Source organism: Lithobates pipiens, unplaced genomic scaffold, assembly GCF_037356315.1.
Source record: "Lithobates pipiens isolate NorthernLeopardFrog02 unplaced genomic scaffold, aLitPip1_a1.2 Scaffold_18, whole genome shotgun sequence".
Taxonomy (NCBI): Eukaryota; Metazoa; Chordata; class Amphibia; order Anura; family Ranidae; genus Lithobates; species Lithobates pipiens.
Genome location: NW_027507758.1, coordinates 526,120,016 through 526,264,194, shown reverse-complemented (window position 1 = coordinate 526,264,194; position 144,179 = coordinate 526,120,016). Strand labels below are relative to the sequence as shown.

General features: G+C 44.0%; 4 protein-coding genes across 8 annotated transcripts in view; 2 read left to right on the top strand and 2 right to left on the bottom strand.

Annotated features, from left to right (window-relative positions):
* The window catches only part of ROCK2 (Rho associated coiled-coil containing protein kinase 2), a 267,460-nt gene extending 255,357 nt beyond the window's left edge, over nt 1–12,103 (top strand). For 2 of the 4 annotated variants that reach the window (XM_077488794.1, XM_077488797.1), the window contains 2 exons: nt 4,423–4,517; nt 8,112–12,103. In XM_077488794.1, the coding sequence (XP_077344920.1) occupies nt 4,423–4,504 (82 nt within the window). In that variant the 3' untranslated portion in view covers nt 4,505–4,517; nt 8,112–12,103. Of the gene's footprint in view, nt 1–3,920; nt 3,973–4,422; nt 4,518–8,111 lie in introns of those variants that run through there. The other 2 variants (XM_077488796.1, XM_077488795.1) reach the window with 2 other exon arrangements.
* An 18,392-nt stretch (nt 12,104–30,495) lies between these two features.
* SLC66A3 (solute carrier family 66 member 3) lies at nt 30,496–58,515 on the bottom strand. Its single transcript, XM_077488793.1, has 8 exons — nt 58,272–58,515; nt 52,967–53,049; nt 52,314–52,383; nt 48,692–48,749; nt 47,602–47,722; nt 46,674–46,715; nt 33,880–34,047; nt 30,496–30,767 (listed from the first exon to the last, which is right to left on the bottom strand). The coding sequence occupies exons 1-7, from the start codon at nt 58,418–58,420 to the stop codon at nt 33,941–33,943; spliced, it is 630 nt and encodes a 209-aa protein (XP_077344919.1). The 5' UTR covers nt 58,421–58,515; the 3' UTR covers nt 30,496–30,767; nt 33,880–33,940.
* A 140-nt stretch (nt 58,516–58,655) lies between these two features.
* KRTCAP3 (keratinocyte associated protein 3) lies at nt 58,656–95,339 on the top strand. 2 transcript variants are annotated; one of them, XM_077488791.1, is made up of 7 exons: nt 58,656–58,731; nt 68,397–68,581; nt 89,900–89,959; nt 91,627–91,827; nt 92,956–93,090; nt 93,980–94,074; nt 95,026–95,339. In XM_077488791.1, exons 1-6 carry the CDS (start codon nt 58,671–58,673, stop codon nt 94,061–94,063), a joined length of 726 nt encoding a protein of 241 aa, XP_077344917.1. In that variant the 5' UTR covers nt 58,656–58,670; the 3' UTR covers nt 94,064–94,074; nt 95,026–95,339. The 2 variants fall into 2 exon arrangements, with proteins under 2 accessions (XP_077344917.1, XP_077344918.1); XM_077488792.1 differs by lacking the exon at nt 58,656–58,731 and adding an exon at nt 58,776–58,865.
* A 2,722-nt stretch (nt 95,340–98,061) lies between these two features.
* Nucleotides 98,062–108,584, bottom strand: CIMIP5 (ciliary microtubule inner protein 5). The gene is made up of 4 exons (XM_077488790.1): nt 108,458–108,584; nt 108,130–108,374; nt 104,529–104,568; nt 98,062–101,250 (listed from the first exon to the last, which is right to left on the bottom strand). Exons 2-4 carry the CDS (start codon nt 108,363–108,365, stop codon nt 101,059–101,061), a joined length of 468 nt encoding a protein of 155 aa, XP_077344916.1. The 5' UTR covers nt 108,366–108,374; nt 108,458–108,584; the 3' UTR covers nt 98,062–101,058.
* Between the last annotated feature and the right edge of the window lie 35,595 nt (nt 108,585–144,179).

Sequence of the window (144,179 nt, the reverse complement as noted above, 5' to 3'; positions counted from 1 at the left end):
AAAAATGTCTGCCTTTACAACCCCTTTAAATCTTTCAAATGAAGCCAACAGGCTTAGACAGCACACAAAGTTCAGGCACATATCTGAAAATAGGACAGGCTACATGCAAATATAATTGCAGTTAAAAAAATATATATATGGTCACATGGTTACCTGTACTAATATATACTTTTGCACCCAGTAATGGAACAAAAAAGCCACCTGCATGTTCTGTGTGCAGTGACAGCTGACCCTTTATCCTTGCTTGTGTGTAATGAGTGTGTGTATGTGTGACATATATTCACATACATATGCACCATGAGAGCGTGCAGTCCATGGCTATGGATGCATTACCCTTAAGAAGCAGCCACTATTTTACCTAAAGTGCAACTGCAATCTGCTCACATAATTTGTAATAAAAACATCTTTGTCATTCTGAAGCTTCCCTCCAACCACTTTGCATATTATTTTATATATACTTTGATTCTTTATTTGCCAAATATGCTGCAGAGATCTCCCTCCACTAAGTCTGGCTGAATCCATTTTAACTGGGCAGCTGAAGCTGCTGCCTGTTTACTTCCTGGATTTACACAGAGGCACATCTCCAGCTCTGCAGCTCTCACTGGCCCTCTTATGACTCATGCCCCCCTTCCTGGCAAACTTTCACAAGAGAGATGTGCATGATGTCATAAGCCTAGGCTAATGACCAGACAAGAAAGAGGAAGTGGGCTATATAAGGTATTTACGGCGGATAAAAAATTGTTTTACTATCCAAAGTTGAAACAACAAGGGCAGAAGATTTAATAGATGGAAAGTTGAAACAATTACAGAAGTCCGCTTTAAATCTTTATATATGTGTATATACAGTGGATATAAAATGTCTACACACCCCTGTTAAAATGTCAGGTTTCTGTGATGTAAAAAAATGAGCCACAAATCATTTCAGAACTTTTTTCATCTTAAATGTGACATATAAACTCTAACTCAACAAAGTGATTTTTTTGGGGGGGGAGGGGGGGGGGGAGTAAAAAAAATGTGGTAGCATAAGTGTGCACACCCTCTTATAACTGGGCATGTAGCTGTGTTCAGAACTAAGCAGTCACATTCAAACTCATTTTAAATAGGAGTCAGTATACACCTGTCATCATTTAAAGTCCCAAAGCATCAGAGGGATCTCATTGTCAAAAGGTATCAGTCAGGAGAAGTGTACAATAGAATTTCCAAGACATTCAATATACCATGGAACGCAGTGAAGACAGTCATCATCAAGTGGAGAAAATATGGCACAACTGTGACATTACCCAGAACTGGACTTCCCGCCACAATTGATGAAAAGACGAGAATAAAACTAATCTGGGAGGCTGCCAAGAGGCCTACAGCAACATTAAAGGAGCTGCAGGAATATCTGGCAAGTACTGGCTGTGTGGTACTTGTGACAACAATCTTCTGTATTCTTCATATGTCTGGGCTATGGGGTAGAGTGGCAAGACAGACGCCTTTTTTTACAAAGAAAAACATCCAAGCCTAGCTACATTTTGCAAAAACACATCTGAAGTCTCCCAAAAGCATGTGGGAAAATGTGCTATGTTCTGATGAAACCAAGGTTGAACTTTTTGGCCATAATTCCAAAAGATATGTTTGGTGCAAAAACAAAACTGCACATCACCAAAAGAACACCATACCCACCGTGAAGCATGGCGGTGGCAGCATCATACTCCTCAGTTGTTTTTCTTCAGCTGGAACCCCTTAGTCGAGGTAGAGGGAAAAAAAGAACAGTTCCAAATACCAGTCAATGTTGGCACAAAACCTTCAGGTTTCTGCTAGAAAGCTGAACATGAAGAGGAACTTAAGCATGGCAACAACCCAAAGCATACATCCAAATCAACAAAGGAATGGCTTCACCAGAAGAAGATTAAAGTTTTGGAATGACCCAGCCAGAGCCCAGACATTAATCCCATTGAAAATCTGTGGGGTGATCTGAAGAGGGCTGTGCACAGGAGATGCCCTGACAATCTGACAAATTTGGAGTGTTTTTGCAAAGAAGAGTGGGCAAATATTGCCAAGTCAAGATGTGCCATGCTGAGACTCATACCCAAAAAGACTGAGTGCTGTAATAAATCAGAAAGGTGCTTCAACAAAGTATTAGTGTAAGGGTGTGTACACGTTTGCAACCATATTTTTTTTTTTTTTTTTTTTTTTTACTTTCTTCCACCTAAACAATTTCCGTTTGTTCAACTGAGTTGTACAGTTTATAGGTCACATTCAGGGCAGGACTTACCATTGGGCTTGACTTGGCTCAAGCCCATGGGCCCCGCCAAATAGGGGGCCCCCGCCAAGATACATAGCTGAGTATACTCGGCTGGGCTCCACTACGCTCCGCTCACAGTCATGCCCAGTCCCGCCCTATGATGGACATAACACAGGGACTGGGCATGACTGTGAGCCAAGCTGAGTACACTCAGCTACTCTCTGCTCCGTCCGGACTGTGACAGGACCCGAGAGGACCCGACAGCCGCTGAGATACACAGGACTCTGTATCTCGGGGGCACCATTTTTAAACTTCAAGACTACAATGACAAGGCTGCAAATGACACTGGGGCAAAGCTGCAAATGACAAGGCTACACTGACGAGGCTGCAAATCACACTGGACAAGGCTGCAGATGGATGGGCAAGGCTACAGAGGGACACTGATAAGGGTGCATTGACGGGCATTTAATATTTTTTCCTTAAACTTCCCTCTTAAACATTTTTTCCTTAAAATCCCCTCCTAAACTTCGGGTGCATGTTATATGCCGGCGTGTATGCCGATAAATCCGATAATGTATAGAAGGTAGGGCCCGAAAGGGAATTAAGCCCAGGGGCCCCCACCCCCAGGTCACATTACAGGTGGAAAAAGTTCTGATATTATTTAACTTGGTCTCATTTTAGACATTTTATATCCACTGTATGTATGTGTGTGTATTTGTGTGTGTGTGTGTGTGTGTGTATGTGTATGTGTATGTGTATATATATATATATATATATAATGTGTGTGCAGTGGCGCCTCACCCCCCCCCGACACCTCTGCCGCCCTCCCTATTCATGTGCCTGGCCCCTTTCTGGATGCTGAACACATGAAATACTATGGCTGGGATATGCAGGGGGTGTGTATTTTGAACCACGTGATTAGAGCCAGAGGCTCTAATAGGCTTCAAAATAGGGCGGGCTCATGGCACAGAGCACAGCGTCCCCATACCACCCTGTTGTGGGGCATAGCAAATTCATTTTTGCTATTTTCTCATTAACGTTCCTCCCTGCCAATCAGGCAGGTAAGCGAGACCTGTCTCCCGATTGACCAAAGCATTGGGGGATCCAATTGGATGCCTAGCGCTTTGCTGGAAGAGGAGACACGGCGGAGGAAGCCTGAGGACGAGCCGAGCGGACACAGGAGCCGCAGCCGCCGCTTCCCACCAAGGAGGAGAGTCCCTCACTCCAGGAGTGGAGCAGAGCGCCGCCACACTAGTGGTACTGGTCACAAATGGCTGCATATGATGGTCAAAAGTGGCTGCATTTGACATGCACAAGTGGCTGCAATTTGATGGGCATGGTGAAATTGATATGGGGGGGTTCAGTATTTTTCAGTTTGTTTGCGCACCAGCCGCCACTGTGTGTGTGTGTGTGTGTGTGTATATGTGTGTGTGTGTGTGTGTGTGTGTATATGTATATATGTATATATATATGTGTGTGTGTATATATATATTTATTTAATACATGCATACTATATATAACATACTCATTGCATTGCCCTATCTCCCCTCACTTGGCATGGTATATGCATTGGCCTTGTACATTAAATCATTCACAGAATATCTTTAATAGTCAATATGCACTTTCACCAAAATGTGTGTTCATCTGCCCTGGCATCATCTTTTCTTCCTCTTGTTACTAATTCTGTTTCTAGTTCTGCTCCTGCCCTCCGAATCGTTCTCCATTGATTTATATTAAATGTTATGAAACAGTAAGTAAACTTTGCCAAATGCTTTACAGCTTTTTTTCCAGCATGCATCTCTTTATGGCCAGTGCCAGGCTTGCCATGCATACCAACTTGCACATTAACCTACTCGCACTAATATCATACATGTTCTCAATGAAACCTTTACGAACGTGGAAATTCACCTTCTTTATTTCCAGGAAAACCAGCTACATTAATATAACCGATTTACCAAAAAAAAAAATTGAACAGAGCAGGGAAAACTGACTTTTTCTTTTATGTAGCTTCACCTGCTTTATGGTATCATAGTATATAGACACTTCAGTTCTGAAATCTTCGAACATGTAAGTCGGTCAGAGAGTCGATAACATTATCCCAGTGCTCTGTAATCTGTATCGGGAACCGGTCACATGACAGGAGGACACCTGGGGGTTTGCTCGCCTACTCCTAAACCTCAACACTCCTGTTTCAGACTACTTGACCTGGCTTTTAAGGACTGGGACTGGTCCCTGGATGACGTAGAGGATGATGGGGATGATGTTTTTGATTTCTGAAGCAGTAAACTGGGTAATTGGCCTTGCAGATTGATCTGAAAGTTTGGTGCAACCTATTTTTCCATGCCTGCGTTTGAAGTGTGCATCCTAATTGCAGGGCTGTCCTCTGAAAGAAATGCAGTCAAGGCGGTTAAAGTGCGCCTACAACCTACACAAAATGGAGAACCAACATTGATGGCAGTAGGAGCTGATCAAGTGTGTAGAAACTGAGCCATGACATTTTGTGCTTAATGCCTCCTTGATGGAGAGGCAGTGGGATTTGTATTGCTGGTTTTGCAAATAATTTTTTTTTTTTTTTTTTTATGAAGCAGTTACATTCCAAGCAATTAGAAATGTTGGGCTCACAAACTAGTTACTAAGCAGAAAGCCCAGGCTCACACACTTCATTCTTGTGCCTGATACGGCAAACTCCATTTTGTGTAGGACCAGATATATTTTAGAGACGAAGTTCACCTAAAACTGAATCTCCTACTAGCCCTTTTAGTTGCCTCAAGGACCCCAGTGGAGGGATTTTTCCTCAGAATTTCCAGATTTGATCACCTACTATGGAGTGATTTCTACATACCCTTGGAGTGATTCTTTTTTTTTTTTAGGTGAACTGATTGATGCTGTCATTGTTAAATTATGTATTTTGTCGATGGTTAAAATATATATATATATATAGTCATGTGAGTATTGTTCATTGAGATCTTCAACACTACAGATAGCAAGTAAGGAGTCAAAAACCATATATATATATGGTTTTTGATTCCTTACTTGCTATCTGTAGTGTTGAAGATCTCGATGAAGAATACCCACATGACCCCAGTGTAGCTGCCATGCAAATCTAGTTTAAAATTAAAGTATGAGTGCAGTAATTACTGACATATCCAAACAACTTCTCCACAAAAGAGGGCTTCTAATGTGTCATTCCCTCGATGGGTGGCATCCTGCACAATCATGCTCATAAGCAGTGATGGAGCAACAGGGAGTGATACTGTTGGATCAACTAAGTGATCCCTCTTAGCAATCATTTTGCTGCTAAGTTTCCACCAGCAGCAGAATCTCAATTCAAACTTGACCTCATAAAATTGATTTCCCATATTTGTTTCTGTAACTATAGCATGTGTGTGATACATTTTGCTGTGGGTCTTTTTTCTGCATTGTTGTGTTTTTATTTATTTTTTGTTTTTTGTTTTTTTATGTTGCTGTGTTGCTCATTACTTTGTTTTAATGTACCTTTGAAATAGCTTTTTTAAGCCAGAAATAGATTCCTTCTCTCGTGGTTTCATGGCCTTTGCCTCAGATTGGAACCATGCCTCATTTGGGCTCTTTCACACAATATTCTGTCAATCCATTTTTTTGACCTGTGATTAGACAGATCAAAGGACTGAAACATTTCCCTATGGGCAGCCGGATGTAAGCAGATGTGCATCTGTTCAGGATCAAACACAACATATTTGGGTCCAGGTCTGCATTTGCGTACCTGATTGAATGTGTGCAGATAAAGGCGGACACTTACATCCAGTGCTCATAGGGAAAACAAGATTAGAATGGTCATGGATGTTGTGTTGTATGACAACCATGTCTGTTCTGATCAAACTCAGCAGGGGATCAATTCATGATAATAATCCTTATTTGAGCCTGGGGGGGGTGGTTGTGGCACTGGCACGGAGTCAACATGCCAACATGTCATGTCTTCTCAGTGGGTGTTTTCCACTAGTTAAAATGTCACTAAAGGCATTTTTTTTTTCATTCTGGATACATCTGTCAGGTATTTTGCCATCTTTGTCCTACCTTCACTTTCTGTTCCATAGCCAAAAGTGAGCGAATCCCAGGGTGGTACCAGAACTAGTTTCTCCATTGGAAGATTTCCTCTCTATTACTGTTTTGGTGTCAACCCAAAATGTGGGATTTTCTTTTACTTTGACTTTCGATGGCAACAGTAAATAGGTCAAAAAGAGAGGGTGAATGTCCCTTTTGGGGGCCAGAGATGGCAGTAAAATCTTACAGGTGTTCTAATTCTTCCCCACTCTGTCCAAAACGTAGGATGTAACATGCTCCAGCTCTTGCGCCCCCCAGTACACCCCTGATCTGCCTCCTGCAACAGCGGACAGGGGTTCCTGTCCCCTGCACTTGCTATCATCTTTTAAAACCAGCACGGCAGCTCACACAGCTGCCTCATTCATTCACAGGGATCTGTGAATGTAGAAACCACTAGTTTTGTTTGCCACCATGGCAGATGGCTTGTAGTTAATTTACATTTCCCTCAGCTTTCTAACACAGAGGTACAGGCAAGAAAACTGTACATTGCACCCACAATCCACTGTTCATGGGTGCAAGGCTTTGCGGGCTCCTGGGGGAAAGAAGAATAAATGCAAAAATATGTGCATTTATTGTTTTTTTTCCTCAAAGTTGAACTTGGCCTTTTAGGCAGGGAGAAGGCAGGTCAGTGGAATGGGTGCTACAGAAATCAAATTGTGCTCTAAGGCCTAATGTACACAGGACGCTGAGGCAACCTCTTCTGAACTATTTTTTTGACAGCTTGAAAACGACATTTAAAAACGCCTGTTTAACCGCATTTACTCGCGTTTAAGATAACATCATAAGATCCTCCCAAAGCACACAAAACTGTATTATTTAACTATTTCAGCCATTCTGTGAGACCAGAGTGAGTAGCAACAGATGAGAGAGCAGCAGTGTACTTGTATCCACCTCAATTCCGGTGCTTTTACTATGAATCCCATAATAAGCATATGTGAGGAAATTAAAAAGCCAGGTATTAAATTTCTTGCAGCTATGTTTGATTAATTCGGGAGTCAAGCTCAATGATGGGGTCATCTGGTTCAAATCTAACAACATATAGGTCAAATTCCAATTCTCCTTTGGCTAACAGCAATGCTAGTGGTGTATTGGATCGGATCATGGGCACACTAGGGGTATATAAATGGTCTATGAAGCATTGCAAGCAATTACAAGTTTTTAAAAAAAAATTTTTTAGTGTTTACAAAACTTAAAAATTATAGCATATGATGAATAATGTAAAAAAAAAAAAAATAGAGCACCTTTTAAAACGCTTCTAAACGAAAACGTCGCTACTGCGTTTAGACACGTTTGGCGTCTGAAACGTTGGAAACTTCAGCGTCTGAACTAATTTTTTTTGCCTTCAAAGAAAAGCCTCTAAACGCAACTGCATAAAAACGACATTAAACAAACCTGTGTACATAACATAAGATTGGATGTGTTCAGGGGCAGCTGAAAAAAGCATCCAACTGCCTCTGAACGTCCGTTTACCAGCAGCAGTGTACATGAGGCCTAATCCTTCGGTGGCTAGGTCACATATTTTACGAATCTTTTAGCAGGTTAAACAGTTGCTATAGGTGTATATTGTGGTTGGATGGTGTGGTCCTATGAGTGTATACTTAATTATATAAGGGTAGCTGTCCTACCACAAAAAAGACAGCAGTTAGTGCATACTTAAACCTCTAAAACGTTGATATCCCTCCGTTGGGTGCTGTAGCAGGTATGTGCAGACATTGGTTGGTTCCTGCCTTTATGCCGCAGTGATATGACTCGCAATGCATTTGCTAGGCCTAATCTAATTACGTTTTCTCTCTTTTCATTCCAGCTAACTGCCTTCTGTGAATGCAGTACCCATTTGAAAATGATGATTTCTTCCAGCGAAAAGAAAAAAAAGACTGAATACAAAACACAATGTCCTGTAATGTCAAAAAAAAAATTTAAATATATATATTTTTCCTGAAAGACTGTGCTATATATATCAGAGGTTTACAAAATTGTTGCTGCAATATATAAAGAAAGAGAGGAAAAAAAAACATAACTAGTATATTTGCCTGTTGAGTGGCTTTGCTCAGGGTGGTCAGAGGTAACTGGGAAAAAATGCAAACAGACCCTGGATTGTTGCCCTTGGCTCAGCATCAGAGCTCTCAGGTAACGCCCCCTCCGATTCCTCCAAGCGAAAAATGTGACAACTTATGAAAAGTTTTTTCAGCACTGAACCATCTACAATCGCCCGAGGACGACCGACCGAGCTGTTTGCCAGATCCAGAAAGGTTCTTCCTCAGAATTTCACACTACATCCGGACTACAAACAGAGGCCATTTTCTTAACTGACGGGCCTCTATACAATGCTGTGTGTAGCTCAGATGCAGCCAATCAGTGAGCTCCATAATAAAAGACCTTTATACCGTGTATATATTTATATTGTACTGTACTGCAGAAACGGCTATGTGAGCACGCCACTGTTTATTTTTGTACTCCTCAACCAATACCTGCAGTTGCATCTATGCACATGTACAAAGCCATAATGTTTTTACCCTTTGTCCCCATTTCGAGGGATTCAATGAAAAATAAACTGCATGCAAGCGCTGAGCAGATTCAGTCTTGAAGCCTTTGTAACTGCAATTTATATGTTCCAAATTAAAAAAAAAAATCTGGATGCCTTAATTTAAAGATGTCAAAATTGATTTGACTATGCCATCAATAAACTATGGCCCGCTGGCTACAAAATCAGCTGATGTAGTTGCTGGGGATACTGTAGATTTTGTCTTTATGTTTTTTGTTTTTGTTTTTTTTCCTGTTTTGTTTTTTACACTCACACAAAGTATATCATTGCCAGCCTATTTCTGAATGTATGGAAACTGTTTGATGCTAATATTATACTATACCCTTCCACCTTTAAATTACACATTGCGTTTCAATCCTCAGTATTATTCACTGAAAATAACTTTTTTTTTTACCTTTCAATTCCCTGTGCCCCCCATAGTGTGATGGCAGCCATATTGGGCCTGTCAAAGCATTATTTTTGCCCATAGAGAATAATCAGTGTCTCCCTTTCATGTTTACATTGTTGTATGGGACAGTGAAAGGGAGGACCTGGTTGCTGTGGACAAATGATAAAGTTTTATCTCTGAGCCTTATACATAAACAATTATGCTATCTGTAGTAACATAGACAGTTTTTACATCTTATGTCCTCAAAACCCAGACAGTGATTAAATGAAGGTTTAAAGTGAGGGAACTAGCAACAGTTGCTATATCATGATAGGTTCACTTTCGGCTGGGTTCACACTATGATAAATTGGATGCGGATTTCACTGCGTCCAATTCGCATTTCAGGAGATTGTGACCAGCTCTCAGTGGAGCCGGTTCACACGTCTCCGGAGCAAATTGAACAGGAGCCCTGTGTGTCTTCTGGTCTGTTCCAGGTCCGAATTCAGCAAAAAATTCGGACTGAAATCAGACCTGAATGGTGAATAGGGATGCACCAGACCCCTGCTGTAAGCCGCTTTATACTGCGGTGTGAACCCAGCCTCAATGCATTGCTATTTAAATATAGATATGGCCATATTTATAAAAACATCTATGGGTCCATTAACACTGGTCTCTGCTCTTTAATGTGCTTTTTTTATGGTGAATGGCCACTTTTTGTGGGCCCTCAACATGCATTCCACAAAAAAACCCAGACCTTAAATTTTTCTACAAAAATGTTTCCCTATTGTGGGGCACTGAGGGTCAGTTGGCGCATGTGTAAGCTTGGGTGTGCGTACACAACGTACTTGAGCTCCCCAAAGAACACAGAACAGTGCGAATGGGCCCTTAACTACTGCACTACTGCAAATAATCCCTGTAATACTTCTAAAGCCGACCATAGATGGAGCGATTTTTATTTTTGATTAAATTCCTGCCTCCCTTGGAGCCATTGTTTTCTCCAGGCGGGGGGGGGGGGGGGTGCACGATACGGCAGGTCGGCACGATCCCGCGAGCCAGCTATAAGTTGGCTCGTGAGATCGGGATAGCAGGCGTGCGCTGCCGGAGGCACGTGCCCGCTGCTCTGCGGGGGTGTCGATGCTCGTGGCCGACGGTCGCGATGACCACCGGCCACAAGCAATCGCGAGCACGAGAGGCAGAACACGGAAGTGTGTGTGTGTAAATCCCTGTTCTGCGAGGAGAGACAGATCGTGTGTTCCTAATAGCGAGGAACCACGATCTGTCATTTCCACTAGTCGGTCCCCTCCCCCTTCAGTTAGAAACGCATAGCAGGGAACACAGTTAACCCCTTGATCGCCCCCTAGTGTTAACCCCTTCCCTGCCAGTGACATTTTTACAGTAATCAATGCATTTTTATAGCACTGATTGCTGTATAAATGCCAGTGGTCCCACAAATGTGTCAAAATTGTCCTATGTGTCCGCCATAATGTCGCAGTCCCGATAAAAAAAAAAATGCAGGTCACCATTGCTAGTAAATAAAAAAAAATAACAAAAATGCTATAAATATCTCCCCTATTTTTTAGACGCGATAACTTTTGCACAAACCAATCAATATACGCTTATTGCGATTATTTAATTTTTTTTACCAAAAATATGTAGAAGAATACAAATCGGCCCATAATAAGAAAAAAATTGCTTTTTTAAAAAAAAAAAATGGGGATATTTATTATAGCAAAAATATTTGTTATAGCAAAAAGTACAAAATATTGTGTTTTTTCAAAATTGTCGCCCTTTCTTGTTTATAGCGCAAAAAAGAAAAACCGCAGAGGTGATAAAATACCACCAAAAGAAAGCTCTATTTGTGGGAAAAAAGGACGTCGATTTTGTTTGGGTGCAGCGTCACACAACGACCGCGCAATTGTCAGTTAAAGCGTCGCAGTGCCGAACCCCCAAAAAAATGGCCTGGTCGTTCAGCAGCCAAATCTTCCAGGGCTGAAGTGGTTAATATGTGTATTTCAAATAATGGTCAGCTCCATCTAGAGGTCATAATGCTAAATTTTCTTGAAATACCACGATCAAGAAAATACTGCATTATAGCCACTAGATGGAACTGGCCATAATAAGAAATACAAATATTAGACGCTACAGGGATCATTTGCGATGACTGTGCGAATGCCGAGGTATTTGCACAGCCATTTTATTTATTTTATTTTATTTTTTAGAACTAGACCCCTCAATGTTGTTATAGCAAAGTCCAGAACTTTCATACCCTAAGGCTGTGGTTGAGTGTTTTGGCCCTTAAAGACTTTAGCAGCATGTTAGCAGAGCTAGTGAGTCTGTAGACGAACATCTCCCAAACCGGTATTAGGCCACAAAATGACTGCCCGAGCTTGCCTCACCTCATAGGTGAAGGGTACGCACCAAGTGCTCAGTCTTGTTTTGGCTTTGTTTAGCCTTCTCTTCTAGATTTGTTTTTAATCTCTGGAAATGTGGGAATCTGATTTAATAAGCGTATTTTTAAGTGTTCCTGGCACACGCACATAAACCGCAAGCTGTCACAAGCTTCAGTCATACTGTAGATGTATTTTATAATTTCAGGAACTGTTCTTTAGCACCTAGCTGCAAGGTATACAATCCATTTCGTACAAAACATTTGAAGAATGTTAAGCTGGGTAATAAATTGAAATAAATAAGGACCTTGTTGGTGCTTATTTGAATTATTTTTACATGGTCTTATAAAAAAAAAAAAAAGAAAATATATATATATAAATATAATTTATGTGGGCTCATGCTGTACACCTAAATATCCCTCAAAGTGCATGTTTTATACAGAAAGCAGTATGATAAAATGTTAACCATATTGACAATAAAATATAACATGTAGCCTTCAGTGCCTTGTGTATTTCTATTGTGAATTGGATTCTGCAAATGAGTTCTGCTTAGCTGAATATATCTGAGTGTTTCAAGTAGCTGTTTGTCACTCTTAAAGGCTAATATTTGCATTTGTAATGCAAAACAACCTAGGGCAGAGGTTACTGATGCTGGTGTAATAAAAAAAAAATAATACAAGTAAAAATAAAAAATAAAATACATTTTAAATCTGTAAACCTCCTTTTTAAATTTGTTATAATCTGTTCTGAGAGCAATGTATAAATTGCCATGTTTGAAAATAAGATATTACTTGCCTGGCTTTCTTTAAAGTGGTTCTTTGCCTTAGAATTAAAAAAATAATAATTTGGAAGCTACAAATACAGTAGCTGTTGACTTTTAAAGTCTAGGACACTTGCCTGTCCAGGGATCCAGCGCTGTCCTCACCCGGGCCAGGTCTTCAGCCGTCTTTGGATCCATGTTTACTTTGGGAAGGCGGCTGTGACTGCTTCCGGCTTCACTTGGGTCACTGTTATCAAAACCTGGTACCCCCCCACCCCAAAAAAAAAATGAAATGCCAAAATGTAAACAGGAGGCAGACAAGTCCTGCTATACCCCTTGTATTCCATGTGATATCCAGAAATGCACATAGGTGGGTGCTACTACTAGATGGACTGAACTGTCCCCGAATTAATAAAACATCGGAAAACTATGTCTCTGCCGTTCTGCGTATGCACGTCCGACTTACGAACATTTTCGACTTAAGAACAAACCGGCAGTCCCTAACCCGTCTGTAACTCGGGGACTGCCTGTATTCATTCCACGATAAAACTGTAAGAAAACCAGGAACCGCATTTTGAAATGTATTCATTTGTGTAAGGCTGGCCATACATGGTCAAATTTCGAAAGAATTTTCTTTTGAAAATTCGAGATTTTGTGTGTTTTGTGATCCAATGGTGCCACCATTGATTTTCGAAAATTCGACCAACCAAGCCTTCAAATTCACCTCATGTTACTACATAAAAGAATTTTTGGGGATGGGAATCTTCTTTTCTTTCCAGGAATTTTCTTTTCTTGCACATGAGCATTTCTGTTTTGATTACATTTCTTGCACGATTCTCTCATCATTGATTCGAAAATCATACATTTTTAAAAAAATTTCCAATCCAACATGCCGATTACTCTAATTCAAGGGCCGTACAAAAATCGGCTGTTGCTGCAGCCCACTAATGGTGGGAAATTCAAACGCAAATTCTTATGCAGCGTAAACACGACCGGACTTTCCGGCAGACTAGGTCCAGTCTTCCCGACAGACTTTCGGCGGAGGTCCGACGGACTTTCCAAATGGACTTGGCCACACACGAACGGACTAAGTCCGTTCAAAAGTCCATTCGTTTTGAATGTGATGACATAAGACGGGACTAAACAAGGAAGTTCAGTAGCCAGTAGCTGCCCTTGCGTCATATTTGGTATGTCGGACTAGCACACAGACTAACGGCTTTCCCGATTTTTAGTCCATCAGATAGATTTGAAACATGTTCTATTTCTAGGTCCGTCTGATTTTTTTTTTCCGAAAAAGGATCGGACTAGCCCACACACGCTCGGATTGTCCGACTGACTGATCCCGTCAGACCTAGTCTGCCAGAAAGTCCGGTCGTGTGTACACGGCATTAGATAAGATTTTCGAAATTCGACCCATGTATGGCCTACTTAAGTGTTAAACTTTCCAACATGGCAGTAAAATTTCACTATTCAGCGCGTAGTCTCAGGTTACATCACATCACAGATCGCACTATCACCACCACTTCCAACTAGAGCCCTTATAAAGTAGTCAGGCACTCATACTGTCCTTTTGCCACAAAGAGTTCATTACAGGACAGTCAACACCTAGGTTCCTGAATACGCCTTCATGGACACACCCTATTTCTGCACAATAATGCGAGGAACCTAAAGAAAACACCCTCACTGATAGCAATGGTGGAAACCAGCTGCAAAGAAACTGCGGCAAAAGTTCAAACAAACATTTGCTATGTTGCAGGCCTGCAAAACACTTCCCTTGCAGCAAGACAGGGACCTCCTTTAACCCTATCATACCTAACCCTTTTTCTGTTATTTGCTTACAAGTTCAAATCCTTTTTTTTTTTTTTTTTGCTAGCTTTGAACCCCGAATTTTTTTTTTTTTTTTTTTTTTTTAGCAGAGACCCTAGAGAATAAAATGGCTGTGATTATACACAGCAGGAGCCTGTCAGCAAGTCTTGGCCAATGATTCACAGCCGGGAACTGCTGATCGGCTGTATGCAATCACAGCCCAGAGCTGCGTACAGAGAGAGCGATCTGTAAGTTTCTCATCCCTGCAAAGAGATGAGAAACAGAGAATATCAGTAAAAGCACACAGTACACACATTACACATAGGCACATATTTAACCCCTTGATCGGCCCCCTAAATCCCTTCCCAGCCAGTGTCGTTAGTGACAGTGTATAGAAGTATCATTGATCACTTTAATAATGTTACAGTGCCACTGTAAATCAGTGGCAGTTAGTTCCCCCTAGTATCAGATTGCCCACCACACTATCGCAGTCCCATTATAAGTCGCTGATCGCCGCCATTAGTAGTACAAAAAAAAAATTCCACTATATATACCATAGTTTGCAGGCGCTAGAACTTTCACGCGAACCAATCAGTATACACTTATTGGGATTTTTTAAAATCAAAAACTTGTAGCAAATCCATTTTTGCCAAAATGAATAAAGAAATTATTATTTTTTATTATTGTTATTATTGGATATGTTTTATAGCAGAAAGTAAATAATGTTTTGTGTTTTTCAAAATTTTCAGCCTTTTTTTGTTTATATCACAAAAAAAAACCCAGTGGTGATCAAATACCACCAAAAGAAAGTTCTATTTATGTGATAAAATGATACAAATTTAATTTGTGTACAGCGTTGTATGACTGCCCAATTACCAGTTAACCACTTGCTGCGAGTCACCGTGAAATGACGGAGGAGCAGTGCGGTTCTCATTTTGAGAGGATGTCATATGAGGGGCACACAGTGACGCAATTGTGGTGATACCGCCGTGTTCCTAGGACACGGCGCGACCCTGATCTCTGTAAAGAGCTGATGACGCAGTTCTTTGATCATGTAATCAGCTGTGTCCAATCATAGCCAGTCGCATGTAAATACGGAAGTGCCGGTAATTGGCTCTCCTTGCCTCACACTGACAGAGTGTGTGGCAAAAAGTGCCGATCAGCGGTATCTCCTCGCAGGGCAGACCAGGGCAGGTAATCAGTGCCCTGATTACAGGGAAGCCCCAGCAGTGCCGCCAATCAGTGCCCATTAGTGATGCCAGTCAGTGTAGCCTTTCAGTGCCAGCTTATCAGTAATGCCCATCAGTGCCTTTCATCCATGCGGCATATTCGTGCCTCCTCATCAGTGCTGCCTCATCAGCGCACATCAGTGAAGGAGAAAAATTACTTATTTACAAAATGTAACTATAAAAACGTCTTTATTTTTTTCAAAATTGTTGGTCTTTTTTTTTAAATAAAAAAAAAAGACCCATCAGTGATTAAATACCACCAAAAGAAAGCTCTATTTATGTGAAGAAAATAAAAAAAATGTGGGTACAGTGTTGCATGACCACACAATTGTCATTCAAAGTACGACGGAGCTGAAAAATGGCCTGGGCAGGAAGAGGGTGAAGGTGCCCAGTATTGAAGTGGTTAAAATAGCACAGTGCCAAATAGCAAAAAATGGCATTGTCATGAAGGGGGTAAAATCTTCCAGAGATGACATGGTTAACAATGGTCTCTGCATTCAAAAGTTAATACATGACACAAAATGAATGTTGTTATTGATACTGAACATATAGCACAATAAATGTGTTTTTTTTTTTGTTTGTTTTTATTTTGCTTAGACATATCCAAGAGGCATTGTAGATGCCAAACTTCATGAAGTTACTACCCAAGTTCATTTTGTTTCATATAGGTTTAGAACATTAATATATCTTCTATGTCAGTTGTATATGCCTTATGATTGTATTTACATTTTGGATGGTAACATTCAATCAACTGGCACAGGGAAATTAGGGTTGAATGCTGAGAGACATTATTTTGCTAACAGCAAAATATGGCGGATCATTTAAATTACTCACAAGCGATTTAATACTGTTGACCCCTTGATAATTTTTAATTTTCATAAACAGATGCAATTATATTTTCTTGTTCTCAGAGATGTATAGCATGTTTATGTGGTTTACAGCCACTTTAATGTAAGCAGATGCATGAATTATTTTTGTATTGTTGATTTTCTGGAAAATTTGAAAAATACTTTCCTAGCAGTTATGATTTTTTTATTTTATTTTTTTTTTTTTCTACATGAGTTTTTTTTTTTTTTGGGTACTTCTGTTCTTTTCAAACTCTACTTGTAGCTTTTTTTTTTTTTTTTTTTTACCAGAAACATATTCAAAACATTGGTAATTATGTCAAGCATGAAAACCTGACTTGTGGCCCATTCCTTTTTGGCCTTGCTGAATCAATATATAAAGGGTTGTGTCCCCTCAGGGTCTGAATTTATTCATGGGTTATGAATTATGGCCTGAAGACAAATAATATTGTGATTATGATCAATAATCGCCAATTGTGTCCTGGCAATCTTGCCATTCAAAAAATAATGGTTTCCTTTTGCTCTGGTTTTTAGTGCCATGCTGTGAAAACCTTTTAAAGTGGATGTAAACCTGAAAAAAAACGATTTTTTAATGAAGACTTCTACCTGGTACAGTAGAGGATGTCAAGTCATCTGTGCCTAGGCTTGCCACAAAGAGTTAATCAAGTTCTGAGCAATCCTCTTATCTTTTTTTTTAGTAAGATATAAAATAACACACAGATAAGTTTGTGTAGTCACATCCCCCACTGCTGTGACTGACATCTGATTTCTTTATCTCGTGAATAGCATGAGAGAATGTTACGATTACAGCTTCACATCTCCCCTCCTTTCTTGTCCAGCTCTCCCAGGATTGGCTGCTCCACACATCAGCATGATTGGGCATGCTGAAGTCATGTGGTGCCTTTTCTGAGTTTTGACTGGATGTTACTCAAAACATAGGAATAGGAGAATAAAGAGAGCGTAGAGGTGGGCGGGGAGTCTTGTGTTAAAAAAGCAGATATCCACGCTTAGGAATAAAAGCTGAACTGCAGCCTCCCTAATTAAGAGAACACCACCTAAGTGGAGTCCAAGAAAAACGATTAAAACTCTAAACAGGGAAAGTGGCGCCGTTCAATTGAAAATATAAGGACTGTATATAAATATATAAAAGTACTGGGGAGATATGAGGTGCAAGTGCTGGCACCTATAGCTATAAAGTGAAGACGTGCATCTACAATAGCTGTGACATTAACAGGTGAATATGCACATAAACAAAGATATATGTAAGTGAAATGCTGAATCCTAAGAATATATTAACATTAGATCAAGTGTTACCACAAGAATAAAGTGCAAAGAAATATATATATATATATATATATTTATAAACATTTTTAGATATAAAAAAAAAAATCTACAAAATAAAGTGACAAGTGCTAGTGTCTGCCAAGATCAGTGGTACAAAAGGTAATAGCTGCAGAGAATGATTTGATGGGGGTGGCTCGGGGACAGTTAGGTGGGTGTGTGATAGGCTTCCCTAAATAAATGAGTTTTCAGGGAACTTTTAAAGGTGGACAGGGTAGGGGCTGAGTGGACAGACTGGGGCAGGGAGTTCCAGAGGATGGGAGAGGCTCTGGAGAAGTCTTGAAGGCGAGCATGAGAGGAGGTAACAATGGAGTTAGAAAGCAGGAGATCCTCAGAGGAGCGGAGGGGACGATTTGGGCGATATCTGCAGATGAGGTTGGTGATGTAGATGGGGGCGCGGTTGTGGATGGCCTTGTATGTTATGGTTAGCATTTTTAATTTTACACGGTGGGGTAGGGGAAGCCAGTGAAGGAATTGGCAGAGAGGGGCAGCAGTCACGGAACGATTAGTGAGGTGCATTAGTCTAGCAGCAGCATTCATAATAGGAGTGAAGGTATTCTCGCGCCTACCTATGTGTCCTAAAAACTAGTGTGGTTGCAGCAAAACACCGGCAGGGGTGTGAACCCTCCCCAAAATAAGTGATGGTGATTAAGAAATGGTGTTGCGCTCCAGCTAAATAAATCTAATTAAACTAAAAATCAACTAGCATGTACCTAGGTAACAACCAAAAGTAAATGCAGAATAAATGTGAGACTATGTGTTTGAATAAACTCAGACAATGTGCGTAAATTCTAAAGTGCAACACACCAAATCAAATTGTGCACTTAGCATAAAAACTAGGTATGACGGGTCTTCTATATATAATACAAAATGACAGTGAAGCAGTGTTCAGTGCACGCAAATTCATAAGTAATAAAGTGTAAGAAACCAAAAAACAATGTAAATAATCTACATTGATAAGAAGAGAAAAAAAAAAAAAAAAAAAAAAAATTATATATATATATATATATATATAATTAAATGCTGGGTGTCGTTATACGAGTGCAATAAAAAATCAATAAATGCACATAATGTTAATGGTCCATGCACAGTAAAACATGTGTTTGAACAGAGGCTCCAAAACAGAAATAAAGTGAACTATAATAATGCAAAAAACATGTCCGTTCAGTGGTCAAAAAAAACACAGTATCCTGCGTGCCCAAAAAAGGAAAAGCGGGAGGTGAATTCCACCAGTGTTCCTGTGCGTATTGTATCCTCACAATAGGTGCAGTAATTACCTTACCTTACTGCTGTAAGGTAAACAGCACTTCCAAAGTGGCACTTGTTGTCCAATGTTGTAAGTTCAATAGGTGATGTAGTCCTAGGCACTCGTTCACCGTAGGCACGTTGTAACATGCAGAGAAAGCAAGGGGAACACTCCAATGGTGAAGTACGTATTCACAGTTTATTGGATATAAAACGAAGGTATAGGTACTCACATTTAAAACAGATAAAAATAAGCACAACTAAACGAACGATTCCCTGATGAAGTCACATGACGATACGCGTAGGAACACAATTGGCCAGTCAGGACACCGGAAGTGACGTCCGGAAGCACGAACGTGGCGCGCGTTCGTTTAGTTGTGCTTATTTTTATCTGTTTTAAATGTGAGTACCTATACCTTCATTTTATATCCAATAAACTGTGAATACGTACTTCACCATTGGAGTGTTCCCCTTGCTTTCTCTGCATGTTACAACGTGCCTACGGTGAACGAATGCCTAGGACTACATCACCTATTGAACTTACAACATTGGACAACAAGTGCCACTTTGGAAGTGCTGTTTACCTTACAGCAGTAAGGTAAGGTAATTACTGCACCTATTGTGAGGATACAATACGCACAGGAACACTGGTGGAATTCACCTCCCGCTTTTCCTTTTTTGGGCACGCAGGATACTGTGTTTTTTTTGACCACTGAACGGACATGTTTTTTGCATTATTATAGTTCACTTTATTTCTGTTTTGGAGCCTCTGTTCAAACACATGTTTTACTGTGCATGGACCATTAACATTATGTGCATTTATTGATTTTTTTTATTGCACTCGTATAACGACACCCAGCATTTAATTATATATATATATATAATTTTTATTTATTTATTTATTTTTTTCTCTTCTTATCAATGTAGATTATTTACATTGTTTTTTGGTTTCTTACACTTTATTACTTATGAATTTGCGTGCACTGAACACTGCTTCACTGTCATTTTGTATTATATATAGAAGACCCGTCATACCTAGTTTTTATGCTAAGTGCACAATTTGATTTGGTGTGTTGCACTTTAGAATTTACGCACATTGTCTGAGTTTATTCAAACACATAGTCTCACATTTATTCTGCATTTACTTTTGGTTGTTACCTAGGTACATGCTAGTTGATTTTTAGTTTAATTAGATTTATTTAGCTGGAGCGCAACACCATTTCTTAATCAGCATTCATAATAGACTGAAGGGGGGATAGCCTGCTTAAGGGTAGGCCATTAAGGAGAGAGTTGCAGTAGTCAAGGCGGGAAATAATCAAGCAGTGAACGAGTTGGTTTGTGGTGTCATTAGTCAGGAAGGGTCGAATTCTGGAGATGTTGCGGAGGTGAATGCGGCAGGATTTAGCCAGTGACTGGATATGGGGGCTGAAGGAGAGGTCAGAGTCAAGGATTACACCCAGGACCCTGGCATGTGTGGAGGGACCAATGGTTGTGTTGTTGATATTAATGGTGACGTCACAGGGGGGGGAATTGTGAGGAGGAAATATAACAAGCTCCGTTTTAGAAAGATTGAGTTTGAGGAAGTGGTGTGACATCCATACTGATGTCATTCAGTAAGTTGGAGATCTGTGAGGAGATTGAGGGGGTGAGTTGAGTGGAGAGATAGATCTGGGTGTCATCGGCATAGAGGTGGTATTGGAAACCATGGGAGTTTATCAACTGGCCCAGGGAAGAGGTATAGAGAGAGAATAGGAGGGGCCCAAGGACAGAACCTTGGGGTACCCCAACAGAAAGAGAAAGGGGAGCAGAGGAGATGGAGTTGTAAGCGACACTGAAAGTGCGCTGAGATAGGTAGGAGGCAAACCAGGATAAAGCAGAATCGCAGAGGCCAAGGGAGCGTAATTTGCTGAGGAGGAGCAGGTTGTCAACTGTGTCAAAGGCAGCAGAGAGGTCTAAAAGTATGAGTATGGAGTAGTGGCCGTTGGTTTTAGCAGTTAGTAGGTCATTGGTGAGTTTTAGTAGGGCAGTTTCAGCAGAATGTTGTGGGCAGAAGCCAGACTGTAGGGGGTCGAGAAGGTTGTCCATGAGGTAGCGACTCATTTGGTCATGGACAAGGCATTCAATGAGCTTGGAGGCAAACGGGAGCAGGGAGATGGGTCTTAAGTTGTTCAAACAGGTGGGGTCTAGTGAGGGTTTTTTGACTATGGGGGTAACCAGTGCATGTTTGAGAAGGGAAGGATAGGTGCCGGAGGAGAGGGAGAGGTTGAAGATGTGGGTTAGGGAGTTAAGGATAGAGTGGAAGGTGGTAGCAGTAATTGTGAGGGGACAGGGTCCAGGGAGCAGGTAGTGAGGTGGGCCGTGGAGAGGAGTTTATTAACTTCATCTGTGGTAACTGGGCAAAAAGAGGAGAGTATTGAGCGTGGTGTTGGACCTGTTGTGTTGGGTAGGGGAGGAAGTTAAATGCTGGGTATCTCCAAGCGAATTGTGTCAATTTTGCTATTGAAATGGTTGGCAATCTGTTGAGCTGTAAGCAAGTTGGTGGGTGGGGGCAGTGGGGGGGGTGAAGTAAGGAATTAAGGGTAGAAAAGAGTTGACGAGGTTTGGATGAGAGGGTTTCGATGAGAGTGTTGTAATAGGTTTGTTTAGCAGTGTGGAGGCAGGAGTTTTGAGAAGGGCAGATTTGTAGAGGGTAAAATCTTGCAGGGACTTAGATTTACGCCACGTTCGCTCAAGAGCACGGCTGTGTCTCTTAAGACTTCTGGTTTCGTCTGTTTGCCAGGGTTGTGGCAGACAGGGCCTTGTTCTGCATGTAGAAAGAGGAGCAAGTATGTCTAGGGAGGATGACAGCGTGGTGGTGTAGATGGAAGTGGTTAGGTCTGGGCAGGACAGGGGTGCGATTTTGTCATAAAGGCCCATCAGTAGCAGAATGAAAAAGGGAAGGGTTGAGGTTGCAAAGGTTTCTGCGGGTAGTGGTTTGTAGATTGGCAGCATGGGATGTAGGAGACAAGGAGAGAGTGAAAAGCATAAGGTTGTGATCAGAGAGAGGAAAGGGTGTGTTAGAGAAATTGCAGGGAGTGCAGCGATGGGAGAATACGAGGTCGAGTGTGTTACCTTTGGAGTGAGTGGTGGTTTGTGTCCATCGTGTTAGGTTAAGAGGAGGTTAGGTTGAGTAGTTTAGAAGTGGTAGCAGTATTAACATTGATTGGAATGTTAAAGTCACCTAGGATGATAGCAGGTATTTCAGATGAGAGAAAATAGGGTAGCCATGCAGAGAAGTCATCCAAAAAGTGTGACACTGGTCCAGGAGGTCGATAAATAACTGCGACCCTCAGACAAACTGGAGAGAAAAGACGAATGCAGTGCATTTCGAAAGAGCAGGGGGAAAGAGAGGGGGAGGTGTGGGAAGTACCTGAAAGGTGCATTGTGGGGAGAGAAGTCCAACGCCACCTCCTTTTTCGTCCACTGGCTCTGGTGGATTGAGTCCAAAGGAGGCCACTGTGGGACAGGGCAGCTGGAGAGGTAGTGTCAGATTCCTGGAGCCAGGTTTCAGTTATAGCAAATAGATTAAGGGATTTGGAGAGGAAAAAGGTCAGTGATAGAGGCTAGTTTGAAGACTGAGCGGGCATTCCAGAGGGCACATGAAAGAGGGGGGCCGACTTGTGGAATTAGGGGAATTGGGATCAGAAGGTGGGGGTTAGGAGGTAGACAGCATATTTTGGGGGTGGGAATTGAGTGGGGGGGGGGGGCGGGGTTTGGTGCAATGTCACCAGACATTAGGAGTAGTAGGGTGAGGGTGGTAAGGCGGGCTTTCGGTTACCTCCTTTTTGCTTCTAGAGACTAAGGAAGGAGGGGAGGAGAGGGAGTGCTGTCTGGGGTGTCTCTGGGATCCCTGACCAATCCCCAACTAGGATTGGCAGGGGGCAGGCCTATTTGAAGTGCCTGGGGTAAGCACAGCTGAGGAGGAGTTGTTGGGTGGCAGAACTGGGAGATGGAGTACTACCTGTCATGGCCTTTGAGGAAGCTCCCCAGTCTTGGGGCGGGGGGGTGACCTTGGGCCTGGAGTTCGGGAGTGGAAGGGACCCTCATACAAACCACAGGGGTGTCCTGACAAGGAGCAGGAGAGGACAGTGGAAGGTACTGCCAGGCAAAGTCTCCAGGAGGGATCCACCAGGTGTCGGTGAGTGGCAGACAGTCGGGAGAGCTGGGAGGCATGCTGGAGTGAACTGGGAGGGTGCAGTCTGAGATGGCTGTAGAGCCAGCAGGAGAGACTGTGATGTCATGGGCGGTGGAGACAGGCAGCTGCAGCCAGGAGTGCTGGCAGGGCCTGAAGAGGGCTGACTGGGATCAGTAGTTTCTTGCTACACTAAAGGGGCTAGGGCCTGGCTGAAGCCAGTGTCAGGCCCAACCCCATGTTAGCGGCACCTAAAGAGTTGTGCTGGAGGAAGGAATAGTCTGCAGTAAAAGTTGTGCTGGAGGAAGAGGAGTGTGTCTAATTTGTCCCAAACTTTGCAAATCTTTCTGGGCATCCCATAAATTCCTTAACCCCATCCAAGTTCAAATCCCTCAATTAAATACAAAAACAAACATACAGACTGTGCATTGTTTCAAGAGTGACTGGAAAGTGAATGCAGGGATGGGCAGGGTGACAGGTGGACCGCAATATCCACCAGCCTATATAGGGGTACTGCTAAAAAAAAATGTAATGTTTGTATTAGGTAGTAGCGGATATTTGCAGCAGTGAAAAAAAAAAAAAGAAACTTTGAACCGCTACACAAAATAGAAATCACAATTGCTAAGCTTCCAGCAGGCTTTGTCCCTATGAAGGGCTGGCTACTCCACAGCATAAAACTGGAAAACTGTATCAAATACTTACCGTAATTTTCCTTTCCTGATGCCAATCCATGGCTGCATACATGTGAAATAGCTCTGCCCCTATATCCACCCACAGAATCTTATTAAATCTATAAAAAGAAAGCTAGAGCAATCGCCCCCATTTTCCGTAAAAATAACCAGATCAAAAATGGAAGGGTTCGTATGCTGCCATGGATTGGCAGCAGGAAAGGAAGATTACGGTAAGTATTTGATACAATTTTCCATTTTCCTGACGCCAACATGGCAGGATGCATGTGATAAATAACGAGCTAAACATGGAGGGCTGAAAATGTGTAATTTACCTATATTACAATGGACATGGAAGCCTGGACCGTCATTCCGTCAAAGTTTTTTGACATATGAGAATAGGGGAGGTTGCCCTAGCTTTCCTTTTATAGATTTAAACAGGTCCTGCGGGTGGATATAGGTGCTGCCATGTTGGCGTCAGGAAAAAATGCTGATTGCTATGGATGGAATGTGTCACTATAGCCAAACCAGATGGTTTTTCCAAACTCTGATTTGTGCCATTGCAAATTTATTTGTATGCCAAGCAAGCTAAAAAAAAAAAAAAAACATTTGAACATTTTTTTTTTTTCCTGTGGCAAGGGTTTTTATTTTTATTAACAGTATTACTTACTTCTATTAAGGACTGGTCAGGAGGATCATGTGAACCAATATTTAAAAAAATAAGGGCATTTTCATTCTTCCTTAAACTATTAATCTTCCCCTTGGCTTGGACAATAACTGTTCCCTATTTTTAGGTGGAGTACTAATTGATAATTCCAAATCAGATACAAAATGAATGGATTCTGGCATATTACTTGAAATTTGCTTGATACGTTAAATGCCATGAATATCTATGAAAGGTCACTTGCAACATGCTGAATTGTGTACCAATTAAGAAAGATTTAGTAGGAATATGAACTTCTCTTATAAAATACACTTAGGTTTATTTATTAAAGGCAAATATACTATGCACTTCAATTGCAGTTGCTCTAGAACTGAGGGGAATTCTGAAATGAGGGGAAGTTCTGCTTCTTATTGTCCTTGTATGTAGTTGCGTATTCTTTGCAAAGCGAAACGTTACCTCATTTACCAAGCTCTGTGCAAGTGCACTTCAAATGCACAGTATATTTGCCTTTAGTAAGTCAACCCCACTGTTAAACTGTATAGTTTTATCGTGTTTGTGAATTTGACTTGCTTTAGATAACACAAATATGATTGCTTGGAAAATGTTGTTCAGTATTTAGCATCAGCATCCACAATGGAATTCCAAGCATTTTTATACTCCAGTGATGTTAGATTAGCTTCACAAGTAGTTTCACAGGTAGGATTTAAAATTTGGGAATTGCTTGTGCAACTGTTTTCTGAAGTAAAATGTATTTTATGGCTAGAAACTGATATATAGCTCTGATACCCAACTTTGGAAGGCCACTATCTGGTCTGGAGTTCATACCTTCTCCAAGTTCTAGCAGGTGGATGTCCAATCTTCCTCAGCTGCAACTTTTGGCCACAAGGTTCTTGCAGCGCACTCTTAGTTGACACAGTTCTGTTTGCCTTGTTGTTACCCACCCTAATCATGTGTTGCTTGGGGACATCCCAGGGTCTTTGAATATCAAGCCTGTGTCTTGTACTGTATGACTAAGTTAACAGGAATTTTGATTTACATGTAAATTCTATATCGTGGCGTACAGGACACAGGCCACCCTCCCCTCTGTTACTTCCTAAAAAAAACTGAATTCCCATGGTGTGGGGTAGGGTTATAGGCATGTTCTGCAAAGCTTTGTCAGTGTCCATGTACCAGCCTATAACCTAGGGCAGTGTTGGCGAACCTTGGCACCCCAGGTGTTTTGGAACTACATTGCCCATGATGCTTTGACACTCTGCAGTGTACTGGAGCATCATGGGAAATGTAGTTCCAAAACATCTGGGGTGCCAAGGTTCGCCGTCACTGACCTAGGGTCTATGAATATCCAACCTGTGTCTCCAAGATACAGAATTTACCGGTAAGTCAAAATCCCTCTTTTTCTCACATGATGTAATTTAAAGACCAACTCTGACCTCAGCCCCCAACTGAGTAGTATGTTATGCTTAATTTTTTGTCAGCTTACCTTCCTCAGATGTCTTCAGGCATGGTACACAATACACAGGATTCTCTTTGGTATTGATCGAAGAGTGCTGGCGGGATGACATTAGCGCTGCTCTCCGCAAATGTTACTGTGAATGAAGGTGTCATGGTGACCCCCTTTTTTCTAAGGTCAAATGTTCCCAAGGATCCAGAGAAAAAGAAGTCTCTCTCTCTAGCTCTGGATCATCTATTATCCCAGTTGGTGATATCAGAGGTTCCTTTAGTGGAACAGGGCAGGCTCTTATTCAAACCTTTTCACGGTTCCAAAGCCTGAATCGGCACTTAAACATCCGATCCTTTTGGCATGGAGTCAATCCGATCGGTTATTTCCATCCTGCAAGGAGGGGAGTTTTTCGCTTCAATCGATATCAAAAGATGCATATCTCCATGTGCCAATATTTCCCGCTCACCAGAAAGTTCTACGCTTTGAAATAGAAAATCATCATTTTCAGTTTGTGGCCCTGACATTCGTTCTAGCCACAGCACCATGGGTGTTCTTAAAAATTTTGGCACCTCCTTTAGCCAGATTAACCACTTGCTTACTGGGCACTTAAACACCCCTCCTGCCCAGACCAATTTTCAGCTTTCTGCGCTGATACACTTTGAATGACAATTACGCGGCCATACAACACTGTATCCAAATTAAATTTTTATCATTTTTTTTCCCACAAATAGAGCTTTCTTTTGGTGGTATTTAATTACAGCTGGGAGTTTTATTTTTTGCTAAACAAACAAAAAAAGATGCAAAATAAAAAAATCATGTTTAATAGTTTGTTATAAAATTTTGCAAACAGGTAATTTTTCTCCTTCATTGAAATGCGCTGATGAGGCGGCACTGATAGGCACAGTTAAGGCGACACTAAAAGGCACAGATAAGGTGGCACCGATAGGCACAGATAAGACAGTACTGATGGGCACAGATAAGGCGGCACTGATAGGTGGCACGGATGGGTGGCACTAAGGGGCACTGATGGGTACCACTGATAGATGGGACTGATGGGCACTGATAGGTGGCACTGCTGGGTACTGGTAGATGACACTGATGGGCACGGATATGTGGCACTGAGGTGCAGCAATGTTTTTGAGGCAGATTGTGGGCACTGATAGGCGGCACTGTGGGTACTGATGTTTGGCACTGATGGGTGGCACTTTTTTAATCATCTGGGGGTTACTGGCAGGAGGCAGGTGGGCACTTATATGCTGACTGATGTCCCGATCACGGCCGCCGGTGATTGGCTTTTTTTTTTCTCTCCTCGCGATGTGTCGAGAACGAGGCATCTGCTAGCATGCGCAACAGATGCATTAGTCTTCCCATGGGATCAGTTTTCACTGATCTATACATTTCCTCCAGTTCTGCTACTTCTGCGTCTTCTTAGCAGGATCGAAAGAAGATAATTCTGGTGGCCCAGAAGATCTTGGTTTGCCGAGATCATAAAGATGGTGGTAGGAGTCCCTTGGACTCTGCCATTATGGCCAGACCTTCTCGTACAAGGTCCGGTATTCCATTCTACCTTACAGGCACTAAAGTTAACGGTTTGGCTATTGAGACCCACATTCTAAAGAATCGTGTGTCGTCTCCTTCAGTAGTGTCTACCTTGATTAATGCCCGGAAGCAATCTGGAAGGCATATGTTTCTTGGTGTGGATCCAGGGGTTGGCATCCCAGGAAATACGTTATAGGTATGATCCTTGATTTCCTGCAAATGGGATTAGAAATGAAGCTGGCCTTGAGTACTATCAAGGGCCAGACCTCGGCCTTGTCAGTATTTTTTTCAACGGCCTCTTGCTTCCCACTCTCTGGTGAGTAGCTTTTTTTCAGGGGGTAACAGATTAATCCCCCTATTAAGGCACCTCTAAATCCTTGGCATTTAAATTTGGTCTTATCGGCTTTGCAGAAATCCGCCATTTGAACCTTTACGGGAAATTCCCTTGGTGCTTTTGACTAGAAAGTTAATCTTTTTGGTTGCTATTTCTTCTGCTAGAAGAGTATTGGAACTAGCGGCTCCTTCTTGTAAAGAGCCATATTTGATCATGCATAAGGATAAGGTGGTTTTACGTCCTCATCCTGATTTCTTACCAAAGGTGGTGACAGGTTTTCATTTAAACCAGGATATTGTTCTTCCTTCTTTCTTCCCAGAGCCTCTATCTAGGGAAGAGAAATTCTCTTGATGTAGTTAGAGCGATCAGAGTCTATTAAAAGGCGACCGCCTAGGTTCGCAAAACAGATGTTTTGTTTGTGCTGCCAGAAGGTCCAAAAAGAGGACAGGCAGCATTAAAATCTACCATTTCCAAATTGTTTTGTCAAGTCATTATTCAGGCTTAAAGAAGAAAATTCCTCCTTTTCATGTTAAAGCACACTCAACCAGGGTGATTAGTGCCTCTTGGGCGGTGCATAATCAGGCCTCTATGGCTCAGATCTGTAAGGCTGCAACTTGGACTTCAGTTCATACATTTACCAGATTTTATCAAATCGATGTTAAAGGTCATGAGGATATTGCCTTTGGCCGCAGTGTACTGCAGGCTGCAATATGAGTCCTCTGGCCTCTTTTTTTTTTTTTTTTTGCCTCCCTCCCTTCAGTTGCCATTGCTATGGGACATCCCACATAGTAAGTATTATGGCTCTGTGTCCCCTGATGTAAGAAAAGAAAACAGCTTACCTGTAAAATCCTTTTCTTTGATGTACATCAGGGGACACAAGAGGTCCCTCCCTTCTTGGTATACACTTGTATTGCTTGGCTACAAAACTGAGGACTCCCAGTAGTGGGAGGTGTTATATAGGGAGTATACTTCTTGCCTTAAGGCATGCCAGTGTCCATCACCTATCAGTGTCCCTATAACCCACATAGTATGTACTATGGCTCTGTGTCCTCTGATGTACATCAAAGAAAAGGATTTTTACAGGTAAGCGGTTTTAAAAATTCTGTTTTTAAATGTTTATGTGGGAGTTGGGTTTTAACCACTGCAAGCTTTTTTTCCCCCCCATGGATTGCTCTTATTAGCTTCATTTTTCTCTTCCACAGATACTTAATAGAACTGGAAATAAAACAATGAACAAGAGCACAACACCAGGAGGTTAGAGTTCAAAATTGCTTTAAAATCATTTCAGCAAGATCTGTAGGTGCAACAAAATGTTTTTAAGGGGCTCAGAACTGCCCCCTTCTACAGGACTTGTGTTATGTATAGAGCAGGCTTTCTCAAACAGTGTTCCTCCAGAGGTTGCTAGGAGTTTCCCGAATAAACAAGCAAATGACAAAATTGATTTTCCACCTACAATTACTGAAATCGAATGGGATCATTTCCAATTGGCACTGATTATCAATGCATAGGGGTTTTTTCCCCTCCAGTGAAGAGGGGAACTTCCCCACTGAACACCAAATACAAAAGGGACATTTCTTCAATGACAACTAGTGTAAGAAAAACACTACAATTTTCAGTCTGTTCTTCTTTTCTTGCCATTAATATTTATTTTCATAATTGTTATTGACACATACACAGCAAAAGCGTGTTGTAAAATGAACTGCTCTTTGTGTCTTATATTCTAGCCACGCCATATTCCTTTATTTAAATATTTACACAACTTACTGATCCTCCTTTTATAGTAAAATAGCATGATCTACAGTAGTCATTTTTTTCATCTGGATTTCTAAGACCTTCAAATTATTTACAGGGTTCCTGCAGGGTAAAAGGTTGATAAAGGCTGATATAGAGAAATCCACAGGCATATTCAACAGCAGCCAGTATATACTTAATAAAGGAGACATTTCTGGGCCCATTAATGCATTGGCTAAACATATTGATCTTGTTAAAATGATTTTTATGGAATAAAAACAAATTGTAGGCTCCAACCCCCTGGTGTGAATACTCCAGTTCTTTGTTTTCCCTCAGATTCCACCCAGAAGTGAAGTGCCTTGGAAGCCTTTCTGTACATGGTAGCTGCCTGCCCAGCATTAAAATGCTGCATGCCACCAACCCCCATAAGGTTGTGGAGCAATACTCTGGGGGTTGCAACCACATCTGTCCACTTTGCTGAGTACCCAGTTAACCTCTCAGTGATCACAAGTATGTATTAGAAGGAGTGAATATCCATGCAATTATGCCTATGAGCTGTAAACTGTGCTATAAAATGCTCTAGAGTAGGGATTGGTGACCCATCAAGAGCAGCCATGTGACTGGTACATGCTTCCTTGTCGTGCAGACCCCTCTCCCATTACCACTGCACTGTCCTAACCAAAGTCTATACTGCCTTGAAAGGATAAAGCCAGACAGCTGGGCCAGAACTCAACTCAGCCCAAGCAGATCAAGTCAAGCTAAAAAAGGAAGGAATTCTTTTTTATTTCACAGTAATATATGTATTACTTTTTCTTCAAATTTCCTTTTTAAATAGAGCCTTGCTAGCTTATCTGTTTAAAAAGGGTGATACACCCTGGTGATCTTTGATCTCTTCCAGGTAGGTCTTCACATCTACACAGTTGCCTACCACTGCGAGAATGTAAAACATTTTTAATTTAATATATGCAAATAAAAAAAAAAAAAAAAAAACACACACACACACACACCAGGGTGATGTGTCGCATCCAGACTGATGGGAGTTCTAGTAGGCTAAAATCCAATGTCATGAAAAACAAAAATGCACACACGTTTTACTGAGACAAAATACACCACTTTATTCAGGTTTAAAAGCTCTCTTTACTTGATAACAAAATCACCTTTTTATTTTTATTTTATTTTTTTAACTTTTTCCTCTTATACTCGGAGTTAGTTTAAAAAAAAAAAAATTCAAAAAATAAAAAATATACAAAACGCTCCATTTTTACCCAAAATATACATGACCTTTATACCAAAAAAGATACATTTCCTCTTGCAGCAAGATGCAGTTGATAAAAATAAAAATATATACTGCCCATTTTTAACCAAAATATACATGACCTTTTTCTGCTGCCTGGAAAGAAAAGAAGAATTAAGACATGATCAATAAGCTTTACAAAAGAATGTAAAAGCAGCTAAAATTGTAATGTAAACAGAAATAAATGCTGAAAAACTGCAGTTCTTTATTAATTCAATATTTTATCAACTAAGTGCATACACAGAACTCCCATCATGGTGTAGTTGTGAAAACCTCAGACATACAAATGTATCTTATTTAAACTGCATGCATTGTACCCATATAATCTAAATGTTTTTCTTTTAAAGGTTAATGACGATTTATGTTACATCAGTCTGTGTGTGTGTATAATATTAATATTATATATATATATATTATATACACACACACACACACTATATACAGTATATTACACACTGTTTTAATAACTACATTATAACTAACATGTTGTTAAGTCAAGCAGTGTTTGAACAAGACCATTTGCACGGTCCTTTAAAACAGGTAAATAGATACTATTGTGGTATATACTGTACATGCATGTACTATGAACTATTTGATGAGAGTGCATAGCATATGGCCTGTTCATAAAAGTGCTTTGCGATTCCCTGCTCAGCACAGTCTCAATGTAAGACAAGACAAAAAGCCCTGTTCCCTTTCAGACAAGTTCACACCATTGCGATGCAGTGATGTGCCAGTGAAAATGTCTTCTGTGGGAGGAGTCATGCTCTCCCTTTGACACCAGCCGGGGAGATCACGTGGCCACTCGTTTCCTCCACATAAGTAGCTGTAAAGCAGCCAAAAGTCACATGACCAGCCTGATGACAGCTCAAATCCGGCATTTAGAATGCTCGTTTTTGAAAACTACTTACATAGTGTGCTATGCCAGCCTCTAATAGAGGGTCTGGCAGTGACCATTGTACTCCCCTCAAGAATAGAGGCGGGGGGGAGACAGACACAGAGAGGGAAATGATGGGCAGGAAGGAGGGGGTGAGGGGGGAGAGAGAGGAGAGCAGAGGGGACAGCAGCATATGATGCAGGGACGTACTATGACCACGGTGGTCAGGGCTGAGCAGCCCTGATTTTTGTGGTCAGTATAGAGAGTGGATACAGGAAGTGGCAGGATCAGGGAAGTTTTTTTTTTGTTTTTTTTTGTTTTTGTTTTTTTAAAGTTTAGAGGGGGGCAGATTACACAGCACAAGCACTATGCTGTATAATTTGCTTTAAGGGACCAGGATCTGGGTGTTTTTTTTTTTTGGTTTAACAAACACTTTAGAGTAAAAACAAAAAACCTTCCACTAGTTGTTCTCCCACAAAAATACATTTGGATAGATCTAGTACTGTGGAACTCTCTCTTGCTCACTCCTCACAGGCTCAGAGATAGCAGCAGGAGCCACTGGCTCTTTTTCAGGACAGCGTGCCTGCACACCACTGCAAACAGTAGTGTGAACCAGGCACATAAGAGACAAGGCATTTTGCCTAGTCTATGCAGTGGGACTGCTATGGAATAGCTGCCCAACACAGTCCCACTGCATGTGTTGTGAACATACTCTAAGTACCTCAACCTTTATTTGCAATACAGTATATTCTGGGCAAGATTTAACCCTTCTTCACCCTATTAATAAAAAAAATAAACAATTTAAAATAAATGTAATCCTACCTCTCTGTATATGTGCTGCATAACAAACCCAACAGTAACAAAAGCAAAAAAAATAAAAAATAAAATAAAAAACCCTCTATAGTGCTTATGTAACACATTTTAATATGCAAGATGAGGTTTAGAAAGCCACTTCAGCAAATACACAAGACAGACTGTTAATGGCCTTTTAGATGATATTGCAGCATGCTTAGAATTTTCTCAGATTGTATGCTGATAATGCCACATGCCTGGCTGCCTGAGTACAATGTGAACTACTGGCCTGGAACAGGTACGCAGATCAGGAAGTTCAGAAGTCTTTACCTCCATATTTGCTTTGGGTCAGTGACTTAAACTGTAGAAGCATGATAACTAGCATCAGAGGCAAGGCCCACATGTTTCTCTTATAAAAGGGTCCCTTTAAAAAGGGAATGTATATATGCCATACCAGAAACTGGATGCAGAGAGGCCAGAAATGAGACTGAACAGATCAGGATGGTAAAAGAAGGGAGTGGGGTGGCAAAGTGACCTCGCCGATGATCATTCCAGCCCTCCTGTAGCATGCAGAGAAGGCACAGCAGACAGGGTCAGAAGCAGTGGTGGCAAACCACCCCCCACCTTGTTAGGTTGGTCAAATGCCATTGCTTTGCGCCCACCCTTTTGTTGAAGCCAATTGGAGCCTCAACCCCATTGCAATCCATGTGTCCGGCGCCCTGCATCTAGATTAGGGGCAGGGTGCATGGAATAGGGGGCAGTGCCCCTAATGGAGTGGCCACCACTGGTCAGAGGTAGCTGGCCTGCTCATTTGAACAAGACAATATATTTCCAGAACACCACATCACAGAAAAAACACTGTCACCTTGAGAAAGGGACCCTGCAAGAAACATTGGCTATTGTGCCCTTTGTGTTGCTTCAACAACAAAATGAGTGAAATGGACATTTAGTGGGTGCTGGTGACAGAAGCCTTGGATAGGTGTGCTGTAGTGACTTCATGTCTAACTAGGGGTTACCAGTGATCAGAATGTTCCTGTATGGTCTGTGTATAGTCTTAGGGGCTGCAGCCTGCTGCATATGGTTCTGCATCCAGTTGTGATGGTCTCTATAATATACTGCAATCTTCATTTCTTTATTTTAGGAAACCTGCACTGAGAGTCCAGCTGCTGTGCCCGTCAGCCCTCTTCAACACTAAGCCTGCAGTTCTAATGGGCTGAGCTTTTCACAGGCTCACAGTTACTGCCCAGAATGCCAGTGTGAAGACTCCATGAGTGGGGCGACAGTTGGCCTCAGATGGAATGGCCTTGTTTGCTTATATACTGTGTCACTGACCCAGGAAGCATGCAGATTAGTCTTTATTTCTGCATACTTGTTTTTGGTTAGTGCCTCATTGTATACAAGCCACTGGATCAGCATAACAGCCAGGCAACGAGCCATTTTCAGAAGTAGATGTCAGGAATGCCAAACTTCCTTTTCTCTTTGTACAGGATTTTTATTTATATAAATAATATTTAAACATCATTAGTCCCTTTTCCTGCTAACCTTGCTGTGGCAGGACTACCCCGGGAATGTTTAACCCACGTGTGGGGGGATGCGGGAGATGCTAGTCTCTTTTCTTGGTGTCCTTCTGGTCTTCTTTCTTCCTGTATTTCACAATCACCAGTGTGACCCAGAAATTGAGGATCAGCAGAACGATAAACCGCAGCAAAACTGCAAAAAGAGAGTCATGTATATTACTACCTAATGCAATACACATTTTACACAACTGTCAAACTGTCGCACATGTTGTCTAAACCAATGCTTCTCCAGTCCTAAAGGCGCCCCCACAGGTCATGTTTTCAGGATTTCCATTATTTTGCACAGGTGATTTGATCAGTTTCACTACCTTAGTAATTACCATAGCCGTTTCATCTGAGGGAAATCCTGAAAACATGACCTGTTGGGGCACCTTGAGGACTGTAGTTGAAAAACACTGGTCTAAAAACATTAAAGGAGAATCCCAACAATGTAGAAGAGCTGGAATCTCTTTGCAGATTCAGCATCACTTAGGCTCGGTTCACACAGGGGCGGCACGACTTGCAGCGCGACTCACAGACGCGACCTGCAAACGACTTCAGCGGCGACTTGCAAAACAACTTCTGTATAGAAGTCAATGCAAGTCGCCCCAAAAGTAGTACAGGAACCTTTTTTCTAAGTCGGAGCAACTTGAGTTGCTCCTATTAGAATGGTTCCATAGTACAAAACGGCGAAGTCGCCTGGACAAGTCGCCCCTGTGTGAACCGAGCCTAAGGGTGCAGTCACACATGCCGACCATTCGTTTGATCAGCTCAGTCACATTTTTTCAAAGAAACAAATGGAAAAAGTTTGAAAATCAGTTTGTCTTCTGTCTATCATAAATTTTTAAGATCCGCCAACTAAAGTCCTTAACCGCTCGCCGATCAGCCGCTGCAGTTATACTGCGGTAGAATGTTACGTCTGCTCCTAAAGGTGGCCACTAGGGGGGAGCGCTCCCCCGCTGCACGCCCCCGGAGCCAATGCAAGTGCCCGGGGGTCTCTATGATTTCCGCGCTCCAGCGATCGCTCTTAACATGGCGAGAACCAGGATCTCTGTGTGTAAAACACAGAGATCCCAGCTCTCTAAGGAGAGAAGTGACAGATTGCTCCTGTTCATACAAAGTATGAACAGCGATCTGTCATCTCTCCTAGTTAGTCCCCTCCCCCCTTCAGTTAGAACACACATTAGGGAACACAATTAACCCCTTGATAACCCCCTACTGTTAACCCCTTCACTGCCAGTGACATTTATACAGTAATCAATGTATTTTTATAGCACTGATCGCCGTATTAATGCCAATGGTCCCAAAAATGTGTCAAAATTGTCTGATGTGTCCGCCGTAATGTCGTCGTCATGATAAAGATAGCAGATCGCCGACATTACTAGTAAAAAATAAATGCTATAAATCTATGCCCTATTTTGTAGACGCTATAATTTTTGTGCAAGCCAATCAATATACGCTTATTACAATTTTTTTTTTTACCTAAAATATGTAGAATACATATGAAATCTAAACTGAAATTTTTTTTTTTTTTTTAAAGCAAAAGGGATATTATGGCAACAAAGTAGAAAATAGTGTTTTTCAAAATTGTCGCTTTTTTTGTTTATAGCGCAAAAAATAAAAACCGCACAGATGATCAAATACCACCAAAAGAAAGCTCCATGTCAATTTTGTTTGGGTACAACGGTGCATGACAATTGTCAGTTAAAGCGACGCAGTGCTGAATCGCAAACATTGCTCTGGTCAGGAAGGGGGTCAAATCTTCCGGGGCTGGCTGAAGCAGATGAAGGGGAGTTACGCCCGCCCACCAAAAAATTTTAAGTCAACAGTAGCTTCTGACTTTTAATATTAGAACACTTACCTGTCCAGGGTCCCCACAATGTCGGCACCCCAGCTGATTTTCCAATCAGCTCTCGGGTGCTGCCGCCACCATTCTTTGCGGCTTCACAGGCGGTTCCCTACTGCACGTGTACACAGCGCGCTGCGCCTTCCGAATGGCCCAGCAGCAGGGGGAAACAAGGAGGGGGGCCGAACTGCCAAGGAATCAAAAACAGGTACCCGCTCCCCCCCTCCTCAAAAGGTGCCAAATGTGGCACCAGAGCCAAAAGCAAACAAGCGGAGCTTCCCCTTTTTGATGGAGCTCTGCTTTAACTACTTGAGTCCTGGAACCATTTTTTCAATGCAAAAACAAAAAACATTTGTCCGTTTTTACATCTGGTCTTTGTCCGATGCGGAAGAAAAAAAAATAAATAAATAAATAAATAAATAAAAGGGGAGGAGGGGATTTAATCCATTACCAAATAAAATGGATGTTGACCGAAGCAAATATAAAAAGGCGATCATCCATTTACATCCATTTTTTCCATAGAGATGCATTGATGTCCGTTTTTCATACATCAACTGGATGAAGCGCGCTTTCATACACAGACACAGAAGCAGAAACTGTTACAAACAGAATCTTCTGTTGAGTCAGATACTGAGATATGTCCCTCACAAAAAACTCTCCACATGAATTTTCTGCTTCCCCAGTACCTTTAAACCAATTTGAATGTATGCTGTAAAAAGCACTGAAACAAACTTCAGAGCATATTACAAGTAGCATTACAAAAGAAATAAGAGAAATTGGTGCTCGTACAGCAGCATTAGAAATTAGAGTGGATGAGTTGGAAATTTCAGCACAAAACAACATGTCAGAAATAGAAAACCTTAAAGAGGAAAATTGAATAATACAATCTAAGCTGGAAGACTATGAGAACAGAGCCAGACGTTCCAACCTCCACATCAGAGGTATCCCTGAATCTGTGACTGATTTGCATTCAACCATGACGGCCTTATTCCAAGAACTCCAACTGGCCCTACCTATAGAATGCTTGGAAATAGACAGAGTCCACCATGCCCTCATGCCCAGGAAAACAGATACGCGATATTATTGCAAAACTCTGTTATTAATGCACAAAAGAACAAACTTTTGGCTGCAGCCAGGGATAAAAGCAATCTAACGTTCCAAGGTCATGATTATCAGTTATTTACTGACTTATCCCAATTGACTATCTCTTAACGTCGATCAATGAAACCTCAACAGACAATGCTACAGAGTCATCAAATTACTTATCAATGGGGATTTCCGCTTTCCATCCGGTTTACATACCAGGGCTCAAAGTTTACTTGCAGATCCTCAGAAGAATTACAGAATATTACATCTCTAACTCATCACGAAGGAGGTCAACCCCTTCCACCCCACACAGCTCTTCTAAATCTCCAGAGCAAATAGGAAACCAACATGCTCATAAGAGGAGTTGTTTAGCCTCCCTTCCGCTGGATCAAGAAAACTCCATGGACTGACCACATGTCCTACCCACAGTCTCTTCTGAACCCCTCATTGCTTCACCCACTCTTCCAGAGTGCAGTCACTGAATGACTGTCACGTGGCTGAAAAGACTTTAAAACTGTAGCTTGCTTTGGTCCTCAATTTAATATTGAGCACACCTTTGGAATAATTTCTTAATAATTTTGTTAGACAATTGATCTCTTTATGTACTCTTTCGGCGTATAGGCAAAACATGATGCTGGATAGTGCTGTGTACCCATCCAACATGGGAGGCCATTTCCTAATATCTAAATTAGCTCTACCATTGAAGGGTTTAAACTAATTTTTCTTTAAATCGATCTAGATTTACTGTACAATCCAGTTACCATTTTCTTTATTCAAACTCAGTTTTTACTTGCTTGAACATTACTAAGCGAATGTTATAGATGCATTACACATACAAGTAGTTTTATCTGATATAGCTCAGTCCAAGCGATATTTTATCTAAATCACACTTTCTAATCATTGTATTCATGGTATTTAAACCCATACTTGTATCTCTGGGTAGTCATTAGGTCCACTTGTTCATTTTTATCTTTTTTTTCCCAGCTCCCTATTCCACTCTTGATCCCTATACCCATAATCCTCTCACGTACAGTTGCAAAAAAAAATTAAAAAATTAAAATATGTGCTCAACAGAAGATGGGTGTTGCAACAGGACAATGACCCAAAGCATAGAAGTAAAACAGAATGGCTTAAACAGAAGAAAATATGCCTTCTGGAGTGGCCCAGTCAGAGTCCTGACCTCAACCCGATTGAGATGCTGTGGAATGACCTCAAGAAAGTGATTCACACCAGACATCCCAAGAATATTGCTGAACTGAAACAGTTCTGTAAAGAGGAATGATCAAGAATTACTCCTGACCGTTGTGCACGCCTGATCTGCAGCTACAGGAAACATTTGGTTGAAGTTATTGCTGCCAAAGGAGGTTCAACCAGTTATTAAATCCGAGGGTTCACATACTTTTCTCGCCTGCACTGTGAATGTTTACACGGTGTGTTCAATAAAAACATGGTAACATTTAATTGTTTGTGTGTTATTAGTTTAAGCAGACTGTGATTGTCTATTGTTGTGACTTAGATGAAGATCATATCACATTTTATAACTGATTTGTGCAGAAATCCATATCATTCCAAAAGGGTTCAAATACTTTTTTTTGCAACTGTATTTCCCCCAATATAAATTATAATGATACATTCCAGAGTACTGATCTCATTTACCACCCAGTACGATCAATCTTAGATTTTGTCCTAACATTTATTTATAGCTAAGCTATACATTGATGTTCCTTTCATAGGGCTTGTCCTCTTTTCATGGCAGTTTCGTGTGTCCCAATGTGCCTCCCTCGATAGCCCACTAATATGTGAACGATTGAAGTCAGCCCCTTTTCCCCTGATTGGGAGATTTCTCCCTCATCACGAGTAATTCTTGACATCTATAATAATCTACTGTTTGCAGTATTATAACTTACTACTCATGATACATGTTTTTCTTCCTACAGTTTATCCTTGGTCCATATTCACCTTTTCCTTTTTCTCGTTCAATTGGATTGTTCCATTTAGCCAGAAATCAGTGAATAATGGTAAGAATCACCACATTTATCATCTACCATGGCAACCTTTTTTTTTTTTTTTACTATTAATCTTTATTAAATTTTCACATTATACAGACCACATTTTAAAATTACATTGCCAGGATTCAAATACATCTTCCTTCCATTCCGGAGTCTGAGTTTTAAAGTTCTAGGAAGGGACGGGGGATATGAAAATACATCCATACATCACATATAATTAACAGACAAGAAAAAAAAACAATATCTAGACCATACCATAACCCCCCTTATCCTTCCTCAACTATTTTTGCACTTCCTACTTTTTTCCTACTAATATAACCCCTCCCCTCCCTCCCACCCTTTCTATCAACACCACCCCCCCCTCCCCTCCCCTCCTATATATATATTTGTGCTTTTATTCTACGGTGTATCATAAATGTATTATGATGATTCCCATACCTTTAATGTACACTACCCTACTCCTTCCCATTACCCGTCCCCCCTCCCCCTCCCCTCTTCCCTTTCCTGTCATGGTTTAAACTGGGGTATGCATCTCTTCTATCCACTCTCGCCAGTTCCTATTAAACTCTTTTAGGTTATTTCGTTTTGCATATACTGCTCTCTCCTTACATAGATATTCATTTACCGCACTTATCCAATCCTCTACTGTGGGGGCTAGCTTTGATTGCCATCTCCTAGCTATCATCCTTCTGGCTTGAAATAAACATCTTAGGATTACTGTTGTTACTCCTTTTCTCTCTACTTCCTCCTTTCTATAACCTAAGATACACACTATGGGATTTAATTCTATTGCCGTCCCAAAGGCCCTACTTATTATCTTTACCACTCCTTCCCAGTATCTAAATAATTTGGGACATTTCCAGAGCATGTGCATTAAATTCCCTGACCCCCCACACCTGGGGCAACAGTCATCTGTTCTCTTACCAAATTTGAATAATTTCTGGGGAGTATAGTATGCTCTATTAATTAGCATCAAGTGGGAAATCCTCTGAGGAGGAGAGACCGAGACCTTTGGGCATGCCGCTAGGGTATTTTTCCATTGTACTCGAGTTATATTACCTAAGTCTTGCTCCCATTTCTCCTTCTCGACCCTCCCTTTCCTCTCACTATTAATCTGTTCACCCAACTGGGCATAGAATTTAGATATTAATCCTTTTGTTGGTCCTGCTTGTGCTACTGGGTATAACAAGGGCAGTTCTTCCCATGTTAATAACAAGTTTCCAAACTGGGTCTTTAAAGCATGTCTCACTTGTATATAGGCATAAAATGAGTTTTGTGATATCTTAAATTCTTTTTGCAGTTGATCGAAAGATTTAATACCCCTGCCGCCATATAAATGGCTAATCCTTACAATGCCACATTTTTCCCATTCTACAATTTTTCCAACCCGCCATATTTCCTGTAGCTTCTTATTGTTCCAGAGAGGCGTATACTTTGTTATTTCACTATATCCCATTTTTTTTTTAACTATATCCCATAGTTTTAACATCATTTTTACTGTAGGGCATCTACACTGGAATGAGTCCGCTTCCAAGGTCTCAATCAGCGTGCTATGTGGGGAGCCTGTTAATACTAATCTCCCATTTGGGGTTCCTCCGTTCATCTCATCAATCCCCCCTAGCTGTTGTAATTGGGACGCCCAAAAATAGCACTCCGGATAAGGGACCGCGAATCCTCCTTCCTCTCCCGGTAGCTGGAGCATCCGCAATCTCAATCTGGCCTGTCCTCCCCTCCATATTAACTCCCCAAACAACATCTCGATTTTATTAAACCAACTTTTGTTAATCCATATTGGGGCATTATGTAATATATATAAAAGTTGGGGCATCCATATCATTTTTATCAGATTGCATCTGCCAGCCACCGAGAGAGGCATTCGTTTCCATATAGCAATTTTTTGTTTAAACTTAGTCAATAATGGGACTAAGTTATGACTTATATATTGCTTAGGATCCCTTGATAAGGTAACTCCCAGATATTTCAACTTATCCACTATTGGCATTTGGGGGGTTCCCAGGGCCGTTTGCTGACCAATTGGGTCCAAAGGAAGACATTCCGATTTTTCCCAATTTATCTCCAGCCCTGTGAAGCCTCCAAACCCTTGCACCAGTCCCACTGCCCTTGGTAATGAGTACCTCATATCCCCCAAAAACAATAGGATATCGTCTGCATAAAGTGAGATTTTTTCCTCTCCAGTTTTTCTTACGAAACCGACTATCTCCCGGTTTGCTCTAATTGCACATGCCAAGGGCTCTATGGCCAATGCAAAGAGCAGGGGTGATAATGGGCACCCCTGCCTCGTCCCTCTCCCCAGCTCTATTTTCCCGGATAACTCATTATTAATTTTTAGTCTTGCACTAGGTTTGTCATATAGCATCCTAATCCATCCTATGAAGGAAGGACCCAGGCCAAATTTCTCCAAAACTTTCCATATATATCCCCATTCTACGCTATCAAATGCTTTCCTTACATCCAATGCCACTACTGCACCCGGAGTATCGTTATCCATTGGGACCTGCAAATTCAAAAAGGCTCTTCTAATATTTATACTCGTTGATCTGTTGGCTATAAACCCTGTTTGGTCCATATGGACTAATCTTGCTATAACTCGATTAAGCCTAATCGCTAATACCTTGGCCAGTATCTTTGTATCGGTACACAGGAGAGAAATTGGCCTATACGCTGCAACATCTAAGGCAACCATGGCAACCTTAAACAGTCTTTCCCTGAATGTAGAGGGAATTCATTTACCACAAAAACAAACTAAAGCATTCCATTTCTTTCAGGCACAGAAAGCTCATATAGTTTGCTTACAGGAAACTCACTTTACAGTGGACTCCACACCAATATATGAGCTCCTCTTATCCACAAATTTACACAGCCTTAGCTACCACTAAGAAACATGGAACCCTTATAGCTTCTCACCGCTCTATCCCATTTATCCTCAAATCATAAATGAAAGATCACGAAGGGAGATATATTATACTTATGGGACATATTATGGATACAGCAGTTACAGTTTATTATTACGCCCCAAACAGCCTACATCCTTTATATCTCACCTTCTAAAAGTAGTATCCACGCACAGTATGGGTACAATTATTGCGTATGGAGACTCAAACCAGGTCCTCCTCCCATTTCTAGATAAATCACCATACTCTCCACCGAGAAGCCCAACCAAGCAATCTTTTTCATAACTTCCCTCGAGATGTATGTTACCATAGATTCTCTCATCAAGCATTATACCAATCCCTTGGTCATACCATAACGCAGTATATACACCAACATAGCATCTACTATACCTAAAAAACACATGACTCTTTATGGTACCTCCCTGATATTTTGCTAAAAAAAAAAAACATCTCATTGCCTCATATTTGAACAAGCCTCAAAAAGGAATATCTGACGCACAATACTTCCCCTGAAATTTCTACACTGAACTCTGGGAAGCAAATAAGCCAGTACTACGTGGAATATTCCAAACGCAAATCAGCAATGCTTAACCACTTCATGACCAGCGCACGCCGATGTACATCAGCAGAATGGCACGGGCAGGCATATTGGCATACAGGTACATCCATTTTTATATGCCACCCTGCCATCACTCGCGTGCCAATCGGGACCCCTGTGAGTCCGGTCGTGGGTCCCGCGGACTCTATCGCTGCGGGGATACCCGCAATCATCTCACGGGGCGGCTGAATGGGGAGATACCGTTGTAAACAGCATCTCCCCATTCTGCCTAGCAACAAGTGATGCTGATCTCTGCTCCATGTGATTGGAGCAGAGATCAGTGTTCACTAACACAAAGCCCAGCCCCCCACAGTTAGTAACACGCACCTAGAAACACTTAACGCCTACATTGCCACTCCCTGGTTAACCCCTTCACTGCCAGTGTAATTTACAAAGGGATCAATGCATTTGTATAGCATTGATTGCTGTATAAATGACAATGGACCCAAAAATGTGTCCAAAATGTCAGATGTGTCCGCCATAATGTCGCAGTCGCAAAAAAAAAAAAAAAAAAAAAAAATTATATATATGTAGAAGAATAGGTATCGGCCTAAACTGAGGGAAAATTTTATTTATTTTTTATATATATTTTTGGGGATATTTATAACAAAAAGTAAAAAATGCGTTTTTTTCAAAATTGTCGCTCTATTTTTATTTATAGCGCAAAAAATAAAAACCGCAGGGGTGATCAAATACCACCAAAAGAAAGCTCTATTTCTGGGAAAAAAAGGACGTCAATTTTGTTTGGGAGCCACGTCGCACGACCGCGCAATTGTCAGTTAAGGCGACGCAGTGCTGAATCGCAAAAAGTGGTCTGGTCTTAAGCCAGCAAAACGGTCCGGTCTGAAAGTGGTTAAAACGCGAGCAAAAAATTCTCTAATGCAAACTGGACTTAGAACATAACACTGCCTTTGGACATTTCCAAGATAATCCTTCTTCAACCACAAAAACTAGATTAGGAAAGGCCCATTTAGAATATTTACAATGTTCTAGACATGCCTTCTTTATGAACTCTAACAAACCGGACACTATGTTGGCACGTGCTCTCAATTCTAGGCATAAACAATCTAATACCATCCGAATCATTGTCGAAGAATTATACCTGCAATCTGGTTAAAATAGTCCACAAATTTAGATCTCATTTAGCTTCCCTATATTCGGGAACAAAATAATTTAATCCTTCTGAAGCTGATGCCTTTGACTCTCAATTAAAGCTTCTTGAACTAACTCAGACCCAACATTCTCTTCTTGAAGAACCCATTTCTGTGGAAGAGGTAGTGAAAACAATTAAAAGAACTAAAGCAAAAAACAAAAAAGACCAGGCCCCGATGGTTTTTCCACTCCTAACCAAAGCTTTCAATACAATATTAGAAGGATACGCATTTAGACAAGAATCACTAATGGCAATTATCTACATGACCCCAAAACCAAATTCCGATAACACATCCTGCTTGAATTTCCACCCCATTTCACTTTTAAACCTTGACATAAAAATTCTAGTGAAAATTTTGGCATCCCACCTCAACAAAATCATAGGTAACCTGTAGGCTTTATGTATACTGGCCAAGCTGGTGACAATGTGAGTCGAGCAGTACTCTTGGCGCACATTGCCAAAACTCGCCGCATTCCCTCTCGTTTCCTTTCCCTTGATATTAGGAAAGCTTTTGATTCAGTTTCTTGGCCCTATTTATATCACACTTTCCAGAAATGGGGTTTTGGACCCCACTTCATTAAATGGATAACAGCACTTTATGACAGACCTCAAGCATATGTAAAATATGCAGGCTATAAATCTGACTCTTTCAAAATAGAAAGAGGCACACGTCAGGGATGTCCACTTTGCTCACTTTTAATAGAACCCCTAGCACAATACATTAGACTAGACACAACAATAACTGGAATAGAACTAGGAGGCTTCCATCACAAATTCTGCTTGTTTGCAGATGATAGTTTACTATTTTTATCATCTCCCCAAGTCTCTGGTCCCAATCTATTACCTATCCTTAATAGGTTTGTCAATATATCTGGATTAACAATTAACCCCAAAAAATGTTTACCACTGAATATATCCCTACCTGACAGAGAAAAAGACACGGTAAAATCAGCACTTCCATTTACCTGGGCGGAAAAAACAATCCCATATCTTGGTATCCACCGAACAGCATCTATCGCAGATCTCTTTTCAACCAATTACCCACTTAAAAGTGACTAATTTAAAGAAACAATGGTCCCACCATCCACTATCTTGGCTAGGTAGGATTAATACTATAAAAATGTCAATTTTACCTAAAATTACTATAGTTGTTCAGAGTCCTGCCGATCCTGATCCCAGCATACTTTTTACTTGAATTCAGAAAAGGGCAATGACATTTGTATGGGGATCTTCCAAACCTTGCATTCCTTCCTTTTCGGGTTTTCCCAACTTTGCGTTATGTTACAAAGCTGCCCATATCGCAAGCTTACCAAAGTATCATGCAACACAAGAAACCCCTTTGTGGGCATCAATAGAAGTGACTGAATGTGATCCCTTATCAGTCTCAAACCTTCTATGGCTTCTTCCTAAATATCGCACTGGTCTACATAACCCTATTACTAAACACTTTATATCCCTTCGGGATTGGTTTTAAGCCTAACACCAATCACTATCCCCCACACAATCCTCTCCTCTCCTTCCTTAAAAATCTGGCTTTTTACCCAGCATGGGTCTTCCAAGTCGTTCAAATTCTGGGCTTCCCTTGAGGTTTTGAGATTACATCAGTTCGTTACATCCGCCAACATTATTCCTTTTCAAGATTTGCAAGAGACTTTTGGGTTACCCCCCTTGGAAATATTCCGGTACCTCCAAATTAAAAATTTCTTCACACCTTACACAAATATAGACACACCACTTGATCAACTCACAAATTTGGAAGCCACATGTAAAAAGGACCCACATGCCAAGAGATTAATCTCTTCTCTTTACTTTAGTTATTAGTTACACCCAACTCTGACAAACCTTCCTATACTCAGAAATGGGAGGAGGACCTTAGGTGTACAATAACCGATACAGAACGATCAGATATCTGGTTGGCTACCAAAACATCCTCCCCTAACGTTTTAGAGGTTAGAGAAACCAATTATAAAGTCTTGACCCAGCAGTACCTCGTACCTGCCAGAGTTGCTCTCCATCCTGCTCAGCGCTTTGCTTTCGTGGCTGTTCGGACTTGGGCACACAAATGCACATCTGGTGGGCCCGTCCTATAGCTCAAACCTTCTGGAAGGAAATATTTTTAAATTTCCGCCAAACTATTCAAAATGCCAATGCAACCAGACCCTACCACAGCATTACCTAATCTTATATACTTGATGCATATACAGTTCAAGCTTTGTCCAGCTCCTTACAGCTGCTAAGCAAACTCTTGTGAAAGCAAGGAAATCCCCCTTCTTTGGGGGTAGCTGAGTCAAAACATAGAATGAATAACGTCATGATCCACTCTAAAATGGCTGCCATAGAACATAATCAAATTCCAAAATTTGAAGATATGCGGCACCCATGGGTTCATTCTTTCACACCATCATCCTTTGATGATTCAGTCCTCCTGCCATGGTAGTTAATATTTGATGGAACTCAAACCTTACTAAACCCCACACTGGCTCTCAGATCAATCCAGTAAATTTCTTCTCTCCTCCTCTTCCTCTATTCCCTTTCCCTCCCAACCCCCTCATTAATTCTTGAAGCTCATTGTTACTAATGTATCTCATCAACTTTATATTGGAAACTAACATGGTAGGAATAGATGGATACCTTTTGATAAAATCTATCAGGTCTAAAATCTCTTTTCTGAATATTCTCATTTAATTATATGTTTTAGATTCTTACCCACTTCCGTAATTATTGAGCTTAATTTGTTATGTTAACATGTATGTTAAGCTTATTACTAGGGCAGCACAGTGGTGTAGTTGTTAGCACTCTCACCTAGCAGCAACAGGGTCGCTGGTTCAAATCCCGACCGCGACACCATCTGCCTGGAGTTTGCATGTTCTCCCTGTGCGGGTTTCCTCCGGGTACTCCGGTTTCCTCCCACACTCCAAAGACATGCTGGCAGGTCAATTAGACCTTGTCTTAACAAAATTGGCCTTAATATGTGTGGCAAGAAAGGGCCCTGAAGCGATTCAGTTCGCATAGGTAGCGCTATACAAGTCACTCATCACTCATATGAACTTAATAAAAATCTTTTGATAAGGAAAATGTAACAAACAGCAGGGGTGGATATTGAATCAGTCACCGGATTTCAATGTTATTGAGGTCAGACCCTGAAGTGCCGTGTCCTGTGAATTCCCTTACAGTACCTGCTTTGTCTCCTGTGGTCATCAATGTTGTAAATATTCTTGCTGTAAAGAGAATATAGTTTTGTTATATACATGTGTAATTATATAGAAATTAAAACATTTCTCAGTATGCTGCAGATTTTCTTAGCTTTAACTTATGTTGTCACTAATAAGTAATACATAAAAGATCAAAACAATAATTTTTTTTTTTTTTTTTCAGAGATCTTTCTAGACAGACAGTTAGGGCTGGTTCACACCACAAAAAACGCACTCCATATTCGTACCGGATGTATTTCTGCATGTGCGTTAACGTATTTCGGTGCATTTTTTATGATTTTCTGAATGCATTCCAGGTGCTTTAGTGTACTGGGGTCCAGTGTGTTTTTGATGCATTCCGGTGCATTTTTGATGTGTTTTACTGCGTTCCAGTACAGTCCAGTTCAGGAAAAATGCAGCACGTTTTACTTTTTTTTTTCCTGGAACTGGAATGCCCTGGAACTGACCGCACTGGTGTGAACTATGCCATTAGAAACCATATAACCTACTTTACATGCAGAAAAAAAAAAACGCACTGGACTGCAAGTGGTGTGAACTGGCCCCTACGCCATAAAATGTCTGCTTCCACTAAAGAAAACCTGTGAAGAAAGCTACCTGAAGACTGCCATTACTAATCTCGCTTTCTAAAAACATCAGTTTCCTGGATGTCCTGCTGTTCCAATGCCTCCAATTGTTTTCAGATTTAAAGACCTGGAACAAGCAGGAAGAGCAGGAGTTCTGACTTCATTTACTACATGCTCATTTTAGGCCAATGGATCTAAGAGGATGAGCATTGATGCCAGACAGCTGGCATTTTCAAAAGGAGGTCAACAATGGCAGCCCGCTCTTCCTTTCAAAATTGCTTTGGTAAAAATGGTAAAAATTCTGCCTTCAATCATGGTGAGAGTCTTACTAGCAGAGGTATAGGTCGCCATGGCCCATGTGAGGGCGCTAGCTTGTCCAGAGTCTTTTGCACGCCAGAGATGTTGCAGCTGGAGAAACTTGCTTGAGGCGCTGATCACTGTGCACAGATTCTGTAAGACACAAAGTTTCTATTACAATAACAGCACATGGAGTAATCTAAACCAGGGGTCTCCAAACTGCGACCCTTTGCTTTTCTTTATCTGGCCCTTGGGGGAACTTTTTTTCCACTGATACAAGACACTATTCCTCCCTCTGATACCAACGCTGGGGCAATATTAATTCCATGGACCCCAACAATGGGGCGAAGTGATATATTGTTGAAACAGGTATCCCAATGATAGGGAGCCATCGTACACTCAGGTGCTACTTCCACCATATAAATACAAGCTGTGCCCTTACCAGATAGCCAGACTCCACATCAGAGGAGTTTAATCATGCATGGAATCCCACATCATGAAGGATCCATCTACTGGAGGTAGAGAAGGGTGACATCACAGCGGTTGATGCTGGTCAATCACTCTCTCACGGAGGCTTATGTAAAAAAAAAAAAGGTAAAAAGTCACCACATAGCAGAAAAACCAGGGTGCCATTAAAACTGACCACAGGTCCAATACAATGTAACAAGTGGATAAAAGTTCTCACATAAAAATCTGCAGATCAGAGTAGCATGGTACATAAACTCTGGCCTACTAGTTTCATCACACATAATGTCATCAGGTGCATGATGACACCATGTACGATTAAACTTTTTCCAATAAAACCCCCCTGGTTTTACGCTATGTGCTGACTTTGTGTTTTTTTTTTTTTTTTTTTTTTTTTTTTTTTTACATAAACCTCCATGAGAAAGAGTGATTGACCAGCATAGGCGGCTGTGATGCCACCCTTCTCTACCTTCACTGGATGGATCCTTCATGATGTGCGATTCACATGCTCACCATCTTCCCTAAATGCCACTAGAAGCAGGTGGGGGGGGGGGGGTACAGGGGTGCTGTGGTCTTTTCTGAGCACAGCCCAAAGCAGGAGGACCTCACACTTCTTAAACGCCCCTTTATACCTGGCCTTATAAACATCAGACTTACCAGTGCCAAGTCTATTATCCATTTCTGGAGGACCAAAACATTCCAGAGTACTAAAAAGCTAATGTGCAGTTAAAGAAAAGCTACTGTGCATTTTCAGAGAGATACTACTACAATGTTTACTTGATAGCAATGTCCGATTTGATTTATGGAATCCATTTTCTTGCTGTGCCATATTTTTATGCAGATTTGTAGTTTCACACTGTAGTGGCAGAGTAAAAGCAATAAAGGAGGTAGTCATACTTAAAGCTTGCAGAGAAACCCCACCCTGTTGGTTTAACCACTTGCAGACCGGGCCATAGCCGATAGACTGCTACAGCGCAGTCATGCTTTTCTGGGAGGGCGTCCATGGACGTCCTCCCAGAATCTTGCTCTCGCGCACCCCCTGGGGCACGCTCCCGCAATCATCTGTGACCGCCAGGTCCGGAAGACCCGGCGCATCATGAATCGCAGTAAACAGCTGTTGGTAGCGGCCATTTACCACGTGATCGCTCAGTCAAATGACAGAGAGATCACTTGTAAACAAACCTCCCTCCCCTCTGTACCATTCGATACAGTGCGAGGGGAGAGATTGCAGCAGCGCTGTGAGCTGGCTGTGTAGTGCCCATTGCACTGTACTGTACTGTACTGTACTGTGACAATACTCTGCAATAAATTTTAACAGAAACTACATTTTTTTTACCGAATTTTCAGTCTTTTTTTATTCATAGCGCAAAAAATAAACAACCCAGCTATTATTAAATACCACCAAAAGAAATCTCTATTTGTGTGAAAAAAGGACAAACATTTCATATGGGTACAGTGTTGCATGACAGAGTAATTGTCGTTCAAAGTGTGAGAGCACTGAAGATATTTGCATTGGGACTGTGTGGGTAATGCTGCCAATCTGCCAATTTACTGTTTCTCAAAAGAAAGCTCACATTAGAGGAGTTCAATAAATGATTTTCATTTTTAATTAAACATATGATTGTTGTATTCTGAAATGGTTTCAATTAAAGTTTATGCACATTGTATGCTACACTCAAGGCATGGTGATAACCGTCACAGTTGCCAGTGTGCTTATGTCAGGTCTACCCTAATCTTCACTGAAAAAGAAAAGCAAAAAACCACAAGTCCTCAAATGACTGGTGTCATAGCTCATCACATGTGCAGCACCATAGCAATTGTAGAGCTAACCAGAGCCTAAGATGGTGTCCTCTTCAGTGGATACGATGGCTTAGTTGTTCATTGTTAAATATGTAGGTCAGTTTAGAAGAAATTTGTCTTAAGGCAATTAGGGAGGCTGCCATGTCTGACAAACTCTCAAAAATACTAGTTGCCTGGTTGTCATCCTGACCCTTTTTCTCCATCACTTAGGGGTATACTATGTGAATGAGACAGTGTCACTGAGTAATAACAAGTATTCATGTAAATATTTATGACTGCTCTCCAAAAACTCCTTATCTACATATCCAGATCCATGGGTCAATTTTACAGCCAGCAACCATCATTTTTAGATGGTGGTCAGCAATTGCATCCTTAATATTTAAAGTGGGAGCAAACATCTCCTAAAACGTGCACCGGTTAGCAGCTATTTACTGTATATGCAGCCTATGACATCATCGGCGCATGTGCTCTGAAGGGCCGTTCTTTCAGAGTCCTATGCCATTAACAGCGGCTTCCGCGCGGGAATGACATCATCACAGCTCTGGCCAGTCACACAGCCAGAGTCCGCAGACCCAGAAGAAAGACGGGTGAAGATGGAAGCTGCCTCCAGTGATGACAGCGTTTTACTGGAATGCTTCTTTTTCAGGTAAGTGTCACAAGTGTACAAGTGCACTTGTATTGAGGGTGTAACCTGGTGCAATTGCCCCACTCTGCAACTGAAAAAGGTACAGACAGAGAGCTAGAGGAAGAGTCTGCAGGAGGCGGACGTTGCATTGTGAGAGTAATACTTTGCAGGCTCCTGCATAAAATGTGCATTTATTAAGGTGAAATTAGCCTTTAAAATTTCAGCGTCAGTTAAGGGGAAAAAAAAGTTAAGTGTCAACTTTAAGGGCTGGAGTAAATATCATGGGTCTCAGGTATAGACCGCACACGCACGCACAAACACGAGTAGACCAGAGATGAAAAAGGACCTGTGCACAGTTTTAATTTTTTTTTCTCTACAAATTAAAAAGTACCATTGCTGGGCCGCCAGCACTACAATCCCCCATCATTCCCTGCATGTCATTTATTGCATGCTGCAAAGTGAAGTATCACAGCTCCCATGAATGATTGTTGACAGGCAGCACAGTGGCTAAGTAATTAGCCCTTCTGGCTGGCAGCGTCAAGGTCATTGGTTTGAATCTCAACCATGGCACTACCTGCATAGGGCTTGCATGTTCTCCCTGTGTCGTTATGGGTTTCCTCTCACATTCCAAATACATGCTGGTAGATTAATTGTTTCCTTTCTAAACTGGCCCCAGTAAGTGTATGTATGAAGAATGGGAGTTAAGGGACCCTTAGATTGTGAGCTCCTTGAGGGCAGGGAGTGATGTCAATGTATATATGTAAATTGTCGGCACTATATAACCATCTGTAATAATAAATACAATTCACCAACATTGCTGTTGCTTCTCTACTTACCGTATATACTCGAGTATAGGCCGACCCGAATATAAGCCGAGGCCCCCAATTTACCCCCAAAAAAACTGGCAAACTTATTGACTCGTGTATAAGCCGAGGGTGAGACATGCCTGTCCATCCCTGTGTGTGTGTCCGTCCATCCCTGTGTGTCCGTCCATCCCTGTGTGTCCGTCCATCCCTGTGTGTGTGTGTGTCCATCCATCCATTCATCCCTGTGTGTGTGTGTCTCCATCCATCCATCCATCCATCCCTGTGTGTGTGTGTCTCCATCCATCCATCCATCCCTGTGTGTGTGTGTCTCCATCCATCCATCCATCCATCCCTGTGTGTGTGTGTCTCCATCCATCCATCCATCCCTGTGTGTGTCTCCATCCGTGTGTGTGTGTGTGTGTGTGTGTGTGTGTGTGTGTGTGTGTGTGTGTGTGTGTGTGTGTCCAGCCTACCTTTGTCCCGAGCCTCCGTCCCGTGCCTTGCCTCCTTGCCTCCGTCCCGTGCCGTGCCTTGCATTGCATCCGTCCCGTGTCGTGCCTTGCCTTGCCCCCGTCCCGTCCCGTCCCGTGCCGTGCCGTGCCGTGCCTTGCCTCCGTCCCGTGCCCTCTTCGTCGGCGGCCATTGTAAAATTCAAAAGCTGCGCCGCCGCCTTCGCCTGTGATAGGCGGAACACTGAATTTCCCAGCAGCCTGTGTTCCGCCTATCACAGACGTCGTATCATCCTCGTCCGTAGTACGAGGATGATACGATGTCCGTGATAAGCGGAACACAGGCTGCTGGGAAATTCAGTGTTCCGCCTATCACAGGCGAAGGCGGAGCCGGAGGCGCGGCTTTTGAATAGAATGGCCGCTGTCTGTCTGCTCGACACGCTGATCGAGCGGGCAGACAGCGATGACTCGAGTATAAGCCGAGGGGGGCACTTTCAGCCTCAAAAAAGAGGCTGAAAATCTCGGCTTATACTCGAGTATATACGGTACACACAACCTTCCCATACGAGACGTTCAGCTACCTTAATTGTAAAGGATACATGCTGGAGTAAGTCAGGGCATTTTGCATGCTTCCAGTGTAGTAGAAGACAAACAACAAAAGAACAACGTCTGGAAGAAAAAGAAAAACTTGGCATGATTCAGTAAAAAACATAATTGCTCCAATGGTTGACTTGAGCCGCTTGGTCATTTTTACAACTGAAAAAGTTCCAGTAATCAGCACAGGAACCAGTAACATACAGGTAAAGATGGAGTCACATCATTCATAATGCACATCTAAAAAGTAGAAAGGGTCCACAGTTCTTCAAAAGGGAATGTATAATATTTTTCTATATCAATATATTCTATTTTAGATTTCCCCATTCTTTTCAGACCAGGAAGGTGAAGAGAAAAAGGAGAAAGGAGTTGCCCGGTATTGGTTTGGAGAAAGTATAAAAAAAAAGTCGCTTGTCCAACCATTGACTTGAATAATTTCAAATGACTTTTTGTTCAAGTACCATGTCAGTGTCTTGATTTTCATAGACAGACGTGGGTGTGTGCTAAGGGTCATACATTATCACTATCTTTGCACCATCTAGTTAGATAAATATTATTGCCATTCCCTGCACTGTGGTCCTAGCTGGTGATCAGTTCATACAGCCATAAAACAAATGATAAACAAGACTAAGCTGTACATTGGGTCCTTTATACTCACCTTGTGCTATGAGCATTGGATACTCCAGGTAGGTTTGCATTGGGTAATCATAGTACATCTGGTATCGCAGAAATACAAGAAATCTAGAGGGAAAGAAACAATGCAACATCGTTTAGTGAAAAGTATGACTGGCTCTAAAGAAACAGATTATCAGAGAAACATGGAGGCTGCCTTTACCAAGCATGTTTCTGACGGCCTTTTTATTTCAATACTTGGGGTCCCTGGCCCAGAATACAGATAAGGACTTCCGATTTTTGTTGATCTGCAGTCTTGACCCAAAAAGCATTGAAGAGAGTTGGCTTAACCACTTTAAGACCGGGCCTCTTTTTTAGACATGATGTTTACAAGTGAACATTTTTTTTGGCTAGAAAATTACTTAGAACCCCCAGACATTATTTTTTTTTTCCCTAACACCCTACAGAATAAAATGGCGGTCGTTGCAATACTCTTTTCACACCGTATTTGCGCAGCAGTCTTACAAGCGCACTTTTTTTTTTTTTTTTAACATACCTTTTTTAATTCAAAAAATAAGAAAACAGTAAAGTTTACCTAATTTTTTTTTTTTTTATATTGTGAAATATAATGTTACGCCGAGTAAATTGATACCCAACATGTCACGCTTCAAAATTGCACCCCGCTCGTGGTATGGCAACAACTTTTACCCTTAAAAAAAAATTCTTCAGGTTGCACGTTTTGCATTACAGAGGAGGTCTAGGGCTAGAATTATTGCTCTCGCTCTACCAATCTCGGTGATACCTCACATGTGTGGTTTGAACATATATATATATATTATATATATATATATATATTTATATATAGATAGATAGAGAACCTGCAGCATGGGTGAGGACAGCCGATATTTTGGAGCTTCCCTAACATCAGCTCTTTACCACGTGATCAGCTGTGTCCAATTGCAGCTGATCATTATGTAAACACAAGCCAGTTATCAGTGTTCTTACTATCAGTGCAGTCCCACCAATCAGTACAGCCTCATCAACACACATCAGTGGATACCTGTTTGCAAAATCTTATATCAAAATATGAAAAGAAAAAAAAAAGGTTTTACTTTTTTTTTTTTATATAAAAAAAATAAAAATAAAAAACCCAGCAGGGCGGCCGCTCTGTGCAGAATCACGTACAGGCAACCTGCTCCCGCTGTGATCGGGACCTGCCAATCATGCGAGACACAGGCAGACCAGCGATCTGCCTATGTAAAAGGCAGGGCAGATCACAAGGCAGATCACCGTTTCTGTGAAGGGAAGGCAGTGATCTTGTGCTTCTGCTAAGCAGAGACACGGATCTCTGCCTTTCCACAGTGTACACACACACACTAAACCCTTAAATCGCCCCTGTTAACCCCTTCCCTACCAGTGTCATTAGTAAAGTTACAGTGCATATTTTTTTAGCACTGATCCCCATTGGTGTCATTGGTCCCATAGTTAACGTGTTTTTTTTACCACCCTTGCACCAACCGCATCCCCCCTTTAGCTGCAGTGGCATGGTATGTTGCCCCCTCACCACCTGATATAAACCCATAATTGCCATGCACGCAATTGCTATATGGTAGTATGTAGAGTGCACGAATAATTGTTAAGAATCAAAATTGCAATCTTTTTCCCTTCCCGATCTTCAAAACAGCATGTCACAATCTTTCTAACAAGAGCAGAGAGAGAAAATAAAAATCCAGGCAGTCTGCCAAGTTTTATTACAACACCAGAAGAAGTAGAAACAAAGTATCTTTTCATTTTTTTATCAAAAGGAAAGATATCCCGCGTGTAGATGAGGGAAGTTTAATCATTTAACCACTTGCCGTCCGCGCTATAGCCGAACGACAGCCACATCGCAGACCCGAATTTCCGAGGGGCGTCATATGATGGCCTCCCCTTTGCATGCTCCCCCCGCACCCCCTGCAGGGAGCATGCTGTGATCACTGAGTCCCCTTACCACATGATTAGCTGTCAGCCAATGACAGTTGATGTAAACAAAAAGCTCAGTAATCATTTTTTTCTCCTCAAGCTGATAGCACGAGGAGAAAAAAAAAAAAAAAAAAAAAAAAGCCGATCACCGGCTTATGTTCAAGGGACATCGGTCCTGAAGGAGGAAGCAGAGGTGCACCTGAAGGAGGGTGCACCTGTGCCCACCAGTACTATATTCAACACCTATCAATGCCCACATGTGGTATCAATCAGTGCCACTTATCAACGTAACCTACCAGTGCCCATCAGTGCAGCCTCATCAGCTTACATCAATGAAGGAGAAAAATTACCCGTTTTGCAAAATTTTATAACAAAATATATATAATAAAAAAAAAAAAAACACACACAGAGGTGATGAAAAGAAAGCTCTATTTATGTGTGTGTGTGTGTGTGTGTGTGTGTGGTGGGGAATGATAATTTCATTTGGGTACAGTGTTGAATGACCACACAATTGTCATTCAAAGTACATCAGCGCTTAAAGCTGAAAATTGGTCTGGACAGGAGGGGGACTTAAGTGCCCAGCAAGCAAGTGGTTAAAGACCAAACCTTTTCTGACATTTGTTGCTTACAATTAAAAATCATTATTTTCTGCTAGAAAATTACTTGGAGCACCCAAACATGATATTTTTTTTTTAGCAGAGACTCTAGAGAATAAAATAGCGATTGTTGCAATATTTTATGTCACACCGTATTTGTGAAGCACTTTTTCAAATTAATTAATAATAAAAAAAAAAAAAAAAAAAAAAAAAAGGGAAGAACACACTAAACAGTAAAGTGTGAAAATGTGAAAGATGATGTTACACCGCAAGAATCATGATCTTTATTCTAAGCAAAAAAAATTTTGATTCTCATTTTAGTCAGAATCGTGCAGCTCTAGTAGTATTGTAATTCCAGGTATAAATCAGGTGTGAGAAGGTGACACTGAGCCCGGAGATCTCACTTCTCCCATGTTGTTGAGGTAGATCTCCACCACTGCTTCAGCCCGGAAGATTTTACCCCCTTCCTGACCAGAGCTCTTTTTGTGATTCGGCACTGCGTCATTTTAACTGACAATTGCGCGGTTGTGCGATGTGGCTCCCAATCCAAATTGACGTCCTTTTTCTCCCACAAATAGAGCTTTCTTTTGGTGGAATTTGCTCACCCCTGCGTTTTTTTTTATTTTTTGTGCTATAAAAAAAAAAAAAAAAAAAAAAGCGACAATTTAAAAAAAAAAAAAAAAAAACGAATTTTTTACATTTTCCTATAATAAAAATCCCCCAAAAATAGTTCAGGCCAAAACGTATTCTACATATTTTTTGGGGAAAAAATTAAAACAAATAATCGCAATAAGCATTTATTGATTGGTTTGCGCAAAAGTTATAGAGTTTACAAAATAGGGGATAGTTTTATGGCATTTTTATTAATAATTTTTTTTTTTACTGGTAATGGCGGGGATCAGCGATTTTTACCATGACTGCGACATTATGGCGGACATATCGGACACTTTTGGCACATTTTTGAGACCATTGTCATTTATACAGCAATCAGTGCTATACAAATGCACTGATTCCTGTGTAAATTACACTGGCAGTGAAGAAGTCAACCACTAGGTGGCAGTGTAGGGGTTAAGTGTGTCCTGGGGTGTGTTTCTAACTGTGGGGGGGGGGCGTGGCCATGTATGACATGTCACTCATCTCTGCTCCCAATCACACGGAGAAGAAATCAGTGACACTGTCACTAGGCAAATCTTGGATTTGCCTAAGGATACCGGAAGCGACGTCCGGGGTACGAACGAGGAGTCCGTTCGTTTTTTAGCTGTAACGTTTTTACTGTATTACTAAATGTGAGTACCCAGGACTTTGTCCTTTTTATAATAAAATCTGTGTGACATTACTTCACTATTGGAGCCCCTCTTCTTTTTTCCGGGTTTGATCTGTGGTCCATGGCTGAGTACCTGGAGGGAACCATCTGGGGTGCCTGTATCAACTGAGGACATACACCTTAAACCATTGGAGCATATTGCTGTACCTATATCAGCTGAGGATACACACCCTAACCATTGGAGCATATTGCTGTCTAACTGACAGCAGTGAGGTAAGGTACCCACTGCACTCAGTGTGTGCGCACCTGCTTTGAGGAGTTGTAAGATCACCGGTGGAACTATCCCGTGTTTGTTCACAGAATTAACCTTTTACACAGCATAGTGTGGATTCACTTATTTGCATGACCCGATATGGATTGTCATTTTTTCAACAAATAGAGACACTTTAAGGAATTTTTTGGGATTGTGGTTTATATCTAGCCTTATTTATATATTTTTTTATATAATATTTTTTTTTATATACTTTTATATTTTCTTTTGTGGTTTTACTTGCTGGATTTTACCTTTATACAACTTTCAACACATACCTTTTCACTTGGATGCACTTTTATGGATTGAGACACATTTTGTATTGTACGCCTTTCTGGATTATTATTACCTGCATTTTTTTTATTGCTTCACTTGCACTTTATTAGGAATACGTAGACTATTTGTATCCTTTACTGATCACTTTATAAATGTTATTGGGAATATGTGTATATTCTGAATACCCTATTAGTCACTTTATAAATTATTTTATGCATATAGATATAGTTTAAATTAATTGTTTATTATAATCGCATAGGTGTGTCTTTCAGATTTTGTATGCGATTATTTATTCACTATTATTTGATTTAATTAATTTTGTGTGGAGCGCAACACCATTCTTTTTCATTAGTATGCCTCATATATGCCATCTGAAAGTGCCCACAAGTGCCACCTAGAAGTGTTGCAATGTCCAGTGCCCATCAGTGCCGCCTCATCAGCGTACATCAATGACGTACAAAAATTACCTGTTTTAAAATTTTATAACAAAATGTAAAAAAAATTTATAAATATTTTAATTTTTTTTCCCAAATTCAGTCCTTTTACATTTTTTTTAACAAAATCGCACAGGTGACCAAATACCACCAAAAGAAAGCTCTATTTGGGGGGGGGGGGATGATACAAATGTAATTTGGGTACAGTGTTGTATGGCCGCGCAATTGTCAAAGTGTGTCAGCGCTGAAAGCTGAAAATTGGTCTGGATAGGAGAGGGGTTTAAGTGCCCAGTAAGCAAGTGGTTAAAGTAACTCAGTTCCTTATCGCAAACAATGGCCTGGTCATGAATGGGTAAATCATCCGGAGGTGAAGTGGTTAAACACCACCTACAGAAAGCTCAGTATGGAGGTGGTAAGTTAGGCAATGGCCAATCGCTGGGGATCACCCAGGCCAGGTTGCAGTGCTGCTCACCGATGTCATCCTCCAGCTCAGCCCCCATTGGTCTTACCCGGTCACCTCCAGCAGCACACTCCCCAGGCTCAGCCCCTCCGCACTCCGCGCTCTCATGACGGACATGATCTGCGGGAATTTCAGCACCATACAGACGAGCAGAGTGCTCCAGTTAGCGAACACCAGCAGCTCCGTGTCCGGCCCCATGATCAGCGATCTCCCGGAGGATGGAATCCTATCTCGTGTACTGTCAGAAGACGCTCATTTCCTCTTCCTGATCGGTCGGCTCCGCCCCCTCCTGTACAGGCTCCTCCTCTACTGCCCAGACACAGCAGGAGAGATAACAGTGAGGGGCGGGTCTCACAGATCTCAGGTGCGTCCCAAGCGGCAGATGAGATCCAACAGCTCCTCCCTCTGATGCACATGGCCCCTCCCCTACTGAGGAGAGGAGACCGTGATGGGCGGGGCTCTATACCCAAGAGGCGGGGCTCTCAGAACTTCGAAGCCCGAGTTCCCAGGTGAGTCCTGAGAGCACAGGTGCGATGACGTCAGTGGGCGGCTCCGGAGAAGATGATTTCTCCCGGGGCGGGTCTCAGGTGAGTCTTAGCAGACATGGCCGCCGGGAGGAGCGGGGAAGCGCTATGTGGATTCAGTGAGTACGGGGGACCCCCGGGGCTGATCGCGATCACTCCACAGCACTTACGGGGGGGTTGGGGTGTATTAGATGAGCAGGGATAAAAGGTGCACCCATACCTAACAACCAATCAGACCTCAGTTGCATGTAATCTGATCGGTGATGGTTACATTTTGATTGGTCGTTGTATTTTGCTTTCCCAGCAAACTTTTTATAACTATTTCGGTGCACTGAAACTAATATCTGTGCATGGTTCTTATAGTGTGTGTGTGTGTATATATATATATATATAATTTTTTTGTGATGGGCACTGTGGCGCACTGGCCCTGTGATCTTGGCTGGTTTAAGTGGTGAGGGCACATCATTGGTGTTATTTACTAAAACTGGAGTGTGCACCATCTGGTGCAGCTCTGCATAGAAACCGATTGGCTTCCAGGTTTTATTGTCAAAGCTTAAAGCGGGAGTCCACCGGGACTCCGCGTTTTTTTTTTTTTTTTTTTTTTTTTTTTTTTAAAGCCAGCAGCTACAAATACTGCAGCTGCTGACTTTTAAAATAGTGACACTTACCTGTCCAGCACGCCCGCGATGTCGGCACCCGAAGCCGATCTCTAGGTCGTCTGTCGGGTCCTGCCGCCGCCATCTTGGGTATGGGAATCAGGAAATGGAGCCTTTCGGCTTCATTTTCCGGTTCCCTACTGCGCATGCGCGAATCGCGCTGCGCAATAAGGACGCTCCCCGCTGGCTCTGGGATCTGTGTGTTTCCCAGCAGGCTGCAGGGCACTTGCGGGAAGGGGCGGGCACTTGCGGAAAGGGGCGTAAGTTACGCCCCTTTCCGCAGAGAGCTATCCCGGAAGTGGGTGCAGTTACCTGGATTATCCAGGTAACTGCACCCCCCTCCCCCCTGAAAGGTGCCGATTGTGGCACCGGAGGGGGGGAGGGTTCCGATGAGCGGAAGGTCCACTTTAGGGTGGACCTCCGCTTTAATTGAACAAGTGATGTTAGAAGGTGATTGCCTACTTTGCTCAGCTGCACCAGATTCTGAGTGCACCAGCTTTAGTAGATCTCCCCCAATGGCTTCACTTGAACAGTCTTCTGATATTGTCCTACCTTCAACCCACCCTTGACTGGCTGCTCCAGCACTGAATTGTGCATGGCATACCCTGTATCTGGACCAGGGGTTCAAGAGGGCTGTGGGGGTGGTGAGTACAGGCTTCACTGGGTGCACCTTGTATAGTGGGGTTTGAGGGTTACTATTTAGAAGTTGCCTCTTCCATGCTGATGGAAAGACTTGCATTTTCTGTTGGTTTCTTCTGATCTTATTTCGTCTTTCCTCCCTTTTTTTTCATCCAATCACTGGCCCCAATTTCCATTATCGGGATGGCTCCTTGTCTTGCAGGGTCCTATGGAGCCCCACCTGAGCCACCCTTACATGCAGCTGCTGCCTATGCTAGACACTCCACAGGCAGGCCAGAGTAATAGAAACCATGATCTCATGATGGGGCGTGCATGCACAGCGGTGATAGGGATGATGGAGTGTGTAGCCCTGGGGTGGGCTGTCGGGAGACTTCTGTTTAAATTCAGATTGGAATGGCAAATGATCATCATTCATTATCTGGTGAGGTGATTAATAAAGGCAAGCAGAATACATTTCTAATACATAAATTGCTGCTTAAGTATTGCTTAAAGGAAAAGTTGGAACCCCTGTCTAGTTTTTATTGCACTTTGTGACCCCCACTGGAGGAATTTTGTCTATTTTGAAGACCATCTTAACCAATACAAAGCACGAGAAAATCTAATGTTTTTGGTTGTTGCTGGAGCATGAATAGCAGGGAAACCTTCCATGGGGACACTTTGGTGACAACGGTCTACAAGAGGACTTCTCTGCTTTTGGGAAGATTATCTCGTACTACAGGGTCTTCAGACAGAAGGTGAAAAAAATCCTCTTTAAAAGGCGGGGGGGGGGGGGGGGGGGGGGGGGACTTGACAGGTTTTAAACCTTCCAAACCTATCCAAAACAAAAAAGGATTTTGGCTTTAGATACAGGCACATGGGCCACTCGGACCACATTTATGGCCCGCACTGTGTGCCATGGGGATGGGACTCCCTGGGCACATGTACAGGAGTGATGACTTCTCAGCTGGCCATTCAAGTGGCCAAAGATACAAAACTTGGAAGGAAGCCCAGGCAAGGATGGAAGTCACCAGGGAAAGACATGTCAGTGCAGTTGCTGGAGGGCTCTTTTGCTTAAAAAAAAAAAAAAAGTCTGTCATAATGTACTGATATGCTATGCATACTAGTACATTATGACTTTAACCTGCGGGGGGCATTTATTTTTAAATTTATTTATTTTTACTACTGCTTTTAAAGTGTAATATAACGCTTGACTGGTACTATTTTTATGACAGAATAGACTCCATTGGTCTCTTTCATAACGGATTCATCCTGCCTATCGGCATTAATGTACACTGAGCCCTGCATGCGCCGCTGAGCATACATATGACACTTTGTGCTGTGACGATGCAACTCCTGTCAGAATGTGACATCGTCGCTGCCTGCCAGTCAAGCAGCCAAAAAGTCCAAACCTGGAAGAGAGACCAGGAGACAATGGATGTGCCCATAACAGACTAGAGTGCTGACCTTGCAGCACTGGAGGGGACAGTTTTGATGGGTAAGTCTGCCATAATGTGCTAATACGCTGTGCTTAATAGTACATTATGGCATAAAGGTCCCTGAGGCCATTTTTATTTTTTTAAGAGCAGGTTTAATTCTGCTTTGAGCTTGGCCTCAAATGTAATAATATAGTACAGTGGCCTCCAAACTGTTGCTCTTTGCTTGCCTTTATCTGGCCCTTGAGGCACTATTCTGCCCACTGATGCCAAGGATGGGTTGCTATTCTGCCCACTGACGCCAAGCATGGGGCACTATTCCACCTTTTACTGACCATAAGCGCCATGCAATTGTTACTTCCACTGGTTGATCTGCCCCCCCCTAAGAGCTAAAATATCTTGTCTTTGTTTAGTAAAGATAATATACAGCCAGATATCTCTGCCATAGTAGCTGCCATAGATCTCCCTGGATTGACTAATTTCTGAGTATTGGAGGATATTCTTGACCAACTGTCATGGTTTGGATTAATCAGTTTAAAGGCTTCTCCTATCCTGAACTCGTAATTGTGCTAAATTAGTTTGCCCAATATATATGTTCAGTCCCTCCTTGTAGGTCTGGCCTGCCTCACGTATTCTGTTCCGTGCAACCTCCCTCTATAAAGTCCAGAGGGTGGACCTCAGGAAGGTGTCCCCCCCCCCCCCCCCCCTCCCCCATGCTCTGACAGGGCCCAGGGAGGTACACAGATGACCCACATCACAACTGACTGCATGCAAAGTAAGCTAGCAGAGAGGGCAGGTAGATGAGTGTGGAGGGGTGTGAGTATCTGTTGTCCGGCTACACTGGGAAAACTCTTTGCGGCTTAAGGGGCAGCTGCTCTGGGCTCCACGACAATGACTGGGCCCATGGCAGCTGCCTCTTTTGCCCTGCGTTAGACAGCCCTGGTGGTGCTAAGAACTGCGAACAGGTGACATGAGATCTCCCAAATGGGACAGCAGAAAACAAAAAATTAAATAAAATGAAGACTCCCCACCCCCACTAAATGCAAAAAATAAAGTGACAAACTACCAACCCCCTTCCTCCATTGGATAGAGTTGAAACATAATGCTTGGTATAAATGAATTGTATTATGCACTGTCCTTGGGCTGGTGGGGATACTGAGACAGGACTCCACAGCTGCCATATTGTTGGCACCGCAGAATGGGTGAAAAAATGAAGTCTCATTCCTACATGATTTATACCAGACTTTATAGATCTCATTTTATGGGTGTCTATGACTAATCTAGCCTTTTGTTTTATCTGCTGCTCAGTACCTTACCTGGTTTTCTAGTTTCTCTCAGCTACTCAAATAAAACCTAGTCCTGTATTGCAGAGGAGAGATCACGGTGTCCACACCTAGTCTGTATTGTGTGCTCTGAGACCTTATCCTACAATCATGTAAATACATGACTTATGTCCTTTACAGGCTCTGAGGAAGGAAGACACAATGGGCCTCCGACATAAACATTCCCAGTAGTTTGTGTTGTCCAGAGTAACACACTGGAAACATGGGGGGGGGGGAATCTGAGTGCCTGGTACAGATGCACAATTCTAGTTTTATCAGTCGCAAGGGTCCGTTTACACCTGCAGTGCACACTATTGCACGCCCTGCTGGTGATTAATGTGAAGGCAGTGGTATATATATATATATATATATATATATATATATATTAGGGATGTGCCGATACCGAAAATGAAAAATACACTAGGCCGAAAATGACTGTTTTAAAAAAATATTTTTATACAGGAGGTGGTCAGAGACTGGAGACATGGTTCAGGAGGTGGTCAGAGACTGGAGACATGGTTCAGGAGGTGGTCAGAGACTGGGGACATGGTTCAGGAGGTGGTCAGAGACTGGGGACATGGTTCAGGAGGTGGTCAGAGACTGGGGACATGGTTCAGGAGGTGGTCAGAGACTGGGGACATGGTTCAGGAGGTGGTCAGAGACTGGGGACATGGTACAGGAGGTGGTCAGAGACTGGGGACATGGTTCAGGAGGTGGTCAGAGACTGGGGACATGGTTCAGGAGGTGGTCAGAGACTGGGGACATGGTTCAGGAGGTGGTCAGAGACTGGGGACATGGTTCAGGAGGTGGTCAGAGACTGGGGACATGGTTCAGGAGGTGGTCAGAGACTGGGGACATGGTTCAGGAGGTGGTCAGAGACTGGGGACATGGTTCAGGAGGTGGTCAGAGACTGGGGACATGGTTCAGGAGGTGGTCAGAGACTGGGGACATGGTTCAGGAGGTGGTCAGAGACTGGGGACATGGTTCAGGAGGTGGTCAGAGACTGGGGACATGGTTCAGGAGGTGGTCAGAGACTGGGGACATGGTTCAGGAGGTGGTCAGAGACTGGGGACATGGTTCAGGAGGTGGTCAGAGACTGGGGACATGGTTCAGGAGGTGGTCAGAGACTGGGGACATGGTTCAGGAGGTGGTCAGAGACTGGGGACATGGTTCAGGAGGTGGTCAGAGACTGGGGACATGGTTCAGGAGGTGGTCAGAGACTGGGGACATGGTTCAGGAGGTGGCCAGAGACTGGGGACATGGTTCAGGAGGTGGCCAGAGACTGGGGACATGGTTCAGGAGGTGGCCAGAGACTGGGGACATGGTTCAGGAGGTGGCCAGAGACTGGGGACATGGTTCAGGAGGTGGCCAGAGACTGGCGACATGGTTCAGGAGGTGGCCAGAGAACTGGGGACATGGTTCAGGAGGTGGCCAGAGACTGGCGACATGGTTCAGGAGGTGGCCAGAGACTGGCGACATGGTTCAGGAGGTGGCCAGAGACTGGCGACATGGTTCAGGAGGTGGCCAGAGACTGGCGACATGGTTCAGGAGGTGGCCAGAGACTGGCGACATGGTTCAGGAGGTGGCCAGAGACTGGCGACATGGTTCAGGAGGTGGCCAGAGACTGGCGACATGGTTCAGGAGGTGGCCAGAGACTGGCGACATGGTTCAGGAGGTGGCCAGAGACTGGCGACATGGTTCAGGAGGTGGCCAGAGACTGGCGACATGGTTCAGGAGGTGGCCAGAGACTGGCGACATGGTTCAGGAGGTGGCCAGAGACTGGCGACATGGTTCAGGAGGTGGCCAGAGACTGGCGACATGGTTCAGGAGGTGGCCAGAGACTGGCGACATGGTTCAGGAGGTGGCCAGAGACTGGCGACATGGTTCAGGAGGTGGCCAGAGACTGGCGACATGGTAAAAGTGATAAGTGTGGTGTCCCCTCGTGCAGCCAGTAGTGTTTGTGTCCCCCTCGTGCAGCCAGTAGTGTTTGTGTCCCCCTCGTGCAGCCAGTAGTGTTTGTGTCCCCTGTGTAGTCAGTGATGCAGAAAGAGAGGAAAGCCGCCTCTGCCGTCTGGATCAATAGAGCGCCGGGAACATCACAGCTTTAATTTTAATAGCTGTGTTCCCCCGTCGCGCGCCGCCGCATATAGCCCCTCCCCCTTGTCCGGGGAACTGTGATAGACAGATCCCCCGTCCAATCTGGACGGGTGATCTGTCTATCAGTTCCCCGAACGAGGGGGAGGGGCTGTAGGCGACGGCGCACGACGGGGGAACACACAGCTATTAAAATTAAAGCTGTGATGTTCCCGGCGCTCTATTGATCCAGACGGCGGAGGCGGCTTTCCTGCGATATACACCTCCCGTGATGGGTGGCACCAGGGGCGGGGGCGGAGCTCCGCCCCGCCCAGGCCACGCCCAATTTTCGGCTCAATTATCGGCCGTTTTTTTCCTTTCGGCAAATTGCCGAAAGGGCCATTTTCGGCCGATATGTTTCGGCGGCCGAAATTTCGGTGCATCCCTAATATATATATATAATAAAGTGTTTGTGTATGAAGTCTTGAACTGACATTGATGTAATGGATTGCATGGCACCAAGCAGTACAGTGGGAGATCTGTCATAATGGGGAATGAGGCTTTTTGCCTTCTTGTGTAATGGGACTGCATTAGTAAGCCCAGCACAGCCCAAGGCATCTGGTAAGAACCGGCCCAATGCCTTTTGTAGTGGTTGGAAGCTTTGCTCTGAAATTGAAGCTTCTGTATTCCAATACACTGTAATCCTCCTGAGAGTTTTTTTCTGTGCCATGTTATGCCAAGCCTCCTGTTCACATTAACTGTGGCTTTGAAATCGCACAATTTCATAACTGCACGTCAGTGCAACTTCAGGTGTGACTTTAGGATGCACAGATGTCTATGCAAGTTGCACCTAAAATTGGCAAAAGTAGCGCATGAACTACTTTTTCAAATTGGTGTGGCACTGCAAGGTCAGCACTGCACCGTTTTTTGTATAGTGCGATTGCCAGCAATAGGGTGTGACTTGTCAAATTGCATGAACGGGGGCTAAATGAAACACAGCTCCTTCTTTTCTGAGTTGACTCATTCACGCACCCCTGTGATGTCAGCTTCTCAATGACAATATGTTCCTTTGTGTTTTTGGTCTTTTTCTGCCCTTTCTTGTTCCTTCACCTCCTACTTGTCATTTTATACCCTCTATCATCAGTGTGGAAAATTATCTGTGTTCGTTGCTTCTCAACCTTGAGCCCGGGTTCGCGCTGCTGTGAAAGTGAAATTGTGCGAGTTCAGCTGTCTGACTTCGGGGGTGATTTCAGAGACCTCTGTGCGGGTTCCTGTGAAATTGCACCCAAAGTCACCAAAAGTAGTACAGAAACTACTTTTGGGATGGTGCAATTGCTGGCAATAGATGCCCATTTGGCATGCCAAAATCACATCAACGTGAACCTTGGCTAACGCAAAGTACACCAAGGTGGGGGTGTCTCAAAAATAAGCAGGTGACGTAGCCCACCAATCTCAACCTATAACTTGATAAATGCCTTCTATCCTATTAAGGATTCTAAAGTAGCTGTGAAGTTACCAAAGTCCATGAGCTCTTCTAAGCTGGCCATACACTAGTAGGTTTTTAAATGAACGTTCGTGTGAATATTCTCAGTACGCTTGATGTCTTGACCAATGGCTTTGAAAAGTACTTCAAAATTTAGTTGGCTTTTAATCAATTTTGGAATGAATATATAATTTTTTTAATATTTTTTTTATTTTTTTTCCAAATGAAAACCGTATTTACTATTGGCAATTTGTTCACGAAAAATTTCCCATCTTGCTCCGTCAAATTCTTGACGCTGTGATCAAAAACAAATACGATTTTTCACCCCACTAACAATTTAGAAATGTAAACGCTTTTAAAACAAAAAAAATCAAACCAAATTCTTATGTATGGCCAGCTTTAGTCCTCTTGGGGTAAGTTCCAATAGGCTAGGGAGGAAGTTTTATGACCATCAGGTAGCATATGTCTGAGGTTATCCTGTTCCTGGCTTGTTTTATCTATAATAAGACATCCAATGTTGTGCAAATCCGTTCAGTATGCTGTTAAAACCTTCCAATTTCTAAGTCTGAGTTTACATCTATGCGGCTGCGCTTTATGTGTTTTTAAGGCATGTTTTGTAGTGCATTTTGTGGTTTTTAACCACTTATGGACTGCTGCACGCCAATATATACGTCCTAAGTTTGAAGAGGAATATTGTTCTGGCAGCAGCCATAGCCCCGGTATTTTATTTATTTTTTTTTCCAGCCGGCTGTCCGGTTTCCGATAGTAGTGGTCTCTGCGGCAGATTTGCCGCAAGGTCGCTTTTATTAGTGGCGGGAGGGGCTTCCCTCTCCCAGTTCCCTCCGCCACTGCTGAAGCAATTGGATGTTCATCCATGCTGGGTATGGAGACAAGTGATACCATACCATTGCTGGGTGGAAGCAATGTCAAAACATCACTTCTGCCCGTAGATCTTAAAGGGACTTTTTTTTTTTTTTTCTTATGTTACCTTTATACTGTTCTTTTAAAATATATATATATATATATATATATATATATATATATATATATATATATATATATATATATATATATATATATATATATATATATATATATATATATATATTTTTTTTTTTTTTTCCTTTAACGCGCCCTGTCCCACCAAGCTCACATGCAGAAGCGAACGCATACATGAGTAGCACCCGCATATTACAACTAGTGGTGCAACCGATCAAACTCATGGATCTGATCATTTTTCGGCTCAGAAAATTGCATTTGCAAAAACCTGTGACAATCCCCCCCCCCCCCACTGTAATATCGGCAGAGTATGGTGGAATGGCTGTGACTGCAGGGGCCCCTACACTTTTTTTTTTTTTTTTTTCCTCCACCACCTTACACTTTTCGCTGTCACCGGGGAACCCCGCTGACAAGCGGTCTCATCTGTTAAGGATGCGGCAGCTGCTCCCTTAGCAACCAGCTATATAGTGTTTTAAACAGAAAAAGATGCAAAACGCATAAATCGCATCATAAACGCAACACTTGCGTTTCTTGAGCAATTCCATTGATGTCTATTGCATGCAAAAAAATCCCTGACCCTTTTCAAAAACTCACTGACCGCAAAACACAAAGTTGTGAACGTGTACCTTTGGAAAACCACATTAAATGGACTGTAGTGCAGTTTTGTGCAAGCTGCAAAGCACGCTAAAAATGCATAGGTGTGATCCTAGGGTAAATGTTGACCAATTTATGCATTTGCTTTGTTGTACAAATAAAATTGTTGCAGAATATCTGTACACATGTCAATAAAATCTCACCATCCCACTAGAAGAAAAGTGGTCTTGACTGAAGTCCACAAAAAAGCTTATTTTTAATAGCTGTCAAGAGGATAGACTTAAAGCTAAAGGAGAGCGGCAATCCAGATCTGGTCACACTTGCTGAACAAAAAATGTTTGTACTCACATCTTGGAGTATGTGTATATATTATAATACATTTTATTGGGTTATATGTACTGGTTTATTATGGCTGTGTTGGTCCTTTTTTTTATCACTACAATAAAAACCTAAGCACTTTTACTGTTTTTAGGTCTGGAGAAGGGACCCCGGCAGTTGATGAGAGCTGGTATTGCCCTGATCTTTGTAGGCCATATCAACTTTATCTTGGGAGCCATTGTTCATGGAACTGTTTTAAGGCATGTTGCCAATCCAGAGAAGAGGGTGAGCCCGGAATATTGCACCGCCAATGTCATCTCTGTTGTGTCAGGACTGTTGGTGAGTGGGGAAGGGGGATAAGATTTATGTCTGCGCAGTGTGTTGCATTATGGCAGTCTATTCCCTATGATGGTACTGCCAATTTAAGCACTTTTTTAATGCACCAGCTCAGTGTTGTGAGCTGAGGGCTTGAGGCAGATTACCTTGCATGGGGAGTAGGCTGACCAGTACATATGGTGTGAATGGACCCTTAAGAATTGAATATACTAAAAGGCCTACACAGTCACCATCACATCATACAAATATTCAAAATCCACATACATATAATTTTTTATATATATTTTCTGTGCAGGCCTAAGGTATATAGTAACCACTCTTTGTGTACATAAACCAGTCTTGTCACTAGGTATATGGTTATTTATTCACAAAACTCTTTATCCTCGATGCAAAGTCCAGCCCACAAGTGTATATATCCTTATTGATTAGATACAGGTACTTTCAATTTTTGGTTCTGTTTCAAAGCATTTAAAGGGGTTGTAAAGTAAAATTTTTTATTTTTTTAAAATAACAAACATGTTATACTTACCTCCACTGTGCAGCTTGTTTTGCACAGAGTGGCCCTGAACCTGCTCTTCTGGGGTCCCTCGGCGGCTCTCTCTGCTTCCTCCCGCAGGTGCTTCTCACGTTAATGCGAGCTCCCTCGCATTGGTGAGAAGCACCTGCGGGCGCGCTCCCCGTGATACAGCCGGCGGCTATAGCCGCTCGCTGTATCACAAGGCCCCGCCCCCCGGCGCGCTGCGTCATTGGATGTGATTGACAGCAGCGTGAGCGAATGGCTGCGCTGCTTTCAATCCATCCACTCCAGCCAATCAGCAGCCAGGCTGAGCGGCGAAGAGGACAGTGGGGGCGAGCGCGGGATTTTCGAGGGGTCAGGTAAGTAAAACGGGGGGACTGGGGGCGCCGGGAGTGTCAGATGTTTTTTCACCTTAATGCATAGAATGCATTAAGGTGAAAAAACATTTACCTTTACAACCCCTTTAACTTCCGGATGGACTGTCTGAGCTCAAATTAACGTTTGCTCTAGACCAGGGGTGTCAACTTTTTTTCAGAGAGCCAGATTTGATGAAGTATACATCATGCGTGAGGGCCGATCATTTTGCCTGAAATTTATTCGAAACAATAAAATTCAAAGTGTGTTTGTCCGAGCACTAATACACTGCCCAACAAGAATCGTCTTGCCTTTGTGGGTGGTGAAGAGATGAGCGTGTGTGTGTATATATCAGTTGTGCTCATAAGTTTGCATACCTTGGCAGAAATTGTGAAATTTTGGCATTCATAATAAAAATGACCAATCATGCCAAAGATCTTTTATTCAAGAATGGTGACCACATGAAGCAATTTATTATCGCATAGGTTTTTGGTTCCTTTTTAAAAATCGTAACAACTTCCGGTTCCGGCGCCGCATGGAGTAGCTGTTCCCCTCACAGCTCCCGCAAACCGCCCTCCACATCGGCCTGTAAACTCGGCGTTTTCCGCCCCCCGAAAGCTCTACCAGCCTCCTCCACGACCCCGGCCACGAGATGGACCGGTTCGTTGAAAAAACCGGGCCGCGATCGTACGCGGCCGCTGCCGCAAATCGAGGCCCCGGCTTCGGCCTACCTGGATCCGGCCTGTGCGGCCCAGCCTGAGGAGATGACGCCAGCTATGGAGGTAGGAGATCGGCCCTCTCATCCATCCAACATGAGACACTTTACCACCACAGATCCAGGCCCCCCCTCCTCCATCTAGCCCTGAAACGTCTCCCTTCATGCAGCAGCCTCACTTACCTTCACTGCCACAGGATCATCACACAGAACTCCTGGCACAGGCTGTGGCTGCTCTCCTCTCCCCTATGATAGCTGCATCAGTGGAGAAGGCTGTCAGCTCAGGTATGCAGAAAGTCCAAGCCCAGCTGGGGGAACATGCATCCAGACTGAATGAAGCAGAGCATCGCATATCCACCATTGAGGACGAACTTTACCAGACGCAATCCCTGGAACATGCCCAGGACAGAACGAACAAATTTATTCTGGAAAAACTCGATGACCTCGAACAGGTCCAGGAGGAACAACCTGCGTTTTGTAGGTTTCCCTGAATCGCTTCATCAATCTGCCCTAATGGAATTATGCGCTCGTCGCATCCCTGAAGCTCTGGGTCTGGGAGGCCCGTGTACCGTGGAGCGCGCTCACCGCGTGGGGGCCTTCAACTCGGAACGCAAATCGCCGCGCCCGATCATAGCCAAATATCTTAACTACTCAGACAAAGCCGCCATAATGCAACAATACCGGCAAACAAGATCCCTGCAGATAGGAGTCCGCATTCTGATCTTCGCTGATTATTCGGTAGACGTTTCTAAAAGACGCAAAGCTTTCCAGCATGTCTGTGCAGAACTTCACCAACGGCAATTCAAATTCACACTGGCATTCCCGGCTACCCTACGGATCAAAACGCCTTCCGGTGAACAACTGTCCTTTCAAGACCCGGAGGAAGCATCTTCCTACTTGAAATCGTCGCGATCAAGCTCCCTCCTCAGCCCCACACCTAAGGCCCCACCAATTAACCGGGCCCTGGATCAGAGGAGCCCGCGCAAAGACTCTCCCAAGCGCTTCAGGGCCTCGGGTCCAACTCAACATGGCCTGACCACACGCTGAGGGGCACGCTCTGGCCCCGCTGCTTCCACACGCAAGTGTTTCCTTCTTTACGGCTCTGTTTGGCCTTCCTCCGTACCTGGTTAAGGTGCTCTGAATTTGGACTCTCCCTCCTGGACAGTCCACACCTCACAGGTAATATCCGTTACTACTTGATTGGACTTGTTGTTCTGTCTGCCTACATCTCGAATTGACTCTTTACTGTCGAACTTTTTCGTTATGTTCTATTTTATTTATATTTTTACCCTTCCTCAGTGGTTCATGGTTATAGAGGTATTTTGCTTAACATGGCAACCTATGTTCACTGACCTGTGATATCTATACTTTTTTTTGTGTATACATTCATGCCCTCTTCCCCCTGGGTTTCTTTGTGCAGACCTGCTTCCACACACTGCTCTCCCGCATGCCTCACTGTGGCCTTGTACCCCATCTCCGAGGGGCGGAAGCCCCTGACATGATGCAGGGCTGGTTATGGGAACTGGTCTCCACAGTGATCCCCATGCGGAAAAAAGCGAAGTTGGTTAGCTATCATGTTTATTTCTGCTTTATCCTATCTTTGGTTACTGCTACAGTTCTACCCTTCCCCCTCCTCTCCTTTTCCTCTACCCAATAATTTTACTATTAGTACACGCTTGCTCATCGTCCCCCTTCTTAGGGCTTTGCTCACATGCTCCAGTGTAGCTAACTACTGCTCTCTACACTCAATCACACACATCCTAATGATATTACTACTTGTTCATCATACCCCCGTCCTAATCCCATCATGCTGCAAATAATTTCGTGGAATGTGAAGGGCCTTCGTTCCCCCTCTAAGAGAATGAAGGTTCTTCGCCATCTCAAACGGCTCAAAGCAGATATAGCTTTGCTTCAGGAGACACCTTTCTTCACCCGACTTTGTTCGGATGAAGAAACTCTGGGTGGGGGCGGTGGCGGGCTCAGAAGCTCTAGGCCGTAAAGCGGGAGTCATTATCCTTATCCATAAACACCTCCCATGTACCATACTGTCAACGGATACGGATACTCAGGGCAGATTGCTCTCTATTCGTATCCGCATTAGGACAAAAGAAATAGTGATATCCAACATATACGCCCCAAACAGTCCTACGAAACAGTTCTTCAACACACTGACCACTTGGCTCCTGCGCTACCCTTCCTTACCCCAAGTCGTTGGAGGAGACTTTAACTCCGTAATACACCCACTAGCTGATAAATCTCCGAAACGACGACTTGACTCGTCCTCGACACCGACCAATGCTACATTGTTTGCGGACACAATGGAATCCCTTCGTCTCCTTGACTTATGGCGCCTACACCACCCGACTGATAGGGAATTCTCCTTTTACTCCCATCCACACAACATATTCACCAGGATTGACTACATATTTAGCTCGCATGACCTACTCCCTTTCATCCCGGACGCGGAGATACATGATATTGCTATCTCTGATCATGCTCCTATTTCTATATCTCTAGAGACTCCAGACATCCATCCGAATCCCAAACTTTGGCAATTCCCCGCCTTCCTCCAACACAACGCGGACTTCCACACCTACATTACCAAAGAATGGCGTTTATACGCACAAACAAATGCGGACCATGCGGATAACCCTAATCTGCTATGGGACGCAGGGAAAGCTTTCCTTCGGGGACGCATTATCTCTTATGCGTCCTCCTTCAAAAAGAATGCACACCTTAACTACACTACGGCCAGTTCCAGACTCCATCAGGCTCAACGTACACTTTATACCCATGACACACCTGAGAACGGGGAAGCTTGGCGAATAGCCAAACAATCTTTTGAAACTTGGGCCGACACACTGGAATCGATTAAGAGAGCTCACTTTGATGCCACTCTTCACAAATTTGGGAACAAAGCCGGTAAACTGCTAGCCAGACTATGTAAGGGCCCCTACCGCCCAACTATTATCCCTGCTATCCGGGAGCCTGACGGCTCTATAACGACGTCGCAAAAGGGCATAAATTCAGCCATGCTACGCTATTATACGGCTTTGTATGCGGCCGACCCTATCGACGAGCATACGGCACACGAATTTATAGACAGTGACTCTGACTCAAATATCCCCCTCGCAACTGGACTCTCTAAATGCCCCCCATATCTCTCGCGGAAATAACCAACACGATCCGGACTCTAGCCTCCTCAAAAGCCCCTGGTCCAGATGGACTAACGGGCGAATTTTACAAATCCCTGAACTCACTCATAGCACCCACACTTGAAAGGGTATACCAACACATATGGACAGGGGGCCCCTATCTACCTACGGGTAACCAGGCGATAATAAAACTTCTAGAAAAAAAGGGGAAGGAACCTACAGAACCAGGCTCTTATAGGCCCATCTCGCTTCTAAATCTTGATGTCAAGATCTTATCCAAAATAATAGCCACAAGGCTAGCTGACATCATCCCTTTTCTGATCCACCCTGCCCAGTCAGGCTTTGTGAAAGGCAGAACGGCGACGATCAACATCAGAAAGGTGATGATGGCACTAGAGCACGCTAGATGTAACCCGAACGGGGATTTTGCCATTATTACTCTTGATGCCGAAAAAGCTTTCGACAATGTTAGTATTGAATGGCTGTCTCTGGTTCTGAACAAAATGGGATTCACTGGCCCTTTCCTACATCTCGTAAAATCTATGTACACCTCTCCGGCTGCCAGATTGGTTGCAGCTGGCCTGCTCTCAAATGAATTTCGCCTACATAAGGGCACGAGACAAGGCTGCCCCTTATCCCCTCTCCTCTTTAATTTGGCCCTGGAACCACTATCTAGGTATCTGTTAACAGTAGCCCCAATCCATGGCATTTCAATAGGGGAGCAACAATTGAAGACGTCTCTCTTTGCAGATGACGTCCTCATATTCTCCGCAAATCCTTCCGCAGATATGCCCACGATAAAGAACACATTTGATCTATTCCGAAAATGTTCCGGTTTACGCATAAATTATTCCAAGAGCGAGATATTGCCCCTCGGTCCCCTCCCACCTCCGGCCTGGTCTCACAATTCCATCTTCTCGATAGCTAAATCACATATCACTTACCTGGGTATCAAAATAGGGAAACTCCCTTCCTCACTCTACCATCTGAACTACCCTCCCCTCTTTACCAAGATCACTCTGGAACTTGAAAACTGGATGGATCTGCCCCTCTCGCTCCTGGGAAGATGTCACTTGGTAAAAATGGTCAGTTTCGCACGCCTGCTATACCCTCTCCAAACGATACCTTTACTTATCAGACACAAGGACATTCAAATTTTGAACTCTGCAATATCAAAATTTCTTTGGCGAAACAAAAGACCACGCATTGCTTTCTCGAAACTTCATCTTCCCAGGACCGAAGGCGGTATTAGTCTTCCGAACATTAGACTGTATAATTTAGCATGTCTTTTGAGGGTGAGCCTAGACTGGATTACCCAAAAGTCCCAATGTTCCAACTTTCATCTGGAAACGGCAATGGTCCATCCCTATTCCCTTACTGCCCTTCTTCACTGCAAGTGGAAATCTCTATCACCTCCGCATCAACACAACCTCCTGCTGAGGGACACTGCCATTGCCTGGAGGGAGGTAAGGAAAAGTCTCCGTCTCTCTCCTTTCATCTCTAAATTCCTCCCAATACAAGGGAACCCAAATTTTACTCCGGGCTTGGAACGACAGCCTTATGATGAATGGCGCCAAAAGGGTCTTGTTACTTTTTTCTCCATGTGTGATCCGGATTCTGGCCGGGTGGCATCATTTAGGTCTCTAGCCGCAAAATTTTCTCTTCCGGATGCCTCGAACTTCCATTATGGTCAATGTGTCAGCTTTCTTCAAAAAACCTGCAAGAACGAATCCGCCAGATTCGCTACATCGTTCATGGACACACTCATTCAGAATGACACCTGCAAATTTCTGACATATACAAACCTTTACTTTTGAAAACTACTCCCTCTCTAGCCTCGTCTTCAGTGCTGAATTGGGCAAAGGACTTTCCAGAAGAGGACATAGTAGACAAAATCCTGCAAGGCCTCAATTCTGTGTACAATCTGGTCCCTAATGAATCGTGGAGGGAAACCCAGCTGAAAATCACTCACCGCGCCCATATTCCTTTTCTTCCAACTCCCAACCATTCTTCAGCCTCTACCTCACCCCCACTGTGCCCAATGTGCCAGCAACCCAAACCCTCTCTCTCGTACACCGATTCTGGACTTGCACCTATATTGCTACTTTTTGGGATCAAGTACTGGCTTATATCTTCCGGATTACGTTGTTGAAGCTCCCCAAGAACCCGCTCCTCCTCATCTTTGGGCACTGGGACCACACACTACTTCCCTGGTCAACCGCTCCCAGCCCACCGGGGAAGGACTGGTCCTTGATCTGTCTCCTATTAGCCAGAAGGGCAATACTGGCCAACTGGACCTCTACATCCACGCCCTCCATTTCCCAGGTCGAAAGGGATCTCTTACAACTCCTTTTTCGGGACAAAATTAATGCCAACCTGGACCACCAGAAAGCCTCCAAACGCTTTTACGACAGATGGGACCTTTTTATTATGACGCAGCTCTCTCCACACGACCGTACGCTCCTTGATAAACACTCCTTTGTGTACAAAGATCCCCATCGAACATGAACTTTTCTACTACTGGATGTTTCCCTTCAATAGAGTATTGGACCTAAGCCCCCTCCCCCCCCTCTCCCATCCTCTCTTCTGTTTTTACCATATTTGGTTAGCTCCATGAGGTTAGTTTTAGAGCCTCCTGGCCATTAGATCCATCCAGTTATAGTCTCCTCATGTCTTTCTAGTCCTACTAGGGAGTGGATTAGTGTCCGCTCTCGTTTAAGTTTTAAGTCTTTTGTTTCTTTTTTTTCTTTTCTTGTATACACCTTTAAGATGAGAGTCTCGTCTTGTTGTTATAGTCTGCTTTGTACACTGTACTTTACACAAAAAAAAAAAGAAAACACTTGTATCTGCTGATGATGACTTTATGTACTGTTCTAACATTTTTAAATAAAACTTTATTCAAAAAAACAAAAAACAAAAAAAAATCGTAACTGAAATTGCCCAAAGAAACCTGATCAAAAGTTTACATACCCTGGAATGTTTGCCCTTGGTACAGACACAGAAGATGGCACGCACAGGTTAAAATATCAATTAAAGGTTAATTTCCAACATTTGTGGCTTTTTAAATCACAATTGGTGTCTGTGTATAAATAGTCAATGAGTTTGTTAGCTCTTACATGGATGCACTAAGCCATGGGGAGCAGGACAGTCAAAAGACCTGCATAACAAGGTAAAGAAACTTTACAAAGATAGAAAAGGATATAAAAAGATATCCAAAGCCTTGAATATGCCAGTACTGTTCAATCACTTAAGTGGAAAGTTTAGGGTATCTCTTGATACGAAGCCAAGGTTGGGTAGATCAAGAGAGATTTCAGGCACAGGATTTGTTTGGAATACAAAGATAAACCCACAGGTAACTTCGAAATACAGGCTGCTCTGGAAAAAGATGGTGTGGTTGTTTTTAAGGAGTACAATACAATGATACTTGAACAAAAGAGCTACATGGTCAAGTAAGAAGCCTTTACTGTGTAAGTTCCGCAACAAAGCCTGGTTACAATATGCCCAACACCTTGACATGGCTTTTTTTGTGGAATTGGCGCAGTAAAGGCTTGAATGAATAAATTAAGTATTTGTATAGCGCACAACGTGAACTGAATCGCCTCAAGGTGCCTGCTTCCTTCTGGCAGCTCAACCATGCAGCTTTTTTCTCTAGTCGTCTGTCCAGGACAGCACTAGAGAGAAGGCTCCACCTCCGGAGGCAGGAAACACATCAGACCTCTTTAAAGGGCAGCACCAGTCCCTTCTCCCTCAGTCTTTGTGTTTCCTCCACCGGAGGAGGAGGCTGGATTGGAGCTCTACTTCCCCTGAAACTGGGAGAGCCCACGATAGAAGGGGATGGAGGTCTGCGTACTTGGGCATCAGGATGACCGTCATTTGGGGTCCCCTGGTCAGGCTGAGCACAGTTGTGAACCGGCGTCCTTGGTAGCCTGGGGAGGGCGGGCACAGGCAGTGAGTTGTGGCCTGTGGAACGCAGTAGGAGGGTGGGGACTTCCAGCGAGCCACTTCCAGTTCTGGGTCACGCGGCGAGTGTGGATGGCGGAACCAGGGCGGCTCATTTAAAAATCGCCAGCCACAAGACACTTTGCAGCACCTCAGGAAAGGTGTCCCCTCCCCCTCTCTATTTAAACAGGATCCGGACTAGCGTATCTCGCAAATCCTGTTAGTGGCTGGTGGGGTGCACATAGGTCTTTGGTGAAGGCATCCTATTTTGCTAAGGTTGCGCTGATATTAGCTTGTCTGTCTCCCCTCCTTTTTCTTCTCTCCTTCTTCTCTTAGGCTCTGCCCAAAGAACCAGAGAGGTCGGGGGGGGGGGGGGGGGGAGAAATGTCACTTGTGTATGAACAAATTATTTAAAAAAGGATTGGTTAATCCCCTCTGTAAACCCTGCATAGATAAATTGGTCTACAAAGGGGCTACAGAGGCCTGTAGAACTGATTTCTGGGGTATAAAAAGATGCAGTCCATCAAGATAATGCTAGTGAACCTTGAGACCCCAAAACCAGCCGCGGTCCCCCCTGCTTCCACCCCAGAGGAAGGTGACTAATCAGGGGAAGAGGAATTCGGTTCTCTGGATGGCCTAAGTGAGGCAGCATCATCCAGAGATATTCCGATTAAGGGAAAGCTCTCACGGGTACAGGCTCACTCGAGGAAGTTGATGTCTCATTGGGGGGTTATTTGAGACACTTGAAATTAAAGAGCAGGTCTCTGTCCTTGCATGACTGGATGTATCAAACCCTGAAGGAGGATTTAGCCAGAGTTTTCCTGGTTCGCAGCGCACTGGTGGACTCTATTAAAAGAGTGGGTGGAACCAAAAAAAAGCTATTTTCTCTTATATTCACCAACCGACAATGCTCCTCTCTGTAACTGAATGGGTTTGTTAGCCTGCCACTAGGAAAAATTGTAACACAATACACAGAATTGTCAGTACTGCCCAGGGGGCGAACCCTGTGCTAACAACCCTCCCTGCTTCCCCAGCAGCTTCAGTTTTATTTTGCCTAGTGAAGGAGACTGACCTAGGAACTTGGCTGCATGTGTCTGCTGTGTGTGTGTGTGTGTACAGGGGATCGCTGGGTCTCTCACATGTATGGGGGTCTGTGCGGCTAGCAATGGTCCTAGCTCCAGTGTGGGGGGGTCCCAAAAGGGTGCCTGTGGTGATATTGTGTTGTGTTTGAGGAAGCACTGTTCCCCTCACCACATGGCGCTGTCCGGCGGCCATTTTGGATGAGGGAAGAGCAGGTTCCCCTTGTGAGCTTCAGCAGCCATTTTCTGTAGGATTTCCCTATTCAGGTCATTGGTGGCCATTTTCTTGAAGCCTGAGCGCTTTTCACCGCAGCTCTCTAGTAGCAGCATGCCATGTGCTATCACACGCTGCTTCCTGTGTTTGCTGTGTATACAGGTCGCTGAGCAGCCATTCCCTGAACGCTGGTGCAGGCTCTGCAGATCGCTTCAGTGCTATTTTCTACTGCTGCCGACACAGCCTCTTCACTCTGCACTTGGGTAACCTCCTGGGGACTACAGGCACGGCTAGTAACTGACACGGAACACCTTAGGGTGGTGAGTCTGGATGCTAGGAGCCCCCCCAGCCAGTAGCAGCAGGAGGGGGTGGGACCTTCACTGTCCTAAGTCCCCTTTCAGGTGGCAGACAGGGTAGGGTCAGCATGGCTTCAGAAACTGATATCTTCCCCCGAAATCCAGGCTATTGCAACCGGGTCACCTGCAGATGGCGCTGTGCCCATGGACACCCTGACGGCAGTCCTTGACTCATTTGTTGCTAAAATAGAGGCGGTTCGTGGAAGGAAAGGTGCGCTAAAAAGGCCCCTGGCCCCCCCGTCCTCTGGGGAGAGCTCTGATGCAGACTCGAGCCCTGCTGCGGCTGGTGACCCCTGCTCTGACCGATCAGACGAAGCTGACCAGGACCAGTCTGACAGTGAGGATGATTCCCCGTCGGGGTCCGGGCGCGACAAAGCGCTGGTTGGAGCACTTATCACAGCTGTGTGATGCCCTGAAGATCCAGGAGCCAGCAGATCCCTCTGCTGATGTATTGGTCCCTTTTGGGTCCCGCAAGCCAGCACGTTCACCTAAGGTGTTCCCATATTTTACTTATTTTGACAAGTTCATCTACAGGGAACGGGGTCGGCCGCAAAGGACCTTTTCGGTCCCCAAAAACATGGCGGTGGGTTAACCCCTTTTGAGGAAAGCCTTCTCAAGAAATGGTCTGCTGCTCCGGTCGTGGACCCCCCAGTATCCAGGTTAAATAAAGTAACCACGATCCCAGTAGAGGGGACTCCTGCATTTAAGGATCCCACGGACAGGAAGGCCGAGGCAGTGGCTCGTTCCTTGTTTACGGTTGTGGGGTCTGCCATACGACCAGTACTGGCATCTGCACTTGTGTCAGACACTGACTGAGTGGGCAAAACTTTTGCACCGCGTATTGGGAGAGCAGAAGGCTTCTCCTGTCTGCATGAGATTGGCGGACCAACTAGTGCAAGGCCTCAAGTACGTTTGTGACGCGTCCCTGGATACCCTCCCTTTGTTATCCAGGGCTTCAGTGTCAGCTGTGGTGCTGCGGCACCCAATTTGGTTAAAATGCTGGTCTGCTGACCTGGCATCTAAGAAAGCCCTGAAGGATCTTCCCTCCCTTGGCGACCGGCTCTTTGGCGCCTCATTGGATGACATTATTAAAAATGCCACCGGTGGTAAGAGTACCCTACTCCCGCAAGCCAGGAAGTCTAAGGAGCCACGCCGCAGGCAAGGGCCCTCTTTTTCCGCTCACAAGCGGCTTTTTTTGTCCAACCGGGGCTTCGGCGAAGTGTCCCCAGCCTGACAGGACAGCCACGGATGGACAAGAGTCCCTGGCATCGCAAGCCTGCGACAAAGTGCTAGCGCATGAAGGTTTGCCCCACCTATGTCTCGGGTAGGGGGGTCGCCTTTGGGAGTTTGCAGCCCTGTGGTCCTCCCCGATTATCCGACCAATGGGTCTGCAATCTGATTTCCACTGGCTACAAGATGGTTTTCTCTTGGCTACCAAACAGATTCTTCCCCCTCCAGCATACCCTGGTTCGTCGGGAGGCCCTGTTGGGGGCGGTAAGGGACTTGCTGAGCCGAGGGGTGATTGTACCAGAATCGGAACGCTTCCAGGGATTCTACTCAAATCTGTTTGGTTCTCAAGAAGGGGTACGTTCAATCTTGGACTTAAAAGCCCTCAATCACTTTGTAAAAGTGCAGAGGTTCAGGATGGAATCAGTTTGCTCAGTAGTCGCTGCACTCCAAGGGGACTCCCTGGCACGGGTTGAGAAATTTGCTTGGAATCTAGGAGCCAGCTAAAAAAGTTAGGAGCCAGGTCCGTGACGGCGATCTGGACCTGTCCCTGGCCTGACATGGAGACAAGTGAGGGGAAGATAGCGCCCCCAGCCCTCACCTGTCTCCAAGTCATTGCCCATAGCTCTTAGAGGGACATTTTATTTGTTTTGTTTTTTCAAATGACGAATTGTTTTTTAAATTGCATTTTAGTGTAAATATGAGATGTGAGGTCTCTCTGACCCCAGATCTCATAAGAGGACCTGTCATGCTTTTTTCTATTACAAGGGATTTTTACATTCCTTGTAATAGGAACAAAAGTGACACACTTTTTTTTAAAAGAACAGTGAAAAAAATAAAAATAAAAGTTAAAATAAAGAAGAGAAAAAATTTTTTTAAACGCGCCCTGTCCCGCCAAGCTTGCGTGCAGAAGCGAACGCATATATGAAAGCAATGTTCAAACCACACATGTGTGGTATCGCTGCAATCGGAAGAGTGAGAGCAATAATTCTAGCCCTAGACCTTCTCTGTAACTCAAAACGTGCAACCTGTAGAATTTTTTTTTTTTTTTTAAACGTCGCCTATGGAGATTTTAAAGGGTAAAAGTTTGTCGCCATTCCATGAGCGGGCGCAATTTTGAAGCATGACATGTTGGGTATCAATTTACTCGGCGTAACATTATCTTTCACAATATATAAAAAAATTGGGCTGACTTTACTGTTGTCTTATTTTTTTTTTTTTTTTTTTTTTTATTAAATTATTTTTCCCCAAAAAAAGTGCGCTTGTAAGTCTGCTGTGCAAATATGGTGTGACAGACATTATTGCAACGACCACCATTTTACTCTCTAGGGTGTTAGAATAAAAAAAGTGTGTGTGTGTGTGTGTGTGTAGGTGTGTAGGTGTGTGTGTAGGTGTTCTAAGTAAATGGAAGGAGATATCTCCATTAGCATTGCTGGTTGTAATTCCAACGGCCACCACAAGAGGGCGCCAGATTCCAGAAGGAATATGATCACAGAAGGGAATAGGTTTACAGAAGGCCTCAAAGCCGGGGGCTCAATTACCGGCGGCGCGGCCTGACGCAATCACGCCGGGGGGGTCCACGGAGACAGGAGACCCCCAGCTGTGCTGCCCCAGGTCGCTAATTCTAGTCGCCAATGCGACCTGGCACCCGGGTTTTGTTGAGCCCTGCTCCCTGGTGTCCTTGGACATCCAGGATGCGTACCTGCACATACCCATATGTCTGTGGCATCAAAAGTTTCTGCGATTTGCAGTTGGGGAAGCCCACTATCAGTTTGTGGCTCTACCATTTGGCCTGGCATCAGCCCCCCCGAGTCTTTACCAAGGTATTGGCTCCAGTTTTGGTGTTGCTGTGACAATGTGAGATCGCGATCGTGGGATATCTAGACTATCTCCTGAGAGCATCTTCCGCCTCAGAGTTGGAGGAGGATGTTGCGATCACCATGCAGACTTTGCAAGAATTTGGGTAGCTGTTGAACCTAAAGCCGGTGGTTGTACCGACACCCAGTGTCGTACCTAGGCTTGCTGCTGGACTCCAAGGAAGCGAGAGTCGTTCTCCCTTCAAAGTGCAGACTCTCAGCCGCGATAAAACTGTGGAATCACAAGCGGTTGTCTCTTTGCTTTTGCATGTGAGTACTGGGACTCATGGTGGCTGCCTTCGAGGCCATGCCATATGCCCAGTTCCACGCCAGGGTCTTGCAGAAAGATTTTGTCACAATGAGACAAATCTCCGTTGTCCCTGGATCACTCGATCCAGGTGAGCCAGTCCGTCAGACTCCCTGCTATGGTGGCTGAGATCCCCGGGGATTCAGTCAGGAAAGTCGTCCCTCCCCCTCCAATGGACGGTGATCACAACGGACAACAGCCTATCCGGCTGGGGTGGAGTGATGGGGATTCAGTCGGCTCAGGGCCTCTGGTCGACGGAAGAATCCAAGTTGCCGATCAATCTGCTCGAATTGAGACCGGTCAGGCTGTGCCTCCACACATGGTCGTTGAGTCTTCAAGGGTATCCGATCAGCGTACAGTCGGACAACGCCACGGCTGTGCCGTACATAAATCACCAAGGGGGAACAAAGAGCTCAGCCGCTGCTCGGGAGGTCGCTCGCATACTTCGGTGGGCAGAGCGACATGTGTCGGCCATTTACATCCCGGGGGTGGAAAATTGTCAGGTGGACTGAGTCGAAAGATGCTAGACCCAGGAGAATGGGCATTGCATCCGGAGATATTCAGGCTGCTGTGCCTGAAGTGGGGCACACCAGATGTGGATCTATTGGCCTCCCGTCTCAATCGGAAGGTGCCAAGATTCGTGTCCAGGACGAGATCCGTGATCAGACGCGCTGGTAGCTCCGTGGGATCAGTACCAGCTGATCTACGCCTTTCCTCCACTGAAACTGTTACCATGCCTGCTTCGCAGAGTGGAAGCCAAGGGGATTCCAGTAATCCTGGGTTGCCCCGGATTGGCCTCGGTGGCCCTGGTACGCAGACCTGGTGCGTCTGGTGGCACTCTCCCTGGCGACTACCGCTGCGAGAGGACCTCCTATCTCAAGGTCCAATCTTTCACCCTGCTTTACCATCACTGGCTTTAACGGCATGGCTATTGAGAGCCAGGTGCTGAGGAACTGGGGTCTGTAGAGCAATCGGAACGTCTTGGGCCTTTCCGACACCAAGCGTCTGTTGCTCAGGTGTGTAAGGCGGCTACCTGGTCTTCTGTCCATACGTTTACCAAGTTCTACAAGGTAGACGTCAGTGCATCGGCTGATGCCTGTTTTTGACCGCAAAGTTTTGCAGCCGGCCGTGTAGTTGCAATTGAGATTTTTCCTGGTTTTTCGATTAAAAACGCAGTACTGTTTTGTTAATGCATTACTTCCACAATGTTGCTGTCTTGGGGATCACTCCTGTTGAGGATACCCAGTTATATGGTGTTTTTCCACACACTGCTGTTTTTGTGTGTGTAATTTTTTTTTGTGGGCTTAGTTTCACTAGTTCCCACTTGCCATGGTGGATGACGTTTTTTATGCAGGTTTTTCCCACCCCTCTTCTGGCACTGCTTGGGGACGTCCCATTTAGTTAGAGAGGAGCTGTGTCTGTCGGAGAAAATAGGATTTTTGTACTCTCCATAAAATCCTTTTCTCTGTAATTCACCGACCAACACAGCACCCACCCCTCCTTTTTCTCTAGGTTATACTGCTTGTTGATGTACTGAAGCTGCTGGGACAGCAGGGAGGGTTGTTAGCACAGGGTCTGCCCACTGGGCGGTACTAACAATTCTGTGTATTGTTACAATTTTGCCTAGTTTCTCCTAGTGGCAGGCTAACAAACCCATTTAGTTAGAGGAGCTGTCGGCCGGTGAATTACAGAGAAAAGGATTTTATGGTGAGTACAAAAATCCTATTTTTTCATAAAAGTATGAAGAGATTTCCCTTCAGTGAGGATCCCACCTGCGTCTGGAACAAAGTACCTAAGGTAGATGCAGCTTTCTCCCAGTGCGCAAAATCAACAGACCTCGCCTTTGAGGACATGGGTGCCCTCAAGGAACCCATGGACAAAAGGATGGAGGTGCTGTTAAAAAGATCATGAGAAGTCACCATGACCAATTTAAAGCCTGCAATGGCCACAATAGTGGCTCGCAACCTGGAGGTCTGGCTGGAACAATTGCAAGGGCATTTAGGAAGCGGGACCTCTAGGAAGGAAATCTTGGACTCCCTTCCTATGCTGCACAAAGCAGCAGGTTATATGGCAGACGCTTCTGCAGTCTGTCAAGCTTTTAGCAAGGACAGCTGCTCTTGTGAATTTATCTCGCAGGGCACTATGGCTAAAATCCTGGTCAGGGGACCCAGCTTCAAGGGTGAGGTTATGTGGTATCACCTTTTGGAGACCTCCTGTTTGGGCAGGATCTAGAAAAGGATTATGATTCGCACTGCAGACAAGAAGGCCTTCCCTGTAAAAACTAACGGTACCAGGAAAACGCTTTTTCGTCCCCATAGGCAGGGACAGTCGCAAGGACAAGACCACTAAGGGGTCAGCTCCTAATCAGTGGACGAGGGGAAAACAAAGGCAATCTGTTTTCCTCAAGTCCCAGTGACTTGGTTCCCGGGGAGGGGGGGCGACTGGGGCAGTTCCTCCCGACAGTGGGAAAGAATTGCCCCAAATACTTTTATCCTGAGGATAATTGAGGGTTATCAAATACAGTTCAAGCACACTCTGCCTACGTGTGTGTGTGTGTGTGTGTGTGTGTGTGTGTGTGTGTGTGTGTGTGTGTGTGTTTCCAAACCTCCCAAAGATCCTCAGAAGGTGACGGCCTTGCTGTCGCAAATTGGCGATTTGGTAGACCAGAGGGTTCTAGTTCCAGTGCCAACACGGGAAGTAAACCACGGTTTTCACTCGCATGTGTATAGTGAGAACTGTCAGGCAAATTCCGGTTAATTTTGAATTTAAGGTTGCTAAACGAGTGGGTAGCTTACAAAAAATTACAGATGGAAACAATTTTTACAGTAGTCAATCCTTCCACCAGGTTTGTTTCATGGCCTCCCTCGATCTGAGGGATGCCTACCTGCATGTCCCCATTCACGAGGACTCTCAAATATTTAAGAATGGCGATTCAGTGGGGAAGGCAGACCCGACACTTCCAGTTCAGGGCCCTGCCATTCGGCTTATCCTCCCCCCCAGGATATTTACAAAAGTCCTGGCAGAAGCATTGGCTCTCCTGAGGCTGAAAGAAATTGTGGTCATACCATACTTGGACGACCTTTTTATTCTTCGCCCCCTCAAAATTCAAACTTCAGGGAGACCTGAGGGTAGCCATGTCCTGTCTGAAGACTAGGGTGGTTAATAAACAAAGAAAAATCTCACCTGATACCGACACAGGCCATACAGTATCTGGGTTTCCTGGTAGCCTCGGTGACACAATCTTCATCGGAGGAGAAAGCAGGAAGGGTGAAGGTGACTCAAATCTTTCTGCAAATTTCCCTCCGCTCAGCCATGTCGGGACTGGGTCTTAGTGGTGACCATTCTTGCAGTTCCTTGGGCGAGGGCCCACTTCAGGTGCCTGCATGCCAACATCCTGAGCAGCTGGCACGGAGCACAAGAATCCCTAGACTCGACTATCCACCTATCTTAAAAGACCAGAAAGTCCCTATGGTGGTGGAGAAAATAGGAGAACCTAGTACAAGGTCTTTGGTCTCCTCCCAGTGTCTGTCCATCAATAGATGCCAGTGCTTGGGGCTGGGGGGCCCATTTGGGGTAAAAAATGGCCCAAGGTTTTTCAGCAGGCGGAGGTAACTCTCCCGATCGGCTAATTGGAGAGAGTTGCAGGTGATCTGGGAAGCATTGAAAGCATTTGCCAGAGATCTGAAGGACTGCCACGTGCAGGTCCTCTCGGACAGTGTGGTAGCAGTCCTGTATCTAAACAAACAAGGAGGAACGAGATGCCTGTCCTTAATCAGGCTAACAAGTACCATCTTGTATTGGTATAAGAAAAACATAGGTTCGATCTCGGCAGTCCATCTGAAAGGGGTGGACAACCATCTGGTGGATTTTCTGAGCTGACACCAAGTGTGCGAATCGGAATGGTCCCTGAACAAGGAAATCTTTAAGCTGATGGTGCGGAAGTGGGGTCTCCCAGAGGTGGATCTGTTCGCCAGCAGAACGAACACCCAAGTTCCAGTATACTTCTCACTGGAGGGAAGCGGGGGGCCAAAGGGATAGACGCTTTGGCACAAAATAGGGCGTTTCGCACTTGCTCCGGCTTTCCCCCATTAAAACTGATTCCTCTAGTATTGAGGTAATTTCTTCAGGAACGGACCACAATGAATACTGGTGGTTTCCGTATTGGCCAAAGACCATGGTTCTCAATGCTGTTGGGCCTGTCAGAAGAGCCTCCCCTCATGCTGCCTGAGGGAGGCTCTCCTGTCCCAGGGCCCAGTTCTGTTGCCAGAAATACAGACCCTGAAATTATCGGCAATTAAGGTAACCCAAGCAATTTTATGTTAAGTTTTGGAAGGTTTTTTGCTCATGGTTAGACACTAAAGTGTCTGTGTATCCCAGCAGTCTTAGGATTTTTGCAAGATGGCGTGGATAAAGCGCTGGCCATTAGTACTCTAAATGTATAAATTGCGGCCCTGTCTGTATTTTCTAGAGCAACCCCTGGCATTGGACCCGCTAGTTAGCAGGTTCTTTAAGGGGTTAGCCAGAAGTTAAACCTGTTTTGTTTAAAATTTTACCCAAATGAGACCTGTCAGTTGTATTATAGGGATGGGTAAAATGGTCTCAGGAAGTAGAGCCCTCCTTAAAATGGATCACACTCAAAAGTGTTTCTAGTGGCTATATCCACAGCTAGACGTATTCGTGAGCTTCATTCACTTTCTATAAAATGCATTTTTGCAGATTTTTGAAGACCGGCTGGTGCTACGCACAGACCTGGGATTTTTACCCAAAGTGGTGACAAAATTCCATAGAACCCAGGAAATTTTGCCTTCTGTGGGTCCCCCACCAATCCAAGGGAAGTAGAATTCCACCAACTGGATGTGTTGGTGGAACTGGATTTCCCTCATGGCTCACTCCACACGGGCACTATCGGCCTCCTGGCAGAGCGAGCTGGAGCAACACCAGAACAAATCTGTCAAGCAGCAACATGGTCAAACTACTCGACTTTCATTAAGCATTATAGATTGGACCTTATCTCAGCGCAAGTCCAAGCGTTTGGGAGAAATCCTCCAAGCGGTAGTTCCCCCCCCCCCCCCCAGACTAGAGTTACACTTACCGGTAACTCTGTTTCTAGCAGTCATGCAGGACAGCAGGAATTCCCTCCCTATATGCTGTTATAATGTTGGACAAGTGTTTGTTTCAGAAGCCGTTCCGGGGAAGTTCTCGGTTAGACTGAGGGAGAAGGGACTGGTGCCACCCTTTAAAGGTCTGTGTTTCCTGCCTCCGGAGGTGGAGCCTTATCTCTCTAGTGCTATCCTGGATGACTCCTAGAAACAGTTACCAGTAAGTCTAACTTTTTTTTTTTTTTTTTTATATCCTCTTCCATCTTTATAAAGTTCCATTACTTTGTTATGCAGGTCTTTTGACTGTTCTTTTCTACCTCCTCGTGGCCCATTGTCTAGCCTGCTTAGGACATCCAAGTGAGAGCTAACAAGCTCAATGACTATACAAAATCGCTAATTGAGAATTTAAAAAGCCAGAAATGTGGAAAATTTTTAGTTGTCAGTTTAACCTGTGCATGCCACCTTCTGTGTCTGTACTAAGGCCAAACATTTCAAGGTGTGTAAACTTTTGATCAGGACCATTTGAGCGATTTTCTGTTGTCATTTTTAAAGGAGCCAAAAACTGATAATGGTTTCATGTGATTGCTATCCTTAAGACAAGTGTGTAGTTCTATTTTATTTTATATTTTTTTTTTTTTTTGCCATGATTAGTCATATTTTCAATATAAATGCCAAAACTTCACAATTTCTACAAGGGCATGAAAACTTTTGAGCACAACTGTATGTATGGTGGCCCTCAACGAATCCCCGCGCACCGCTTGGGACCAAGGATGAGCTCGGGCGTGTTCTTTAGATATAACCATTTTATCGGCGTATAACATGCACCTTCACTTTAAGAGGGAAGTTTCAGGGGAAAAAAATTTAAAGAACTGTGAAGCAAAATAAGGGTCATTGCAGTGAATGCAGCCTGATCAATGCCCATCTGCAGCCTTGGAAGGGACAGGGAGGGGGCAGGACGAGCGCCAACAGATTAGATACAGAAGATTCTCCTGTTTACTTGGCAGCCTTTGTAATACAAAGTCCCACCGTCTACATTCCTCAATCACCGGGGGAGGGGGGGTTTGGTGCTAAATTAAACCGGAACTCGAGCCGCATTAGGCCCACAGGCCTGCTCTAAACTAATGAGTGATTGTCATGAAACTAGTATATTTAACTTGGAAGTTCTTTGCTGCAATGTGGTTAAATGTCAATGGGGATTCCTGTGCTTGGCTGGCTATAGCTTCTGTGAGGTACCAAAATTTACTTTATGGGTATTGACTCAAGTACGCACTGAATACTCAGAAATGGTTGGCATTCCTTTAATACACACATCGCCCTCTTGTGGCATTTCACAGGAAAACACGTATTTGTACAGACGAATGTGAAGTCGAGAATCAAAACTGAGTCTGATGCTGCCACTTCACATCTTTCTGTGGAAGGAACTGGTCGCAAGACATTGATGCCTGCAGGTTTTGATACATCTACCTACTTTGCCTCATTGAGGGAACACCACCGCTTTTTATTGGAGGCTCTGCCATCACATTAAACGGCCTTGCATAGATCTTTGCTTATAGTGAATTTTCCATAATCTCCATTGGTAACAAAGCCTGCCTTCAAGCTGTAATGAAAATAATTTTATGTTGGTAACTACTTGGCTCTAAATGTGAAATACTGTAATGTTAATGTACCATAAGCTTTAGGTTTAGAAGGGTTCCTCAGGAACCTGAAAATCATTTCAGGGGTAATGAGGTTTAGAAGGGCTGGTCTAGACAAATCTGCATTCTATACATATGTTGACATCTATCAACAATGCTCATATGACCGCTAATACGGTTTGCGCTATTGTAGTTTTCCACCTTGCAAGGTGTGTGTGGAGGCACTTTTCAAAAGCCGTATTAAAATGAACAATGTCTCACCATATGATGCCATCTATAGGTGTTGTTGTTGCATCAGATATATCTATAGGGGGCCATTATGAAAGAGTGAAGCACCATCCAGGTTTCGGCATGACTGTCTTTCGGCCTAATACAACAAAACAAGGCAGATGGATCTTCAGCACGGCCTCGACATGGAGCATTGCTGACAACCGATGGCTTTCTACCAGCAGATAATTTGAATGGCAGATTGCATCAATGGACTAATCCTATTGTGCCTAAAGGGCTATAGGCATATTGAAATGTGGATGGAAGGTCTTTTGTAATTTATGTGGCAAAGACTAGAAGTTTGCCCTATGTGCACCTGCCAGGAAGGCTCCAATAGATTTTTTTAGTATGGATTCCGCTTAAACCTAAACAAAATAAAAGTTTACTTGCTACTTTGGAGCCTTTTTATATCTGTCATGAAGAATCTCTTAATAAACTTGTAGTCCATTTTTACCAGACTTTCGTTGTTAATACAAAATTTTTATTCACGGCTTTTATGTGATCTCAGTACAGCAAAGCTGAGTGAAAAGTCATCCATCCTTTACTAACTTGCACGGTTTCAGTAAAATGTCGACATGTAATAACTTTTCTGTTTCCTGCAGAGCATCACTACAGGGATCTGTGCAATCCTAGCCTCCAGGAACCTTGCAAGCTCCAAACTTGTAAGTGTGTGCTATTTCTTGTCTCATGACTTTTGTCTGATCAGAGTTCCGCCTAGCAGCACTAGGGTCCTCTGAATCCCAATAAGGACCCTACCAGCATGGAGTTTGCATGCTTGCATGGGTTTCCTCTCACATGCCAAAGACACTGTTACGGTTATTTGGCTGCTGTCTAAAGCATAGTTGCCAACATTGTAAAAAAAAAAAATTCATGACACTTTTATTGGCAGTAGGCGGAGTCATGGTATAATTGGGGGGCGAGGGCATGCGTTTATGTGTGGCATAGGAAAATGTAAAAATGCGGCGTGCGCCGCGACGAAAAATGGTTTATGTAAAATGGTGGGTGTGGCTTACATGGGGCGTGGCTCAAATGGGTGTGGTTAGAGTCTGAGATGAATGCGGGATGGAGAGAGCGAGGGGGGGGGAGAGAGAGGGAAAGGAGGGACGGCAGCCCCTCGATCCTACACCACAATAGCAATATGTGTTTTCCAGAGTTTGACAATCAGCAGATAAAGATACTCCAAATACCTGGTGTTGGCGCTTCAATCATCCCGGCGCCATGATTGTTATAGTGTCAGGATGATTGAAGCGCATTATTTCTATTACATTTCAATATAAAATGAAATCATTCAACTCGCCATAATGCAGAATCAGTGGGAGCCATGAGCGTGTCACTAGCCACGCTGCCGGCCACCAGATGCCATCAGGTGTCCCAAGCGGAGTCTGTCCTTGCATCAGGTGCCCCATCAGAGGTACCTTCCTCACATCGGTGTCCATCAGCGCAGCCCCTCCTTACATCTGGTGCACCTCTGACATCCACAGACCGGCCCCCCCCCCACATCCTCCACAGACCAGCCCCCCATACACATACCATGACTGTCACTGGCCCCCGACATCCGACTGGCCCCCGCCCCGCCGCCGTTGCCGTGCACAGATATTTAACTGTGGCGCCGCCCACCGCCCTTTACACTGACACAAACGCACACTAGCAGTGGGGGTGGGCGGCACCACAGGTGTAGCCCAACTTCTGGTCTTCTTAAAAATGGCAGCCGGCGGAGACCTCTAGCCGGCGGCAAAAAAACGGGGAATTCAATTTCCCGGGACAAATGTCCTAATCCTGGGAATGTCCCGGTAAATTCGGGACAGTTGGCAACTATGCTAAAGTGGCCCTATTCTGTGTATGTGAGGTAGGGATCTTGGATTGTGAGCGCTTTGAGAACTGATTTAAATGTAATATATATGGTAACTTGCTGATATTATATAATTACCTCTTGTAATAACTGAAATGAGACCAGTGGGCCAGTTGTCTATAGCCCCCAGACGGGTTTTATTTTGCCTTGGTAGAAGGAATCTAGTAGCTGTGGGCAGATTTGCTCCTGCGCTTATAATCCATGTCCTAGAAGAACCATATGCCTCTGTATATATTACCAAGCATTGTGACAGATCTTTCTTTGGGTCTACTCGTTTGTAGCAGGCCTGTCTGCTTCTTGATGATAGGCTGTTTTCTGTGTTTCTCCACTTTTTTTTTTTTTTTTTTTCTCTCCCCCGCAATCTTTCCTTGTGTCTTGGTTTATCACTCATCTGTCTTCTCCTTTCAACTACTTTTCACCTCTTGTTCCTACTTTGGGACCCTAATTAGTTCTGTCATTAACATATTTGTGTCTATGCAGCACTGGGCCCTCCTGGCCTTCTCCTTGGTGAATGCTCTGCTATCAGCAGCCTGTTTTGTGGGGCTTATCCTGTCCATCTCCCTTACAATTGCCAATGGAGGCAAGAACCTCATATCTGGATGTAATGCTACGGTCCTTCCTGCAGACACCCGCTCTGTCATCATGAGCAATGAGTGCCCCTTTGACACTACGCGGATCTATGTGAGTTTCTGGCATTACTGGTTACATATGACAAGTTTATTTTGTTTCAAATATTTTAATAGATTTGATGTAAATGTCTATACTAAATACAGTTGAAATGTCTATGCAAATTATATTACCTGCTAAAAGATTTGGAGTTGTGCATTCTTGTGATGTGCACCACCACACTCCATAGCCAGGCAAGGCAATTACTAGTTTAGTGTTACAGCTTCTCATCTTCTGGTTGCTCATTGGACAGAGGTGGTGATTAATTGTTCAATAAGTTAACATGAGGTGGAGCAAAACAGGTCCTGGAAATATGGGAGGGGGGTGACATTCCTCATTATACAGGTTGTCTGGATATTTGCCTGTTTTTGTTTTAGTTGAACACAGTATGGTGTAGCAGACCACTCCAGCTGTAGAGAAGATGGATATAATTCATGTATGTTGCAACTTAGTGCTTGTAAAGCCTAAATTTTATTTTTTACCTGAATGCATTGGGGTAAAAAAAAGTTTAGGTGTCGGCATTCCCCCCCCCTCCCCCCGAGCACTCATTGTATGCAGCTCTCCTCAATTCCTTGGCTTGCTGGCTTTGCCAGGGCCCAGGGAGTCATTGGCTCTCAGTCCCATCAAAGCCAGTGAAGCTTTCTGTCAATGGATGCAGCAGCAGAGCTGGGGCATGAGCACGCACAACTGCCCCCATTACTCAGAGCAGGTAAGTATAAACGGTTTTGTTTAAAAACATGGGAAGCTGCAATATATTCCATTTGGTATGTATGTATTGGCTTACTTGAATGCCCCATAGCCCAGAATAGTAAGGCACTCCCCTCCCCCTCTCCAAGCTAACGGACTGGCTTTAAATGTCACTGTCCCAAATGTTTAACGATTTTCCTTTTTGAAGCGGTTCACTACAACAGCTTTCCTTGTAAATATGAAGCCAGTTTGACTTTTTTGTTTCTGTTGGCCTGTGCTTCTGAATGGCAAAAAATAGTAAAGGAATGTAAAGGAATGAAAATGTTAAACTGCCTATAGCAGCTCCGCAATCTCCAGATGTGCTTGGTTGCCTATCAGAACCAACAGTTTTCCTCAATCTACTTTCAATATTTGTTTTTGCATCATTGTTTATCAGTGATGTCTCTTATCTTGCAGGAAACAACCCTGGCTCTCTGGTTCCCCTCCATGTTTCTGTCTGCAGTGGAGGCTGCACTTTCTATCCGCTTCTGTGTTGTGGCATTCATATTGAGGGGCATTGGCCCATGCGGGGAGAATTACCTCAGAGAAAAGGTAGGTTAAATGCAATGGGCTTAATAAAAGTCTTGGAGCAGATTTTGTCTCTGGAGACCAGAATCCTCTTTAATTTATCAGTGCACCCTAAAAGGGTGCAGTGCTGATGGGTGTTAAAATCACATATTTGAGATGCATGATAAATGCTTAGGGGCCCCCGCCCAGGCTGACAAGGTTGACTGAGGGTGCCAGCTGGGGAAAGGTTAGTCAAAGACCCAGAGCGCGCTGTAAAAATGGGAAGAGAACCCTGCGTCGCACACCCCAACCTCTGCTCTATTCATTCAGACCATGCCCCTTGGACTTCATCATGGAGGTCCATGATTAAGCCTGTGGGGTGGGTGAAATATTTTGGGGGCATGGTCTGAATGAATCAAGCTGAGGCTGCTTTTACCTCCTAACCACTCGGGCCAGGCAAGGTGTGAGCTTTTGCATTTTTTTTTTTTTTTTTTTTTTTTTTTTTATGAAGGGGAAATTTTGGGAAATGTTTGCGTGCAATGACGTTTTAAACGTTTTATGAGCTTTACTTCAGGGTGTTGCAACAGAATTGCAAATCCTTTTGGAAAATAAACCATTTGTATTTCACTGTGTAGTTAGTGTTGACTACAGTTTATGGCTGCAAAATAAACCTCTCCAGACAGCGTCAAGTGATTACTTGAATGGCACGGGTCTACCTTGCCACAAGGGCTTCTGTGTAAGCTCCACTCACTTTGACCATTGCTGACTGCATAAACCAAATATTTTCCACCCAAATCCAACAATTTGTTTTAGAAACTGGAGGTACAAAATCCTAGTAACGGACACCTAAAGATCATATTTAGATCTATGAATTACTAAGTGGCCATGACCTGTCCTAACTCATTCTAACCTATTCTACTGCATTTTATTTCAGCTGCAGGAAGAAGAGGCTGAGAGGGAGAAGCTGGAGGATGTTGGAAGACCAGAGACCCACCAGTTGATTGCAGCACGGGCCTAAGAATTGCACTGGTAAGTGACCTGTCCAGACTTCAGATATCTTGGGGTGGAATATTGAGAGGCTTTAAATGAATACACCAGTGAAATCGGACCTGTTTAGGGTCGGGGCATTGATCTTCTACCTGGATGTCCAGCATTCTGAATCCCTATAAATGCTGATGGTATGCTTCGCAAACCCGAAACAGTTTGTGAAAAAGCAAGTCTGTGCCCAGTGCTTCAGACACAACAGTCTGTGCCAGTACAGCCTGATCTCGGACCTTGGCCGACTACCCACTCTTCTTGCCTTCACACTTTGAATCCCAATTTCTGGTGTGACCACTTTTTTTTTTTTTTTTTTTTTGTTTTTTTTTTATATATTTTTTTATTTTTTCTGGCTTTTCCCATTAAGAACACTGCTAAATCAGTGCTGAGATATTTGTTCGCCACATAGTCAGCAGACTGGGAAGCTTGCATTAAGAGGGGAAGCGTTTCTAAACGGTACTAGTAAGGGCCACACTTCTCTGCGATAAAAACAGATGCAATTTTGATACATTCAAAAAGCGCACCAAAGACAATCATGGTGGTTCCCCTATTCCTCCCCCCCCCCCCCTCCATTGATTTCAATGTTGAGGTTTTTTTGGTGCACTTTGTAAAGATGCAGCACTTTTAAAAACACACCACACCCATGGCACCTTGGTGTGAAGTGTTCCTTGGGTTTTAAAGGTATACATTTTTCATGCATTTTTGTTCAGCTTTTTAAACATCAAAAACTGATCTGTGTGAAAGGGCTTCAAGCAGGAAATATAGCCTGCATATGTAATGATCATGTATGGATGCAGCATATACTGTATATTTACATTAAACTTGTTGCACAAATGTTTCTGGCTAACTTTTCTAAAAGTTCATATTTGTGTGTACAGGTATGCCTGTATTGGATAAAGGACTGATATTGCCACTGAATGTGTCGGTTTCTTTTCCCTTCAGATGTTTGTTGAATAGGAGGGCTGTGGGGACACACGTCCATGAGAAGTATCTCCAGGTCTAAAGAGCCAGGATATGAAAATCCAAATGGTCATAATGCTTTTCTACAGTGCCCTTCCAACCAAGACACTAACATTACCTGTGACAGCAGGAGCTGCTCTTTGTTTTCGTTTTTTTTGTTTCCTTTTTGTGAAGAATTTTCATTAATGTTTTTTTTTTAATATATTTTTTATTAAATAAAACACAGCCGTTGTTTCCTGTTTGTTCTGGTTAGGTGAGATTGTGATTGTTTCTAAAAATTAAATATATTTACAAGAGCTAGGAGTTTGTGTGTTTTTTGAGTACACCCCTCCACATTTTTGTAAATATTTTATTCTCTTTTCATGTGACAACACTGAAGAAATTACACTTTGCTACAATGTAAAGTAGTGAGTGTACAGCTTGTATAACAGTGTACATTTGCTGTCCCCTCAAAATAACTCAACACACAGCCATTCATGTCTAAACCACTGGCAACAAATGAGTACACCCCTAAGTTAAAATGTCCAAAATAAGCCCAAATCAGACATTTTCCCTCCCTGGTGTCATGTGACCTGTTAGTGTTACAAGGTCACAGGTGTGTTTTAAATTTGGTGTTATCACTCACTCTCATACTGGTCACTGAAAGTTCAACATGGCACCTCCATGGCAAAGAACCCTCCGGAGGATCTGAAAAAAAAATTGTTGCTCTATATAAAGATGAAAAATTGTATGGACTCCCATGCTTGTGGTGTAAGATAAATGAAAAGAACTGCAGCCTCGATCAATAAATCCACCCTGAGGTGAACATAGAAAATTGAAAGTGAAGAGGGATAGAAATGGCGCTGTTCTGAATTTGGGGTGCTCAAAAACACTCTGACGTGATGGATTTCTAGTATAGATCCTCTGCAAATAAATGCTATAACAAAGTGCAAAAATGCATGTCAAGTGCAAATATGCAAAAAGTGTCAGTGCAAATGTCTGTGGCAGACTACACGAAAGTGCAAAGAACATAAACACCACAACAATTTATGCCCACACTCTCATGCTAATCCTAGGCAGAAAATTGGTGCCCATGCAATATGAGCCTCCTATGCAGGGAACCACAATCTAAAATGGTCCAATGGCATGAAAAACATGAATCAAAAAACCTTAATGGTGCATTAAATAGGTAGAATATAGTCCTGTGCAATAATCTCAAATGAAACAAATATTCTATATTGTGCTGGACTCAGCATGTATATAAAAAAAAGTCCTTAAGTGAACCATGCTGGTGCACTCCAAAATATGCACATAATAAAGTGACAAAGTGCTCTTCAAAAACGTATTCAGTGCTTCTTCAGAAGGTGCCCTATAGGAAACTCGCTCACTGCTATTCACCCCACAAGGAGGTATTTCACCTTTACTGTAAGCCGATGTGTAGCGTATGGTGGGGGGGAGCCTGTCCTGTATCAGCTGTTTTGCTTCCGTGTTTGTGGTATAAGTGGTCTCTTTGCAGCTAGCTTCTTTCCTGCAGTCTGTGAATGGCGATGGTGTCACATCTCCTGATCCTCAACAGGCTGATTTGGAGATGGAGGATCTGTCAGTACCTGGGTGAAGTTTGCTCCTCTGTATCCTCTCGCATAAAGATGGCCTAGCCAGGGATATGCAATTGGTGGACCTACAGCTGTAGCAAAACAAGTCCCATCATGCCTCTGGGTTCATGTTTGTGGCTGTCAGTCTTGCTATGCATCATGGGACTTGTAGTCCTGCAACAGCTGAAGGTCACTTTTGTGAGATGCTGTATGTTTATTGCTTGGCAAGGCTTTAAATATTTAAAACAAAAGGCTCCACACATTAGGGGAGCTTAATGCAGTGGGTGCCCTGACTTGGAACCACCTGGGGAAGGTTAGGAGCCCACTTAATTGCAGCTCATCCAGTTGTGTATTTGTTTGAATACCTGTTTCTCTTGCCATGTGCTGGATGGAAATGTCAGCAGCTAGCGCCATCTACTGTTAATATGAAATAACTGCTATTGTATTTTGAAACTGTTTAACTGAGGGTGCATAAAAACATGAGTGCAATGCTCCTGCAGAGAGAGGAATTTGGCTTTCAGCTGGAGACCTGGCAGAAGTATGGACTACGAATGTGCTGGTAGAGGGGGCATTTGCTAAATACAGGTGTAACCTGTATTTAGCCACTACCCTGTCCAGCTTTAGGAGATACCTGAAAACTCATTTATTCAGGGAAGCCTATCCCACACCCACCTAACTGTCACTGAGCCACACCCATCAAATTATTCTCTGCCGCTATTACCTTTTGTATCGCCACCCCCTCCCTTTTTAGAATGTAAACTCTACGAGCAGGGCTCTCCTGTACCTTTTTTGTATTGAACTGTACTGTAATGGTGTTGTCCAGTTCCCCCTCCCTCCTATACATTGTAAAGCGCTATATAAATCGTGTAATGACAAAAATAACCTGGTGAAAGGTGTCTTTAAAGGTCTTTAAAGCTTAACTAAACTCTAAAAGAAGGGGGGGAAAAAAAAACTGAGCATGCAGGCTCTTGATTGCTGCAGAGGCATGCAGTGTACTGTAATAAAATAAACCTGCCTGCCTGCTCCAGTCTTCTGTGGAATGTATACCCAAGCAGAGATTTGTTTTTTTTCGGAAAATTGCTTTTCTTTGTAATTAGAATTCTTCATATCGTTTGCGCATGAAGGGTTTGACATGCATTACCTTAATGAGTGCCAATCCCTATCGGATCAGCTGGGAATAGACATGCATAGAGGTAATGCCTGTTGGGCCTCATGCACACGGGATGTTTTTGAGGCTGCTTCTAGTGCTGCCCATCAGTTTTGCTTTTTTTTTTTCTTTTTCCCTTTCTCCCCCCCCCCCCCCCCCCTTTTTCTGCTTCTAAACTTCCCTGCATGTTGGCCTATGTCCTTGCACAGACAGGCTTTTAGCAGTGTTAAGAGGCAGGAAAAACCCCCGGTCAAAGATGGCCTCTTAGTATATCTGATTCAACAAATAACATGCATAATCTACAAAATTCATCTGTTTATTACAAACCTTAAAATAAAACACACTAGGGACTCTAATTCCATCATGTATCGCATAAAATCAATGAGGCAATGGTCAGAAGGGTAGAAGAATGTCCTATGCCAGTGATGGCGAACCTTGGCACCCCAGATGTTTTGGAACTACATTTCCCATGATGCTCATGCACTCTGCAGTGTAGTTGAGCATCATGGGAGATGTGGTGCCAAGGTTTGCCATTGCTGTCACAGCAGTTTCCACAGGGCTTCAAAGTTGCTTCATGTGACAAGATGCCAGTGCTGGACCTCTTGGACATTGGACCAGTGATGCCAAAGTTATGTATAGCTGGATTTCTTTCCACTTTGAGTTCACACTTATGTGGGTTTCCCCTGCATCCAATTCGCATGACAGGAGAGTGACCGTCTCTCGATGGAGCTGGTTTGCACAGCTCTGGGGCGGCTGCGGTCTGCATTTGGAAAGGGTCCTGCGTGCCTTTTGACTCCGAATCGGGTGCAAATTCAGCCAAAAATTTGGATCTAATTCTTGCCTGAATCGGTGAACAGGGCTGCCCCAAGTGTGAATCAAGCCTTAAGTCCAACTCTAGTATTAATTTGGCTTAACCTCTTGGCTAGATATCCCCTCGCTGTGCTGACCTTAGGGTGACAGAAAATTATTTAAAACTTTTTTTTTTTTTTTTTTTTTTTATATGGAAGGGTTTGAATCTGCCAGTTTTTTTAATTTTTTTAAGTTGTATACAATGTACAACTCCCAATTATTAGAAATCCCAACACACTGTTGTACATGCCTTCCTCTCCAGATGACACTTGCACCCCTGTACATGTCTTAGGGAAAGTAAGTTAGAAAACCTCTCTCTAATAGGGGTCACAGATAAGCCATAAATTTGGAGGAATATTACATTTGAACTTCTGACAGATATGAAAGGCAGGCATGAATAAAGCTCTGCTTTAAACATTTCAGCTGATGCTTATACCAAGGTACATTAAGGCTTCATGTACACATAGCCTATTTTGACTGCCAGCTGTGGGAAATCGCTGTGTTCAAAGCGTTCCGATCCTAAATGTTGTTCTTCTGCATTCAGGAGAGGGAAGTTGAAGCTCGCCTAACAGCAGCAGCCCCTAAACTGCTTAAAAGCCTTTGAGTACATTGGCATTCATGAAGAGAGTTTAGGAGCTTTGGCAAAAAAAAAATATGCCAAAAGATCCTACACAAGTTTAGGAGCTGTAGTGTACATAGAGCCTAAATGATGGATTAAACCTGCTTGTATTAGTCCATTCAGTCCCGTAATTATCATATGAGTGCTTAAAGTACAGCTATTCGGCTCCCCATCTGAGCTCTACTGCACATGCAAGAAGCTGATTTCAAGTGAAATTCAGGTACTGCTTGCATTAAAAAAACCTTGACGTGCGAATAATTACGGGGCTGCATTTATTTGTGCCTGATATCTGCCTAGAGTCTGGTATTAAAACCTGACTGAACTTTTGGTTGAGATTGGCTGTTCCAGGTGCGTTTAAAAAAAAAAAAAAGTGTGCAAGTCTTATGCCGCGTACACATGCCCGGACTTTCCGCCAGAAAAGGTCTGACCGAAATGGACTTGCCCACACACGAACGGACCAAAGTCTGTTTGTTTTGAATGAGATGACGTACGACAGGACTAGAAAAGGAAGTTCAATAGCTGCCCTTGCGTCATATTTGGTCCATCGGACCAGCATACAGACAAACGGTTTAGAAGTTTAGAAATTGATTCCGTCGGACAGATTTGAAACATGTTCTATTTCTAGGTCCGTTGTAATTTTTGAAGAAAAAAAAGTCAGATGAAGCCTACATGCAATCGTAATAGCCAACGGAATGATTCCGTCTGACCTTTTCTGCCAGAAAGTCCAGTCGTGTGTACGCAGCATTACACTTTGAGTTCTTTAGAAATCAGTGACAGCCGGAGTAGAAAGATTGTCCCCTGCAAGCTTGCTGTAGAGGAGGACCCTTGCTCTCCAAGAAAGTAGTGATCTCATTGGGAGAGGTCCACTATGCCCCCTGCTGGGCTCCCCAATCAGTGGGGATTATGAGTAATCAGAGCTAAAGGTCTTTCTCAGTAGAGGGTGCGTTGGACCTCTTCTATGAGACCACTGCTTTCTCATAGCCAGCAAATGTTTCACTCTGTATCTGCTGGCTGGGGCACAGGCTTGTTGCTGCTTTCTTAAAGAAAAACTCAAACTTTTGGGCGGCACAGTGGTGTAGTGGTTAGCACTCTCACCTAGCAGTAAAAAGGGTTGCTGGTTCAAATCCCAACCACGACACTACCTGCCTGGAGTTTGCATGTTCTCCCTGTGTCTGTGTGGGTTTCCTCCGGGTACTCCGGTTTCCTCCCACACTCCAAAGACATGCAGGTAGGTTAATTGGCTTCTGTACAAAATTGGCCCTAGTATATGAATGGGGAACTTGGATTGTGGGCTCCTTGAGGGTAGGGACTGATGTGAGTGTGCAGTGTACAGGGATAGGGACTATTGTAGACACACACTCAGGTTGAACTGGATGGACTGGTGTCTTTATTCAACCTTACTAACTATGTAACTATGTAAGACATTGACCACCTTTTTGTTTTGTTTCACCTGAAATGTATTTAGCCAAGTTAAACGGAAGGGTCAATCTGACTTATCTGTCATGTACAGCTCCCAATTTCTAGAAATCACAACTCCACTGTTCAGGTTTTTAGTAAAAAAAAAAAATGGATAATCAGGGCGCTGATCTGTTTTCATCTTATTTTGAGGTAAGCAGTAAAACCGAACCCTGAAGACACTGGCCCATGACCAGAAGTTGCCTTATGGACATCTGGTTCTATCTTGCTTACAGTGCTAAATTCTAGCATGGTTCCTTCTTCCCTTCAAACCATGTGTAGAAAATATTCTGCTGAGGTATATAGACATTCATGACCATTTATCAGCAATTGCAGTGTTATGTTAATAAGTAGTCAGTCCAATGTGCTTCTGATTAACAGGGCAGAAGTTCTGTTCCCAACTTCTTCTTCTGATTTCCACTGGTCAGAATGAAATCCATGTGTATGAGGCTCTTCCCCAGGTCTGTGTTCATTCTGCTTCCAATGTTCTGATTGGTGGTATTGGGCACTTGGTCTGAGAAAACTGCCACTTGTTCAGGTAGCTTCTCTACTTCTTTTTTATTGCCCTAAACAAAACAGAAAACAACAAAGCTGGGTTAGTCGGGGGGACAAGAAATCATAGGGCCCTGTACAGCTTACTTGACACCCCCCAATACTGTATGTACTACTCCTATTAACTTACTGCTGGCCTTTGGCTAGGCAGTTATTTAGCAGTGTCTGCAATGGCAGCACACATATGATGGAGATCCCACTGCCTTCACCAGTCTGCTTGCTCAGCATGTGATTGGTGCAGTCCTTGGCATCACCCTGTACAATCCTCCCCTCTGCCAATCTTCCTCCCAGTCTAGCTTTTTCCTGTGCCTGTCACATGAGTAATCGGCCCTAGGCGATTTTCCTAAAGACCCCAATTAATACAAAACCTATACTTTCCAATCTTGCCGCCCAGAGAGGGAATAGTGTATCAAGGACTGAGTCCCCCTTGCTTCTCCCCATCTGGTTCTGCCAATCCGACTCCTCAGCCACCCTCCCCTGCATCACCCTACTCATCCTTCTGCCAACTTCACTCACCACCTTCTTCCTATGACTGCAGAGTTCCCCTGTTCACCAGATAGAGCTCAAGCCCAGAACGGGAGGACTAGCTGTGTCCCCCAATCGGTGCCTCAGGTTGGGGCCATAATAAATTTATAACAAATAAAATAAAAATCTCAAGGAAAAAGGTCTAAGGCCTAGTTCAAACAGGATACACATTGGGCTTCAGAACAATGGGCATAGCGAGGAACTCTCTGGCTTTTACCCACCTATTATTGCCTTGTCTCTGGGCCGGTGGCTAGTTTAATTACCTTTTTCTTTTTTGTCTGGAACATTGTATCTTTTTCTGCTAGTCAGAGAACAATAGAGATACAATGTCTATATTTGGTCAGGATCAAGGTCATAATTAGGATCAGTGTGATTATATAGGAGAAACAAAAAAAGCAGCAAAATGGGCACTATTATTTCTTGGCTGCACTTTGGCTAAAATCAACAAATAATATACACATAGCAGGTATTGTGAATGCCAAGAGTAGAATTTATTTCACTGGTTTTATTTTTGGTGGTGGTCCATGGTAATCACAAGAAATCTACAGCCACATAAAAAAAAAAAAAAATGGTTTTTATTTTGGGGCAGAATTTGAATTTTTTTTACATGTTTTTTGGAGGATACATAACACTAAGGCCCCTTTCACATGGTCTTACCGATCGAGTCTGCCTGTCAGTTTTTTAGGCGAGCCTGTTCAGAACCTACATAGCCCTCTATGGAGCTTTGACACACATCGACATTCGATCCAATCCTATCCACTAAAAACAGGTGGATGAGGTTTCAATCCCCATCCGTCGATTGGATGACTGTCAGGTGTAAACAGATAGGTGGTCTGTTTATAACCGCCTGCCCATAAAGGCTGTATCTGTGTCCATTCTTAATAAGCAGAGCGGACACGGACAAGCCTTTCACCTGCAGCAGGGAATTGTGGACGTATTCCCTGGGTTAGTGGGCAAAAAGCAAAAGTTACAAGCATTTTTAGAACGAGAGGTCAACAATGACAACATATATCTCTCACCCAGAGTCTCACTGAAGGTTTTCTTTTAAAGAGACCGGGGGGGGAGGGGAGGATTTGCTAAAACCCAAGAACTCTGGTGCAGCTGTGCATGGTAGCCAATCTGTTTCTAACTTCAGCTGGTTTAATTAAGCTTTGACAATAAAGCCTAATAGCTGATTGGTTTCTATGAAGAACTGCACCAGATTTTGCACATTCCAGTTTTAATAAATCTCCCCCACTATCTTTGCCAAGGCCCCACTCCTTATGCACACCTTACTGGCTCCCTGAAATTACTGGCCAAAGTGGAGTGAAAACATCTCTCTCGACTGGTTGCTAGGCCTGAGAACTGTAATGCTGCATACACACGACCGAACTTACCGGCAGAAAAGGTCCAATGGAATCTTTCCATTGGATATTACGATCGTGTGTGGGCTTCATCTGACTTTTTTCTTCAAAAATTCAGACGGACCTAGAAATAGAATGTTTCAAATCTGTCGGAATCAATTTCTATCGGGAAAACCATTCGTTAGGCTTGTGCAATTCGTTTCGTAACGAATTGAAATTCGGCCGAATTTTGCATCTTTCGGACATTCGGATGACCCAACTTTAGGGCCATGTATCTTGGGGTCACTTTGTGCTAGACACTTCAAATTTGGATATATTGTAGTGCTAGTATTATTGTGTTTGCATACCAAATTTGGGGTTTTTAGCTATAAGTGACCCCGAGATATGTGGCCCCAAAATCGGGTCGCAAAATGTTATTAGTTATTAGAGCAGAGAATAACATTTTGCGACCCGATTTTGGGGCCACATATCTCGGGTTCACTTATAGCTAGAAGCCCCAAATTTGGTATACAAACACAATAGTACTAGCACTACAACATATCCAAAATGTGGTTGAAATAATGTCGAATCATGTTGAAATCATTTCGAATGCGGTTGAAATAATGTCGAATCATGTTGAAATCATTTCGAATCCAGTAGAAATATTTTCGAATTTGGTTGAAATATTTTCGAATGTGGCCTGATTTTTCGAATTCGGTAGAAAACTAAACGAAATCCGAAAACGAATTTAAGGAAGTTAACGAATATAACTAAACGAAATTAATGAATTAATGAATTAACGAATTAAAACGAAACGAAACTAAACGAATTTTTTCCTTTTGCACATGTCTACCATTCGTCTGTATGCTGGTGCGACGGACCAAATACGACGCTAGGGTAGCTATTGGCTACTGGCTATTGAACTTCCTTTTCTAGTCTCGTCCTACGTCATCATGTTCAAAACTAACAGACTTTGGTCCGTTTGTGTGTGGGCAAGTGTGTTCGTTTGGAAGTCCGTCGGCACTCCGTCTGGAAGACCGTCTGACCTTTTCTGCCGGAAAGTCCAGTCGTGTGTACGTGGCATCACAGGGATGGAAGTCAGATGCTCCCCCATGCCTGGAAGCATTGGATAGTGTGGCCGGCTGCAGCAAAGAAAGGAGTGCAGGTCAGCATAGCTGGGTTGAAGAGAGTCCTTTGCAGATCCACTGTCACATTTCATGGGAAAGGGGACAGTGAGAGAAGTATGTATGCTATCATTGTTGACCTCTCCAAAAAATGCTGGTTACTTGGCTGTTATGCTGAGCAAATGACAATAGTACTTTAAGTCAGAAAACAAGTATGCAGATCAGTAAACTACCATTTGCAAAAGGAGGTTAGTTTTAGCAGGCAACATTTGTTTTGCAGTTCTTTTTAAAAAAAAAACAATTATTAAAAGCTTGCCTTACCAGTGCATCATATTCCTTTAGGAAGCTCCAATTTTCATGCCTAAATGAAGCAAAAGAAAAATCATCTTCATTACTTATTTGTTACTTTATACTGGTAGCAGCTTTGACCAGCTTAAAGAAGAATTCCAGGTATAGATATTTTATACATAGTTACATGCTTGGTCCAATGTAACCATGCATATACCATACCTGGCCGATACCCCTGAAATCATTGCTTAGCCTCTCCACTTTTTCCAGTTAGAGCATTTTTTTTTTCATTCAGAAAATGCAAAGCATTCTCCGAATGGCACCTATTCCACGTGGCTGACCTGTGTTCAGAAATGAATACAGCAAGACAACTGTTTGGTGTGGGACCTGGAAGATCACTGGTATAACGATGTCTACTTCACTGATTTCCAGTTTCCAGTTACGTTGGCCAGGTATGGTAAATGTATAAGTAAATATGTAAAAATATACAGTACCCTGCTTTGAATTCATCTTTAATATAGTCTATAATGACACCACCAAACCAATAGCTAGCTAGATAGACAGACAGATATTTACAACATATGCAGTATATATATATATATATATATATATATATTTCATCAGCACCCTCCCTTCTGGTAACATAGAAAATGAATGGTAAAAAATTGAGCAATACAACTATGAACAGAAGTGTGATTAGACCTTTCCATAATACAAGTGAGGGAACATATCCTGAATAGTGTCAAAGACAGAAATAAAGAAAATTAAAAATTTGTAATCATTGTGCCCCACTACATCCAAAACTTTAAAAAAGTTTGCTGCGTACACACGACCGGACTCTCCGGTGGACTAGGTCCGAAGGAATCAGTTCGTCGGACAATGCGATCATTTTTTCATTTAAAAAATCCAACGGATTTCAAATCTGTCCGGACTCAATTCTTATCGGGAAAACTGTTCGTCTGTATGCTTGTCCGACGGACCAAATATGACGCAAGGGAAGCTATTGGCTACTGGCTATTGAACTTCCTTTTTTAGTCCCGTCTTACGTCATCGCATTCAAAACGAATGGACTTTCAAATGGACTTAGTCCATTCGAGTGTGGCCACGTTCGTTCGTTTGGAAAGTCCGTCGGAACTCCGCCGAAAGTCCATCGGACCTAGTCTGCCGGAATGTCTGGTCGCGTGTACGCCGCATAAGTGGTTTGACAATCAAATCTAATTTGAAATTATTCATGTGCTGGTACACGGTCCCTCTGCATTTGGGAACATTTGTTTCCAATGCTTCTGATTAATGTTTTAGGCCCTAAAGGGGATGTCAGACCCAAGGTACCTATTTACACATATGGTGGGAGTGCCCCAAAATTAGAAGACATTGGATTGGTGTATAAATTGGTCTATAAACTCCTGGGGAAAGATATTCCAAAAAACTCAAAAGAAGCTTTATTAAACCTGAAACCTGAGTTGTACTAATAACCCATTTCATCTACCAGTATTTATTTTCATGGCAGCTAAACAGATTCTAGCAAAAAGCATGATTCTAGAACTCTCTACTAATGTATAACTCCCAACACTTCAATGATTTTACTCTGACTTCCCACTTTCACCTACCAACAATTTCATACCAGGGGGTGGTAGATATCTATGATGAGCTCTCCTCCTTTTGGCTCCTTCAGGAACATCTGAGCTTTGATTAAATAAAACTTGAAACCCGGGAGACACATCCATACATGATCAGTGATCATTCATAGTTGTTTACATTTGAGAAGGGTGATTTTGTAATAGTTTAAAAAAATTCTCAACATGAAGTCTGAAATAATTTATCACTATCTTGTATGTTTAAAATCTTCAATAAAAAGATATTGAAATGAAAACAATCACTTGAAATGACTATGGAAGTGAGAGGATGTCTTTCCAATGTGAGGGGAATCTCTTGAGATGGCCATTTAGCAGTAGAATTTTGTTTAAAATGTTTTATTTTCATCAACTTTCTAATGCAGTCTTTCTCAACCAGGGTTGCTAGAGGTTTCTTGAGCAGTACACACTTTCTATTTCACAGATAAGTGACTACCAACGCCAATATCTTTTTCGCTTTCTGTAAAGGCCCGTACACACAATCAGACTTTTTGACAACAAATATGCAAATTAGTTGTTTTAAGGCAACATCCGATCGTGTGTACGCTCCTTTCGGACAAACTTTTTTGGTTTTCATCTGACTTTTGTTGGCTGTGCGAAAGGACAAACTTTCCAGCAACAAAAGTCTGATGGAACAAAGTCCGATCGTTTGTACAGAGAACCATAGGACTTTTGTACAAAGTACAAACACGCATGCTCAGAACCAATGCAAAAGATCAGACAACAATACAGAAGTTGACCAAAGGTAGTGATAAAGAGCAGAAAAAACAAGTGATTTTGTGAAAGTTGGCTGAAAAAGTCCTGCCGTGTGTATGCAATACAAGTTCGCGGCCGACGCCCTTTGTACAAAAATCAAAGGGAAAGTTTGTACAAAGTCCGATCGTGTGTATGAGGCTTAAGAGAGACATTCCTCACACTGACCGTCAATATACAAAGTATTCTTTCCACTGATCACCACACTAATGTACCAGGAGCTGTTAATATAGTAATTATTGTCATGGGTTTCCTAAAACCTGAAAGTTATTTTAAAGGTTCATCCCTGTTAAAAATGTTGAGAAAGGCTGTTCCAATGGTTAGTGGGGTCAAATTGACGATTGTTTTCAGTCGTAGTGATGGTTAAATTCAAAGGCACAGGATAGAATTTTTTTGGGTGAATTGGCAAAGTTCTAAGTGAGTGTGTGTGTGTGTGATTTTTTTTGTTCAGGAAAAAATCATACATATTGTAATGAAGCCTGTTTAGTTCATCTGGGATTTCATTCAGAATGCAGATCTGGACAAAGGGCTTTCAAGTGTCATCATTTGACTCAGTGATAGAAAGAAAGAATTTTCTGATGAATGGTTTTTCTATGAATGTCCAAATGAAAATCTGTGTATGGCCAGTTTTAGACAGTTGTCACAGGAACAAATGCCCCCTTTGGAAGATTTCCCCTCTATTTCCATTGTGGTGGCAACTCAAAATTTTGGATTTATCCCCACTTTCATTACCAGTGACATTGGTCATCAGTACAGTTACGTTTCCACAGGTGGTAAAGGGGTGATAAAGAGGAGATCCACATTTTTACCAGCCCCCCTGACCACCCACTGTACATACAAATTAACTTAATGGGTGATCAGGTCTATTCACGTTGCCGCAGCCATGATGTTTTGCAAATTTTAACTTGGCACAGAGTGGTAAAGTCCACCGCCTGTGTGAAAGGGGCTTTGGGGCAGTGCATCTCCCTTAAGGGGACACAGGTTGCAATAAAAAACCTGACAGTGGTTCAAACTCGTCTCTATCAAAATCAAAAAAAAATTGCCTTTAGTTATAATGTAATCACCACACATTGGGAACCAATGGTTGCCTATGGAGTGAGATAGCAAGTAGTAGTGATTAATCACACACATTTGAAGGATTGTGCGATCGTTAGCATATCAAATTGTAAAAGTTGTAGAAATGCACCAGCAAAAACTCCTACCCACAACGTTGATACAACTAAATGTTTTTAAAAATTTCAATGGCTTACCATTTTTTTTCGCCTCTCCTTTCTGCTTCCACAAACTCTCTCCATACGTGGTCCTGCCTGACCGCATCCCCCCAAGTTTGCTGCTCTTTATCCTTTGTGGACAGAACAGGGGAATGTTTGGTCCCAGCGTGGCTCAGTGACACGGAAGAAGTGGATGTCAGCTTTGTTTTGGGTTTGTCTGGAATCCTATACCCGGCTGAAGTGGCCCTCCTTAACGGAATCTGTCTGCTGCCCATTTCCAGCGTCTGCTTAAACAAGACAAGAAGATAAAGTTCCAATGATGAAATCTCTTGCTTCTTCTATGTTGTGTAATTAGGCGAGCTCTTACAATGATTTCATTAGTGCGTGGAGGATGTGAGCTGTGCTTTTGCTGTGTTGTGGAAGTAAAATAGCACAGAGAAGTATACACATTGCCGGTGTGTTTATTGTAGCCATGGGTAACCAGATCTACGACAGGGATCATGAATAGTTAGCAGAACAAAAGAACTAAGCAGCCAAGACTGCATGCGTTAATTCATAGGTAACTGCTATGGAGATCAGGGAGGATCACAGAGGACACAAGGCACACAGGCCAGATAGAAAAGGAGAGTAAAAGATCAATAGGGCTGGATTATATTACATAATTATTAAATGATTATTATTTAATTATTGTAAGGGCTGGTCTACATCAGATTTGTTTTCATTTATTTACATAGAATACAATACATACAATACATTTTCCAGGGCAGAGAAGGTGAATAGACAAGAGGAAATTTTCATTTTAAAAAGACCTCCAGTGTTGAAGACAAAAATAGCATAGCCGAGTGATGATGGTTTTCAATCGACCTAAGTTTGGTTGTCGAGGATAAAAATTGCGTAGTCACTTCCAGGTTCATAATCAGCATAAAAAATCTGGGAACAGATGTTCTCTGTACACTGTGAGCTTTATTTGTAAAGGAAACATGAATTGACTGTTTGGATTGACTCTTGTGTTTATGTGCGTTGTATTGGACTTCCATACGTTGCATCAAAAACAGTAGGGCCTGTTCTAACAAGGTGTGCAACACACTGGTGTGAACTGCTCCTATTGAACTACATAGATTTTTCGATGTATACGCATGGACATGCGTTGATCAACTTCTGCCTGCACATCTGATGTGAATGGACCCTTACATAAAAGCCAGGAGCCAGCTGCTTGTCTTGCTTCTTTATACTCTGGACGTACCAGACAAATTTTCAACAGCTGAAAAGGTTAAAACGGAACTTCACCCTTAAAGGGAAATTACGCTTGTTGACTTTGTCCCCCAGGAAATACAAGCAGTCCCTACTGCGCCACCTGACGAATGCAGCCAAGTCCTGCATCCCTCTGCTCTGGAAACAACAAACCCCACCGACCACAGCAATGTGGTTACAGAAGCTGGAAGATGTAAATAAAATGGAAGATCTGATACTGACAGCCCAAGACAGGCAAGACGCCTATACAAAGACTTGGTCTCTTTGGAACATGTTCATGTACTCGGAAGAGGGCTAAGCCCTCTTCGGAACCTGAGCTACCGCTTAACAGCACACAGATTGCCGCACATGGAATACCACCCCCTCCTCCCCCCCTTACCCTTCCTCCCCCCCTTACCCTTCCTCCCCTCCTTTCCCTCCCTTCCCCCTCTACCCTCCCTCCCCCTCTGCCCCCCCTCTCTTCTATTCTTATCTTACTTTATCTATTTTCCGATTCTTCCGTCTCGGCCGTAACCCCAAACCCACTTGCCTCGACCTCCCGGTAGGATGTATGTTTAGGGTTCCAGAATAACCGATATCCACAGATGAGTTCTCACTTCCATACTAGTTTTATTTGACCAGGCATTATCGGCACAGCTAGACAACTCTTCACGACAAATTGAAAAGTTATGCGGTGCAACATTTTTGACCGTAATGCATGTTTGGGAGGCTGCACCCTTCACTGTTTAAGTTACTACTGTACTCCTTGGGGCTCTACCCCACATATGTAAAATAATAAAATCATATTTGCAAAAAAAAAATCCAGTTTGCATCCTCTCTCCTGCACTGCCAAATTTGGCACTTTTTGGGGGGGGGGGGGGGGGGGGTGTAGCGGGTCACTGGTTTTGACAGGTACCCACTCCCACTTCCAGTCAGATCTGAGCTGGAAGTCTGCTCCCCCTCCTTCCCCCACAGTCTTCTGGGACACATTACAAGTCCGAATCGCGTATGTACAGTAGGAAACCATCTGTGCTGTGAAGCCGTAAGGCTTCATTTCCTCTTCCCCTTACTTGAGATGCCAGCGCCTGCACTGAGGCCGATTAAGGACATCACTGGATCCCTGGACAGGCAAGTGTCCTTATATTAAAAGTAAGTAGCTACAGTATTTGTAGCTGCTGACTTTTAATTTTTTGGCAGGAGCTCGGAGCTCCTCTTTAAGATACCAAAGCCATGTGATATCAGAGTTTACTTAAAAAATCATTTCAGTTTGAATCCCATTGGGTAGGCCCCCCACTACATAATTGTTGATGGCGCTAAAGCAGATTGTAGGCTGTATGGCCAGGGTTTGGCACACGCAGGCATAAACAGCTGTTAATGCATGTGTTCCAGTATGATCGAACCCTAATGTGCAAAACTCAACCTGAATTTATAGCCCCACCACAACATTTAAAAAAATAACAGTATGAGATTTCAGAATATTTGTTGGTGATTGAGTACTGAAATGACTGTAAGAGAGCAAATAATAGAAACATACACTTTACACTTGTTTTATGAAACACTGGATTAGCCATGCATGCTAAACAATTATCAGGAGATAATAATTTCTCAACAAATTGGAAAATCCTTGTGATTTATATCTTGCCTTTCTATCTGTCACCAACATATAGACTGCTCAAAATAATAAAGGGAACTCTTTAAAAACACATCAAATCTCAATGGGGAAAAATATCATATTGGATATCTATACTGATATGAACTGGGTAATGTGTTAGGAACGAAAGGATACCACATAATTTGATGGAAATGAAAATTAGCAACCTGCAGAGGGCTGAATTCAAAGACACCCCAAAAATCAAAGTGAAAAAATGATACAGCAGGCTAGTCCATTTTGCTGAAATTTCATTGCAGCAACTCAATATGGTACTCAGTATGCATGCTCCTAATGAGACAACGGATGGTGTCCTGGGGTATTTCCTCCCATATCTGGACCAGGGCATCACTGAGCTCCTGAACAGACTGGGGTGCAACCTGGTTGTGTTGGATTGACCATAATGTCCCGGAGGTGTTCTATTGGATTTAGGTTAGGATTGTGCACAACGGAAAATTTTGTTTCGTTTCGGTTTGTTGTCATTTGTAAAATACATAATTTCGTTCTGTTATATTCGTTATGTTACGTTAATAAGTTTTCGGATAATTCGTTATTATTCGTAGAGTGTCGAATTCATTCGTTCGTATTCGTTTAAATTCGCTATTTATGTATGTATAGACATTCGTGATAATGATTCGTAGTTTGGAAAGTCGTTTGTTTATTGAATCTTTTAACACACACACAATGACAACGTCTCTTCTCCTCGGCTCAAATACAATACAACACCCTTCTAACTCAGTTCTCAGGAATGCAATTTTCCAGTAATCCATCCTCTGGCACAAAATTAATTAGCTGATTGGACTATAAAATTTACTTTGAGCTGACCTTTTGTTTCATTAGATCTTTAAAGAATTACTGAATCATGTCAAATTCATTCGAATTCATTTGTTATATTTCTTTCGTATTCGTTGTTATTCGTTATTTTTTATTCGGACATTCGGATGCATCCGAATGTCCGAAAGATGCAAAATTCAGGCGAATTTCGATTTGTTACGAAACGAATTGCACAAGCCTAATTTAGGTCAGGTGAACGTTTGGGCCATTTAATGGTATCAATTCCTTCATCCTCCAGTAAGCGGCTGCATACTCTCACCACATGTGACCGGGCATTGTTGTGCACTAGGTGGAACCAGGACCCACTGCACCAGCGTACGGTCTGACAATGGGTCCAAGGATTTCATCCTGATATCTAATGGCAGTCAGGGTGCTATTGTCTAGCCTGTAGAAGTCTGTACATCCCTTCATAGATATGCCTCCCCAGACCATCGTTGGCCCACCACCAAACTGGACATGCTGAACTATGTTTCAGGCAGCATAACCTTCTCTACGGCTTCTCCAGACCCTTTCACATCTGTCACTTGTGCTTAGGGCAAACCTGCTCTCATCTGTGAAAAGCACAGGACGCCAGTGGCGGACCTGCCAATTCTGGTGTTCAATGACAAATGCAAATCCAGCTCCATGGTGCCTGGCAGTGAGCGCAGGGCCCACTAGAGAAGATCGGGCCCTCATGAAGTCTGTTTCTGATTGTTTGGTCAGAGACTGGAATCTCTTCCATGCTCCTGAGACTGTGCTGGGAGATAGACATGTGCAATTTGTTTTGTAACAAATCAAAATTTGGCCGTATTTTGCATGTTTCGGACATTTGGATGCAATAAAATGTCCGAAGAAAAAAATACAGAATTTCAACTAATGCGAAATAAATTATAATGAAAATAACAAATGAATGTGGCATGATTCATTAATTTGTTAAAGGTCTAGAGAAGCAAAAGGTCAACTCTAAGTAAATCTTACAGTCCTGGAGTTGTGCTGGAGGTTGGATTACTGGAAAAGCGCATTCCTGAGAACTGAGTGAGAAGGGTGTTGTATTGTATTTAAACAGAGGAGAAGAGATATTGTCATTGTGTGTGTTAATGGATTCAATAAACAAATGGCTCTCTGAACTAGAAATCGTTATCACGATTATATTTGTACTCGGAGTCTCTTGACGATAATCAAGGAAATGTAATGGAGAAACACAGGAAAGTGACCTGGGGTGTGCTGTGGTCACGTGGTCAGTATGCCTAAAAGGGGACATACCCAAGAAGTAATTGGAAATAAAGAAGAAATAAAATAAAGGGAATGGGTGGGTGGGATAACGGGAAGAGAAATGCAGACAGAAAGGGGAGGAATAGGGGCAGATATTTAGGCCAGCCTCCCTACTTGTTCTCGGAGTCTCTTAAAGATAGGCAAGTAAATGTAATGGAGTAATACGGGAAAGTGACCTGGAGTGTGCCATGGTCACGTGGTCAGTATACCTAAAAGGGGAAAAAATAAAGACAGTAGGATGAGTATAAAAAAGAGGTTTATTTGAAAATACTACTGCACAACAGATTAATCAGCCAAGTATGCAAATGCATGTGACATTTCGACGTGTAGATCTGGAATATACCTGGAGTAGCATGACGACTTCCACCTACCTAATCTCTTGATAATGTGACCAGGAAACCCCTGGTGAGAGGCCGCTGAAGCAGCCCCTATCCTGAAAAACGACCTGAGTATGACTTAGGGTCCAATCCCAAGTTCATCAGAAGGGTGCGGTAATGTTTGACAAAGAGTGCCGTGGTAAGGGCCGTGGTAGGGGTGTTACCCATCTGGATACCCTTAAGAATGGCCTTAATGGAATGTGCAGAGAATATAGATAACCTATACGGAATGCCGTAAGGACGCAAAATGATGAATTCCTGCCAAGTATGTCTTAATGTTGTTGTGGGACAGTTTAAACTGTGAGTGGCAGTAGGCCACAAAGCCAGAAGGTACCAAATATTGTAACAATCAGGCCTAGGGTACCGTGCTTGAAAAGTCTGGAAAGTATTCCAGGCCGTATTATAAGCCTTCCCCATGTTGGCAGATAATGATCTGTCCACCAACCCTACCTCGATAGCCCAGTGAGTATTTAATCCACTGTTAGAATCAAGAAGTGCAGGTGCGGAATGGCACAGGTGTCTGGATACAACGGATAATTAAAATGACATATAGAGTGTCCGCAGCTGTATTCTATATACCAATTAATGAACCTACAGTGCAGCCAGAATTTGAACTGGAGAGACAGCCAAAAGAGCCTGCGTACGATAGCCATGTGTCAGGGCTGGGCTCAGCCCTTCCTTCTCTGAGCTGTCCACTCAGCTATCAGCTAATTGCCAGCTCCTATATCTCCACGGTGACTCACCTGTTGATGATATCCTGCTCGTCAGTCCTGCCTACTTAAGCCATCCAGCTCAGATCATTTCTGCCTCGCCTTGGTATTATTAAACAAGTGAAATTTAACTGTACTTCTGTCTCAGTTTGATTCATGGCTTCTTACACCATGATGAGTAATGAAAATGGACCTACCTTGGTGAAGATCTTGGAGGTAGCCTGGTTGTCTGTGGCGAAACTTGGTGTTACCTGTCCATAAGTGGCTCCACACCTGCGCTGCAGACACTATGGGGTAATCTCAAACAAAGCTGACGTTTGTGCAAACCTGGGAATTGCCAGACAATCTTCTGGCCATGGTCCTGCTATCCATTGAGTGCCAGAAAATTGCCGCATAGCCTTTGGTGGCTGCAGCATTAGTAATGGCCTGATGAGACTACAACGCAACTTCAGGGATGAACATGGTGATGCCGTTCCAGTGCTGGAGGAAATCGTCCCAAAAGTGTAAATCGGGACAAAGCTGCAAAATCTAGTTTGACCCGAGAATTGGAGTCGGGGCTAAGGGTAACAGTGCCAACAACCAAGAAATAAAAAAACTGCCTTGGGAAATGATCCTCATGGCAAAGGGGCATGCTTAGCAGTGATTGCAATTCCTTCCTGGAACAGACTCAGGAGATCGTAACCCAAGGATATGGTCTGATTCTTGCTAACTTATCTGCAGGCAGACTAGCCTGCATAGACCGAGTGTCTTAACATGGTCGCCAGGAAAGTGAGTGTAGTAGCCAGGCCTTCAATTTCCCTACTTGCCAGTGGGATGTTTAGTGCAGAAAAACTTCCATAAGCTTCTGTAGATCAGTGGGGGTTTGTCTAGCACTCATGTACAGAGCAAATAACATCCCTGAAGACCATAAGGCAAAGACTAAATTCAGAAAGGAGAGCTTACGGTTAAGTATGTGGTCCCTGGTCTTGTCACTGCGGAGACCTCACCACAAACATATGATTGCTGTCAGCTATATTGTGGGCCGCAAACAAAAGGGAAGCTAAATTCACGTTTTTACCATCTAGAATATCTTCTTAATATTTGCTGAAATTAAATGAGCCCTGAGTAACAGAAAGAGAACTGGCATCATTACCTCAGGCTAAAGGTCCAACCAAGGGGGACCGGGAAACTGCTGATGTGCCGAGAATGGCGAGTGCCTTCCGGGTTGGGCATGGATGGCTTTCCAACATCTCGACCCTGGCTCGTAACTCCTGACAGGAGGTTGTCAATGAGCTCAGGGTGGAGTAAATTGCCAGAGGGATAACCCGATCAAACGAAGGGTGACTTTCTCAGGATTGGAGGCTGATGCACTGGGAATAAAAGTCAGAAAAATTTAGCTTTGCGAGCTGAAGCCAAGTACGAGTTCCCCCTGCGCTGCATTCCAACCATGAGTCTGGGGATGGTCCAGGATCTCAGGGAGGGTTTGCTGCCATGTACTGAACCCCTGGCCAGAGAAGGAGGGACAGAAGCAAAATCTTCAATATCCGCCGCCTGTGACATGACCTATTTGACTGAGAACAAAAACTCGTCGTGAGCAAATAACTTATTCACAAAAAAAGCGATAAATTTAATAAAAAATGTAAACTCAGGCCTTTGATACCTGAAAACCTGTCAGGCAAAGATATGAGTGTTGTGAAATGTCGAAACATATGATGTATGTATAATGGATGAGGAGACTTGCCACCGCACAAGCCAATTAAAAACCATTATTTCAGTCCTTAACCACTTGCCGACCAGCGCACGACGATGTACGTCGACAGAATGGCACGGGCAGGCAAATGGGCGTACATGTACGTCCCTTTAAATTTGCCGCCCTGCCATTGGGAGCGCGCCGTCAGCGGCGCGCTCCCGCGCTGGTCAGGACCCCCGTGAGTCCGGTCGCGGGACCCGCGGACTCGATCGCCGCGGGCATCCCGCGATCGTCTCACGGAGCGGCCAAATGGAGAAGTGCCGTTGTAAACAACATTTCTCCATTCTGCCTAGCAACTAGTGACGCTGATCTCTGCTCCATGTGATTGGAGCAGAGATCAGTGTTCACTAAATGAAAGCCCAACCCCCCCACAGTTAGTAACACGCCCCTAGGAATACTTAACCCCTACACTGCCACCCACTGGTTAACCCCTTCACTGCCAGTGTCATTTACACAGGAATCACTGCATTTATATAGCAGTGATTACTGTATAAATGACAATGGTCCCAAAAATGTGTAAAAAATGTCCGATGGGTCCCCCACAATGTCGCAGTCACAATAAAAATCGCTGATCGCCGCCATTACTAGTAAAAAAAATAATAATAAAAAATTATTAATAAAAATGCTATAAAACTAAAAACCGCAGGGGTGATCAAATACCACCAAAAGAAAGCTCTATTTGTGGGAAAAAAAGGACGTCAATTTTATTTGGGAGCCACGCCGCACGACCGCGCAATTGTCAGTTAAAGCGACGCAGCGCCGAATCGCAAAAAGTGGTCTGGTCTTTGACCAGCAAATTGGTCCGGTCTGAAAGTGGTTAATACCCAAAAACGTGACAGGTAACAATGTAATGGTGTAACGCCGTGACCTAACAAGTGAAATAAAATCTTAACCATATGTGTGATGAAACGAAAATTGGTGAACAATTCTATAACAACCTGTAACAGACTGAAAAACTGAAGAAAACTATGAACCCCCTGGGTCCTGTGGTCATGCAGAAATTAGAACTTTGACAAAGGAACATAGACAACAGAGGCTACCACCTAGACAGTGTAAGTAGACCCTGGGCAAGTATCAAGACCTGCCCAGCAGTCACTAACTTCCTTAACCCCTTCCCGACCGCTGCACGACAATATACGTCGGCAGAATGGCACGGGTGGGCAAAAGAGCGTACAGGTATGTCCCCTTTAAGAAGCGGCATTGTGGGAGCGCATCCGCCACGTGCTACGTGACAGTGACTGCTGGTTCTGCGGACTCGGTGTCCCCGGGTGCCGCGATCGTGTCACGGAGCAGAAGAACGGGGAGATGCCTTTTGTACACAAGGCATTTCCCTGTTCTGCCTAGTGATATGACAGTGATCACTGCACCCTGTCATCGGGAGTAGTAAACACTGTCATGTGTATAGTAGTCCATCCCCCCTGCAGTTAGAATCACTCCCTAGTACACACTTAACCTCTTGATCGCCCCCTAGTGGTTAACCCCCTCCCTGTCAGTGTCATTTACACAGTAATCAGTGCATTTTTATAGCACTGATCGCTGTATAAATGACAATGGTCCCAAAATAGTGTCAAAGGTGTTCAAAGTGTCCGCCATAATGTTGCAGTCCTGATAAAAATCGCAGGACTACATATATACATACTTAAATAACGGATTATCCAAAAACAAAACAATTAAACAATAAATAAATCAATTTGTTATAACGAATATTTATACTCTACAGAAATAACTAATTATCCAAAAACAAATTAGGTAACAACGAATATAACAGATCTAAATTATGTATACAAATGAAAGCAAAACTAAACAAATATTCCGTCGTACACAAGTCTACTGGGAGACACAGCAAACCTTCTGACCAATGGCATGTATTTATGCTCCATCCTGGAGGAGTTGGTCTGCCCGTGCAACCTCTATAGGGTCCAGGTATCACCTTATGCTTCCAGTAGTGACACTGACCCTAGCCAAATGCAAAACTAGTGAAAAAGATAAGAAACTCTGGCTTGCATTAGCACTGTGCTATCATCCCTAATATAAAGTAACAAAAGAATACCCCTTAGGGTCAGAACTATGTGGGCACTATCTAAGAAGCATCAAGTTTGATTTAAAAATGAAAATATATTGTTTTATTAGTACATACAGAATTAAAAACATTTCATTAAATATACACATTGCGACATAAAGAATACAGCAAGGTAAGTATTACTATAAGTATGTATGGTGCATGACACCTGGCTTCTTCAGAGGTGTCATAAAATGGCATGAATTGCTGTCTGAAATACAAGTACAAATACAAGTATAAGTATAAGTACACAATTTCATATGCGTCATATTCATAACAAGCTTGCAGGTTATCAAAATGAATGATATCATACTGACCAATCACACCTATACACACAGGGGTGTGGGTAATACAGATGGCGCTGATATTAAAAACCAAGGAAATACATGCCAGGGCTTCCAACCATATTTGCAGAGGGGTCAGGCAATGAAGGATCACACCAGTGCTGGACCACTGAGATCTCCCTGTAGGAGCGCAGGGCTGGATCAACAGGACCCTTGTTTGGAGTATTGACAGAAATGGCTGTGATAGCAGGGGGCTGCAAGTACACAGAAATATACAATTATTTAATGGACATCCTACAATGATTTTTAGGTATATACAGTATAACGTTATAAAAAGTATATATGTATACACATTTCTTACATAGAGGAGATAACATGTCAAGATGGCTATGGATGGCAAGCTAATATATTCATTTCCCTAGATAAAGGGTGGATTTCTGTGCAATGAATGGTCTACAAGATTAAATGTAGAACAAAATGGTAAGAAAGGAGGTTCAAAAAATAGAATGTCATATTGACAAGACATGATATAAAAATCTATCTTAGAGAAAGTAACTTTGGATCTAATGGTGAATTACTCCACGTGCGACAAACATACATGGCATTGGACACACAAGTGCATGATTGCTGGAGGGGAGGCATCTATAAACACCCAGACAGCAAATCAGACATAGAGTTTTGATAGTTTAGCCAATTATTGGTTACTGCAAAGTACTTGTGTCACTGGTGAAATCAACCACCCTGTGCTTGGATGAAATCTGGCCCCAGGGTGTGCGGCGCCACCCTGTCACTAGAGTAACTGCCTGTCTCCTGGAATCTCCTCCATGCTCTTGAGACTGTGCTGGGAGGCACCACAAACCTTCTGGCAATGGCACGTATTGATGTGCCATCAGTGGCGGCTGGTGCTTAAATTTTTTTGGGGTGGCACAAACAAACTGAAAAAAAAACCCCATTAAGTGCAGCCACTGTGCCCATCAAGCGCAGCCACTGTGCCCATCAAAAACAGCCACTGTACCCATAAATTGCCCCCACTGTGCCATCAAACACAGCTACTGTACCCATCAATTGCTGCCAGTGTGCCCATCAATTGCCGCCACTATGCACAATCAATTGCCGCCAGTGTGCCCAATCAATTGCCGCCAGTGTGCCCAATCAATTGCCGCCAGTGTGCCCATCAATTGCTGCCAGTGTGCCCCATCAATTTCTGCCAGTGTGCCCAATCAATTGCCTCCAGTGTACCCCATCAATTGCTGCCACTGTGCCCATCAAACACAGCCACTGTACCCTTAAATTGCCACGACTGTGCCATCAAACACAGCTACTGTACCCATCAATTGCTGCCAGTGTGCCCATCAATTGCTGCCACTGTGCCCATCAATTGCCACCACTATGCCCAATCAATTGCTGCCAGTGTGCCCAATAAATTTCAGCCAGTGTGCCCATCAATTATTGCCAGTGTGCCCCATAAATTTCTGCCAATGTGCCCAATAAATTGCCACCAGTGTGCTTCATCAATTGCCACCAGTGTGCCCCATCAATTGCTGCCGGTGTGCCCCATCAATTGCTGTCAGTGTTCCCCATCAATTGCCACAGATGTGCCCCATCAATTGCCGCCAGTGTGCCCCATCAAATGCTGCCAATGTGCGCCATCAATTGCTGCAAGTGTGCCCTGTCAATTGCCGTCTGCGTGCCCCATCAATTGCTGTCAGTGTGCCCCATCAATTGCCATCAGTGTGCCCCATCAATTGCTGCCAGTGTGCCCCATCAATTGCTGTCAGTGTGCCCCATCAATTGACACCAGTGTGCCCCATCAATTGACGCCAGTGTGTCCCATCAATTGCCGCTACTGTTCCCTATCAAATGCTGCCAGTATGCCCACCCCCCCCGGCGCTTACCTGTCTCGGCACTGTCCTCCACGCTCCGAGTCCTCCATGTCTTCTCCCGTCCACTTTCTGTCATCTCTGCTATGACTGGGAGCCTGATAGGCATCCAATCACAGCGCCTATCGCTGGGTAACCAGACCCAAGCACCTGACTGGCTGAGAGGCGGGTCAGTGTTAGGGAAGCAATGTATTCGCTTCTCTAACACAACACTGTGTAAACAGCGAAAGCAAAGCATTGTGCCCACTGTTTACCAATTTGGAGGCCTATTAGAGCCCACAGCTCTAATCAGGATGCCTATTAGTGCCCACAGCTCTAATCAGGCGTTTCCAAAAACACCCCCCCCTCCGTAATTCAGATGCCCGGTGCCCAACAAGGGGCCGAACACCTGAATAGGGGGCGGCAGCGGCAACAATAGATAGATTCATGCAATGTATGAATCTATCTATTGGTGATAGAGCGGTGCAGGAGAGAGGGGGCGGCTCTCCTGCGCCCTCTATGGATGCACCACCACTGTGTGCCATCCTGGAGGAGATGGACTGCCTGTGCAACCTCTATAGGGTCCAGGTATCTTCTCATGCTACCAGTAGTGATACTGACCCTAGCCAAATGCAAAACGAGTGAAAAAAAAGTCAGAAAAGGTGAGTAGGGGAATAAAATGTCAGTGGCCTCCACCTGTAAACCCATTCCTGTTTTGGAGGTCGTCTCATTGTTGCCCATCTAGTGCACCTGTTGTTAATTTAACACCAAAGCACCAAAGCATCTGAAACAGAACAACAACCTCCTCTGCTTCTTAACTGACCAGATCAATTTCCCAGGAGTTTAATTGATTTGATGCTATACTCTGATCAAAAAGTGTTTCTTTCATTTTTTTGAGCAGTGTATTTTAGATTTAATTAGTAGTAGAGAGTTGTATCCTGTTAGCCACTGATCAGTGCAGAAAGTTTGTAGTTTAAAGCAGATACAAATAACAAGCTAACAAACCTGGCCTCTTTAAAGCTAAAATAAAAAATAAATCTTATGCTAGTGCTTCAATATTCACCATAAGTCCAAAGATTTTCCCTGCAGTACTTTTTTATATGCCACCAGATACCTTCTGTGGCCAGCATTATTCAACCCACTTCCTTTAAAGTGATGTTGCCATTTAAAAAAATTAAAATAAAAGTCAGCAGCTAGAAATACTGCAGCTGCTGACTTTTAATAATCGGACACTTACCTGTCCCAGGGTCCAGCAGTGCGGGGGTTCTAAGCCCCGCTCGTCTCCCCCTCCGTTTGGCGGTGCCGACATTGTAACTGTGGGCACCCGGCTGTGGCGAGGGGAAGTGATGTCACGAGCCCAGGCACTGAAGGAGGCAGACTACGAGGGACCCCCTAGCAACAGCCATTTAGAGGTGAGTAAAAAAAACGGAAAATTGTATACTCACCTTTCCGTAATTTTCCTTTCCTGATGCATCCCATGGCAGCACACACACTGGGTTGTGACTCCACCTCCACAACCTGATAGGACTGGTTAGCTATAAGATTTGAAGAGGAGTCCACCGCTGCATTCTCAGTAACTATCACCTTAGAGGGGTGGGATCCTGTGTGCTGCCATGGGATGCGTCAGGAAAGGAAAATTACGGAAAGGTGAGTATACAATTTTCCGTTTTCCTGACGCATCATGGCAGTGTACACACTGGGAAATAACTCGCTACATGGGAGGGTGCCTTTCAGAAGTTTTTATTTACTCAAGTACAAGGTATGGATGAATTTGATTGAATAATTGATCTCCCGAACTCAACCGTAGTTAATTGAGCCGGGTCTATTCTGTAGTGCGACATGAATGTGGTCCAAGTTGCTGCCTTGCATATAGTCTCTGGTGATACCCTACAGTACGCTGCCCATGAGGCCGCCATCGCCCTCGTTGAATGCGCTTTCAGGTTTTCCGGTATTGGAAGATGTTGAACTAGATATGCTTTCTTGATAACTTTAATCAACCATGAAGCTATTGTCCTTGAAGAAGCCGCCTGACCTTTTTTGGCGCCATGCGGAATGACCAGGAGGTTTTCCGACTTTCTGAATGGAGCGGTAACTTCCAGATAGGTAGAGATTGCAGACTTCACATCCAGAGGATGAGGATTTCCGTCTGTGTTGAGAAAAACAGGGAGATTGATCTCCGGATTAAAGTGGAAGCTAGATGCTACCTTCGGCACCAACTGGTCCGAAGGTCTGAGTACGACCCTGTCTGGGTAAAAAACTAGGTGTGGTTCTTTGATTAATAGAGCTTGCAGCTCGGAGACCCTCTTGGCCGACGTGATTGCAACTAGAAATGATAGTTTTAGTGTCAAGTCCCATAGGGATATTGATCCCACCGGCGAGAAAGGTTCTTTTGCTAAAGCTTCCAGAACGATTGACAGGTCCCAGGTCGGAAAAGTTGGTTTCCTGAAAGGCTCCATGGCAGCATACGTGTGGGTAGCCCCGCCTCCACGATTACCCAATAGGACCCAACTCCCATAAATCTTTGCTCCTGGCCACTATCAGTGTTCCTTTTTTGTCCTCCCCAGTAGGACCAGATGGTTTCTTTCCTGGAAATAAAACTTCACGACGATCGATTGGCTGATTGACTGAGAAATTTTCCTCCGATAGGCCCTGACTGTTAAGCAGGGTATGGAGAGTATTTGCAGAGTAGCGCTGAAGAAAGGATTTCCTACCTGAGTGCGCACGGTCTGTGTCCCGTTGTTATGGGTGACCATTATCTGCTGGAGGTATGGCGTGTGTGTTCCAGTCCGTTCGGCCAGGTGATCGTTGGTGGAGTGGTGAGCCTTTTATCTATCCATGGCAGCATTGTATTTGTGTGTATTTCTTTTGTTTGTCTTGCGGTCTCCTCCATGCCGTTTGCGTTCGCTTCCGCGTTCCAGCAAACCTCTCTCCTACTTCCGGGTTATGCAGGCGTTCTGCGCATGTGCGAACCCGGTATGAGACCGAGGCTTGGTTCCCGCGCATGCGCGCGAGCGCCTCGCGTCTGACGTCGGTGATGACGTCACGGGCGCCAAATTTAAAAGGCTTTGGAAGCTGTCAGAACCCTGGGAATGTTTGCAGTGGTCGCAGCGACTTCCCGGGGCTGTCAGCGCGGCGGTTTAAGGTAAGAGCGGGTCCCTTAGGCTGGGGAAATGCTTTTTAAAAAAAAAAAAAAAAAAAAAAAATGTGTGTTTTATTTTTCTCTTTGGTTGCAGTGTTTCTTAAACTGTGGGTTTATTGTGAATATGGACGCCTTACTGCCTCCTAGTGGCCAGCCCGCTCATGTTAGGTAGGTCTTTTAGTATTTATGCTTTTTATATATTGGAGAGAGTGTTTGGCATAGGTAGGATTGACTGTATATCCTTTTCTCTCTCTGTCTGTTTTACCCTTACAGCCCTTCTGGGTCTGATCCACAACCTAACACTTCTAGACGCAGTGGATCATCAAGATCACACCGCCATAAATCCTCCTCAAGATCTAGCCAGCATAGGTCAAGATCTGAACAGCATAATAAGAATTATTCTCACCCCCCTGCTGCTCACTCCAGCAAGCGTACGGAAAAATCATGCTGGGGGTGCAGGATGCCTGTTCCTTCGGACGTATCCTTATGCGATCATTGCTTCTCCAAAGCTGCAGATGAAAGGGATGGTGCAGACCAGCGTTTGGAGTCAATAGTAAGACGGGTTGTGAAGGAGTCTCTGCAGGAGAGGGATGCTCTACAGCTGTGTGAATCCCCGTCAGAATTATTGGCTCCTCCACCTGGAGAGAACCCATTGCAGGAGACATGGGAATCCTCTCAGCCAAGCCGCCTATCTGCTCCCATCTCAGATAGTGAATCTGACTGTGAGGATCCTAGTTTAGGTTTTGACTATGGACTGGTGCCTTCGTTGGTCAAAGCAGTGAGAGAGGCTCTGAAGTGGGAAGACCCTATTACTTCCCCACCAAAGCAGAGAAAGTTCTTTAAACAGCTCAATAAGGAGCGACAATTTTTTCCCTTCCTTTCAGAGTTGGGTGACATTATTACCGAGGAATGGAGCAAGGTGGATAAAAAGGGTTCCATGCAGTCAAAAATCCTGAAATTATATCCCTTTAAAGAAGAGGATGTGAAGCACCTGGAGTCAGCACCACTGGTGGATGCAGCGCTCATGCGTTTGGTGAGATATGTAACCCTACCCTTAGAGGATACGGTATCCTTTAAAGATCCTTTGGAAAGGCGGATCGATTCAGACCTTAAGAGGATATATCTGACTTCTGGAATGGCTTGCAAACCAGTGCTTGCAATGGCAGCGGTATCCAAGGCCATAGAATCATGGGCTGATTCTGTAGAGGAATTCCTGAGGGGTATTTCTATTGAATCAGCAAAAGACTCCCCTATTCAAGAAATCAGGATGGCGTCTGCCTTTTTGGGGGAGGCATCTATTGATGTTATCCGCCTGATATCTCGGGATATGTTAGCAGCAGTCTCAGCTCGCCGTGCGTTATGGCTCCGTCCATGGCTGGCGGATCCAGCATCCAAACAGGCCTGGTGCCGTATTCCCTTTGAGGGGTCATCTTTGTTTGGTAACAAGCTGGATACTGCCATATCCCGGGCTACAGGTGGGAAATCTGGGTTTCTTCCCCAGGACAGACGTCTTCAAAATCAAAGGCGTCCATTTCCTAGAAGACAAGGCCCTGATCGTGCCAGGGAGGCGCGGAGCTATAGACCTGGTCGAGAATTCTCAAGGTCATGGAGATCCAGGCAATCTTCTTTCAAAAATACCTCAAAAGGGGGTTCGTCCGGCAAGCAGGATTCCGCGAAATCCTTTTGAAATTGGGCCCGCTCAAACTTGTCAGGTGGGGGCTCATCTTCTCCACTTCAGGCATGTTTGGGCGGCCTCAATTCGGGATTTTTGGACTGTAAAAACAATTTCCTCAGGTCACAAGTGGGGTTTTATCAGCACCCCAAAGCTAAGATTTATTCCCACAAATCTTCCAGAATCAAAAGAGAAGAAACAAGTCCTATTGACCTACGTGAACTCTTTACTGGATCAAGGCGCAGCCGTTCCCGTTCCAGAAGAAGAACGTGGAGAGGGCATGTATTCCCCTTTGTTTCTGGTTCAAAAGAAAAACGGCACATGGAGGCCGGTAATAGATTTGACCCATCTCAATTCCTTCATTCGCAAAGAGAAGTTCAAGATGGAATCTCTGCTTACCATCCAGCAGTCCGTGTATCTGGGGGACTGGATGATATCAGTCGATTTGAAGGACGCTTACTTCCATGTTCCCGTGGCAAAGGAGTTTCAACAATACCTCCGCTTTGCAGTAGGCATTCAACATCTTCAATTTACATGTCTTCCCTTTGGGTTAACAACGTCCCCACGGGTCTTCTCCAAAGTTCTTTTGGCAGTTGTGGCCTTTCTCAGAGTCAAAGGTGTTCGTCTCCATCACTATCTCGACGACCTTCTTCTGCTATCCCAGAACAAAGATCAGCTCTTGGAGCACAAAGACCTAGTCATCTCCACTCTACAGGAGTTCGGGTGGCTTCTGAACTTAGAAAAGAGTCACCTAGATCCAACTCAGTCTCTTGTTTTCCTAGGGGCGCAGTTCAACACAGCAGAAGGTACTATCGCCCTTCCAGAAGAGAAGGTTGGAGTCATACGAGACAGGATTCATGCAGCCCTTGCAGCATCCCATCTCTCGGCTCTCCAATGTCTGAGGGTGATTGGCACAATGTCAGCCACCATTCCCATGGTAAAGTGGGCCCAGTGGCACACTCGTCCCTTTCAGAAGGGGTTTCTACAACAGTGGGACTTATCCAGCCAGACACAGCGCATATTCCTCACTCCAGCCATGAGGACGTCTCTTCTTTGGTGGCTACAGGGGAAGAACCTGCGCAACCACCATTCAATCATTCCCATCTCATGGGTCACGGTAACTTCAGATGCCAGCAACCGAGGATGGGGCGCTCACTGCCTTTCGGAGGTCGCTCAGGGCAGGTGGACGTTTCCATCACAGAGAGTCGTCTCCAATGTTCTGGAGCTAAGAGCGGCCTTCCAGGCGCTTCGGTCATTCCATCATCTGACAGCGAATGCCTCGGTCATGCTAAGGTTGGACAACACAACCGCGGTGGCTTACGTAAAGAAGCAAGGGGGAACTCGCAGCTGGTCCCTGTTACAGGAGACAGAGCCAATAATGAATTGGGCTCAGAAGAATTTGTCCAACCTTTCTGCAGTCTACATCCCAGGGGTGCAGAATGTTCAGGCGGACTTCCTATCGCGTGTCGAGTTGGACAACAACGAGTGGTCTCTACACCGGGAAGTATTCGATTGGCTCCTGACCTTAGGATTGTCCCTGGAAGTCGACTTGTTCGCTTCCCCGTGCAATCGGAAGCTTCCGAAATATTACTCAAGGTTCAGGGATCCCCAGGCATATGGGATAGATGCCCTCACAGAACATTGGAAGTTTCAGACAGCTTACGCCTTCCCTCCAGTTCCGGTGATCCTGCAATTCCTTCGGAGACTCAGGTCAGAGAAGGCGGAGATTCTCGCAGTAATTCCTTTCTGGCCCAACAGACCTTGGTTCCCTCTACTGCTGCTCCTCAGTTATCAAGAGCCAGTTCCCCTGCCTCTCAGGTCGGATTTGCTACCTCAAGGCACAAGGTTACATCCATGCCCATCATGTCTGAACCTCAAGGTATGGTTTTTGAGAGGGAAAGGCTAGAAGCTCTTGGTTGTCCGGAAGAGGTCATCCCAACCCTTCTCAATTCCAGACGCGGGAGTACTAATAGGGTATATGAGCGTATATGGTCCAAGTTTTCGGCCCATATGTCCTCCAGAGAAAATTCTTGCAGTTCTCCAACAATACAAGACATACTAAGCTTTCTTCAAACAGGCCTTGATTTACCTCTAGCTATCAGTTCATTGAGAGTCCAAGTATCGGCTATTTCAGCCTTTACGGGTATTTCCTGGGCAAACCATGCACTGGTACAACAATTCTTCAAGGGAGCTACTAGGCTCAGACCCCAAAGAAAACCAAGGTTTCCTAAATGGGACCTCCCTTTAGTGCTGGATTTTCTCTCAAACCTTGGAAAGGATTCTACGGAGCCTCTGTCCATAAGGGATCTCACTCTCAAGACCATCTTCTTGGTAGCTATAACCTCAGCCAAGAGAGTTTCTGAGATTAGGAATCTAGGTTCGGAAGAACCCTTTCTGACTTTCTTTCCAGATAGGGCAGTATTGATTCCCATGTTGGGATCGCATCCCAAAGTAACCTCGGTCTTCCATGAGAATCAGGAAGTTGTGCTTCCCACTTTCAAAAACTCAGAGAGTCAGGATGTTCATCCTCTGGACGTAGGACACGCGCTGAAACAATATTTGGAAGTCACAGCTCCCTTTAGACAAACGAAATTTCTTTTTGTTCTCCCTCATGGCAAGAATAAAGGATTGCGAGCTTCGGCTAGATCTATCTCTACCTGGATCGTTCAGATCATTCAGAGGGCGTACAGAGCAAAGGGCTTGGCTCCTCCTGAGGCATTAACGGCTCATTCAACACGGAGTATTTCAACATCGTGGGCAGCTTCTCGCCATGTGGCGCCTGAAGTTATTTGCAGAGCGGCCTCTTGGTCTTCTATTAATACCTTTATTTCTCATTACTGTGTAGAGCCAGCGGCTCTGTCTTCTGTTAATTTTGGTTTGCAAGTTTTGTCGGTTGACAATGCTAAATAAACTTTTGTTCTTTGCTCGACATTTTGCCCACCCGGGTGTGTTTGGCGAGTTATTTCCCACACGTATGCTGCCATGGAGCCTTTCAGGAAAACGGAAAATTTATATCAAATACTTACCGTAATTTTCCTTTCCTGATAGGCTCCATGGCAGCAGGAGTTCCCTCCCAAATGTCTGGAGTCGGCTAGTTACGGAACACTGATAGTGGCCAGGAGCAAAGATTTATGGGAGTTGGGTCCTATTGGGTAATCGTGGAGGCGGGGCTACCCACACGTATGCTGCCATGGAGCCTATCAGGAAAGGAAAATTACGGTAAGTATTTGATATAAATTTTCCGTTTTTCTGGGAGGCCTTATTTTTAGGCATGCCTTTTGAAACTGAATGATGAGGGGGTTTAAAGCCCCATTTGATTCCTGTCATTGCGGATATGGCAGAGACGTGAACTTTTAAGGTGCTTGACCTTAACCCTTTCTCTAGGCCTAGTTGTAGAAACTCTAACACCTGAGAGACTGATGGAGAGAGGGGGTTTCCAGGACTGCTGTTGGGCTATAGCGGAAAATTTCTCCCAAATCTTATTATATATGTTGTTTGTCGATTTCTTCCTTGCTTGTTGTAAGGTAGATATTACTCTTAACGAACACCCCTGATCTAACAACCTTTCCCTTTCAATTTCCAAGCCGTCAGGTGTAATCGCTCTGGTGACGGGTGTAGGAATTGCCCCTGCGAGAGCAAGTCTGGGAACGGCGGAAGTGGGAGAGGCTCCTCTGTGTTTAATTGCAGGATGGTCGGAAACCATGGTCTTCTGGGCCAGAAGGGCAACACTGCTATTACTGTGGAAGATGAACTCCTCAGTCTGGCCAGAAACCTGGCTATCAGGGGCACCGGAGGGAATATGTAACCTAGGCGAAATTCCCAAGGATGGTGGAGACAGTCGATCCCTGTTGCTGCTGAATAGGCGGTCCTTGCTATGAAGCGGGTACATTTGCGCTTCGCTGGAGTTGCTGCCAGATCCATATCGGGAACGCCCCATTTGCGTGTCAGAAGAGTAAAGGCCTTGTGACTGAGAGACCACTCGTTGTTTGATATAAATATTCAACTTAGGTCGTCCGCGAGTTGGTTGTGAATCGCGGGTACGTATACTGCCTTCAAATCCGTCAGGTGGACCTGTGCCCACTCGATTATAGGTCGAACTTCCTGCATTAGGATTTTGCTTCTGGTGCCCCCTTACCTGTGGACATAATTCACAGCCACTGTATTGTCCATGCGCAGGAGGACACTCTTCCCTGAGTTGCTAACCGATCGAATACGTGATGTCCCATTCAGGTGAGGAAAAAAAAGGAGAATGCAGCGGTGTGTGTGCTGCCATGATGCGTCAGGAAAATATTTTTTTCCAAATGTTACATTTTTTTTTAGGAACATTCATGATTTTTTTTATTTTTTTTTAGTGCAACTCCACTTTAAAGTGGTTGTAAACCCTTACAAACCACTTTGACCTACAGGTAAGCCTAGATTAAGGCTTACCTGTAGGTCCAAGAAATATCTCCCAAACCTATACGGTTTAGGAGATATTTGCCCAAAGACGGGCACCGCTGTCTATGGTGCCTGCGCCGTAGACAGCGGCGCACTGAGCGTGGCATCGTCGATGACGAAGATGCCGCGCAATGCCGCGCGTCTCGGCTCCCGTGCGCATGCGCGGGAGTGACGTCATCGCGGCTTCGCTGAATGACAGCGGCGGAGCTGCGAGACCCCACCGAGAAGAAGGATGCGCCGGACTACAGGGGACAGCGGTGACATCGCTGGCTCCTGTGTCAGGTAAGTGACACATAATGGGCTACTATGCGATGCATAGTAGTCCATTATGCTTTACCTTTGCAGGGAATGAAAGAGGAAGTAAACTCATCAGGGTTTACTTCCTCTTTAAGCCCAAGTCATCCTGGATTGAAAGAAGGAGCAGCAAACTGGTGAGCTCATGGCGTTGTCATTCTGGTCTCCACTCCTACCAGCATGCTTCTTGTTGGCACATGGACTGATTGGCTCCTTGTGCTGCTTCTTCTTCTCACACTCCAGCTCTGCTGTACAAAGGCGCTGATAACAGGTCAAATATGGGCACTTGAATGACTGGTATTTAAAATAATACATTTAATGAAATATTATTGAATATAGAGCTGCGTTAATTTGTGTCTCTTATATCTGCCCAGAGTTCAGCTTTAAATTATACTTTTAATTGGCTAATTTAGGTTTTTAAAGATGCAAGTGTTTGGGACCTAAAGAAGGACCTAAATGTTTGCACTTTTAAATAACTTAAATTAACCAATAAAAGTGACTTAAAGGCATTGTTCTTGTTTACCAAAAAACTGCCTATGCAGGTAGGGGCTACCTGTAGATGAAACCAAAATGTGCAGCTCTGACTAAAGATGAATGATGTCCTTGCTATAGGTGTATGCCATTTACATACACTATATTGTCAAAATGATTGAGACACCTGCCTTTACCCACACATGAACTTTAATGGCATCCCAGACTACGTCCGTAGGGTTCAATATTGAGTTGGCCCACCCTTTGCAGCTATATGTCTTTATGGACCTTGCTTTGGTCATGGGTCCAAATCATTGGTGGAGGGGGATTATGGTGTGGGGTTATTCTTCAGGGGTTGGGCTTGGCCTCTTATTTCCAGTGAAGGGAACTCTTATGGCATCAGCATTGGACAATTTCATGCTCCCAATTTGTGAGAACTGTTTGGGGATGGCCCCTTCCTGTTCCAACATGACTGCGCACCAGTGTACAAAGCAAGGTCAATAAAGACATGGGTGAGCCAGTTTGGGGTGGAGGAACTTAACTGGCCTGCACAGAGTCCTGACCTCAACCCGATAGAACACCTTTGGGATGAATTAGAGTGGAGACTGCGAGCCAGGCCTTCTCATCAAACATCAGTGCCTGATCTTACAAATGCGTTTCTGGAAAAATGGTCAAAAATTCCCATAGACACACTCCTAAACCTTGTGTATAGCCTTCCCAGAAGAGTTGAAGCTGCTGTAGCTGCAAAGGGTGGGCCAACTTATTATTGAACCCTACAGACTAAGACTGGGATGCCATTAAAGTTCATGCGTGTTTAAAGGCAGGTGTCCCAATACTTATGACAATATAGTGTACCTCCTGAAGCCTGACTGGGATACTCGCAGGACGATGTTAGGAGATTTCTAAGTAAGGCCTAGTCATTGATCACCTCCACCATTACAGAAATTAGCTCTTTCTCTGATTCAGGGTCCATTCACACCAGCCGCTGCCTTACAATGAAGTGGTTGGTGTGCATTGCGGTGGAGGCAGTGTTGATGTGCTGATCTGGGTGCATTGCACTGTTCACTTCTTTCTTTAAGTTAACTTTGTTGAAATGTCACAAAGTTCTATTGGCTGGCATGCAGTGGCTGCACTACACTAGAAAAAAGTACTTTACTCAGTACTTTTTTCAGCACACACTGCCTGCACTCCACCACAACACAGTGATGTGAACTGGCCACACTGGGGATGAGACATTTTTGCCTTGTCATTCAGTGGGGTGCGGTAGGAGAGCACTGGAAGATCCAGTCCCACCGCCCCTGGTGTGAGTCTACCCTTAAACCCCCCACATGTGTTTTCTCCCCTGATGCAGTAGCTCTAAGTGTAAAGGGTTAGTTCACAAAAAACTACCCTATGCAGACAAGGGGTGTTTGTTACATAGTAGGTGAGGTTGAAAAATGACACAAGTCTATCAAGTCCAACCTATGTGTGTGATTATATGTCACTATTACATTTTATATCCCTGTATGTTGTGGTCGTTCAGGTGCTTATCTAATAGTTTCTTGAAACTATCAATGCCCCCCACTGAAACCACCGCCTGTGGAAGGGAATTCCACATCCTTGCCGCTCTTACAGTAAAGAACCCTCTATGTAGTTTAAGGATAAACCTTTTTTCTTCTAATTTTAATGAGTGGCCACGAGTCTTGTTAAAATCCCTTCTGCGAAAAAGTTTTATCCCTATTGTGGGGTCACCAGTATGGTATTTGTAAATTGAAATCATATCCCCTCTCAAGCGTCTCTTCTCCAGAGAGAATAAGTTCAGTGCTCGCAACCTTTCCTCATAACTAATATCCTCCAGACCCTTTATTAGCTTTATTGCTCTTGTAGAAAAAAACAAACTGTGCAGCTCTGACTAAAGTTGAATAATGCCCTTGCTATAGGTGTACGCCATTTACATACCTCCAGATGCCTGAGTAGAATACTCCCAGAATGTTGCTAGGAGGTTGCTAAGTGAGGCCTAGTTATTACTGCTCAGTGCTCACCTTCACAGCAGTGAGCTTTTTCTCTGATTCAAACCCCCTCATATGCACGTTCTCTCCTCTAACAGTAGCTCTCAGCTCAATGTTTAAGAGCTCACTCCTGTGATGGAGGAGGAGAGCAGTAATGACTAGGCCTCACTTAGCAACGTCCTGAGAGTATTTCATTCAGGCTTCAGAGGGTATGTAAATGGTCTACACCTATAGCAAGAAAATGATTTACCTTGCACAGTTTGTTTTTATCTACAGAAGCCCCTTGTCTGCATAGGCAGTTTTTTTGTAAAGGTGAACAATGCCTTTAATGTTTGAGAGCTCCTGTGATTGTGAAGGTGAGCAGTCGTAGCTGGGCCTCACTTAGCAATGTCCTTAAAGCGGAGCTCCACTCAAAAGAGGAAGTTCTGCTTAATATTTGCCTCCTTTCCCCTCCGCCTCCACATTTGGCACCTTTTGGGGGGCAGGGGGAGCAGGTACCTAGTTTTGCTGTGGGGGCACTGGGGGGGGGGGGGGGAGCCAGGAGTGCTGAACAACAGGGCTTGCAAAACCATTGTGCACATCAGGTAAGTATAGCATGTTTGTTATTTGTGAAAATAAAAAATAGGTTTACAATCACTTTAAACTGCAAACTTTTTACATATAATATTGCAATTTTTTTAGAGGTTTTTCATTTTTTTCCAACCTTCCTGCACTCTGTCTAATTTTAACAAAAAAGTTTTTGCTGAACATTCACCTCAAATGAGCCTGGCGCTTTGCTCTCTGTGTGTGGTCTGGGCTGACAAGCTAATTTACTTCTTTCTGTTTTCAGTCATTATTATGGTGCCAGCAGGTACAGATTTTATTTAACCACTTTCAGACCGAACCATTTTGCTGGTAAATGACCAGAGGTCTTTTTACACTTTGGCACTGCGCTGCTTTAACTGGTAATTGCGCGGTCATGCAATGTTGTACCCAAACAAAATTTGCGTCCTTTTCTTCCCACAAATAGAGCTTTCTTTTGATGGTATTTGATTGCCTCTGCGATTTTTATTTTTTGCGATATAAACGTAAAAAGACCGCAAATTTTGAAAAAAAATGATATTTTCTACTTTTTGTTATTAGAAAAATCCAATAAACTCAATTTTAGTCATACATTTAGGCCAAAATGTATTCAGCCACATGTCTTTGGTAAAAAAAAAGTCAATAATTGTATATTTATTGGTTTGCGCAAAAGTTGTCACATCTACAAACTAAGGTACGTTTTCTGGAATTTACGCAGCTTTTAGTTTACGACTGCCTATCTCATTTCTTGAGGTGCTAAAATGGCAGGGCAGTACAAAACCCCCCCAAATGACCCCATTTTGGAAAGTAGACCCCCTAAGGAAATTGATAAGAGGCATGTTGAGCCCATTGAATATTTTATTTTTTTGCCTCAAGCGATTGAATAATGACAAAAAAAAATTTTTTTTTTTTTTTTTACACAAAGTTGTCACTAAATGATATATTGCTCACACATGCTATGGGCATATGTGAAATGACACCCCAAAATAAATTCTGCTGCTTCTCCTGAGTACGGGGATACCACATATGTGGGACTTTTTGGAAGCCTAGCCGCGTACGGGGCCCCGAAAACCAAGCACCGCCTTCAGGCTTTCTAAGGGCGTAAATTTTTCACTTCTCACTACCTATTACAGTTTTGAAGGCCATAAAATGCCAAGATGGCACAAAACCCCCACAAATGACCCCATTTTAGAAAGTAGACACCCCAAGCTATTTGCTGAGAGGCATGTTGAGTTCATGGAATATTTTATATTTTGCCACAAGTTGCGGGAAAATTACAAACTTTTTTTTTTTTTTTTTTTTTTCACAAAGTTGTCACTAAATGATATATTGCTAATGCATGCCATGGGCATATGTGAAATGACACCCCAAAATAAATTCTGCTGCTTCTCCTGAGTACGGGGATACCACATATGTGGGACTTTTTGGGAGCCTAGCCGCGTACGGGGCCCCGAAAACCAAGCACCGCCTTCAGGCTTTCTAAGGGCGTAAATTTTTGAGTTCACTTCTCACTACCTATTACAGTTTTGAAGGCCATAAAATGCCAAGATGGCACAAAACCCCCACAAATGACCCCATTTTAGAAAGTAGACACCCCAAGCTATTTGCTGAGAGGCATGTTGAGTTCATGGAATATTTTATATTTTGCCACAAGTTGCGGGAAAATTACAAACTTTTTTTTTTTTTTTTCACAAAGTTGTCACTAAATGATATATTGCTAATGCATGCCATGGGCATATGTGAAATGACACCCCAAAATAAATTCTGCTGCTTCTCCTGAGTACGGGGATACCACATATGTGGGACTTTTTGGGAGCCTAGCCGCGTACGGGGCCCCGAAAACCAAGCACCGCCTTCAGGCTTTCTAAGGGCGTAAATTTTTGAGTTCACTTCTCACTACCTATTACAGTTTTGAAGGCCATAAAATGCCAAGATGGCACAAAACCCCCACAAATGACCCCATTTTAGAAAGTAGACACCCCAAGCTATTTGCTGAGAGGCATGTTGAGTCCATGGAATATTTTATATTTTGCCACAAGTTGCGGGAAAATTACAAACTTTTTTTTTTTTTTTTTCACAAAGTTGTCACTAAATGATATATTGCTCACGCATGCCATGGGCATATGTGAAATGACACCCCAAAATAAATTCTGCTGCTTCTCCTGAGTACGGGGATACCACATATGTGGGACTTTTTGGGAGCCTAGCCGCGTACGGGGCCCCGAAAACCAAGCACCGCCTTCAAGCTTTCTAAGGGCGTTACAGTTTTGAAGGCCATAAAATGCCAAGATGGCACAAACCCCCCCCAAATGACCCCATTTTGGAAAGTAGACACCCCTAAATCTAGGGGTACACTAGTGAGACTAGGTAATAAATGGCGGGTGCCCTGAAACTATAAAAAAATAACTAACCAACCAGCGTCACCTGTAACAGTTATATGGTGATCACTGGTGAAAGGGTTAACTAGGGGGCAATCAGGGGGCTTTATGCGGTAGTATATGGGGGTCCCTGGCGCTATAAAAAGCTGCGGCGAACCTAAATACCTACCTGCCTAACTAGCGTCACCTGTGACACTAATACAGCGATCAGAAAAACGATCGCTTATTAGGCTGGGTTCACACTGGAGCGATGCGGGAACGCCACGAATGCGCGGCGGGTTCCCGCATCGCATGCCTCCCGGCGGCAGTTCACACTGCCCTATGCGAACTGCTGGGAGCGTCAGTGAAATGTTAATGACACCCCCAGATCAGTTCGCATATCGCAGTGCGATCTGCAAACTTGGATCGCATGGTGTGAACACCCATGCGATCCGATTCTGCTGCGGACCAAAAAAAGGGTCCCGTGCGAGTTTGCGGCGGGTGCGACACGAATTCAGCCATACTATCTGTATAGCTGAACTCAAATCGCACAGAGATCGGATGTGATTTGCACTGCAGTGCGGTGCGAATCACATCCGTTCTCATAAACCGCTGCAATGTGAACCCAGCCTTAGTGACACTGGCGACGGGGGGTGATCACGGGGTTAAACCTTTATTGGGGGGGTTAGGGGGGTACCTTAGAACTAAAGGGGGCTAACCCTAACTGCCCTAACAGTTATTAGTCACAAATGACACCCGCCGGGTGATCAGGGGGTTAAACCTTTATTAGGTAATAAATGGCGGGTGCCCTAAAACTATAAAAAAATAACTAACCAACCAGCGTCACCTGTAACAGTTATATGGTGATCACTGGTGAAAGGGTTAACTAGGGGGCAATCAGGGGGCTTTATGCGGTAGTATATGGGGGTCCCTGGCGCTATAAAAAGCTGCGGCGAACCTAAATACCTACCTGCCTAACTAGCGTCACCTGTGACACTAATACGGCGATCAGAAAAATGATCGCTTATTAGGCTGGGTTCACACTGGAGCGATGCGGAAACGCCGCGAATCCGCGGCGGGTTCCCGCATCGCATGCCTCCCGGCGGCAGTTCACACTGCCCTATGCGGACTGCTGGGAGTGTCAGTGAAATGTTACTGACACCCCCAGATCAGTTCGCATATCGCAGTGCGATCTGCAAACTCGGATCGCATGGTGTGAACACCCATGCGATCCGATTCTGCTGCGGGCCAAAAAAAGGGTCCCGTGCGAATTTGCGGCGGGTGCGGCGGGTGTGGCGGGTGCGGCGAATGGCTGAACTCGAATCGCACAGAGATCGGATGTGATTTGCACTGCAGTGCGGTGCGAATCACATTCGTTCTCATAAACCGCTGCAATGTGAACCCAGCCTTAGTGACACGCGCCGGGGGGTGATCACGGGGTTAAACCTTTATTGGGGGGGTTAGGGGGGTACATTAGAACTAAAGGGGGCTAACCCTAACTGCCCTAACAGTTATTACAGTCACAAATGACACCAATGCAAAAAAAAAAAAAAAAAATGACATTGGTGTCACTGTGACTGGGGGGCAGGGGTAATTGGGGGGGTGATCGGGGGGGTGTGAGTGTGCCTGGCATGTTCTACTGTGTGTGTAGAGTGTTGGTGCAACTCACCGATCCGCTCTCCTCCGTGTCGGAACGAAAAATACCGACACGGAGGAGAGAATACATCACTTCCTCTCCTGTGTTTACATTACAGGAGAGGAAGTGATGTCACGGGGGATTCCTATTCGTCGGGAGCGATCGCGAGGGGGTGGCCATGAATGAATGGCCGCCCCCTCGTCCCGGATCGCTCCCGGACGAAAACCGACCACCGCAGGCACCGGGCGGGGGCCCGATCGGGCCCCCGACCCGCGGGAGGCAAGGGACGTACATGTACGCCAATATGCCTGCCCGTGCCATGCTGTCGACGTACATCGTCGTGCGGCGGTCGGCAACTGGTTAAACTTTGATTAGTGATGGAGCCACTTTAACCCCTTTTACTGCAATGGTTTATGTTGGTAGCAGTGGGGGGGGGGGGGGGGGGTTACACACACTCCTAGCAGCTGTAGCTGTGTATATATATATATATATATATATATATATATATATAGTCAGATGAAGATGATAAGGCGGCCCAATGCTTTCACATGACAACAAAAGGCTGCCCCCCACACAAATTAACCCCCCCCCCCCCCACAGTGTATCTTGGATGCCATGTCTCCCTTACGGGCAGAGGTTTACCCAGTGGGGAGCAATTCCATAAGAACAGGAGAGTTACCTTTTTAAAGATCATGTTGCTAGTTAGTAGTCACCAATGACACTATTACTAGTGGAAAGCTGGCCATACATGTGGATGGATGAATATCCTGCTGTGGCTATTGTATATTCACAGCCAGCCTGGCCAGCTGCCTGAATAACTGAACAGCATCTGATTGGATCCCGTCATGGTTCAGGATCAATTTCCTGCCTGGTTTCTTCAATTTTTCAGTCAAAGTATGTTGGGCATGTGCAGGCCATCTTAATGCATGGGCACCCCTGGACACTGCCCAGGACTCCAAGTGTAGTGGGGCCCATCAGAGCCAGAACTAGGGGAGTTCTGTTGTGGGCTTGGATGAAGAAATCCCCCCTTTTTTTATCTGCCCACTGGCTAAACAAAAAAATATTACTCTATGGGCATCTTTACTCCTGACTTCTGCACTCTCTATATATTATACATTGCATAGCTCCCACCAAAGTGTTCATTATCTCAAAAGTTGCTTGTTTTAATAAAGTTCTACTTTAAGGTGGATGAGTCAGGCAAAATTATATCTTTTTGTGTGCAGAAAAGCATATGAAAATTAAACTTTTTTTTTTTTTAAATGATCCTTTATACTGAGGTTTATGTGTCTATGAGACTGTCACTTGTGGCACAGTAATCAGGAGTATTTTGTGGGTACAAGGACTATGGCAAACAGTATGAGTAGGGATGAGCCAAACACCCCCCCCCCCAACCCGGTTCAGTTCGCATCAGAAGATTCGATTGGACCGAAAGTTCGTGCAAACTTCCGAACCCCATTAAAGTCTATGGGACTCGAATGTGAGAAATCAAAAGTGCAAATTTTAAAGGCTAATATGCAAGTTATTGTCCTTAATAGGGTTAGGGGACCCGGGTCCTGTCCCAGGGTACATGTATCAATGCAAAAAAAAGTTTTAAAAATGGCAGTTTTTATGGTAGCAGTGATTTTAATGAAGCTTGAAATGAAAAAATTAAAAGTGAAATATTCCTTTAAATATCGTGTCTGGGGGGTGTCTATAGTATGCCTGTAAATTGGCACATGTTTCCCGTGTTTAGAACAGTCCCTGCTCAAAATGACATTTCTAAAGAAAAACAAGTCATTTAAAACTGCCTGCGGCTTTAATGTTCTGTCTGGTCCCGGCAATATGGATGAAAATCATTGAGAAAAAGGGCATGGGTACCCACCCCCAACCCATTACCAGCCCCTTTGGGTCTTGTATGGATATTAAGGGGAACTCCGCCCCCAAATAAAAAAAAGGAAAGGCGTGGGGCCTCCAGGCCCTATATGCTCTGAACAGCAGTATACAGTCGGTGCAAACAAGACAGGGACTGTAGGTTTGTTCTTAAGTAGAATCTGTTTGTAATTTTGAAGTGGTACATTTTTTACGTGTAGCTCCAGCCAAAAATTCTATTTTTAAGCTTTTTACAAAACATAGGGAAGGATTACCACCCCTGTAACATTTGTTTTGCTGTCGTTGCACCTCTTCAAAAGATTTCACCTCACTTTGACAATTGGATTTGAAAATTTGGGGTTTTTAGTGAAACAAGGAACTCTGAGGCCGCGTACACACGGGCCGACTGTTCGCCCAACTTTGTCCGCTGAACAGTGTTTGGGCGGACAGTCCGCTCGTGTGTGGGCTTTCAGCGGACAGTTTCAGCGGACAGTTTGACGGACAAGGTTTTTCGGAATTTCCGAAAAACTGTCCGCTGAAACCTTGTTTCAGCGAACAGTCCGCTCGTGTGTAGGCTTGTTCGTCAAACAAAGTTGCGCGCATGCTCAGAAAGGATTTTCACGCCGAAAGTTATAATGCAGTGTATAGGACGTCGTATTTTTCGTCCCGTCGTACGTGCCGTTCACGTCATCGCGCACGGTTTCAGCAAACTGTTCGTCCGTCGTGTGTGGCCATGTCTGTCCATGCTAATTTTGAGCGGACTGTTTGCCGAAACTGTTTGACGGACAAAGTTGGGCGAACAGTCCCCGCGTGTGTACGCGGCCTAACAGGAGAGAATTTCCCTTCCTAGGGGTAGATTTCCTCTCACTTTCTGTTGTCTCCTTCCGTTTGCAAGTAGGAGTCGTTTGTAAGTTGGATGTTTGAAAGTAGGGGCCTGCCCTGTTTACTCTGCAGAAATTTGGGCCTTAGGTGTTAGTGTTGCCACAACACTGTAAGCCCTCACGGTTACTCTTGGTGGGTACAGGAACGGGCTCTGCTGTGAAATATTAGATCAAGAATAGTAATTACATGCCCCTGTTGAACAGGGTCAGAAAAATTGGGCCTTTGGTGGTGGACGGTGTGGTGATGTTGCCACAACACTGTAAGGGTCCTTTCACACGGGGCGGATCAGTTCTGATCCGCCCCGTGGATATCCGTTTGCTCAGCGGGGATCACTCCGCCGATCCCCGCTGAGCAGGGAGATGACAGCTCCGTCTCTGCACACTGCGCAGGGACGGATCTGTCACAGCGCCGCTCTCCCCTATGGGAGATCGGATGATGACGGACCGCAGTGCCCGTCGTCATCCGATCCGATCCGCAGACGGATGGAAAAATAGCTTTTTCCTCCGTTACACTTTTTCGGATCGGAGCGGGTCGGATGTCAGCGGACATGTCACCGCTGACATCCGACGCTCCATAGACCTCTATGGAGCACCCGTTCAGGTCCGCCTGAAAAACTGACAGGCGGGCCTGAACGGGACATCAGTGTGAAAGAGGCCTAAGACCTCACAATTATGCCCTGTACACACGGTCTGACTTTCTGACAACAAAATCCATCTGATTTTTTCAGATGGATTTTGGCCCAAACTTGTCTAGCATACACACAATTGCACGAAGTTGTCGGAAAATCCGATCGTTCTGAACGTGGTGACGTAGAACACATACGACAGGACTATAAACGGGCCAGTAGCCAATAGCTTTCGTCTCGTAATTTATTCTGAGCATGCGTGGCACTTTGTTTGTTGGAATTGTCTACACATGATCGGAATTTAAACAATCGTATTTTGTTGTCAGAAAATTTTAGATCCAGCTCTCAAACTTTGTGTGTCGTAAATTCAGACGGAAAAAGTCAGATGGAGCCCACACACGATCGGATTTTCCAACAACACAAACCGATCGCACATTTTCCGTCAGAAAGTCCGACCAAGTGTACGGGTTATTATTCTTGGTGGGCGCAGGAACGGGCCCTGCTGTGAAATATTAGATTGAGAATTGTAATTACATGCCCCTGTTAAACGGGCAGAAAAATTGGGCCTTAGGCACTGGTGCTGGTGCCACACCCCTCACAGATACTCTAGTTGGAGCGCATGAATGAGCCCTGCTGCAAATTATTGCATCAAAAATTTTAATTACACGCCCTTGTTAAACAGGGGCTGAAAAATTGGGCCTTAGCCACTGGTGGCAGTGCCCAGAACAAAAAATGTTCTTACAAGCTATCAGCATGAACATTGAGGAGGAAGAGGATAGTCACTGAGCATATCAGGATAATCAATCAGCATCAGCATAGGCAGTCTTGAAGGGATCTCACATTATAAAAAAAATTATTCGGTTACATCAGCATCAGGTGCTTGGTAGCTGGTGGTGATCCAAGACTGATTTATTTTTATGAAGGTCAGCCGATCGAACCGATTCGGTGGACAGGCGTACCCTGTGATCAGTTACAAAGCCTCCAGCAGCACTGAATGTGCGTTCCGAAAGAACGCTGGATGCAGGACAAGCCTGTAGCTCAAGACCCAATAACCCAGAGTATTTTCGGTGGGAAAGGTGTCCAAGCCTGATCTTGCCCCTAGGTATTCCTGCACCATGTGAATCAGACATTGGCGATGGTTGCTGGAACCGATCATACCTTGGGCCTGCGGACTAAAAAATTGTCTGAACGCATCCGTCAGACGGCCGTCTTCTCCACCGCTCCTTCTGTGACTGACAGAAGCCTCAGTAACACGTTGTCCAGAAGGACCAGGAAATTGTAACCTCCCAGGTTTTGGAAACGCGTTACACAAACCTTTCTGCAAGGTCTCCCAAGGATGTTTCATCCTCTGCTCCCTCTGCGATGGCAAGATAAGGTCCGCAACAAGGACCAGGAAATTGTAACCTACCAGGTTTTGGAAACGCGTTACACAAACCTTTCTGCAAGGTCTCCCAAGGATGTTTCATCCTCTGCTCCCTCTGCGACTGCAAGATAACGTCCGCAACCTTACCCTTGTAATGTGGATCAAGGATAGTTGCCAGCCAGTAATGATCCCTCTCCTTGGTACCACGAATATGAGGATCCTTCCGCAGGCTTTGCAGGATCAGGGAGGCCATGCAGCATAGGTTTGCTGAGGCATTCGGTCCGGAGTTCTCTGGGTCACTAAGGACGACATGATCCACAGCCACCTCCTCCCAGCCACGTCCAAGTCCATGGGTTTCTTCGGACTGTAAATGATCCCTTGAAGATTGCTGCTGATGCTGAGTGCTAGGCCCCACCTCCATGCTGACACAATCCTCCTCCTTCTCATCCTCTTCCTGTGTGATCGACGGGCACGCAGGAACACTGTCTGGATAAAGAGGGCCTTGTGAGGTAAGGAAGTCCACCTCTTCCTGCCTCTGTTCTGCCTCAAGTACCCTGTCCATTATTTCACACAGCGTATGCTCCAACAGGTGGACAAGAGGTACAGTGTCACTGATGCATGCACTGTCACTGTGCACCATCCTCGTGGCCTCCTCAAATGGTGACAGGACAGTGCATGCATCCCTGATCATGGCCCACTGGCACGGGGAAAACAAAATAAGCTCCCCTGACCCTGTCCTGGTACCATAGTCGCACAGGTACTCATTGATGGCCCTCTGCTGCGTGTGCAGCCGCTGCAGCGGCCAACATTGAGTTCCACCTGGTAGACATGTCACTGATTAGGTGGTTCTTGGGCAGGTTAAATTCCTTTTGGAGGTCAGCCAGCAGAGCACTGGCATTATATGACCGGCGGAAATGTACACAGACTTTCCTGGCCTGCCTCAGGACATCCTGTAATCCCGGGTACCTGCCCAAGAACTGCTGCACCACCAAGTTAAGGATGTGAGCCAAACAGGGCACATGGGTCAGTTGTCCCTGTCGGAGGGCGGAGAGGAGGTTGGTGCCATTGTTGCAAACCACCATTCCTGGCTTAAGCTGGCATGGCATCAACCACCTCTGAGCCTGCCCCTGTAGAGCTGACAGAATCTCTGCCTCAGTGTGGCTCCTGTCCCCCAAGCACACCAGCTCAAGCACCACATGGCATCTTTTTGCCTGCATGCTTGCGTAGCCTCTTGAACTTCTACGGAGCACCGCTGGTTTCAAGGACAAATCAGCACAGGAAGAGGCAATGGAGGAAGAGTAGGGGGTGGAGGAGAGAGATGTGGCAGAATCACCACTAATAGAATTTTGGAGGCGTAGTGGTGGAACAACCTCCAACACTACTGCACCCTGTCCTGCATCCTACCCAGCTGCCAGCAGAGTCACCCAGCGCACGGTGAAAGATAGGTAATGTCCCTGTCCATGCCTGCTGGACCATGAGTCAGCGGTAATATGCACCTTACCACTGACCGCCCTGTCCAGCGAGGCATGGACATTGCCTTCCACATGCTGGTAGAGAGCCGGAATCACCTTCTGTAAAAAAGGTGGCATTTGGGACCTGCCACTGAGGTACTGCACATTCCACAAACTCACGGAAGGGGGCAGAGTCTATCAACTGAAAAGGCAGCAGTTGAAGTGCTAGCAATTTAGCCAAGCTAGGGTTCAACCGCTAGGCATGTGGATGGCTGGGAACAAACTTCTTTTGCCGGTGGAGCAACTGGGGTAGGGAAATCTGTCTGCTAGAATCGGACATTGTTTTACCGATAGCAGATTGCCCGCAAATACTTGGCAGTGGCACACCTAATTCTACACCTTTATTCCTCTCAGTGCAGGTTTCTGAGAGTACTAAAGGTATAGTGGGGTTGGACATCCCAGCTGATGAGGAGGAGCAAGGAGAGGTCCGCCTTGTTCTTTGGTGTGGATCTTTTAGGTAGTGTTGCCAACAGGCTGCATGGGAGATTGACATATGCCTGATTAAGCATGTGGTGCCCAAGCACTTGCTGTCTAGTCCACGCTTGATACGCTTCAGACATATGTTGCAAATAGCAACAGTGCGATCTGCTGCACACGTCTCAAAAAAGGCCCAAAATGAAGAACTTTTGGAATAATGAGCGGAATCACCAGCGCCCTGCACTAGCAGAGCTCTGCGGTGTGATGCAGTCGGTTGGCTGCCCTTAAGCTAGCCCCTGGAGGGCATCATTGGAGATGTGCCTCCTCGTCCTTCTCCTCCTCCGCCTCCTCTCTCCTATGAGGCACCCACGTAGAGTCAGTGAGCTCATCATCCCCTCCCTCTTTGTCACTGGAGCAAACCTGGCAATATGCTGCAGCTGGGGCAACATGACTGCCAGTTTGTTGTCCTTCTTGGGCAACCCCTCTCTCTGGGCTGACGTTACTGCCTTCCTCAAGCTGGGTATCATCATCGGAGCCTTCAAAAATCCTCCTGCAGATAAAAAAAAGTAATAACTAAATGGCTTGGGGAACAAAACATTGAAATTTTGGGTCCGTGGCCAGGAAACTCCTCAGACCTTAAACCCATTGAGAACTTGTGGTCAATCCTCAAAGGGCGGGTGAACAAAAAACCTCCCACAAATTCTGACAAGATCCAAGCATGGATTATGCAAGAATGGGCTGTCATCAGTCAGGATGTGGCCTAGAAGTCGATTGACAGCATGCCAGGGCGAATTTCAGAGATCTTGAAAAAGAAGGGTCAACAATGCAAATATTGACTCCTTGCATAAACTTAAAGCAGAGTTCCACCCAAAAATGTAACTTCAGCTCATTTGTCTCCTCCAAATCT

What these genes read in the sequence shown, in the direction of transcription:
- KRTCAP3 (XM_077488791.1), top strand. Translation starts at nt 58,671, where the DNA reads ATGGGCGGGGCTCTATACCCAAGAGGCGGGGCTCTCAGAACTTCGAAG. An exon ending in ACCTTGCAAGCTCCAAACTT is followed by an intron (nt 89,960 to 91,626) that starts GTAAGTGTGTGC and finishes GTGTCTATGCAG; the next exon opens with CACTGGGCCCTCCTGGCCTT. An exon ending in AGAATTACCTCAGAGAAAAG is followed by an intron (nt 93,091 to 93,979) that starts GTAGGTTAAATG and finishes ATTTTATTTCAG; the next exon opens with CTGCAGGAAGAAGAGGCTGA.
- CIMIP5 (XM_077488790.1), bottom strand. Translation starts at nt 108,365, where the DNA reads ATGGGCAGCAGACAGATTCCGTTAAGGAGGGCCACTTCAGCCGGGTAT. An exon ending in AGGAGAGGCGAAAAAAAATG is followed by an intron (nt 104,569 to 108,129) that starts GTAAGCCATTGA and finishes TGCTTCATTTAG; the next exon opens with GCATGAAAATTGGAGCTTCC. An exon ending in TAAAGGAATATGATGCACTG is followed by an intron (nt 101,251 to 104,528) that starts GTAAGGCAAGCT and finishes TGTTTTGTTTAG; the next exon opens with GGCAATAAAAAAGAAGTAGA.
- SLC66A3 (XM_077488793.1), bottom strand. Translation starts at nt 58,420, where the DNA reads ATGGGGCCGGACACGGAGCTGCTGGTGTTCGCTAACTGGAGCACTCTG. An exon ending in TCCAATGCTCATAGCACAAG is followed by an intron (nt 52,384 to 52,966) that starts GTGAGTATAAAG and finishes TTTTTCTTCCAG; the next exon opens with ACGTTGTTCTTTTGTTGTTT. An exon ending in GACCACAGGAGACAAAGCAG is followed by an intron (nt 34,048 to 46,673) that starts GTACTGTAAGGG and finishes CTCTTTTTGCAG; the next exon opens with TTTTGCTGCGGTTTATCGTT.